The following is a 144,179-nucleotide window of genomic DNA, read 5'->3' as shown; positions in this document are numbered from 1 at the left end:
GGATTTTGAATACACCAAACGCGCGTACACAAACTCGTTCGCGCCCAATCCGCATAAATATATACATATATATATATATTGTATACAAGTATTGAAGTACGTAATTTATTGGGTTTTATTGTATATATTTGTACACATTATATTATGGTGCTAGTGCACATACTGGCACTTTATAATGTACACGACGTGGAAATAGGGCGCAGTTCATTTTCACGGCAAATTATTATTCGGTCGAGAAGGGTTAAGGGTCCAATAAATCACGTATGCCACCTACTATTGTCGCTTTGTCGCAGTCGTCATACATATACATATACAGGCTCGCTGTACATATACGCATGCACTACCGCCGACACGTGGTGCACGGTCCCGTATATTTCGTGACATTTTGTAAAAATGCAATATAATTTAGGTCCACCGAGAAACCCTTTTGGCCGGATAATAATGGTCGAAGGACTAGTGGATGGTGAATTTATTGGTTTATGTCGAGCAAAATCGTCGGACTCACGGAGTGCGGTGGGAAAAAAAGATAGGCGCTGTCCCCCCCGCATTGTCGGCAACCGATTTTATTTGTGTTTATAACAAATTTTTTCACTATAACCCCGGTGTGAGGGTCAAGCAGATTTTTTTTCGTATTGTTTGCGTGTCATCCGTATTGCGTCATTGGGAAAACGGCCGTCGTATTTTAGGGTATTAAGAACACTGAGAACCGAGTAGGTCTTTCCAAATATATACTAATAATATTGTTCGTTTTGCTATTCTGTTCCTATATACAATAATATGACGTTCAAAGAAATTGGGACTTTTCACAGGTAATCGCTTTATTTGTCGGCATCTGTAGATCATATATATAGAGCCTTACTGCCTTAGGTATATAATATGCTTATTGCTTTATAGGCATTCAGTGCAGACTATATGGCTGCGTATTATATAGTTGTGTACGGTTTACACTGCAGGAGAAGGCGTCTATTTATTTGAATCCACCTTTATATGAAAAATATGATTTTTTTTATAGCAATACATTATTAGGTATATGTGTACCTTATACGCCGTTATACTTAGTAACCTTGATTAATTTAATCGTGAAAATCTTATACGACCGTTTAGTTAAAGCATGAAAACAGTATTTTTAATCTTTAAAAGAATATTTATTGACATGTTAAACGACAATTAAAGATGTAAAAATGTGTGTTTTTTCATCTCAAACAGCAGTGTAATATTATTTAAACTCTAAAGCATGATTTTGAACGAAATACGACTAATACGAGTAAAATATTAGGTGTATGATTCTAATATATTAAATTTTATCAAACTACAAACCATACTTCGTATTTGTCATAAGAATTTTGCTGAATATTAAAATTTACATACCCATAATAATGGTCTTATTCGAAATGTAAATAATAATTAAACGTGTCATTTTGATTTTCTGTTTATATTTTTTAATTATATATATACATAGACTTAATAACAATAACTGACGAAATTCATAACGAGGTAAAGTATTCGTGTTATTAAATAGCTGAAAACAGAAAACGTAATTATTCCGCTTGTATATGATTAAAAGTTATAAGAATTCCGAGAAACAAATATTAATAATTGTTCAGTAGCATAGGCGTGTCTCGACGAAATATTATGAAGGGTTCCTCAACACACCCTGCAGTTGGGGTTGTGGATTTCTTCAATGCATTTATTTGACGTCAATAATTATATATTAGGTATATATACACGATATAACGTTTACAAAATTAATACTTCCAACTAATATATATATATAAATTGTTTTAGGGGTTTACCTAATGTTTACAACAAGTTGATACGCTCACTGATTAGTATAAGTTTCAATTAATTTTGTTTAATCAATAATCGGGACTCGACCAGACCAGCCTAATAGGCTTAAGCTATAGAGACACCAAGCATGAGTGTCGGAATGACTCGCAACTTCGCGAGGTACATAACCATGTACATTCAAATCTTAAAAGTTAACAACTACTTGTACGAACGATATATATCTACAAAACTCGAGTACACTGTCGGTCTCTGTGCATAGATTATACTAAAAAATAGTGCAGTATAACATTTTATAAAGTATAAAAATATTAGGTACCTATATATGGTGTATATATTTATATATATATATATATAGAGAGAGATTCGGTGATTATATTAAAAACACCGTCTGGCCCGAATTGGGTAGACCGTAGACGACATTATTAAGTCGATACTCAAATAACGATTAACGAATGAAAAATATACGCACATCACAAGTAAAGTGTTTTTATATACTTGGAAAACGTCGTGTATATATTTTAATTGTCTGTTTCTCAAATATTTTCGCATTCGATAGTTTCGTTCGTAGATATTTCAGAAATCCAAACAATAATTTAAAACGGGTGATAGATATTACACTATTACCTTTATTATTACGGCGTGAACGCACTTGCGAAACTCAGTCTGCATTACAGAAAACACACGGGTACAGTTTAGTTTACATCAGTTATCTGTACCAGGATCGCTCTTAGAATTTGCAAGACCCAGCACGGACATAAGATTATTGTGAAGCACTGATACCCTTTTATAGTTCTATCCCAACATAACAATACATTTTTAATCGACTTTTCGACTTTATAACAATAATTTGAATCAAATAAATTGTTTACATAGGTAACCTTTATAAACTTAGTTTAAAATGTCACATAATTCAACATTATTAAAAACAAAATTAATTTAAATACCACATTGTATCTATATTTTAGTGTTTAGTATAAATTTAATAACTATGTAATTTATATATAACAAGAAAATGATTTTAGAAACAATAAAAATTATAATATGATAATTCCTAATCTATAGAAATATTGAAAAATGTGTTACAGCTATAACAGGTCATTTTATCAATCAAGATATTCTAAAGACGTTTAGTGTTTGACAAAATATTTTTAATTCGTGAAACAAATGAATACAGTATTATCATTATAATTATGTACCGACTATTCGTATCTGTTAGTAATATCCGTAGATTCATAAAATGTTTCCTCAATTTTGTATTATTTTATATCAGTGATAAACTTGAAACTATTATTCAACATAGTGATGGACATCATTATTGATAAATGATCATTGATTAAATATAGCAGTATAGCACTGACATTTAGATAAACGATAGCCGATAAATGTCATATAATATATATACATATGTATTTATATGTATATAATATTATAGAGTATAATATATTTTCTACAATTTAAATATTAAAAAAAAAGTTCCAACCCGTAATACAATGAGCCACACAAAATTCTTCCTCCTAAGAATGGCTCTGATACCGATTGTACCTACAATATGTAGGCTTATGTACTAAGTATAAGGCGAAAAAGACACTACAACATATTGCGACCTATTCCAACCGACATCGTATGCTGTGTGTATGTATAAATATATAATATATATAATATGCGTAAACGCTGTACGACTCGGGAAAAATATTATTATCATGTGTACACGTGTTTTCGTGGAGGAAAAAAACTGTATACGACTTCCCACTCGTTTAGAACACGCCTTCGGCTGTCCGTTTATAATAATATTCGCCCGACGAAACGTATAATTTCCTAAACGTGGGGGGCTGACGCAGTCGCGGTAAACGATACAAATATTATTATTATATACATACGATGTAAGAAATATCGCCGAGAAGGGTAACTTTATAGATATAGGTACTATATATATATTGTGGTAATTTACTCAAAAGGGCATTTTTACAACATCGACGGGTATATTATGTAAGTATGATAAAAATTAACATTATCCCCGCGAGGAATCGGTGCAGTATATATACATACATATTATATTATACAGATACGTTGGTATATAGGTGGTGTGTGTAATGTATAGGAACACGATTTTAGCGTTGTTAAATGGCAACCCAGCAGGTGTTTCGAGACGATGCGTGTGAATGAAAATCATATAATGATAATTATTGTTTTGATGAATTGCCTAACAAGAATACATGTACGTCTCTTAACGATGCACTAAATGAAGTGATAACTGACGAGTGGTATCTTATATTTTTTTTTTGTATTTGTTTAATAGAAATTATCCCGAAAGTCAAGTTCTAATGCGAGAAATGTGTAAATTCGACGTGCGTGTTATAGTCAAGCAATATATTATTATTATTATTATTATTATTATTATTATTATTACTATGACGATGACACATTATATACGATTTACGAAGCACGTAGACGGGTGAAGCATTATAATGGTATAGAAATTATGAAATAAATTAATATGTTTCTTATCGGTCGTAAATATAGTAACGGTGTGGCGTATTTCTAAAATCGTATTAAATCCTATGTAAATCGTGATCGACGTTTTTAGGCTGAAAAAAATAGGTACAATAAATTCTTGGGTACCTATAATATATATCATACATTTTCATAAACCGCGTATTATTTTAACAATATTATTTACTCTTTGTTTAAACCTTAAACCAACACGACTGCACTACAAAACAAACAGTAGGTAAGAAATAATTGAAATGTATATTATTGGTATTATGATATTGTTCTCAACTTTTTTTGTGTATATCCATTAAAGTGTTTTCTTCTCTGTATTGCACAAAATTATCAATTTATAGATTAAAAGTTTAGTAGTTTGAAGTATAATAATATAAAACATATAGTTGGAAAACACCAACGGATCGAAAACGACAAAAACTGGTCAACTCTTTACGGTTTTGAAATATTCGACGCAATATACACACGAAATATTTACAATTATGAAGAGATCTTGTATACAGTGCGTGCGTTGTGCAACATATTATAATAATAACACGAACGTATGAACTTTAAATATACGCAAAATATTTTCCAGCTAATGTTCCTATTGTATTTATAATTTTCTTAGTCTGATGAATAATAATTTAAACACACAATATTTGTTTTAAAGAACGGAACGGGTTCGAAAACGAAATACAAAAGGAAAAAAAAAGAACCGCGTATTCAAATTCCGACGAAGCGTGTTTTTACCACAAATCGTCAATAGGTATATATACGAAAAACAACAATGTTGAATATTTAACTGTATCGATGGGAAATAATTATTTTTTGAATAACTTGCGACGCGAAATAACCGCCTGAAAGGAACGAAACATTATGCAGAATACTATTTCGTACCCGACAATGAAACACAACATACGTATAATATATAAAAACGCTGTGCATTATTTCGTGCCCAACCCAACTACTCCATGCCCGTATGTATACAATACAAACGTTCGAAACCAATAATAAATATGTATGAGGTGCTGCCGAAAATAATAACACGCGCACGAAACCAAGTGGTTTCTAAATCGTACGAGTCGATAGTGTAGTATACCCATATTATATATAGTTGGAAGGTATGTATATTATATAGGGTGTCTATAGCCGTGTTTGTCCCGGTCTGGTAGTATAATTCGGTTCAACGGTAATTTCGGTTAAAACGAATGCAAAAATAATAAAAGTTAATCATATTATGTTTATTGATTTACGTTACTTTTTATATTTATTCCACCGTTGGTCGTTCGTTTATATTATGCTCGGTTGACTTTTGTAAATATTTTTAGAGTTCAACTCGAACGTAGTGGTATATTACGTAACTTTTGTCAATCGCGAAGTTACGAGCCGGCGCCACGGGGCACATAATCACTAACTTTAAGACCGTATTGAATGATGATAATATTATGATGATGCAATAACGGTTTTACATCCACGGATACCCGCTTTCTTGCCGTTAGTTTGAGTTATTTTATTTACCAGTAAAAATACAAGTGTTCATGCATCCAAACTCGAGATTCAAGTGTTTTTTTTAAGTGTTTTAACGCGATCGTAACTTAAACGTTGTATAACACCCTGTATATACGTGGCGAAATCCGACACGCAGTAAAGTCGGTTTTTCGAGACAAAATATAATCTAGCCGGAATCTCGATCTCGGAACGCAATGTAACGCAGACGATAATAACGGGGGCGGCGAACGTACGAGGGGAAAAAGGCGATAGTGAAATGTACAATAAAGTCTCCGTAATAATTGTATTGCAATTTATTCGACCTTATGACGTCGACAATGACGAGTGTGTGGCTTATGCGTGCAGGTATACCGTCGTCATGGGGACGCACGTACAGTATTCCGTGCTGCAGCGGTGGTGCGTGCAATTGCCGTACATAATATTAACGTGAAAAATAAATTAACTCGCGTACAGGCAAATTTTTCGGAATCGAAACCCCGACAGATCGACACGTATATGATATGTTTTGGGGGCAACGATGCGTCGATCGCGGTGAAATGTCTGCAGTTGGCAATAAAATGATTATAGAAAATTTTGCGGTACAAGCCGGTTTTATTTTTTTTATTATTAGTATTATTTTACTATTCCGTTCGCTATCGCGCGGTCGATTACACCCGAAATGGCAATTGCAGTTCGGAATACGAAACGAGACTCGCGGCGATGGTTTTCTGTACATAGTACACACAGATATTATTAACATTAAAACATATACATATTATATAGATAGGCACCTCCTAACCGCTTGCATTTATTTTAAATTCGTACATAATATGCGCTACAAGGAAATAATAACGCGTTGCACCGCGACGAGAGGGGCGTTTCCACAAAACAATAATAATAATACAACATGAACAACTTTACTATATACAGGTACGCTGCATAATATAATCATCCCGAATATCCGCCGTAGTACAGGGTGTTGTCGCCGAATTAAAAAACAAAAAATGTAGGTACATGTATGTAAAGCGCTTTGTGATTTTCTTTTTTTGTTGTAATCTTATGTTCGGTGACATATCCGATTAAGGTATCAAACAAATCTAATACCATGGCAACCAGCTGCAATGACTACAGTGAAAAAATTAAATGGTGATGGAATACACCTTATAGTGTCTATCTAAAGTCTTTAAATTAGTCATTTATAGTTTTAGAAACACCAATTTTTTAAATGTCGAATACCGTCGACTGCCGATTGAAAGTTCGATACATCGATACCGAGCCCGGTAGGAGTACACCTCCCCACGACTCCCCTTCGGATCGTCCTTTCGTGCACGGGATATATATAGCGCTAAATTTTAAGTTGGCAGTACCACCATCTGTTCACACGACGGATATTTGTCAAGGTTTTTTGGTTTTTTTCGAACGCTCGAATCGGAGACGTTACTGCAGAAGACGATCACTGCAACAAAAAATCTTAATTCAGTGTATACGAGTTATATTATTGCGTTTTCTTATGTATGGCGATCTATTCCGGACAGTGGACACCCTATATATTATTCAATGGTACCCGGCTCGGTCGCGGTCATCGCCGTCGTCGTCTTCGTCGAGTTATAATATACGTATAGGCGTAGGTACACGTATATTAGTATATTATATTATATTATTATATATAGTGTAATATATAACATGTTATTATATCGCATGCGGTGTAAACGCAGTGTTATTATATTGCCTCGTCCGACCTGCGGAGATCCGCATAATTCGGCGTGTGGTTGCGTGCGCTGCCCCGCCGATTTTGTTTTGCATACAGATGTTTCGCGCGACGGCGGTGGCTGCGGTTTGACCCGTTTGCGCAGCGAAAACTAGTTCCGAGAGAGAGAAGTGGAAAAAAAAAACCAAACGCGCCCGCCGCCAACGTCAAATTATTATACACAGTACACACCGACTTATTATATTATGCGTATTATGTATACGTGTATATTTTATTTATTTATTATTATTATTATTATTACTGCTTTTTTTATTTTAGCGAACATGCGCGAAGCCTACGGGCCGCCGCCATTATCTGCGAGGCCGTTGACACCACCGCCGACATTTCCTCCGTATATACCACGCGCCCGGCGGCTTCGGGCGATCGCCAAATTATCGGTTAGGTGCCGCCTGCCTACCTGGATCTGGTTGTGAATACGTTTTCGTGTTGTTTTTTTTTATCTTTTTATTCGTTCGCTCTCTCGTAATCGCGAGTCCGACGGCGACGACGATGACGGTCGTTTAAAATAAATTACTATTATATTATTGTAGTATACACGTCCGTAGTTTCTTACGAATAATAATAATACGTGCTGATAATTGTGGCGTTATGCGCTCGCATAGATTATACTATAATCATATAATAATAAAAGTAATAATACTACACTATTACACCTCTGCGACTCGCAACTCTGACGGAGTACAAATAGGACATGTCTTACAAACATAATTTGAAAGGATTTACGTCACAAAACTTTAAACGTTTTAAGGATTTGGCAATAATATCATGTTATCAATATATTATTGTACTTGCTGAAATTCATAAAAAATATACAATTTTGTGGGTGATAAATCGATCATGGAATACTAGTAAATTAATTGTACTAACACCTCTTTTAGTGGTGTGTATAGTAATAAATGTATTGGTTTTTCAACGTACTGGACTCTACACTTTGATTAATTATTTGAACTATGTTATAACTTATAATTCAAATTATTAACCAATTGATATAAGATAATATGGATAACAAACATAAGGTTAGTAATGTGAGACGTAGAGAAGGAGTCGTTCGTCTAGTATTTATAGACTCTATTACTTTAAATAGTCGTATAAACAATTTGAATCGATCCCTTTACCCCTCGGTCGAGCATAAGATACGTCGCTGCAGGTAATGCAAATTACAGATGGTGAATATATATATACACTTATACGAGTTTTTATTGTTATTATTATCATCATACAAAGGATATTTTATTCGTTTGTACATTACAATTTTTTTCAAGTGCTGATGTATGAACGGAAATGCGAAAATGAACAAACGATTGTCGGTACTAAACGACCGACGCTTTCGATGGTGTACGGCGCCGTGCTTCTCTCCGGAAACGGGTCCGAATAGACCGCGTCCGTCACTATGCGATACCTATGATTATGTAATATGATGTATAGTACATTATTGTATATGTACAGTGCATATACATGGTACATTGTATACTCACACTGGCTGTTCTTAAATACATACATATTATGCACTGTTATTATTACTATTCCTATGGGGGGAGGGGAGTGTTTTTGAAATTGTTTTGAATAGTATTTCTTCTGTTAACCAAGTAACAACAATTACTATACTATTACAATCATTTACTTATTTTACGCTGAAACAGAACGATAACGAAACTGACATTTGCGAATATTTTGTAAGAATAATAAAACATAAATATATAATTTAGTAATTACAGAGGCTAGTTCTAAAAAACCAAAGTTCTCAAAAATTGAATTCAAACGATACAATAAGTATATATTAGTATATATTAAAATAATAATAATAAGTATACATTACATATATATTTTATTTTAATTTAATAGTTTATAATTGTATTTACAATCGAATACCTTTAAAATATCATCATAAACTATTTTCTATTGATTTATTTAGAATAGCTATACGCTAGAAAGCTAGATTACTGAATATATTTTATGATAATTTTGACCTTATGTGCATTTTAAATTTTAAATATCCTCGTGCAAGGAAAATAACTAATCATAATAATAGTTTACGTTAATATCGTGCATTATTGCTTCGATTGTTTTATTTGTTTCTGTAAAAACTTAAGTTTTTCAATTAATGATTAATTAAATGTTTTTACAAAAATATTGTTAAAATGCCCGGGGAGCTTAAGTCTAAAAGTGTTATTTAAGGTTAAGCCCGCCAACACTCGTCCACCATAGTTGAACCGACAGAAACGTTAATTTTTTTGCAATATATTAATAGATGGAAGTGGATTTGTTGGGATCGCTCAATACAATGATTAGAAACATTAACATTAAACATACGTACACACTGTTAAAATGCTGCACGTTCTGTTTCTGCAATGTTCGACAAATATTTAGATAATGATTTCTTAGTTATTTTTTATTATAGAAACGAACATGTTTACTAAAAGCCATTAATACTATACACTATATAACAGTACTGATGACACGTGGGAGAATTTTTAAGAGGGGAGTTGAGTTTTTTAGTATGATCAATGATTAATATAAATATGCAGTCAATTTTTGAGAGCACCATATATAAATCCAAACAAATATACATATATTATGTACATTGTACATTATAGAATCGGTAGTATTACAGGTTATGTATAATATAAAAGTTTTTTTAAGTAAACTGATTTTTACATAACTAAATTCGTATTGTTTGACGTTTAACTCAATATTTCACTATAGCAAACAAAATTAATTTAGGTTTGAACGTTTAATTTAGAAGTTGTTTACGAGTTTCTCAATTAGCATAAACGTGGTGTCACGTCCTTATTTTCGAGCCAAGCCTTCAATTATTCGAAAGTCATCTATGTACTTAATCATTAAAATCATGATCGAGCCTACTTTTATTTTTATAAACCTACTTTTTCCACCCAATTGTGCAATTTCTATCCTAAGAAAAAAACGCCTATCACACGAAATGTTCGCCTACGTACTCAGTGGACAGCATTACATTATTTTGACGCGTTTATCTATTTTCCTCGGCAGGTTCTCCGTTCGAGCGTATATAAAATACACTGCGGCTTCAGTAGCATAATAATAATAGTAATATATTGTTTTAACGTTTCGTCCATTCGTGTTAGATAATTTATAGCTTAGAAATAAAAATAAATTTGTCGATACTTTTCAGCGATTCTCGTTGTAATATAATATAATATAATGCTCTACTACTCGGTTTTTATGTGTGGTGTTTTGCTTTGCAATCAATTCGTTGTAATAGGTTATATTATCATAAACATAATACGCAAAGAGGCACAACGTACTCAGATAAAATCAGCATAAACGATTTGAGCCAAAACTTGGCCGTTGTTTTTGCAGTCATTGAACCCAGCACGAGTTGTTATCGCAAAATATAGGTTCAACGAAATCATTTGTTAAAAATAATTACATTTTACATGATGTCTAAAACTATATACAAGTAATATATAATAATATATTATAATGTAATATAATATATTATATCGGTTTGTATAATATTCTATCAATTACGAAATACATTTTATTTTAAATACTAAAAGTTTGATGTCTATTATATGTTTTTTATGAGACTCCCTTGGAATCTTCCCTTTCCGAATCAATGGCACCAGATTAACCCTAGCCTATTCTGGCGATAAATTCCATAATCAAACTCTGGTTTCGTATAATTATTAACTATATAATATTATTTTGATAAATTAAAAGATTGTCTATAAATACTACCTTTTTTTAAGCTGAAAAACGATAAAAATGTATGAATTGAAGTATAATATTTTTGTTTTAATTTTGCAACTTGATCATTGTTCGATGTTCGCTGGCAATATAATACCTATTCTTTGTTTAAAAGTAGTACACATCAAAAACAAAATAATATTATAAAATTTTGAATATAAAAAATTAAAAAAAACAATTTACATCATTATTGATCCATACTTTTTACTTCTAAATACTATAAAAATGAAGAATTTTCTGTTTTATACTTTTTATTATAACAACTGTTTAGGGTTTTAAATAATACTCGTTTAATACGCGTTTCACAATAGCATATCATCAGAAGAAAAAAAAACCCATGCACATTTTTTTAAAGTAAATATATTATCATATTTTATACATAAATATTGTTAAAATTATCTTTAGCATATTTTATAACATTTTACTAAATTTTTAATTTTTCAAAATTAAATTCATTACAAATCACATTGTTAGTCAACGTAAAATTGACACCTTTATGAGAATTCAGTTTTAATGGTAATTTCAAATTAAGTATCTATTGTTTATAAGTTATAACTAATATAGGTAAAATATAAAAAAACGATGGGCTATTAGTTTTCAACTATCTACTCAATAACTCTACATCATCAATTCATCAGTATTTCTACCGTAAATAGTAATTAATATTTATATTGTAGGTATAATAATTCATATTGTGTATATTAACATGAATTTAAATATACGTTTATAATTATAATTATGCAAATTATTACTTTTCTATATATTATAAAAAATTTTACTTGTTCATGGCATGCATACTTATATTATCTAAATCTAGAGTATGAACAACAATTAAATACATTTTAAAAATAGTTATTTGCCATTATATAAAATATTTTAGATTATGAGCGATGATGTATTGGTTTTATATTGATGTACGTTTTTTTTTAAATTTTAGTTGTCACTTTTAAAATTATTTTAAAATTTTTAATAATCATAATATTTAAGTAACAACTAGATACCTAACTCAACTAAATAACCATACAATTATACAATTTAATAAAAATGTTAGCTGCTTTATTTTGTGTCAACAGACTTATAAATATTTCTTCAGAAATATAAAAACTTGATATTAATTTTCAGAAAAACAATAATTTCCATTAAAATATGTTTGGCTCCATCCCCGAGTCTTAATATATATATAATACACTATAATAGTGTAATCAAATATTGGCGATAATCCAGTACACTGTTTTAATTAACTGTTATGGCGTGTAATTGTTTTAAGAATGTATTTTATGTAGGAATTCGGGTATTTTTCGGAGAGAATACCAGTTAATCTACTTATTTCACATCAGATAAAAATGAGAAAAATAACGACATTGTCGTGTACTTTTAGCCTTTAGGCCCATGTATAATAATAGTCGTATGAATATTAGATTCTCATTTATATAATATTATGTTATATTATTATACACATTCAATGTGCAACTATGTATGTATATTCCAGTCAACCCTCTCAACCGACTGCGGGTTGTCAAACCTAATTAGAACCGCACGACCGGTTTGCTAGCTTGAAATATATTCCTGTTACCTATATGCATTTAGATCTGTCATACATACCTGTGTCTTGCGTTAACATTTTTCTAACTTCGAACAAAAAAAGACTTATTTAATTTATTATTTTAATTACAATATTATTACCTATTTAATTGCTTTATTTTTTTTATTTTTTACATATTTTATAGTGTTCTAATTATACGATGAAAACTAGCGAGATTAAACACGTTTACCCTTTTTAAAATGTATTTTTTCTTTTCTTATTGAAAATAAAAATAAATGGACAAAAAAATTCAGTCCTCTTAATTGTTTTCAAATTATAAAGAATGCGTACATAATATTGTAACAGAACAATAATCAGTTTAATGAAGTATATTTGGAAAAAAAACTAACCGATTGAATAACGTAATTTATAAGGATGAGGAGTGTTTTGACGAAGCGAATTGTTTTATTTCATTTATAGATGCACAAAACTAGCCTAACCTGACGCATCGCACTGTCGCAGTCACTGAAAATTTCTGGACATAACACACAATGGTGGTTTTACGGTAAAGACGCGAAGAGAGAAAGAAAGAGAGAGAGTGAATGAAAGTCTCTCTATAAACGAAATAACAACTGGTACTAATTACTTTATAATATACGCATTGTACACATATATAACGGATATTCTGTATCCGTGCATAACAACAAAACACGCAGACACACGACCGTCAGGGTATATCGAGCGCTATCGACTCTGTTGCCGTTTGTTATCCGCAGTGTGAATAAACTGTAATAATATATTATATATAAGCACACACGTACACATGACACATCCACACATTCACATTCACAAGCACAATAATAAACCACGTCATATCCTCTATCCTCTAACTAGTAAAACAGTATATCTACTTGTACATAATATTAATATATTAATATATAATATACGCGTATATCGTCCACGATATTCTAATTCTACGGCACGTTATCGTCAAATGTTTCGTAAACAACACACGCACACAAAAAACGATATTTAAAAATATAAAAATGAAATAATATACGCACACCCCCATTGTGGTAATAATTTGTACACTTAACTATTCAATCATGTATACCAAGGGTGGTCAAATTGCGGTTCGCGTTTTACCGTAAGACGTTGACAACTTTTACTTGTACTTATATACAAATATGTATAGACAAATTGTAATGATTATTAATTTATTATTCCATGTAGGTACGTTTGATGCCTATCTTGTGTATACAATAATAACAAATGGGGCAATTGCGTGTGCAATGTATTTTTTAATTTTACGAGTATTGAGGATTATTTTTTCTCGCTCTTGGATGATCTTAAATATACTTTTGCTTCTTTAGTATAGGCGAGCAAAAAAGTGCTGAGTGTTGCTACCCGGTAACACTTTTTCAACTTTTTTTTTTTTAAATTGTCATTGTCATTACTGTCACTTTATAGGGTGATACCACTGGGTATCCTCCCTAATCTTATGATTGCATGTTATCGTTTATTATTTGTCTACTATCAAATCTACTTAATGTACAAAAAAATGTATAGATTGTAGATTTTTCTCTACATATATTATATTAGATTGTTATTTTTTCAATAAATAAAAAAAAAATATACTTTTAATTTTATTGTGCGGCTCGCGAGTATCTTCTCATTGGCTACCCCTGATATATTTTATACATGTATATACTTATCATGTACTACCATTGCATGATGTGTACAGTGTACAGGAATGGGTTAAAAAACTTTAAACAAAAATGCCGAGGATAATATAATATACACGGTTATTCGGCGGCGGCGTAACAAATCGCAGACAGGAAGTCCTTGAAAACGCGCTCCGCTATACACACCCGAGCAGTGTCACGGTCGAATCCGTTGCGTCGAGGCCACGCCGAGGATGATTTCAGTGTCTGCTCCGTATACAATGTATATAAATGCATGTGTGTGAGTGTGTTTCAATGTTTCTATCACACAATGTATAGAGCCGGTGTTATTATTATATTATTACTATTATTATACTATTATTGTTCCAGTTCAATTAAACCACTGTTGAGAAGGTCCGACGACACCGACGACCGTAATCGATGCACGCCGAGATTTTCTACGGTTGTGTGAAAAACAGACTGCCTCGTATATCTAACGATCATCGAGTGTCATCCAATCGCCAGAGCCAGGCCATAGCCGAAAGAGTATAAACCTAATAATATTAAACTATCCAGACAGGGTGATTCTTTAAACAATTAAACATTCATCACTATCTCCGTATTTTGAAGATATTTGTTTTGCATGATTTTAACTATTTGAAGTTGTCGCAAGTTTAGCATAATTTTTGTCAACAATCATCTTTTATGGTTTAAATTTTTGACCGATGGTATACATTTTTGATTTCGTATTCTTAAGCAAAATATTTTTATGAAAATACATTCTGGTGTTACAAATTTAATTTTGAACGAGTAGTTAATTAATTAACAATTACAGTTACAAGTGTTTAAGGTTTAAATAAATTACACATTTTGTTATTACATTACAACATTACTCATAAATCATAACAATTAGACAATACAAATTAACAACTCTTTAAATATTATAAGATTTAAAAATGAAAAAAGCTTAATTTGAGAAACAAGTTAGCATAGCAAAGTTAATCGTCCTTATCCAATTTATTGCCTCATCGAAAAAACATTTTACGTGACTTTATATTTTGTATTTATTATTTATATAATTTTATATTTGAAGAAGTGCCTATGCATTGAATTCATCTAAACATATTTAAAAAGCAAACACAACGAATTACCTATTAATTTTAAAATACTATTCTTAATTATTGACATCTTCAGTAAAATATACTGTTCCGGAATGTGAAATTAAAAATGCATACTGGAAAAGAAATCAAAAACGTTTGTACCTATGTGTACTAAAATCAGTGTTAAGTCACTGTTTACTGTTAAAATAATCACCCTAGCTATTATTTGCATAAAAACACTAATAATTAATAAATATAGGAAATAATTGATCTATTCCCAAGTTTCAATCAAGGTATATTTATAATACAGTACCTATAGCATATATATTGAATATGTTTAATGACATGTTAATTAAAAAACGTAAAATGCGAAATTATAGATAAATTTGAATTGTATATAATCTTTGGACCATATTCATATTTTATAAAAATATAATATTAGTAATATTTTGTATGAAGTGTTCCTATTCGAAATAATATTCACAAATAATCTGAATTTTTTTCCTAAAAGCTAAAATTATCATATAAAATACCATTAAACCACCCATAAAAAAGATTATAATAAAAACAATTATTATCATAGTATATTAATGTTTAAATTAGAAAAATCTTTTGATAGGTACCTACATTAATAAATTGCTAATTACATTTACATTATTTTACAAGGACATATAGAATAGTATAATATTACAAAATTAAATCGATGGACATTTTTCATAATTATAGTATAGGTAGTTAAAGTATAACTGTTAAAAACGAATTCATATTCATTAAATGTATAACAATAAATTAAAATTGTTTGTTCAACAATAAATACATATTAGAATAATTTAATGTGTTAGTTACATAATATACTAGTAAAAAAAAAAAAATAATACCAATAAAAGTATTACAATTTAAAAAAAATAAATATTATTTTATGTAGGTAATCTACCCTAAAAAACAAATACTATATAAACAAATTCTGTATATATAGGTATAGTTAAATAGTAGCTTAATAGATTCAATAATATTTTTTTGATTGATATTAAGCATTATTTAAGTCTACTGTACCTATATAAGTTTATTTCCCTAGTTCTTTAACTAACTTTATATTCAACATTTATAAACCAATAAATTAAATTTCAAATTGTGTATATATATAAATATATATAATATGTTATAGGACTTAAGTCCGTTTATATTCATAAATAAATATACATATGTTATTAATAATTTAAAGACTAAACATAGTAAATAAAATAATTCCTATAAAGTTTAAATCTTAAACTAAAAAATTAACATTTTATTTACACGGTTTTTGAAACGTAATAATAGTAATATACAATATACCGCAGTGATTATTTAAAAACACTATTATACTTGTCAGATGTCAGTTGTCCTGTAATCTATGCACCCATTATATATTTACAATGTTTGTTATTTACAATTGCACTGCGAGCGCCATTATAAATATAAATTGCATATCTGTAGTAAACTTTTAACAGGTTTAGGTAAATCGTAAATATCACATTTACTAAACCGGTATAATATTAAAACAGTGTTAACAGCGTAGGCGTTTCAATAGTTTTACCACATTTTTAAAATTATTGACTGTTTAGAGCGAGCAAATTAAAGAGTAATTTAATATTTACTGAAATTATAAAATAAGCCGTGAAATTGGTTATTTTTTTCCATTATTTATGATTTATTTGTATGTTTAAACATGGATCTATGATTTTTGGAAAATTTACTTTAAAATAAATATTGAGTATTAAAAATACAAGAATAAATTATTAATGCTTGCGTTGAATAATAAAGTTATTGTCGCCTCGTAGAGTTGTAGGCATAATAATAATTATGTTTAGTAATAAAGAAAATTTACAACAATTAAAAATGTACAAAAGTGTACAAAATGAATGATTTGTGATTATCTATACCTTTTTCTTATTTGAATTACTAACATGGGAAATATAAAATATATTATGTGCAGATATAGGTATATAATACATATAATTGACTAAAAATTATTTGTTTGAATTGCATTGGCTGCATATTTTAATGGGACTGTCTGTATATTTGTAAAATAATATAATTACAAGTTTTATGATGGGCTCTTTATCTTTTTAATAATGATATTTAAAATCATTAAATAAGCGGACAAACGAAATGAGCTCTCGCAGTACAGTGAACCAATTTTTTTTTTTGTCTTTTTTTGTCTATATATTTTTCGTGTGATAACAAAACACCAAATACCTACTTAATATATGATAGCTTTTTAACTCTATACATATATATTATTATTTGTGTTGCAATAATATACGTAGTTTGATATAGTTTATCTCAGAACATGGGCGTATATTATGAATTATGATAGGTAATATAATATATGTATATCTAAACCTACCATATTGGCATTGAATATATATAATATATATACATGAATTATATTTATATAACCTAATCGATGGTATTGTAGATATATGCTTTTTATAAGAATAATCTCAGGAAATTTGCGTAAATAATATATTTTTTATTATCTATATAGTATATTAGTATATATAATATGTAATATGCGTGTAGCCGTGTAGGTACTTATTCAAATATATTACGATCTAATATTCTAACGAAGAAGGTAGGGTACACGTATATAATATGTAATGAAAAATAAAAAATATCGTGATTATAATTTAACGATATAAATATATGATATACCAATCTCAATACTGTATAGTTCAATATATATATTAGACGTATATTAAAGTTAATTTCAATAACCATAAATATAATATAATAATAGTAATAACATTATTATGTTGCTGTCGTAGAATATATAATTTGCAGAACACATTGACGCGTACATTGAAGCGAAGCGTTAGGTTAAATTTCAAAAGTGAGATTAGCTGATAATTAACCTTCATAATATCAAACATGTAAGTATCTATGTATAATTTGAATATCCAAGTTGATTCAATACTGAATATACTGCTGTTTTCCACAAAAGCTTGACCGTTTAAATCAGTGTTGTTTACTACATTAAAATATAACTATAACTATAACTATACGTTATATAACCTTAACGGCAATAATTATTTTAATAATTATTATTCATACATCACGTGCACTCACCAATTCACAATCGTCAATCGTATATACGTATAACGGTCATACTTTACGTATTCTATTATTCACTTTTCAATTAATTCTGTTTCGTGAAACGTTTAAATGAAACATTAGTTTTTAAAGTGTGTTTTCTCGCAGATAATTCATAATTACATAATCGTTTAAAATATATATATATATATATATATATGTTACGGTCAAAGTGTATAATTCGGGCATTGTAATATAGTGCCCGGGCATTGTGCACAATGCTCGTCATAATTGGGCAAAACTGAATCTGCTTTTAATTTGGGTACATTGCCTAGTCATTTTTATATAATAGCTGGGCATTGTGTACAGTGCTTAATTGTTTGTGGGCAATGTAAGTTTATCGCGATTCCGCGTCTGCATATGTAGTGTATACCAATAATATCTCCGATATCATTAAGAGAAGCGGCTAGAAAATTTTCAAATCTTGGCGGTCAAGGATATAACCATAAGCGCAATATGAGGGGGGCTCAAATTCATAAGCCCCCTCAAAATCAACCATAGCCCCCCTTACAAAAATGGTTTGTATATTCCTTTCCACCTTTATATATCTCAGGACTCAGGGAGTATACACACAGTACATACATGCAAATTATAATTGCTCCCCCAAATTTAAAACTCAAATTGCGCCTATGGGTGTAACTGTAATCAGCAATGCAAGACAAATAAATGTAAGTGTAGGGCTGCAGGTAAACTATGTACTTCTAAATGCCATGATAATTAGATATAGATGTATTATAAGTTGCAAAAATAAATAAAAAAATTGTTAATATTCATAAAATAAATTATTGTAAATTATTAAGATAACAAAAATTGTTTATATATTTTTAATTAATTAATTGTAATTGCTCACTGTGCTCTGGTCATTCTATACAATGCCCGGGCAAAATGTATAATTGTTCACATTGTCCAATGAAATTCGGCATTGTATACATTGTCCGGGCATTATACTACAACGTCCGATTATACACTTTGACCGTAACATATATATACATAGTAAGTCGTTTCAGAGACCTAAGTTTTATTTGATATTATTGATAATTTGAAATACAAATTGTTTGTATTACAATACACTTGTTTCAATTATCTATTAACTGTATTGTGTATGCTCTTGTAGTCTTGTTGCTTGTTGTTTTTAACCTACAGTAATATGGAATATTATTGCCCAGCACTCTGGTACGCGTATATGTATTGTTTGTAGGTATAGTTTAATTTGCCAACTAGTTTCGGACGAAATTATTATTTCATTCGTTTCCTTTTCTAATTTATGTGAACATGTGGTGCGTTCGTTGATAACCCATGGCTTATTAATGATGGCGTACAGTCGGAATTGCACGTTTGTTAGACGTGGGGGAAATGGATAAAAAAATTAAAGAGAGATAGCTCTTGCGATAAGGGTTTGAATATTTATTTTTCGATGCCAATTTAATGAGTGTAGTTTATAGTTTTTTTTTTTTTTTAAATACACAACTGGAATATTATACATACGGATATACGTAACATACGTTTAACGTTTTGAAGATAATATATTATAATAAATAATTAACCGGCGCTGTACCACTATACCAGCGTATAGAAATATTTAGCATATTATATTATGCGCAAAGAAAGCTTTATAAGTTATAAGTTATAACGATTAAGTACGTGTAAATTGTACGGTAGTAGTGATCAACTGCCCTATATAAGTAGAGTAAAGAGTGAAGACAGAATTAAATTGTAGGCTACAAAAACCTTCGATGTCGAAGCATTAACAAATAAAAATAAACTATACTAATGATTTTACTTTGAGTTATCATAGTTTATACTAGTAGTTAATAAAAAAAAATTATTTATCAAAAGAAGGAAATTATTACTGTTTAGCTACAAGCTACAATAAATCATAATATGTGACATAATCCGAAATTCAACCTAATTTAGATTTGTTTTTGTGTAAAAAATCTGGGCGTGACCATAATTATAAAATTATATGATAAATTGACAACACGTGAAATTTTAGATTTGAAGTCGAAAAACGCTTCAAAATTTACAGCGAGGACAGACATAGACTTAACTAACTAATTTCAATTATACTCTAAGTCTCTAACTTTAATCAATTATTCTTAAAATCTAATATAACAATGCATATAGGTTTTGTTGTTTTGGTATATTTTTTAAAAGAAAAATCACTTTTAAACTATAAATACAAACATATTTTTTTTTACCTACAGATAAATAATATAGCACTATACCTTTCAACTATAAATTTGAATTGAAAAAAACTTATTGAATAAATTTTCATCTGCCACACTTTGTATTGGTATAGCATTATTTATAATACATATGTATGAAAAAACACAAGATTATTGAATGGATTGTTAAAATTTAGAATGTTAGTTAGGTACTTGTAGTTTTCGGACTTTGCAAGGTAAAAAACCACAAAGTACGAACTGTTTTATGTGCGTTATAAAATTCTATGTTTGTGTTATTTTTTCGCGCACCCTCGTCTAAAGTCAACGCACGAAACATAGAACAATATACATGTACATATATATAACCACTGTTTTATATCTATCATTAATAGGGTGTTCGAGGGGGACATTACGACCCCTGCAGTGCAATGGGTTCGTGAGCTTCGTAATAACTAATGGTTTCGTGAAAGGTGCGCGTCTAGGTATATATATCGAAAAATAACCACGTAAATATGGCAAAACAACTGTATATAATGTACAATTCACTCTATGACATAGGGGAAAGTATAAATCGATAAGGAAGCAAAAAAAAAAAATAAAAAATTAGGGTGATTTTCCAATGGTTGCTGAAGCCAAACAAATGGCACAAGTATATATTATATTATACTTTATACCTGCATAAATAGGTTTTACGCGTATTTTATTAAAGAGGGTGAACTATACCAACCACCGCACTGCCTATACATCATACATGCGCTATATGCGTATTATTGCTGAACTTAAATCGATATACATAGTTGTGTTGTTATTTTTTTTCTAGTTTAAAAATAAATATTGTATAAACCCTGGAAGCTAGAATAATACATGGACAAACAATTTAACGTTTATATTCAAAGCGGTGCGATGTCAGGTGTCTGCAGCGGGGATGATAATCTCCCGCACTGAAAATATTTTGCCATCGGCCATACATTGTCGCAGACTGTAGTAGTACCATTATTATATATTATATTATAATCTCTTTAGCCACTGCAACGCATATCATGTACATTGCTGTTTGCTATTATAGTGGTTACTGGTTTCCAATGTTTGCGTGTTCCCACGCAGTATTCTAATATTTCATAATTGCGGTTGGTTTAAAAAATTCTATTGATCCGACGATGAACAATTACAAGTTACATAAAATATAAATCAAATTTGAATGGAATAACTACTTTTGTGTGTTTTAATTCGCAACAATAATCGTATTTATCAAAACTATTATTTGAGAATATAGAGAAAAAAATTATCCTAATTCCCAAGTGTTTAGTTATAATAATTATCCTATTCGTGTATTATGTTATAATGTCAATATATGAATATCGCATATTGGTTATTTTTTATCTTTTTTGATGAATAGACTTATGTGTTAAGCCATTATCCATAAAATGTAATCGTAATTGGTAAACAAAAACGTGTTGGAACGTACAAGCAGTTTCTGGGTGTGTCAAAAATACGTACAAATCATAATAGTATAAAAAGTACGCACCTGCCTTGTATAATAAAATAAATCGATGGAATTAAAACTCAAAAAGATGTATATTGTTTTTTATTTATTAAAAATCATAGGTACGTGGGTAGTACGTATCCAATAATGATCAAATATAATAACATCTTAAAATATTTCATAATATAATGTTATTATTGTTGTTACTATTATAATTATTAATAAATTATTGTTAAAAATGTATCGTAAATCAGTGAAGTAAAAATAATTCAGTTTTTGGTTGACAAAAAAATACAACAACAAATATTATGTTGACACAAATATGAAGACGAAGGCACCACACTAAGATATGTTATTTTGGTATGTCACACACTAGCAATATAGTGAGAAACTAAAAACTCGTTCACACATGTGATTTACTTTCATGTTTATTATATGTGTTTTAGGTTAGTGTTTTTAGCTAAGTGTTAAAGTTTTAATCATTTATGATTTTTCTACTCGACGTTTTTGGTACATGCCTTACACGATTAAACACACGGAAGATATAAAGAAAACGAAAATTGCAGACGGGGTGTATTCTAAAATTATACATTTAAACATAAATATAATATGTTTTAGTATTAATTAAAAAAAGTATTTATTTATTTTTCATATTTATTTTGCTTTTCATTTTAAAATCATTCACATGACACTATAGAATCATTTGAAATATCCTGAATGTATACAATAAAAAATGTTTTCTTAATTTTTAATACTTCAAGTCACGTGTATTGAGTCAATTTAAAATACATTTATATAGGGTTATTTAGATAATAGATAGATATTTTCCACAAAACTCGCCGATTATGCATTTTTTTAGGTACCTGTGTTATTTTAATAAATTTATTTTTATGCAAACTTATTAGAAGGAGGAATTTTAAAAATTGCGGCAATCAATAATTATAAATTAATAAATTATGATAAATAAATCATACCTCAGAACAGAAAAATAGCTCAAATTATGTTTTTTTAATATAATAAATACTCTTATTTATTAATATAACTAGTGAAATGTGGTGTGCATAATTGAATTTTTATAAAAGTTCTGTCATAAAAATAAAGAGATTATGATTGTGTGATTATCATTAGCCTTTCGCTTATTAGCTTACCTCATTCCAAAGTCAATGTTGTATAATAAATATGAATATAATATAATTAAATAAACGATCTGAGGGTAATTTGGATAACTAAATGTTAATCTATGATTAAAATTATTTTAAAAATTAAACGTTAATAAAAATGACCGAGATTTCAATAAAATTAATTAAAATATAAATAACTAAATTTTAACATAATGATTAAGTATATATTTAACAATTAAATACAAAAAAAATTGACTATGATGAGCCAAAAATTACTTATTTATCTCGACAGTGAAGTATTTGGTTAACAAAAGTTAAATTTTAAATTAAATTACCATTTAAAAAATTCAAAAAGACATATTTTTTAGCAAAAATTGAAAATTAAAAAAATTATAATACAGTCTGGACAAACTTAAATGAATAATGAATGAGTTTCAAGATTCTTGTAATGTTAAAAAATTACTTGAACTGTAGGAGGTATTTACTATTTAGTACACATTTTTTCAAAATAATTAATATTCATACTATTTATTTTTAATTAAATATTCACTATAAGTTATGAAAACATTAACAGTTAAACAATCATTTTACTAAATTAATTGTTTTAAAGTTAAATTTATCGGCATGATAATATTCACTTAATATACAAAAAAAAATATTAGAAAACAATATTTTGATTATTTAATTTAAAAAATAAACATTATTTAAATAATGTAAGGAATGGATACGCTATTATATTCCAAGAATGAAAAATTATAATTCTCTAAAAATATGTTTTGGAAATGTATTTTGTTTATTTATTTTATAAAAAAATATGATAGTAAAAAAAAAAAAAAATTCCCTTATAAATCACTACCTATTTATCTATATTTGGTATATCCTGCATAATGTGATTACAAGATTTTCAAATCACTAATTTAATTATTAAAATTGCATTTGAAATAAGTCAGAACTAAAACTAAGTAAATTGAAATATTTAATAACTATTAAAATGTAAAGTACCTAAACATTTTTATTTATTTAAAGGCAGTTTATATATTGACGTATCATATAATAAAATCAAAACTATTGGGAATTGCGTTAAGATATTTTTTTTTAAATTTAAATGTTTTATAAAAATGGATCTTTACCACATTATGCATAAAATGTTTTTTTATTTTTAAATTTTAACACTTTTAAAAAATCTTATTCAATAAAATAAGACTGATTTTCAATAGCAAGGGTATTTTTTTTGCTTCAAATTTTTGTTAAAATTGGATGTTTTTCTAAATAAAAACACATAAATATAAAAATTTGCATTATTTTCTATTTGGATATATTTTTTTATGACACAAATTTTTTTGTAAGTAACGAAAATGAGCACCGAAAACGTACAAACAGTAGACACTCACCGAACCGAACTAAAAAAACTAAAACAATAACGGAAATTTTATACTCCAAGAGTAGTGTGCAAAACGGTTGCCACGGGCGGACTGAATGCTGTTGTGAATAATTTCTGCTAGTTAACCCTTTATTTTTTTGCAGCCAATGTCCTCCCACTCCGGATAGTGCGAAAACTCAATTGCGTACAGACTAGTGGGGGGAATACGTAGGAATGTTTACAAGAGAATTGTGCAAGGTCAAATATGCGTGCAAAACATGGCGGAGTGGCCCAACTCAACACAGATTGTCAATGGTCAGTTAGCAGTTTGCACGCCCACCCGTTTCCGGGCACCCCAGTTTATTTAGACGCCACGTGCTTTCAGCGTATACGGAGCGAGCAAATGTCGATATTCCAAATAAACTAAACGACCTATAGTTTGCAAACGATATTTAATGACCTAGTGACAATTTTTAATTTTCATAATTTTATAAAGGTTTATTCAGATGAATTTAGTTTTGATATATTCGTCCTTGTTATGCAAGATATATAAAATTAAATATAAACTGTAATTAATGAAATATTTAATGTCTAACTGATTGTTTAAAGTTTAGACTACTTATCGTTTTTTTTATATTCATCAGTGTCTACAAGTACCTAACTATGAATTATATCGTAAGATCATAATATAATAAATATAATCTTAAAATTTTAATTTTAATTGATATTTTTTTGGTCTACAGATAGCAGTTAAAATTATTAAAACCTAAAATTAAGACAAATTTCTATTTTTAATATATTCTAAAACTGGCAGAACTTGCTGTCGTGCACCTAATAAGTTAATAAGTAAGTATATGGTATATAATAACATTGCACGCACATTTTACTATATTATAGTGTACCTATATACAGTATACACTATAGTGTATATAGTTCAATATTGGTTAAAAAAAATTACATATATTTTATTAAATTGGTTCATTAGTTAATATTGAAATAGCTTATTTCAGTATAATTAGCAAAATTAGTTTGTTGTTTTTTATCTAAGAACTTTTTAAGAGATATCGTTATTGAATAATTGCCGCGATAGTTAAAATGTATATATTTCTTAATTTTTACACAACTCAAATAAACAATAATTACTAAGAATAGTTAAAATAATATAATTAACATTTCTTAAATGGGAAAAATAAAGTAATATTATAACAAACAGTAGAATAATGTAAAAATAATTAAAATCAGTTAAAACGTAATTATGCCAAAGCTATACATAATATATAAAATAATATTATAATACATAATTAATATAAATCTTCTTTTCACACTTATGGATAATTTTAAAATATTGTTTCTTTAATATTTTTTTATTTTTAAACATTATTAACATATTACATATTAACGTTTTTTCTTACGTATTATATATAAATATAACATTATAACTAAAATAAACAACATTATATAGGAAGAAAATAACTATTGCACGTTAAATATGCCATTATTTTAGAAATGCAATATGAGTAGAAATCTATCATATATAGACCGTTCTAAATGATCAATAGCAAATTTTAACAATTAATATTTCCTGAACAAAAAACGTGAATTTAGGTATTAAAATTAATACTGAATAATAGTTAATATAATAAAAAATTATAATCAAAAAGGTATAATGTATTTTATAGGTACTATATTTTATAACATTACTCGTATAAATAATGTATTCAGAACAATTTTACAATTGATTTGTATATTTTTTGCAAAATAATAAATACTTAATACGTCGTATAACTGATATGCCTATTCATATATATTAATTTATTATCAACACAAAATAAACTATGAAAATATTTTTAAAACTGTCTCACACTTATTTATTAATTAATAATTATTATATAAAATGTAATGATAATATTAAATTAAATTTTTTACATATTATTATTAATTTACTCATTGGCGTGCTAAATAAATTTGATCCTATTTCATTGTTCAAATATATTTGTAAATTATATAATTAATAATGCATTTTCGAATATTCGGAATATAATATTTTCCTAAAATTATCTTTACCTATCAATTCGGGTTGTCCTACAATATAATACAAGTTTTATTTTATATTACAAAATAAGGAATAAAACCATGTCGGCACCATAAGTCCATAATATATATTATATGTACGTATCATAAAGGGCTCAGTATTATAACATCATCATTACTATATATATATATATATACCTAACGTAAGACCCTTTTAAGTCTGAATTTTATGACTTATTCTAAGATCTAAGCAAAAAAAAAATTGCCTTTTTATTCGGTATTTCAGATCTCAAAATACTTCCGCCAAAGGAAGGTAGATCTTTTGATGTGTTCCGACAGAGGTTAAAACTTTCACCCGAACAATATACACATACAAACAAATAAAATAATATTGGCATTTAAATTCGGTATGTCGTGTAGAGATTAATTGACGACAATGTGCGTACGTGTACAACAATTAAATAATTGTTATAAATAACTGCAGGCTTTACAGTTAGTATACATCGTGGTATAGTATAATATAATAATATATATGTTAGATAAATGCCGACAAACTATATTTTTCGGCGTGATAATCAGAGAAATTGTATAAAGATTATTCACAATAATATGTTGTTCTCTATACCGAATACAAATTCAGTATGGTTACGCCAATAAATAGTTAGGACAGCATGGCTAAAGTGGCTAAGTATTAAATTATATAATAACGAAATTACGAATGCATAGAGCATACTGACGAAAACAAAATATGTAGTGCAATGCATCAACAAATTATTGGGTATATCAATGTGATTTTTGTAACTATTTATGTTATGAAAACGAATTTCTACAATACATGGACAAATTCCACGTGTGCTTCATATCACTGTAGTGTAAACGTAATTTATCTAAAATCTTTCCTACACGGATGAGTTATTATGAAAAACTCAAATTCGTTGTGAAACGACCGACGTGATATCTTCTGGGTCGTACATCACACGAGTCGCGTTTCATTATATGGTCCCTTGGTCTTGTGAATTATTACTAATTGAAAACAATATCGATGGGGGCAAAGGGTAGAAATAGGATTATTATATTATTTTCTATTCGCTTACGGCCAACACAGGTCCAAATCGCCCCCATTCGTATTATCATTTATCTGTACACTGCACACAATATAACACAAACGACATATTATACTGCACCACCGTTGCACCGTCGTCTCGGCCGACGTAATATTATTTTGTTCAAGAAATATTGCAGTGTATAATTTACTTGGGTGGAACACACAATCCAACGGTACGATTTGTACCGCATGGTTAAACGGGCCGTAACACAAACAAGTATTAAATTGCGTGTTAAAACCAAGTGAACATACGTTTTGTACTCCGGCGGTTCTGTATTTTCTTTATCTGCGATGACCAACACATCCCGTTATAGCATATTTTTTAGTCCACCACAGTGCCACCCTTTGTTTTCTATTGTGTGTAAGTATCCTTATAGCTATCGATGTATATTAAAAATAATTATTGTTTTATTTGTTAATACGCGATTATAAACCTAACTACAACGTATTTTAAAAACATTTTAACACTACAAAAAATGCACTATATAAGTGTAAGTAGTGTTACAACGTAATAGTGATAAACATAAACGTATAGGGTACAGCACGTATGGACATTTTAAATGTTTTGTATCTACCTATTCGATTCGGAGCTCGTTCGATCGTATTTCTACGTATAAACTATATGTGATGACCGAAAAAATACTATAAAATTATTTTTTTATTTCAATACCTAATATTATTTATACACGCTAATATTGCATTATGTAATGCCTCGATAAAACTGCTTATTCATTTTCTCAAATTTTTTATATAATTTATTCAAACGTATATATTCCTTATAAAGAACGCCATGCAATGAATATCGGCGGTATTATATTATTTATGCATAATATTGACATAAAAAGGATCACAACGACTTGTTGTATAAATACCCGTATCGTATTTTCGACATGAGAAATTTAGCAAAATGCATTTTTAACAGGTTGTATTGTGAATATTGTATAAGGACTGCGGAAATACACGACCTAAGATAAAAAAAATAACTTGAGGTCGCTAAGACAACATTTATGCAAACATTGAAAGGGTGAAGGTTCGTGTAGGTCCGTCGTATAATATAAGGGAGGTTGAAAAACGTTCAGAAACCAATGGTAGTATGTATAGTATGTATAGGTAATAAACAAGTATAATGTATATAATAATATAACAATTATGAACTACTTTGATACAGTTGGTGTATATTAAAGGTACTATGACCTATATAGAGGGAGCTTAAAAATATAGAATTTTATTTTTTGTTTAAGCTTTTTTATAAGATATAATTTATAATTCATAAGTTTATAACCAATAATTTTCAACCTAAGGAAAAAATTTTTTTTCGTGCACAACGCGTGACTCTTTCATGCAATGCAAACGGTTCCACCCCACTCTAAATTCTAAAGGTCATCATTAAATAAGCAAGACCTAACAAAAGACGATAATTAGGTCCTAACCGACACGTACACCATACATGCAATTTACAATAGTCATTATTTTTGGACAAGACAATAACAAAAAACTTTTATAATGAAGTCATTTGTAAGATTTTTCTGAACAGTGACTTAACTAGATCATATACCAGTAATTAAGCATTAAAACATATTCAAAATACCAAATCGTCATCGTCTTTAACATGTTAAGCATGCAAATATTTAAGTAATTCGTGTTGATCAACCCTTGATCAACGGCAATGCCATTTTAATTAACAAAATCTAGATACAATATGACATATGTATAGTATATATAATATATTATATTGTATTTCAATTTTAAACATTTTACTTTAAGCTACATACGTTAATTTGATACAATAATTTATTAAAAATGGGATATAATAATATCATAACGAATTTTTGAATTTATAATTTAATATTTTTTATCTTTATAATAAAAATAAAAAAATCAAGTAATTCGCTATATTGTGTGGTAATTTTTGAGTTTGGTTCGGTATAGAGTAAGTCACTGTAATATATACGTCAAAATTGAATTAAATGATAAATTATTATTCAACTCTATTTCTACAAAGATATTTTATAATATAATATTATAATATTATTAATGATACAGTATTTTGAATACATTTTAGCGAAAACCATAGACATATTGATCAGAATGTTACTATTTATTACAATATTATTTATCATAATATATATTATTATAAAAGTAAATACCATGCTTATAATATAAATAGTAATTATAATTAGTTAAAATATTTTTAAAATTGCATTATATATAGAGAATAATAGTAAAAGAACTTACTAATAGCAAAATTTTTTCAATTACAACAATATGACTAAATTCGTTAAAGGTAAATTTATTTTTTGTTTAAATATAGGTACAATTTCGTTAAATATTGAATTTCTAATGTCTATTTATAAAAACAATTGTTACTAATTGTGATTAGTCTATGAAAAGAAATGTTTAGATATACAGTTTTAAATAATAATGATATTTCTGTTAGAGTATTTTTTGGCACATGAATTGACATAGTCGATTTTTATACAAAAAAATAGTTCAACATCGGTATTGTTCAAGTGAATGAATTTAAATAATTTCATTATTATTATTTATTTCAATGTTGTTCGAGAATTTTTATGTCATTGTTCTTAGCATTTTTTTATCACCATAAGAATACTAGGTAAAAACCGATTATTTAATATTTCCATGACTACATTTAATAGTCTACGTAAGTACAATGCATTTTTGAAAACCGATCATGGAGGACAACGATACCTAATTACGTCGACCTCGGAGTTGTTATTTTGGTAAACACGGCTAATCTGTTTATTTGGCAATAATAAATGCACTCGGGGCATGTAACAACCTAACAATATTATTGTCGCATATTGCTCGACAATATGACCATACCATACCATCATGTTTGCATCTGGTCAAAGTCAACTTTCTACACTATCGTCGCGTGTTTCCGCGGGGCACTAGCGACATGAAAAAAAAATCGCTATACTTAACACAAAATAATTTGCAAGTGTTTAACGAAAATATGATGCGTATGATAACAAACGGGCAACGAAGATAAATGTTGACTATACTTGTACACCCGAAAATAATATAATTACGTTATCGACAGCACACCCTTATTATCTAAAATCGCAACAGTTTTAGTAGTTTTACTATGGGCCATAATATTATTATATCGTCGAACAGCATGTGTGTCCGGCAGTTCCTAGGAGGTCCATGTGGCTGGTGCCTTTATTATATAAGATATTATAATATTAATCGTCTTCAACAAACTAATATTGACCTGATAAAGAATTCTTCGAAAATAGTTATTCACTAATTGCAAACATAATGGTACAAATATGTTAAAAACACATTTTGTTGTTGAAACTGCGGTTATGCCGATATGTACAAATTAAACGATTCGAAGAAAATAAAGATTTCACTTACGTTTAGGTCGTTTAGGGTAATAAAAGTTTAATAAATGAACACATTTAAATGACCGATTAAATCCATTTTTTATTATCCCGATTATGATAATAGTTTAATTTAAAATTTAATTCTCATCCCTTCCCTTAAAAACTAATCTAAAACCATGAAAATTAAAACTAGTTTTAATGTTCAGGCCTAGAACCTTCTTAGACCAAATTAATTGTATTCATTAAAAAATCTAAGAATATACTTTATAGTATATTATAGTTTATATAATTATATCAACATAGCATACCACTGCGAGTATATTTTAGTTTATAAAATATACTCTTAATAATAATGACCAATGTTAAACACGATGGGTACTATACATAGAAAAACACATTAATTATTATCGTTATTCAATTTTAGCAAATATAAATACAATAATGTAAACATTAGTCATAAAAATAAACGACAATACGACATTAGCTACAAATTAACTAATTTAAGATAAATTGTGTATTGCTAATATGTTCAAGGTTTACATGCCATTAACACTATTTTGACGAAGTATAAAAATTATTCATTGCTCAACCTGTATGCTGTGACGTCTGTATCGTAATTAGTGTACAATTCTGGCATAGGTAACTCGTAAGAAAATATATTTAAATATCGGTTATTAATTTTATCACAAATTATAGAATATAATTAATTTAGAACATGCGTAGGTATATATAGGTATATAATATAATCAAAACACAGAGTACCCGTTTAAAATGTTAAGGAAGAAATGCATATAAACAACAACCGAAATGTATCCTTGGCCAGTATTGAAAAAGATATTAAGCTACTAAATTTACTACAGCTTTAGAACTTGCGTAATTTTAGAAGCTATTATTTTAACATCTAATAGTTAAAATAGCAACCTGATATAGCCTTGAAAAATAATGTTAAAAATGTTAATTACCATCATAAATAATACCTGAACTTCGCAATGTCTAATACTGGTTTTCCTAGACGATTTTGTTTATGATGTATATTATACAATTTTGATGAATATCAAATATAATATATCAATGTATATGAAACTATATCACTATATAAATTGAACTATGAACGATTAATGTAATTTTTTTTTTTTATTTATTTTGTTTCCATGCGCTTTTGTAATGTACTACAAAATGTACTATCGAATTTAATATGCAATCTGCAGATGATAAAATGATTATAAATAAAACATTATATAATAACATATACTTATAAATTATAATGCTGTATGATGATAAAAGATAAACTTTTAAAAGTTTGTGAAGTTGTACATTTCTTTTTAATTTGTGCTTTATGCCGTTGGCTATTAGGACATAAAGATCATTTGTGATGTCATTTTTAAAGTATGTGCTGTATAGGTACTTGTGCGTTGTGTGTATACATTTTTTGACGAGGAATTTTATTTTGATCCAGATGAATTCTATAGATGGTCTGTTCCCCGTGCAAACTAAAATCTGAATGTAGATTATTTTTAAATGTTGTCTCAAAATAGTGGCTCCTCTACAAGTTTAAAACATATACATATGTGAATATGTGATCCAAAAAAAACATCGCCGAACTTCTCGAGATACTAGTTTTTCTAAACGTACAAATCGTACAATATTATTGTCCAACTGTGTATATAGAAACAAATAACAACATAAATTATAATATTATACTTGAACAATTAGCTTAAAATAATCAGTTATCTCTGTTCGCTTTCAGTATATAATAATACAATAAATGATTAATAATAAGTGGATGTTAAAGAAGAATAATTAATAAATAATCACTATGACAATAATGTATTTATTTAATTTGATTAAATATGTCAATGAAAAGGTAAACGGTTGTTTATTTATTGTTAATACTTAGATATAAAGATTTTTTTTATTATTAGATTACGTTGTAATAAAGTATATCAGTATTAAAGTTGTATCTTCGATTTTGAGTTTATAATATTTTAAGTTTTCAGGTAGGATATATTTTTTTACTAAAATTAAATTATGAACAGTACCTATTTAGTTCTTTAGTTTCTTATATGTAGGTAGGTGTTATGACTTATGTGTACGAACTATGAATAGGTATTAGTATAGGTAAATTGTAAATGTTTTTTTTTTCATAGGCGTGGGGGCGGAGGAGAATCAGACATTTTTTCACCGCTTTTTCGTAATATTTTACATATTTTTAAGAATTTGTATACAAGACGTAAATACATAATATAAACAAAGCATACTATATGGATGATCTATCCCTAAATCATAGAATTGTATGTTTAGCATATACATAATTGATAGCAGTTTACAAATTAAAAAAAATATCGGTATAATTTTAGAGGTAAACAACGGACGATTTGTTATTTGCAAACCTAAACAGTCATATAAATATATGTATCTAGAAAATATTATTTACTGCAGTATAGTTTACTAGAAAGACAATTTTAAGTAGTGACGGGATGAAGTATATTCGCCGTAGACAGTGGCTCTAGTCGGGTGTTTACCCCTCACCACAGGAAAAGAATCTATAGCAATAAGAAGTTAGAACTTTAAAATGTTTATAATATGTACGTCCAATCGCACTATTATTTAAACAAATCGCCGTGTACACCACTAAACCCCCGGACAAGACATAACATGAGGTTTACACAGTATGAATAGTATGATACAGCCGATGACGATTCAGTGCAAGGTCCTGTCCTTCGCTCCTCCTCGCCCCCCTCCCCACGTCAACCAACTCGCTCGTTATATTCACACGGAAATCGAAAAAACAGACCAACGTTCGTCGTAGCTATAGTGTTCGCATTGTGTGCAAGTGTCACGACAGTAGGGAAATCGTATCCGACGGCGCGTGTTGCGCGCTTTGCATGTATAATTATTATTGTCAGAGCCCACCGCGGCGGCGTCGCCCGTGAAATACTTTTCGGCGGTTGCGGCAGCGGCATCGGCGGCGGGCGTGGGCGTGGGCACGAGGCGCGAAAAGTCAAAGAACTCGACGAGCGCGTGCGTTTGTTTTTCGCTTCGGCCTCTAAAAATAGCGCGGCCGGGGCGGTCGTTTCGCGGTGTGCGCACGGCGAGAGCTATCGTTCTCGTACGACTCTGCGTCTCCGCTGCGGCGGCGGCGGCGACGGATCATAATAATAATAATAGTAATGATAATATACCGCGTACACGTGGTGTGCGTTCTCCGGCGCGCCCGTGCAAAGAGCGTGGGCCTGGTCGCGCCGCCGGTGACCCCTACCGAATACGACGTATGTGCGCGTATTTTGTGTTATTGTTATTTTTAAAGCGGCGTCGGCCCGTCCGCACAATTTCCGCATCTCCAACTCCGTGTAGCCGCCGTCTCTCGCTCTACGTCTCCATTGCACTATTTCACTGTCCCTCTCTCTCGCTCAGTGTTTATATATATATGCATAAGTATGCATCCGTACAATGTTCATTATTCACCAGCCAGTCCGCCGGCTGCTATATATTCCGCCCGAATATTCGATTCATTATATCTGCGGCGACGAGAAGGGGTTCTCTACCAGAAATAAGTTTTTTCCTCCCTAGCCAGTGTGTATTTATACTTAACGCCGTTAAAAAGCCCCGCGCGCCCGAATCGGCGACGACTGATTAGAATGTGCCTGCCTATTTGCCCGTAAGTTTCGCGTGTCGTTACACGTACGTCCCGCAGCAACCGCACTAGGCACGACGTGTCAGTGACGTAGCGTTAATAATAAATAACAATAATTATAGGTATATTCATTATGATATTATGTTATGCCAACATTTAAACGCATATTATTTTTATACATATACGGTACGGCCGACGGCCACGGTAGGCAGTAGGCACCTCGATGGCTTGCCGGCAGCGTTGTCGTGGTGATCGCGACCGACATCAAAAGACGCCAACGCGTCTTGCACAGTTGCACTAGCTTTTTTCGCTATACCGGCGGGCCCACGCGAACACCTTATCGTGTACACGGCTATAACAATTTAATAAAAATACCAAGTATGCCCAACCTCTGCCAAAAAAAGAGAAAAAATCATTACGGCGAGTCGGTGAATGGTAGGAGGGAATCAACCTAATCGTTTCAGAAATAATAACAAATTATAACTATTTATGTAATAATATATTATGGTACTTCGTGCAATAAAACCATATGTCCATATTTATGTGTGTTGATCCATTATTTAGCTGAAATATTTTTACAAGTTTTCGTAATAAATTGATATAATTTTGTACACAGTCAGAGTAGTGTTGATGTGCAAGGCATTACGACATATTCATTTTTCTAGACCAGATTTTTGAGATTTTAAAGCAAGTTTTTTAATGTGTTTAAATGGTTTTCATTGAATTAAATAGTTAAATATACATTTCTAATTACTATACTAACCAATTGTATAAATAATGTCCATACAAAATGCGTACGCCCGCGTTACGGTGGTGGTTGCTCATAAAGTATAAATTATCGCTAGGATTCTGAAAATATAAATAATAGCAATAATAAGAACAGGAGTTATTCCTTATCCATATCAAGCCATTCATGCCGGTAACTGAAGTTAAACGGTACATAATAATATTTATTGTTATAATTACAGATTATAAATATGTTTTGTTTTTGCTTAGAATATTAATTTAAACAACGGGATGATGGTGGTATGGCGTTTCTAAAGGCCTGCTTAAAATAATTTGCAGTCCCCAAATTTAAAACTCAATTTGCGCCACGATGATAATACACATACGGGTGACATTTTCAGTGACGTAAATAAAGTATTCTATAATTGTTTGCAATTTTCAATTCTCTGTCTCTCTGATGATAAGTAACTACTACTTAGTAAAATAGTAAATATCAGATATCGTTATTCTTGTAATATGTAATAATAATAAATAATATGCGTATATATGTTTGTGTGTGTGTGTGTGTTGGCATAACCGTATGCATAATATTATATTATGCTTATACAAACATATTATATTTATTAAATAAATAATGTGTAAAAATTTCAAAGTACATTTATTTTTAATATACGATGATTAAAATTTGTGTTACAATAAATAACCATAGATGATCTTCTACAAATTATTTGTATTTAATTTGCATAACAATAGAGCTTTGAATGAATAATGATATCGAGTGAAGTGATACAATTTTTTTTACTATTTTAATGTTCTTAACTATTGTCACCTGCCAACGCGAAAAACGGATAAACCCAGTATCCACAATTTGTCAGCAATAAATCGTTGTATACGCCATGGTCGCCATACGTACTCATATATTAGTGATATTACGCGTTATAGTCAAAAATAAAATACAATAATTAATTTAATGAGGTCTAAATCATACGATGAAACTGTGTAACTAAATATTTACCTTACCTTGTACATTCATTCTTCTGTTTCTTTCATAATTCGCCGAATAATTTATTTTTATTGTAATCTTGTTTACAAACAATTGCGTGACCTATGCCTTCCACAATGGATAATGTCTTAAAATATACAGAACTACAGAACTAAAATAAATGATTGACAAGATTCAAAATTGTATAACCATAAAGCAAAATACAAATGCGTACCTATTCACTATTGAAAAAAGGCTTAGATCTTTATTTTTGTAACCATTTTTGTTAAAATAATACGTCTTGATGTCTTTCAAGTTGTGGTGCCATTTAAATTTTATTAGAAATTACGTTTCTATTTTAAAAAATATAAATATATACTTTAATGTTTAATCCCAATTCATTTTTGCAGAATAATCAAATATGCTATAATAATAATAACACAATACAATTTTGCATCCATTCAACATTTCTGGAAATGATTGTATATAATTACAAAAACAAAATAATTATAGATTATATAGAAGTAAGATAAAATGAGAACTGTAAGAATTATAATATGGTGCATTTAAAAATATGTTTCTATTTTAATTTTGAATATTACAATCATAATATAGAGTATATTGAATTAGTTCATAAAATTATGTCAAATACTTTGTTAAACTTTTCTGAATAATTAACATCATTTATCATATTATATAATATAACTATACAACTAGATAATGTTTATAAAAATGTATACAGTATTGTTAATGATAGCATTTATCATATACTATGACATTATGTATATTGTATATAATTAAAATTATAACTTCTGTTTATTTGTATTATTTTGTATAATGTAGCCAGTGACATATATTATAAAAAGATTTTATGACCATTAAATCAAAGATTTTTGTTTACAATTTAATTAAATAAATGATCATGAGATAAGATCTGGTTCCAACATGGAAAATGTGGGTCAGCAACTCGGAAAAAAAAGGTAGATTATAGACTACAGACAAAAGTCTAGTAAAACAAAACACTAAGGCAGTAATCTTAAAATATAAATAACTTTATATCACTGAAATTCGAAACGGTAAAGTATTTGGCTATTTGAGTAGGTACAGACGTTCGACATTCAATACAATATCTGTGAGACAGACAATTTATTATATTCGATATTTTACTAAAATATGTTAATAGAAACAGTAGTAATCATAATGGCGAATGGTGTAGTGTAAAATATATCATGTATAGTTTTTTAGGTGGAACTTAAATTCGCATCATAATCATACAAGGTTAAAATAGGCATTCTTAATAAAAATTAAGAAATTAAAGAATCAATATTATTTTGTATACTTATATTTTTTTGGGCGAGTCTGTTATTTGTATGAACAATTTATATTTTAAATCGTTAAGCCTTAGTTCTTTTTTTACTAACCTTGGGTTTTAAAACTATGTTATTAGATCATCGGTTTAAGTATTTGATGTAATAATCCAGAAACACATGCAATTATACGTCGTCGCCGAGCAGCGTAATGTAGACAATTATTTTCTACTTAGGACTGAATAGACGTTTTATGTAAAAAATAAGTTTTGAATTTATCACCATTAAATCGATTGACGTTGCTCGTCATGTCCGGGTATCTCCGGGCTATAGATAGGCCTACGTATTCAGCAGTTTTTTTTTTATTTCTCGACCGCAAATCGCAATATGGTTCAAAACACCGTTATTGAAGTATGTGAAATTGGCTATCCAAGCAGGGTAATAACTGATAAACAATTAAGACGTAATAACTGTGAAATCGGATAAACGATTTATTCTCGTTTGAACTGATTGAATTTCATAAAATTCTTCTATTATTATAATATATGGCATGTTTAATACCTAATACCTACATAAATACCCAATAAATGTATTTACTCTTATTTGATTGTTATTGCATTCATTATTTTATTTACAAACCTACTCATTTAAAATTCGTCAAAATTATACAAAAATCTATTTTTATATCATTACTATATCTTATTACCGAATAATTAATCACTGTAAATCATTATTAATTATTAATTTTCCATATTTTGTATTGCACTATTGCAGTCTAAATATACTCATATTTTTTAGGGATACTAAATAAATAATAATTTCAGGTAATCTGTTTTTTTGAAGAAAGCGGATTGAATCAAAAACATTCTTATAACAGTATAAATTGTATTGTTTACATTATATAATTAATCTAAAATTTGAACATCTAACATAATATTTATTTTTTGTAATGACCTTGAACTTCAACGTGTAAACATCATGTTTTTAAACAAAAGAAATGCTAATTGTGACGATTCTATTGATTCAATATAATTTTTAAATTCAAAACTAATCTTGGGAATAATATAATTTATTGTTTTGTACATGATTTCTTGTAGTGTTAAACCAAAAAGTTTGATTAATAGGGAAAAATTAAAAGTGAAAATAATAAGAATAATTAATATCTTTTAATTTGATCCACTCGAAACTATTACTGTTCGGTCGTATTTATAAGTGATCTAATAATATTAGAAATAACGCAATATTTGTACGTGTTTAAACGGTCAATAGCGACAAAATCGTTCTCCAAACGTTACATTGCGAGGACACACATACACGCGCGCGCGCTATGATTATTCTATATAGATATAGAAACAATATTATTACAATTATTATTATTGCATCGTTGAAAACGGATAAAACGGGTGGAAAATCTGCCGGGAAACGACAGCGACGATCGCTGCGCGCGTGTAAACAGAAAACATGTTATGCGTGTCGTTTTTCCTTTTCTTTTTCACTTCATTTTAGGCACCACTCCAGTTTGAATATTCAAATATCGTTGTGTGTGTGTGTGTGTACAACACATAATAATATACGTGTGACGAGAGGAAGAGAGCGGATAGCCCGCCGCGAGAGAGACCAAAACACACACACACACACACACATATACACACGCATACGGAAAGTCATAAAAAACAGGATACTCAAAACACACACATACGCATACGCACACATATGCACATGCACATGCGATATGCGTAAAACGTACGCACACTCACACGCGCGCGCGCGCGGCGCGCGTAAACGCATCCGCGTAGGACTTTTTCGGAGTAGGAGCAGTGCACACACACACGCACACACTCTCTCTCGTCTGGAGAGAGATAACGTATGGTGAATTGTACGTAGTACGTTTAATAATATTATTATACACGCGCACACACACGCATACGCATAACTATTACTATGTGTCTACTGCACATGCCATACGACGGCGCTGCACCGGTGGTGGGGGTAGAAAAAAGTGCGTGAGTCGCGTGCGTGTGTGCGCCGCCGACCAACCCGTTTTTTTTTTTTTTTTTTTTTTCGGGAGAGAGAGTGCGTGTGCGAACGATACGTCGTCGCAACGTGCGTATATGTGTACGGGGCGGGGTGGGAGAGAGAGAGAGAGTGCGAGAGAGTGCGCGGCGGTGACGTTGCGCCGGAGAGTTTGTGCGAGCGGGAGAGAGTGCACGTGAATGCGTGCGTATACGAGTGCGGCGGCGGCGGCGGCACATTATTATACGCGCGCGCGCCGCTCGCCGAAAGAGAGTTGCATTTATTCGGGCGCACCCTGTCGCCGGCGTTACAACCACCGCACTGCACACGCACGTCGCTCGCACACACCAACACACGTCACGCACACCGACAGTCGGCCCGGAGTCGAAGACACGACCGATACGCGTACGGCCCCCGCCGCGAACGTCTTACGACTCTCTCCTTCTATCTTTCACCACTTTCGTCGCTGTTTGTTAAATGTATTTTGTATGTTCGTATTTATTATGTTTTATTATTTATTATAATATATTGTAGACAATTATTATTATTTTACTAGATAATTTATTCTATTGAATTTTAAAAACTACAAAACGAGAAAAAAATTTGTTCTATATAATATATCGTAAGAGTTGTTTATTCGTTTGTTTATTTTTTTTTTTTCTTAAAAAGTTTATTGCCGGTACTTTAATAAAATAATTACGTTTTCGTACCGAATTCGCGCCGAATCGTCTGCTCGGGAGTGTGCTGGATGGGAATTCTGCAGTAATCTTCTGGCTGATCCAGGAAATGCATCCCGGTACGTATTTACAAGTTCTAATTGGATTTTATTACACACTTTGTATATTAATAAATCGTAAATAGTATAGTTACGATTAATTTATAGTGCATGCGGGTCGGGCCGTATAGCCACTTGACGGGGTTGGCGAAAGTATTCCCCGCCAAATATTAATTATGGAAATCACTGATGGATACCGCGGGTTGCATTTATTTTATTCAAATTTTCGCTTATGCAAATAAACCGGTTAACCCTAATAATGTACCCTATACGGGTCACTGAAAAATCCTCGCGTTCCCATGTCCCGTATGAGAACCGTTTTTTACTTGCAGATGGCTTGTTATATTTTTCATTGTCTCTCTATACCAACGGTCTTGTAGAATGTAGACTACCGATCTTTGATATTAACAAACATAATATAAATCAGCGGTTATCAGTGATTTGACTTTCGTAAATATATTCGTATAGGGCCTGTAATTTCATACAAACCTTGTTCTTCTGTGTTTCACAAGCTTTCAAACAAATAATAATTTGGATATTTTCGAAAAATCTTCGTTTTCCATTATCCATTTCCTTTGATTATCATTTTATAAATAATCAATGCAATCGGAAATCGCTTGTCTTTCGAACGGTATTCTATATTCGCCACCCTTACACCTGTCATCTGCACGACACCTGTTTGCTTTCACTACATTTTAAGAAAGTTTTGTTTGTATTCAAAAAATAGTTTGATATTTAGTTTTAGACTTGAGAATTTTATTTGGTTTTTGTTACTAATGTATATCTCATTAATATTTGTAATGTTACGAAATTACTTGTGTAGTGAGTAGTATAGGAAATATAAAAAATTACATTAATAATGTAAAATAATAAAATATTACCAAGACACGTACAGGATCAGTTTCCGGTGATGTACTTTTTGTATGGAATTGTCGGAAAGTAAATTATTTTTTGCGTTATTAGCGATATTGAAAAAGGTGTGTTTCCAACCCCTCCGCACCTAATTTTCGTCTACCTCCTATACGCTATCCTCGGTTAACCGTGCGCACTTCCTATTTCCCACCGATCGCGATGACGAGTATACAATTATATTATACTTGTTAGTTGCTTTTAATACAAAACCATTAATACGAATATAAAATAAAAATATATTTATCATAATAGGGTGAGTAATAATTTTATATTTAAAATAATTACAATTCAAGTAATTTCTTGCCTATCGTCATTTGATAGTGATTGTTTGTTTGATGATAAAATATAAATTGGCGAAATTCAAACTCTAGAGACTAGAATATTATAATTATCTGCTTCTACGAATAATGGATTTTTGACACACTCAGATAACGAAATGGCGATTATAAACATGGTGGGTGTGGGTGTACTTTAATTTTTAGAACAAAATAATATTTTTTCAATGGCGATTATTTTAATGAACAAAATATCGCAGATATTTATTAGTTATTTTATATTTGTGCATTGTATAGTCCATTGCTGTTTGTTTTTAATGTGTAATGTGTAGGTACGTAATATGTATGCCTATGCGCTGTGGCTATAAATAGGTAAAAACTAAAAACGCGTTGCTTCGTTGCTAATTTGCTTATAACTGTAATTTTACGTATTGTTTTATTTTTGCAATACCTCAATTGTTTTTCGTCATAAATAAATAAAATATATATTTATTTTTGTGTCTATAGTTAAAATTTGTTGTTATCTTCTATTGTTAATCGTTCTATAGGTATTTTCATATATTTATATATTTTTAGCATCCGAATGTAGAATGCTTCCTGTTTATTTGAAGTATCCTCTCTTCGCTATGTCGAGGGTAATAATTGTGGGTGTGTCATTATGCATCAACTTCTAAATTTACATTATCGTACGTCGACGCATTCAGAATACGATGTTGATAAAAGTTTTTGTTCTTGGAAAAATATTGCATTATTTTTCGCTATTGATTTTTAATTTGATTGTTTTGATTTATTGCTAAGAACTAAAAGCAAAGTAATAGCACACCGTATAAATAAAAATTAAATTTTGTATAAAACTATATTTTACTTTATAAAAGTGATTTTTCATGATTATGTTACAATTCTTGAATTCAATATTTAGTTAACTGTATTTTATAATGTAAAATAAGTTTGGCATTTTATTTATTAAATTTTCATTGGTCAACAGCTAAACATTGTTAGGATATATTCTATTGTGTTCATATTAAGAAGTTTATTATACATTAACACTAAAATTAAGTATATTTCAACTTGTTTTAAGATTTAATTAGTAACAGTCTTGACAATTTTGTATGAAACCCATGGGTTTCATATAAAATATTGATCGATTTTATGATTCACTAAAATTTATTGGATCATTCGTAGGCTAGATACTTAATCGCATGTTAAAGGGATGATAAAACACTATTGATTGATTAAATTAGAAAAAACTAGGAAACCTCAGGAACAATCTATTAAACTTTCATTTTATAGATACTAAATAATGATAATATTTCGTGATATTATTAGCAGTTCAACAGTTGTGTATTAGAATAATATGGTACAAATGTGTACATACAAAATATTATTATGGTTATGAGTCGATATTGTTTTGAGCATACCTACATTTAAGTATTATATTGGTTATATAGATATATGGTTTTATAATTGATACCAAATAAATGATTATAACTTTAACAATCGGAAATACCTTATGTATATGAATATGAATAAATACGTATTATATAATATTAATTTACCAATGGAAGTTTTTAGTCATTTTCTTGAGAACACTTAGAAACGGGCTTAACTTAAAATTAAATTGTCCCTACTCAAGAATTGTTGTTATGGCGGTTGAAAGTTTTCTGTTTACATTTGCCATCAATTAAATTACGGGTCGATACTTACAAAACGTATTGAGTACATAGGGGTGTCCATAAAAACTCATCGATTGACAAAGTTTCAACTAAAATGAAGCCAGCGGGATACTCGGTCGACGTGTCCACCTCCGCATGTCAAAACATGAAATCTTTTGTAAATGACAAACGAGATAATTTTTTGAATTAGGTGGTACGCCGCCCACCACGGAGACAAAAGTAAAAATAATATAACAAGTCAACAAATAACAAATGAATATAATTTAATATAAAGTACCGTTTAATATTTGAATACACATCAAGTTTACACAAATGATTTATTTGATTATTATTATTTTTTGGCAAGGGTTTATATGTTTCCAGACAACGAGTGAGCAGGTAAAAATGAGATAGACACCCTCTGTTTCGTCAGACCCACGTTCCAGACACGATTGTCGTGTTTCGCAATTTTTTTTTACACACACCGATGTCTACCTACTTAAAACGTGAAAAATAGTTGCCACTGGTTGTAATGGGTGGGAGGGGTCCGTCTGGTCTGGCGGACTGTACCTAAAATACCGTGTCCCGTTCGAGGGTTGTTATGTCTGGGACCGATTCCGTATTCGCGATGCCGTTATTGTATAAAAAACGTTTTGTTATTATGCGGGCGTGTGTGTATACAGAGTGTTTCAATTGTTTATAGGATATATTTTTTGGATATAAACAAAAATATACTGTTGAGTCATTATAACATCATACAAAAAGTATAATGTTGAGATAATGTTATTAGATATTATAAATATTGTAATATAGAATATTATTCTTTCGTTTGTGTACTCCATTGTCTGCTTATGTGCTAAATGTGTAATTTAATAACTAATAAGTATATAACTGTATAGTATATATGGCATATTCATATTTCATAAGTATAATTTTGTTGATAGACTTATGAAATAAATGATACGTTAAACGATATTTAATGTAAATAAATTAAAATCACCATTTTAATAACTTTAATAAATATTAATATATTATTATCTTTAGTCTTTATATTTGAAGATTCTTCAACACTACCTATATCTATTTGAGAGTTGGTAATGCTAAATTGTTGAGTAGGGGTTGACGGTCGGAATTTTAAATATTATTCATACAAAATATAGAATTATCAAAAATGATGGTTTGTTTTTTGAAATTATGTTATATTGTGGGAACATACTGTAGACAATTGGGGTTGTCGTTGTGTACGGTTCGTGGATAGGGTAGACGAATGATGTTATGGTCTGTCGCTTATTCATTTTTTTTCAAATGTCAAATGATGTTAACCAACACAGGTGTCTTTTCTTTTATACAACTATTATAATGAATTGTGTATTCTGTTTTCTCCAGAACGAAAGACACTTATTTATGTTTGATTTTAAAATTTTTTTTCTAAAACAAATCATCGGTTTTCACTCTTGTGCATTGAAGTTTTGTCAATGAGTCGACTTTGTGTCAAAACAATCATAGTTTGTTACGTATTTTGTCTAGACGGTCTAATTTTTAATGTGTTTACAATATAATTGAATTACATATTTGTAATTATAGTAATTATGATTTTTCCCCTATTTTTCGAGGCGGGAGGATCATTTTTATTCAATCAAATATCAAATGATCAACCATTTTTACATGCATTGTCTAACGTTTCACATTAGTATTTAGAATATTACATGGTTTAGTGTATATTGAACAAACATTACACATATTTTTACTTATTTACATTTTTATTTTGTACTTTTGTTCGTATATTTTAATAACAGTGAAGTAGTGTCAATGGATACCTCGCTTCAAATTAGTACGTGTCCGTGTATCTTTTTTTACAGTTATTACTCATTATATTTTATTGGACACAAATTGAAAATATGCTCTTCCTTTATTTCTTAAAATTTAATAGTACAAATAAAAAGTGTAAATAGCTATAGGTAGTCTATAAATCCCCGTCCGTTAATACACACACACACACACACACACACACACACACACACACATATATATATATATAATATAGTCCATTACTGCAATACGTGTGTACTGAGGTTTCCGTAGTTTATTTGATTTTATCATGTGACTTAGATTAATAAATAATAGATTGATAAAATAATATTAAAAGTTATACTTAATCTAATTTAAAATCCTATTTTATTTTTAGATTTTTAAAAATTCAAGTTGATGAACAGACATTAAATTGAATTTGATCAAAATGACTAACAACCATTTAAACACGATTTCTGGACAAGACCAACAGTACTGTTTGAGATGGAATAATCATCAGACAAATCTAACTAATGTATTTGTTCAATTATTTCAATCTGAAGAATTTACCGATACTACACTGTTTTGTGAGGGTGGTCCACCTGTCAAATGTCATAAAATGGTATTGGCTGCGTGTTCATCATACTTTCAGTCAGTATTCGCTGAAGTACCTGGTAAACACTCTGCAGTTGTACTAAAAGACGTTGGCCATTCTGAAATGAAAGCCATACTTGACTATATGTACAAAGGTGAAGTAAATATTGCTCATGATCAATTAGCCGCTTTGCTAAAGGTTGCTGAAATGCTAAAAGTCAAAGGACTCGTCCAAGACAATACATATCAACCACAGAGTGCAACCCCAACTGTTGACGAAGACCGTAATATAATAAGCACTTCGTCTCCAAATCATGTATCACCAGATGGAAATACGAGTGCATCCAAAGATCTCGCCATCAACATTAACAATAATAATGAGCATAATGATTCACCCCCGCATAGTACTGGTATTACCCACCAATCGCCATTCTACAACAAAAACTATTATGGGAAATCACCACCATTAACTGACCATAGACCGGGAAGAAGTAACGTTCCGATGTGGCCAATGCCTGCCATGCAGTTGTCTTCAACACCTGTGACAAATGCAATGTTTGGTGGTAGTTATGATGCTATGATTGCTGGACATCCGGGAATGTCGCCGTTGCGTCGCAAAAAATTGTCTAGCATGTTGATGGGCCGAGATACACCTATATTAAGGACTGTACTTGGTCAGGGACAAGCTGATTCCTCACAACAACTAGCTCCAATATTATATGGTTCTGAAGCAATGGAACATCATAGACCTCAGTCTAATGGATCTGAACATAGCAGTCAATTTTCAAAGGTCGGTATTTAATTTAATATTTTCTCTATACACATAGAAAAATGCAAATTTTAATATGATACTTACATTGATTGCAGATTAAAATAGAAGGATCAGAGCCTCATTCTCCATATCCTCCTGATATGTCAATGAATGACGATGAAGAAATTATAAGGGTAAATAAAATATATACTTATATATAGCTATATTTTAAAATGTTATAACTCATAATTATCAATGTTTTTTTTTTTATTGATTCAATATTATGCCTTTCTTAATTATTCAAATTATTTTTATACCTCTTGAAATTGTAATTACCAAAAGTCAACACTTAACAGTATACTTAAATCATTATTAAAAATATTTCAATAATTTTTTTTAGATGGGAAAAATGAATAATTCATCCTCACCTCAATCAATGTATGGCGATTCAAAAAGTAATTATTTTGTTAATTTACTTCTATTTATCAGCATTACATAATTATTATGTATTATTTTACCAAAATTGTATATATCATATTATGATTAATTATGTTACTTTGTTACACAGGTGGTATTGTAACTCCAGGAATTGCAACTTATGTCCCATCTCATAAGCCTGAGTGGAAAAGATACAAACAGTATACACGGCAAGATATTATGTCAGCAATAGATGCTGTTCGAACTGGCATGAGTGCATTACAAGCTTCTAGAAAATTTGGAGTTCCGTCTCGTACCCTCTATGATAAAGTGAAGAAACTTGGTATAACCACAAGCCGTCCATTTCGCAGATCAGGAGTCAACAATGGCAATCTTGGCTTTGCATATGGATTAGGTCCAGGTACTAGCAGTGTTATGTTCTCAGGACAAATGTCTGGAGCTGAAGATGAATCCGGTCATTCTACAGCCATGGAACATGCAACTGCTGGTTTCTTACATCATGCTCTTGGATTATCTGGAATGCCTTTAAAATCAGATCATGAAACCTCAAACAACGGGCATTCACCTCGTTCAGACAGGATGGATGATGGAGGCTCACCGTGTAGCCCAGAACTGATTAAATATGCCGGACACAGAGAAGACACACGATCACCAACTCCGACTGACAATGATGACCAAGCGCAAGATTTATCGGTGTCTCGTAAATCTGAGTCATCAATGCAATCAACACCTACATCTAGAGTTATTATGGCGCCTATTAGTCAAACGCCCTCTGTACCCATGTTAGCCGCTGGTAATGACGATAGGGACTGAAATGGTGGTTTACATTGGATGGGCAGTATGTGCAATCCGAATTCAATAATTGAATTTTACTGAAACCTAATCTTAGTTCTAGGCTATTTAAAGTCATCTTTTTTAGCTTTAGTAATGTCATTTTAAAATTTTGGTTAATGATAAAAGACGTACCAGGGTTAGTTGGTGCAGTAAAGGTTGTATAGTTAAATTGAGAATTTGTACTTCAATATTCTCTTGGATTTAAATTATTTTAAAATGTTGACACTATATTATAAAAAATATAAGTTTTTGTTTTTGGGTCAATCAAACTTGCAAATTTTGGGTATAACCTTGATTTAATAACGTACATTTTATTTACAATTTTAATTTTAATGTGAATTTCAAGTCTGAAAAAATTTAAATCAAAAACATTGTTTCAGGTAGCTAATTAAATGGTTGTGTTTTACATCTAATATCAGGTAACATTTTTATAAATGCCATTTAATCCCGACAACTGCTCAATTATCGTTATTTAAGAGTTCCTTGTATCAAAATATCTACCAAAAGTTGTAGGTACCGATTGTAAATAACTGACTACAATTACAAATGCTTATCCACTCTATTTTCACTTAAATGATTCCCTCCATTTATTATTATTTTTATTAATATTCATGAAACAGATATCTCAAACCGCATAAGACTGCTACTTGTTAAAATATTATGTAGTTAAGTAGTAATAATATACATATATATTATATTTTGTTTAGTTAATTTAAACCAAGGAGACTGTTTTTAATGTTAAATAATCTACACTGATACTTCTAAATAATGTACTAACTAATGTGTTCATGCAGTTCTATGTCATAATGTTACACAAACATTGTTAGAAGCTTTATTATACTCAATGCTCAGTGTATCAGAAATGAAAATCATGTGTTCATTAGTTTTAGCAAACACTATTTTGGGGGCCAATATTATATTTGTATAATTCAGTTACATTTCACATAGTTAAATAATAAGACTGAGTAGCCTTAATTTTAAAAGAACTGATACACATTTTGACTGGTTTGATTTAAACATTCTCAGCTTTGTTCCTACTGAGGTTTATCAATTTAACTACAAATTGCAATAGTATATTATTTATGATGTCTACAGGAACAAAGGTGTGAATTCAAGACTGAATTGGTTTTTTGTTAGAAAAAAAAAACATTTAACTTGAATAATTATATAATTTAAATTTTTGGTCATCTGTTATTGTAATATAGTTAATTGAAAAAAAAAAAGTAGAAAATTCGTGTTTGAATTTACTTGTCTGGGTAGGATGCAATTTAGACAAATTTGGACTTTGTCGATTTTATTTATTTGTTCTACACAAATTGGTATAAATCCTTAAAATATAATTTAAAGTACAACACTATAAATAAATAACTATTTTTAAATGTATTTATATAGAACTACATGCCTTCATATTATTACAAAGTATTTAAAATGTAATTTAGAAAATATAATTAAAAATGTATCTCATGTTTGCGACCTTTCATTGTACATTTTATTATATATTACTATATTGGTATTGAAGACTTATGTTTTTATTTATTTTTATTTAATAATTGTTTTGTTTTTGTTCGAGTTATTTTAACTTTGGGCTTTATTAAGGGTATTTATTGTAATGCTAATTAAAAGTTTAGATTTATATGACATGTTGTTAAAATTATATTTACTATTTATTCCTTTTTATTTTTGCAAAAAATTGTTCAATTATTTTGGTAAATTGAAAAATTTATGTTTTGCGTTTTTGTTTATATCATAGGATTTTTACTATTTAGATTAAATATTGTATAATGTTAATTAAAATTTTTGTATTTAATATTAAAAAAATTATTTTTTTTATTTATGTAAATGGAAGTTAAACTGATATGTGCTTGAGATTTATACATTTGTGGAATATAAGGTTAAAAAATAAATTTTTTAAGAATATTATGTTTTTCATTTGTAATAAAAATACAAGTGCAAATTTTAATGTTTTAAATAAGTGTTCTATAATAAGTTATAATTTTTTAATAATATGTTTAAATAGTTTAAATAGTTAGACTTACTATGATGATAATTATAATACTATTATTATTTTGACTTAAAACTCAGTTATAATTTTTTAATCTTTTTTGACTAATTTTTTTTTTAGGAAAATTGTTTACTAGGTATAATAATAAAATTTATAAATTATATTATATATTAATAATATTACTATTTTATCTCATTTATTAGACGTGCTTATTTTTTCTTACATTGTTTTGTTACATCATATACAAATTATTATCATGTATTAATTATTTATTTATTTTTTTTATTATAAGACTGAATATTGTTCTAAGTTTGTCTAACATAATTGATATAAATGTGTTTTCTTCTCTAAAAATCTTATAAACATACGTATAGGATTTATCCTTTGTAACAATAACTAATATGTTGTAGTAAGTTAGGTTTAGTAGTAAATCTTCATAGTTATATACTTTATAATATCAACTATTCATCTGATTAAAAAAAAACAATTTCTATATAGAGCATGGTGTGTGTTTCATACTATCAATTATCATTGTATAGTTTAATATTTATACATGTATTATGTATTATATATATGAATAAATAATACAGACTATTTATTTCCTACTTTAAAAATATAAATCCAACGGTTGAATGGTAATATTGTTTGCAATTAGCAACTTTTTTTATTAGCGTAATAATATTATATATAATATATATAATATTTGTACCTAGGTCTAGGTACCTTTTCACAATAAAATTCATTAAAATTGTAAGTGATGAATAACTTCTCCTTACAAATAAAATATTTCAACTCAAACTTGATGTTTATTTTTTGTTATTTAAAAATCATAAAATCATAACTATGGCTAAAATTATAAACATTTTTTAAAATTTAAATTCTAGGGATGTAATATTCACAAACGTAAGTATTTAAATATTTGTGGAAGTAATGCGAAAGCAGTTTCCACGGCGTCGTCAGTTTCAAACATAGAAAAAAAAAGTATTTAAATATAAAAAAAAATGTAATTATTGTCTGATTAATTTTGAGTACAGTTCATATTAACAATGGAATACATTTATTACTAATTTGGTATATATTTGTTAAAAGTTTATTACTTCTATATTTTATATAGGTAGATATCTATTTTTAAACAACTCTTAATCTAAAATTTATGTTAGAAATATTATAATAAACGAATAAAATCAAAAAAAAAATCGATACAAATTTGATTGAACAAGCTCGATTTTTATATCTTACAATTTTTTTTTGTAATTTATATTTTTAAATTATAATACATCAGAAAATTACCTACTGTTATTTTACTTTAAATACTATGTTATATAGTTTTATATTAGTTTTTACCAGTGGCGAAACAAATCTAAAATAACCTATAAGCGACCTAAAATTGTATACATATTTTTTTATATCTTTTCAATATCATCGTGCTTATTGAAAATTGTAATAATTTAATGATATCATTGAAATACAATAAAATTCATAAATAACAAATTTACTTTGCAAACGACTTCGCGTTTCAGACTAGGACATTTTTTCAGTAATTGAAAGTATTATTAAATTTGAATTTAAACAGTACCTGTTTAGTGTAAGTCTTAAAAATAATCACACAGTATTTTGTTTTGTTTTTTTGTTATTATTAAGAAATATAATTACAAGATATATTTTAAGAATATTGAGCGTATGTGATCTGGCGAAGTGCACACGATAGGCACTATATTACTGCATATACCTATGCAATATGTGCGATCCATATTTGTGTTCATGTAAGTAGTTTCATAGAAAAGAAGGTAAAATGCCTAGTCCTTCTGTCGTTTGAGCTGTAACCATTTTCCGCACTATATCCCAGCGATAACTTTTTGCGTTATGAGGCATGCTTTAAAAAATCTCCACCATGAATAATGAGGGCAGCAGGTTCCGGCGTAAGTTACGATTATCTACCCACTGTGGTGGAATGGGTAACCCCGCGACCGGTGATATCATACACCGTGTTGTGTGGTCTGCGTTCGGGCCGGATTCTTTCATGAGCTGATGGCAAAAGAAGACGGCTTCGCCGAAATATTCGGGAGACTCTTCTGCTACGGATGTAGGTCTTATGGTTGATAGGAGGTTTATTTGTTTTTCAGTGGTCAGAAGGGGTCGGCTAATCACTGTTTGTGACACGGATCCAAAACTTTGCTCAGTTCTGAGAAAATCACGTTAGAGACTTTAAACCCCTTGGTATTTTTTAAAATACTATATATCGACAATAATAAATCGAAGTTCATAGCAGCGTCGACGGGATCTTCACGAAACCTTACTTCAGTAATGCCCGCGCCGAAAGCTACATTTTTAGCTTGTGAATGGCGGCGGCCGAGTGGTCTGAAGCCAATCAGATTTTGGTTTGGCTGTAGACCTTTATAGGTCACGACAGACCGGCAAGGACCGGGTTCGGCATTGCTAATTGCGTTCATTATTGCCTCAAAAAGCCTCCGGGTCCAGGGGGCTGGAGCACTCCGTAGTAGCCTCCTCTACCACCGATTTGTTCTCGGGGAAGAGTAGGGGATGTGACGAATAGATGATGTCCGCACATATTCACCGCGTTACCGAGCTTTTCCAATTGTACCATGATGGGCATAGGCACACAAAAAGATTTGGAACCGATTATATTTAGCGCCTCCCTCTTCTGCTTCGTCAATCGATTGGCCATCAGTACGCTTAATCGTTATCATACGCATCCAGATACACGCAGTAGTGTAATAGTCCAAGTACTCGGTCAATAGTATTTGATCAAGAGATGGATTGTAGGCAAGTAACCAACCGTTCGTAGACCAGACGGGACACTTCGATGGCTGCTGGAATGGATGATGTGAACAATTCGTGGCGGCATTCGCGCATTACTATATTCGCGTGCGAAAAAGGCCGGAAACATGATTTTATATACGAGTATCAAATCTAAAGTAGCACTGATTATACCGAATAACGCGAGAAATGGCGATGGGCCGAACACGACGACAACAAGCACCGAGCATATATAACTGCGCCACTGCGTGATGGCGGTCGTGGAGTTGGACAACGGACAACGTGTCAAACGCGATACGTACCGCACGACTGTACAGCACACGTTCAAAACTAAGACGGCGTAAGTATGTAAGCAAGTAGATACGTACAAATTCAACACCCAACGACGTTAACCGCGTCGCTGTAGAAATATAGTGCGGAGGCGTGGAACACATATTACACTATATTGAATTGGAAACAGCACGGACGCACGGTACACAGTACACTTACACTAGTAGTTAGTACACTACACTAAAACCGTGATGGAAATAATCGAATATAATATTATTATCATGAAAATTATATTCATAATACAGTGTACAAATGCACATACACCGTACGCCGCGAGAATGTGACTTGAGAGTGCGATTGTAGCAACGGCGGGAATGGCGGGAGGATATGGGTGGTTGTAGCAGGGTACGGCGAGTTTGGTTCGTGCAATACGTGCGCAACAGCCAACCACGAGCGAACGGAGACACGGAGTATAACGTCATGAATCGTGATAACGATAGAGTACTGTGGTAAATGATTATACTGGAAAAACAACAGTCGAACACAAATTGTTAAAGACGAACAGCCGTGAATGAAAAAATTATAATACAAGAAACTCACGGGTGCAGACATGCATTCATACTACTCATGCCCAAACAGTGGGGACCAACTATACCCGCGGAGTGCCAGTCTCGGTTTCACTATTTCACTAAATTTTAAAGTAGGTATTTGATTTAAAAAAAACTAACATCGGAAATGTTTTTATGGCCTATAATAAGAGTATATATGATATGCCTATAGCATATACCCATATGGCATAGGTAATAAACTAATAACAAATATATAGGTACTGCAGTACACCGCAAATTACAGCCGACGCCCTATACTGCGTAAGATATTTTGTGATAGAAATACAAAATTCCATTCTACGTTGAGCATAAAAATCAACATATAGTTATGATGTGTAATTACATAGCCATTAAATGAATTATATTTATATTTATTATTTGTGTATTATACTCGTTAGTCATTTCAATAAACTCCCGAGTTTTGGTAACTGTGAAATGTTGATGTATGTTTTTAGATCATTCAATGTTATACTTACACTTATTCTTAAGTACACTGATACTTTCAAATTTTAATACAAAAATTAATAAATATAATTATTAAAACGTCCATGTTGGTGTGGGAGACATAGGCAATCGTAGAAAATTGATGTTCACGATTGCGTAAGAACGATTTTTATCTGCAACTTTGAAGCACTGTTGCTATTTGATTTAAACTAATAGAATGTACAATTTAAAATTAATCCGAAAGTTTCCATCGAACTTATAACGCTTAATTTCATAGCTCCCATCTTTCTGAAAACATGATGTACGAAAATGCAATCAGTATTGAAAGCTTAAAGGTTGAATTCAAAATATGGAAAATGCTAATTTAATTCTTATAGAAAAAACCATGAAATAATAAAATAAGTACAAAATTCATTAAAATATTATAACATACTTGTCAAAAATTAGTCATTTAAGCGATACCAATAGATAGGTATACAATTTTAAATTGAATACACTTTTACAATTTATTATTTTAACCTTTTATTATTTTTTAGACGTTTTCACTTAATAAGTCATTTTTTCAAAATTTAATTTTTACTGATCACAGATAAAAATTTAAATGTGGCAATGTTGCACAGCGAATCACACGCAATCGTTTGACTTTCGGGGTAAATATTAAAGTAAATTGTTTAACGTACACGCAATTGTGTGATATAGGAGCGATATTTTGAAGTAACACAGGATATACATTGGTGGGCATAATATATAAATAGTTATATATTATTTGGTTAAAAAGTTCACCTAATGGGTAATATAACTTTGAATTGTATTTCGTGTTGTTTTATAAATATTGATAAATTAATCAATGTTAATTTCTATACTTTCAATTTTTAATTTTTTAAATATAAAACAGAAATTTGATCTTATTATGTATTAGTTAAAAAATGTTTAGTATTGCACAGGGTAGTATTTGTACAAAAAAAAAAAGTAAAGAATTAACGATATACATTTGAAAAATATTTTAATGTTTATTTAATTTTTTTTTTATATACAATTAATAATATAACTAAACAATGTATTATAATTAAAGAAAAGCATTGGTTTTCATTGATAAAAGTTAAGTATTTTTTTTTACATTTTTACAAAAAGGAAAAGTGATCTATTGCCTTTTTACTAATTTAATGAGTAGGTTAGGAATATATTATAATCCAAGTTCCTTTTAAAAAGTAACATACCCGCACTGGTTGGTTTGGTGGTTATTTATTTCTCCATCTTGTTGGTATACCATAATTAATAATAATTGGTATGTTAGTAGTAATATAAACAATTGGGAAGAAGCGGTGGTTTAAACCCGATCAGTGAACCCCCTTCCAAGTATTATGATATAAAAATTTTATCAGCTGGGGCGGTAAACTGAATAGTTTTATGATGACAAAATACATCGAAGTCGAAATAGGTATAGTGGACCAAATAAGTAACATATAAGTTGATATGCTAATAGAAAAACTTGATATAGTTTAATAATCTGGGGATTAGGACAATAGATTGGAATGAGCATTGATTAAATTCTATTCTATAATCAATGGTAAGAGTTGTAACTAGTAGTGCTAGGAAATAGATACTGTTTATACATTTGATAGTTTTAAATCGGAAATACTACTCCATTTTTCTATATTGTTTGGAGGTTTAGTACCGACTTTCGTCATTTTTCTCGTGACATATCACCACAAAGAGGTGAAGTATCGCCATCTAAAGGTGATGCATCAGCACATAGAGGTGAGGCGTCGCCACGTGCAGTTGACATATATTATTATACTGCAGGTATGTAATTTATATGTTCATAATCGATGTCTAATTGCCTCTGAACATCTATTAAGCTGAATTGTTTTGTCTCTGGTAGAAACCGCCACACAAATAATGCACCACAAAGGCATAACACAAAGTAAAACAAGAAGATATATTCGATTTCGAAAAACTTGTTCATTTCGTATGGAAAGTAAGCACTTGCTAACACTAGTAGCCAGTTTATAGCTGTTGCAAAGCTTATTCCGTACGACTTTACCTAAAAAATAACCATAATATTCATGTATTTACTTAAATTATAATTGTGTATAATTGGTTCTCTTTTAGATATTATTATTGAAAATATTAATTTATATATTTTAAGAAGATAATATATATTATGTTATATTGTTATGCGATATTGTTAATTTTACATGTATTATATAAGTTTTCATTTTATAAATAATATAATATTATATTGAGGTCATTTATACGTACTTTGGTCGAAAATATTTCTCCCAATATAACCCAAGGGACAGGTCCAAATCCTAAAGAATACGCCATAATGAAAAACATAATGAGAATCATCGATATATCATTGAATGTAGTAGCATTTAGTTGCATTTTAATAATGATGCAGAATGCCAAACCAACCAAACATAGACACATAATCACTGCCGAATATATTAATAACATACGACGACCTTTGCTGTCTATGATAAATATTGCGACAAGCATCATAATGACCTAAAATAAATTATTCAATTTAATGTATAAGTATATTATACCTATGTCTCAGGCGTGAGCGGAAATGTAAGAATCAAATTCAGACGTAAATTACAAATTTGTAACTAACTTGAACGATTCCCATTGCGATGGATACCATTTTAGGGTCCACGTCAATGTCAGCCATTTTCATTACAGGAAACATGTACGATATCATTACATTTATACCACACATTTGATGGAAGAACATACATCCGACACCGATCAACAGTGCTTTGCGATCCGCACGGCAACTAAATGCGTCCAATATATGCCATGAACTTCGTCGATATGTATTGTGGTAATCGGAAAACTATTTAAAAAAAATACAACCATATGTGGTTGTGTTTTGTATTATAAATCTCTCTTACATGAAATCACATGTAATTATCTCTCTTTTTTCTTTTTATATTATCATATTATGTATAAATATAATATACCATTGAGACCATTGAGTGCAATACGTCCATCCTAAAGGGTTCACCCAACAAATTTATAGTGCTTAGACTTTCGTCGTTGCTATGGTTTGGTTCGAGAAAATTGTTTGACGTTGAGTACGGCAGTTTAGGAACGAAACACAATCCAATCGAGTGTAATTTAATGAATAAGCTGCAATACACGTTGAACGGTATGCTGAAAGGTTGATGAATATCATATTGTTTGAATGAGCCAAACACGTCGGATATCACGATGCCCATTACCATGACCGCATAGAACAGTATACCCATTCTGCCTACGAAAAAAAAATTATTGTTTGTAAGTGATAGAAAACAAATGACAATCGATCGACGTTTTCCGGAGATAAATAAAAATGAAAATAAAAAACACCGATAGAAAAAACTGTTAAGTAATTGCGCCTGATTTATTTTTATTGTAATACTGTAAGAATTTTTTCACCAGGCTAGGCAGCTAGGCTACTCGTTATAATATTATGTGGTAGTATATATATGTTACCATATATTATTTATTAGTGTTTATATACTATGTATTTTATTTTATGGTTACAATTTTTTAAGTACTAAGGAAAAATGAATGTGCGTAATTGTAAAAGATACCTCGGAACTTTGGGTGCGAAATTTCGCCAACGTATGCGGGTACAATAGCGGACATAGCGCCAGAACCGATTCCGAGTAATAATCTACTGGCTACCATCAACTCCGTCGATGTGACTGGTAAAGTAACGATGCTCAGACCGCCGATCAAAACAGTATCAAAAAATGCCATACTCAGTCGGCTGTCAAAACACCTCCAGACGGGCCCTGAGAGCAATGCACCAATCACGGCACCAGCTACGAAAAAGATGGGCGAAAGCGAGCACCAAAGGTCAGCACCGGAAATCGATGATGGAAAAATCTGTGATTCTGGCTGTGGGATCAGAGACGACCATTCCATTTGTCGGATTATAATACCGATAGCCATCGCCACTGATAATACTGAAAACGTATACATATTATAACGCGATGTACAAAAATATCTACACATAGGCGTAGACTTGTATTTTTTTTTTTTTAAATAATTGAAATAATTTTTAACTTACCAGTAAAAGCGCGAATATTTGTTGATGATTCCATTGTGGAATTAATATTTTTTTGAGTTTAACTGCTGTGTATACAATACAAGAATAACAAATACAAAAACGCTGAATGAAGGTACGACAAAATCAAGTCTGTTAATTTTATTAATAATTGTTATAGTAAACATTTATCCATGGTTACTAGTTTAAAACAATATAATAAAACGCTGATTACAATGACGTTATAAAACAAATCTTCGTATTTTTGTTTGTTTATCATAAAAACATTATTATTTAGTATCGTATCATTATATCAGTACAGATCATAGTTATTACGAATTATAGAAAAAGCGATTTTCGAAGACGAAAAATACGAAGACAAACAATTATATTAATTATCAAGACTTTAGTGTAATCGAATAAAAGCATTGACTTATTTACAAAGAAATCCGTTCACTGAAATATATCCCGTAAGTCTGATTGGCTGTAAATTATTGATAATTAGTTAATACTCAATTAGTCAATTACACCTACTTTAAGGTGGCATCATGAAAATGGTGTTGTAAGTTGTGTTGACTATATGCATGAGCATCTTGAAAAAGCCTTAATGAAAGGGCGGACACGCCTAAATCTTGAAGCTTTTTAAAGGAATTCTTAGTTTTTAATAGTTATTTTTTCTGTAATTAAACTATTTCTAATAAAATCAATATTAATAAAATATTAAAATTATACACGAATGATTATTAATACACAACAATTAAAAAAGTCTTATTAAACATGATAATTTTACTTTACATAAAATTCATTCCATTCCAACGCACATGACACATTATTTCAATTTACAATTCAATATGTTTTCATATAATACATTTACGATTATCTTATTAATATCTAAGTAAGCCGTAAGGTTACGGAACATAACTGCATCAAATATTCAAATAAATAACTGCAAAGAACTGAATATGTTTTGATTATATAACACAATTAATAAATAATTATTTGCTGCTGCAGTAGGTGTTAAGTGGATTACTGTAATGGATGTGTTAAATCTTAAACTTGAATTCAATGATACAACATTGTATATTTGTATGTATATAAAAATGATTTTGAACGCCGAAGGGAGACAATTCTATCAGCTTATATAATATATATCACTAGTTGTCTAAGTATATTTTATGATATGTCTATTCTAATTGTTATTAAAGTAATTTATTTTACTATTAATATTTCGGTAAGATGACTTAATTGTTGATGAAAACGTTACATTTATTATATGAATAATATATAATTATTACGAATATAATAATATATAATATATATTTACCTATACCATATGCCCATATTATATATTTTTGTTATTAACTTTTGAGTTAATAATATCTTCCCGTAAAACAATTTGAATAAGTTAGTGGTATAAAAAGGTATTATTTATAAATAAATTTAAATATTTAAAAATGTCGTTGTCTATAGACAATTTCATAATGTATAAAATAGTTGAAATTCCCACCAATAATATTTTTGAATTATAAAAAAATAATTAAAACATTGCTATTGCAATCGTTTAAATATAATCTACTTGAGGTACTTTGAATTTAATGTTCAAGTCTTATTAGCTTTAAAACATTAACCATTTTATAAATTGTCAGCTGCTAAACAATTTGTAAAATTTCATGATTTTGACAAATTTTGTAATAAAACTTATTGTGCTTGTGTATTTTAAATAGTTTATATAACTATAAGAACAACAGATGTGTGAATAACATTAATTTTTAAAGCTTTTTTATCGGCATTCATAAGGATATAAAACTAAGACATTGAAAATGTTAAACATCTATAGATAATTCAACATATACAGAAAATGATAATTTCAACATTTAATAAAAATTTCTTGTATCTATATAGTTATTCATTTTTTAATTACAACAAAATACAAAAACGTTTGAGAAAGAAATTATTTTAAGGATTAAAATTGTGTAAATATTTTTGTAATAATTGAAATATTTCATTATTATTTTTAAATTATTTAATGTCTTTGTGATTTACAACATTATCGTATGTTGTATAATTTATAGCTTACCTTTTTAAAATAACCAACTTACTATTACCACAAATTACATAATTTATTAGTATATGTACAAAATTTAAAAATATTATATAATTTTTTTTTTTTTATTATTTGTATTCGTTATTCGTATTTATAGTTATTTTATAAGCATAATTTTATCAACGTAAAAAAAATTCTTTTAAATATGTAGTTTTGTGTTATTAAATAATTAAAAATAATTACGTCGAGTTTGAATTCGTATATAATTGTCGTTTATTTATTATTTTTGCAAAGAAATATTTTATGGAAACAGTCAACCAATACAAATCGGTAATGTGTATGATAATTATAATATACTATTTATAAAATATAGATGCTATTGGTGTATAAAGTATTTTGTGGTAATTTTCTAATTAGCGAAAAGTGAAATCTACTGTTTTTCTTATAAAGTTGAGTATTAAATAAAATTATTTATACTTAGTAAAGTATACTAAAAATTATTGGCTATTATAAATATTATAAAACATTTAAAATTTGACATTATGTAATTCTTTATTTCAAAATTTACGTTTTGGCCATTCGGCAATTTTTTTAGTTTGTGAAACACAATTTATAATTCATATATATTTATTAATTTATTATTGAATCTAAACATATTCATAGTTTAAGTAGCTCGATTCTTCCAACTTTGTAAGATTAATGGATAACTCAGGTAAGTGTAATTTTATGAATACTATAAACCAAATTTGACTGCATTATTTTGTATAAGCTGTTTCAGTTTTTCCAGACTGATAGAGATTAACATCGTCATTCGTTTTTTAAACTTTTAATCACAATTCAAAAATTTTCAAAATTATTTGCATAGAAAGTGTAGCTTTTAACCATGTTTCTCACCTTGTAATAATACATTTAGTTTAGTTATGTATTTTGTTCATTAAAACACACAACATTTAAGAATAACTAGAAACGTGGGAAATTGAAAAAAATTGCAGTATAAAATTAAATAGGTAGACAATGAGAGTACATAAAGTATATAATATTATAATAAAATGTATACCTATATTAATTTATAAGCAATAACTTAGTAATAAATAATAATCAAAATCAATGACTTTATAACAATTGACTGTACTCTAATATCTAATAATTTGTTTTCCGAAAGTCAGCAAAAAAAGTCAATGGGGGTGGGGATATAACCCCTATAACGTCTCCCCCGGGCACGCCACTAATTGTTGTTTGGTATAATAAGACATTTTGAGATGATTTCCCCCCATCAAATATTTTTTATTTTTTTTTAGATTCAAAGCATAGGTAGATGATTCTATTGATTTTACAATGACATTGTTTTTTTAGTATATTATGAATAAGTACCTACCTATTTGATAAATTGTCAATAAAATGCTTCGATTTTCAACTTTGAAGGTGGTTTTGTTTACCAAATTGAATCTGGTTTGTATTTAAAGGTCAGTACTAAAAATTCAAAGTTTTTTTTTTTTTACAATCGAGGAAAATAAACAAAAAAATAAAGAAAAACAGAAATTTTTACGCTAAAAAAATGTTGACTAAATTGATTTCTTTATTTTGTTATGATTCAAAAAAGTGGTCCATACTGACCATACTTCATTTTATCATAGTTCGTGATAACTTATCTTCTATACCACGTTATGACCGGAGATTAAATAAGGTTAGGTTGGTTGTTGTTTTATTTAATTTGTGATACGATCGCAGATAAAGATAATAAACTATATTATTTTTATATGTGACTATGATAGTGAATTAAATAGTACATCACACTTGTAGCAATACTTGTAGTAAATAGTAATAATAGTTCATAATATCTATTATCTATAAACCTTGGGTTTAGGTAGCCGTTAGGTTTTCTCTGTTCTCATGACATTAGTGTACAATAAACGGCTGTATCTTTTAGTTGATGCTAGATGATTTTCAATTTTTTTTTCTTTATAAATTGAATCATTCCCGTAAACTAATAATTCATATTATATCTCATAATGCCACAAACATCTAAAAAGAAAATGGAAATATATGTATCTATGTTGAAGAAGGACATGAATATTGAAGCTAGCTCTAGTCCAACTACGGTAATATAAATTTTTAAAATACCATTATTATCGTTAAATATAATTTATTCTGATTAAATATTATTTTAATCATTTACAAGCTTTTATAAGTAGTTTATTATTTAAAATGTTCGTATATTAAATACAATTGCAAATTATTTAAACTAACTGTTGAATTTATTTCATAGGTTCTAATTTTTGCTACTCCAAACTATAGAGAATCTTTAATTGTTTTCAAATTGTTATCTTTAATAGCTGATAATGATGAGGATTCTTAGGTAAAATTGATTAAGAATTAAACAAATGTAACGTTTATTAATTGAAAGTTTATATTAATACCTATTTCTCAGTAACATTTATTGTTTTAAGCAGTTCATGCTTCAAATATTAAGCCAAATGTTTAGTACTTATCCAATAAAGCAATAAGTATCCATTTCATTTGATTTTCACTAAATATTAAAAATAAATAATCATTGCTTAATATAAATTTATCCATATTAAAAACGCCGTGATAAGATTAACCTAAGCTCAGAAGAAATGATTCAATTATTGTTGTAAGTTCTGATGGATAAAAGTACTTAAATTCATCTAATAACTTTTTGCACTCTCACTAGTCTTATTATTCCCATCATCAGATATTACAGTCGGTTGTAAAATACAACTAATTAAATCACTTTTTTCATTAAGATTTACTTATATTGTTTTCATTTATGTAACAACATTGACATAAAACTATATATTGTATACTATATTATACTATTTAAATATTTCATGTATTTTATATCATGCTCAGTATCTTATATTGCTATGAATAAAACAATCAACAGCATTTTTTTAAAACAATTTCAAATTTTAGTACAAGACTCTTATGACTATGAAACTTGTGGAATATCCAACCTTTATTAATTTATTGTATCCATCTCTGGGTTGGTTGATAAATTTAAATAATTAAATTGATTGATTTTTAAAATTAAAAAATAATTATTCACTATTAATTATTTTGTTTTAGAATTTAATGGTATGCAATTGTGGATTGGTGAATGGTCTAAGTAGAAAGGATTTATTGCAAGTTTTTAATCAATATGGTCAAATAGAGCATATAATAATGATACCTTATAAATCATATTGTTTTATTTCTTTTACTGAAATAGAGGAAGCAATAAGTGCATGGAACAAAGTGAATGGAAAATTCAATGGTCTTTCTGATGAACATAAAATGTTTTATTTAATTTATACTGTTTCAAGTAATGTTTATTAGTATATTTAAGACAAAATGATTTTATGTAATTAAAATTTTCCATCACAGTTCCACAATCATTAGAATTGCCAATTACATTCCCCCCTGGATTAGAAATTATTGACAATTTCATTACAGAAGAAGAAGAAAATTTTCTGTTAGAATATTTGAACGAACATTGGTCCGGGTCAAGTAAAATTTTTATTAATTTAAATTCTGTAAATGATAATATAATTAAGTTAAATTTCTAGGTTCAATGAAGCATCGTCAAGTGAAACATTATGGATTTGAATTTAATTATGATTTCAACAATGTTCGATATGATACATGTGATCCAATTCCTAAAGAATTTGAATTTATCTTAAATGCTATTTATTTGCGTTTAAATTGGCGCCCTAATCAAATAACTATTAACAAATATTTACCTGGACAAGGTAACAATATTCAAAAGCTTTGATTAAGTACTAAAAATTCTGTATAATATTTTGTATAAAAATTTAAAATAAGTTTTAATAATTTTCAACTTTTAATACTTAAAATAATTGTTTGTCTGTATATTGGTTCTCTTATGTGAAGTAAAATATCTGAAACTTGGTATCTTTTAGATTTTTTTGTATGTATTATTACTACAATGTAATGTAAAAAAGTTTACAAAGTATTCACATTTTTAAATCCTTTTAGCTACAACATTAAGTAACTAATATATATAATAAATCATAAGTTGCAAGTTATCTAGTGTATTTTCGTATAAGTAATAAAAACTTCTAATAAGAGTATTAAGTGAGTATAGTTTTGCTCATTTACTCAAAACTTTTATGTTAATTCATGATAATAAATTGTGAGAAATTTTAGATTTTAACCCTTAGCAGTTATTTTATTATTTTTCAGTAAAGAACCACTTATTTGGTTTTATGTGTACTCCTATTTTTTTGGGCTTCGGCAAACTATAGTATACACTAGTTTTCATATAATTATTATATATTTCTTAATTTTTCAGGAATTCCAAATCACATTGATAACATTACAGTATTTGATGAATATATTTTGTCTCTATCATTGAATTCTGATATTGTTATGGAATTCAGAAAAGACTTACTCAAGCAGAACGGAATTTTTATAAAAGCAAAATCTCTTTTAATTATGTCTGGTGAATCAAGGTATGAATGGACTCATGGCATAACACCCAGAAAAATTGATATGATTAATACAGTAGATGGTCCTGATGTTGTTTATCGTGGAACTAGGTTTTCTATAACGTTTAGAAGAGCGATACAAATTATTGAAAATATTCAAGTAAATAAAATAGTAAATATTACTAAACAATAGTTTCTATAACCTTGATTGCTACTTGTTTATAATCTTTAATATTTCAGAGACAATATTAATTTTTTAATACGTAATAATTTATTAGAATAAATGTATTATATGAACTTTTATAAATGTATAATTTAATTTTCAATTAATTATTTTATTACTGTTTATAGGTTACAAAAGATTTGTATGAAATATTAGGTTGTGATAAAACCACATCTTTTGAGACATTAAAGGATAATTATAAAAAAAGACTTTTTAAAGTTCATCCTGATAAAAGTATTTTGTCATCATCATCAGCTGCTTGTGCTGAATTGAATAAAGCATGGAGTATTCTGAAAGATCCCGATTTAAAAAAAAAATATGATGAGCAAATTGAACAAAGTGATATTAATACAGAAGTAACAATCTATGATTATCTAAATATTAGTGATTTAGAAAATAACGAAATAGAAGATACATTTTCCTACAGATGCCGTTGTGGAGGCCAGTTTTTAGTGCCTAAGTCAATGGTTATTACTGTTGATCAGACAGAACCTTTATTATTTCCATGTGATGATTGTTCTTTATTTATTGAAGTCATGTTACCAAACACTAATGTTTCTAAATAAAAAAGTATCAACAATGAATTAATGAATTGGGATAAAATATGTGTGTATATTTTTGTATAATATGTATAATGTCAATTTACTTGTCTTTAAAAATAATATTAGTATTTAAAACAACTAAATCATTTTTGTTTTTGTTGGTTTAATCTTAGCTGTACTCTGTACAACTATTGGAAATTCTAAATTATTTTTGTCTAATGTTATTGTGCGATTAAATTAAACCTGTTTGCCTTGATGCTTTAAAGTTTATAAAAAATATAAAATAAAATTGCAGAATTAAAAATAAATATTTTACTAATTTATCAACATAATAATAATTATTTTTTATACTTGTCTTTAAATATTACTCACTTAAAGCAAAATAACACAATTTAGCCAAATCTTTGAACTTTAAATTTTCAAGTTAAATAAACATGTTAAAAAAAGTGTACAAATTGTAGAGGAAAAAATTAGAGAGGATGTATATATTCATTCTACTTCCTTAGAGTTGCCCAGATCTTTAGCAATGTTCTCTACTTATATAAATTATTTTTTAGATGAACTTCTATTTATTCATTTTAAAGACTACCTATCTTATTTTTTTCTAATTAAGAAGTCAGTAAAATATACAGCACACTTTGTTCTATAATTAATTTTGGTTCATTTTTTACACTAAAATTATAGATAACTACTAGTTTATAATGGTTTAAAAATTAAAATTTGTTTTCCGTTATTAACTTAATCACATTTGAAATTGGAATATTTACTAATTTTACAAATTACAAACATGAATAAATAGTATATATATTAATATATTTTAATAAGATGTTGAATATAATATTTTTTCAAGCCTCAATTCTTAAATTGTTCAAAAGCTATAAACTAAATTGAAATTTATGTTATAATATTTTTTTTGTGTTCAGAGTGGTCAGACCACTTTTGTTGATTTTATAGTTATTAATATAAACTTAGTTCAGCAGAGATGGCAATACGTTTTGCAAGGCCCTGAGCAAAACTTATTTAACCAATAACCCTAAGACATAGATGTAGTTAAAAACATGAGGTTCTTGAATACGCGAGGCCCTGTGGTTCAGACGAAAACGCCTTGCAGTAGCCTACTTGCGTAATCTATTACCGTCATTTAGACTCTATGTGCCTCGCATAATACATGATATTATTAAATTCTATTTATATTACACTTTCATCTACATAATTGTCATAACTATTTCTAAATCATTGGGCCGTCTTATCTCTTTGCTGCACAATGAGTTGCATACGTCCCGCCGTGCACATTGTAATGACAACGCGTTTCACCGCGGGTCGCGGACAAACGACATGATTCTCGTTCAAAAATTGTTATATTGGTTCATTTGGTTCCTATTATATTTTCGATGATAATTAATAAAATTTTTATCATCAACCATATTCCGGAAGCGTTGAATGTTGACTTCTCTGTTTCGAGTGATCCCACATTTTCGGCAAAGCTGGAATCTGGTCATGACTCGTAACGTCTACGTTATCCTCTTTCTCGTCTTTATGTTTTGGCGGAAGTTGTATCTTCTCGTAGCACTCTTAGCGGTGCGAACATTACTGCGTGCTCAGATATTTATCGACCATCTATACGTCGTATTTATCAAAAATACACTAATAAAGTCCGTGCTGCAGTCATATTCATATTGTAACGTATCTATAGCAGGTGCTCGATGCTTCTTTATCTAGGCTCACCACACCAGAGCCAGACATTAGTCTTGCTGCACTAGTTCCCTTGACGGTGTTTCAACCTGTGCTCAATGTGCCTGTTGTGTTTGAAGTTTACCGTGTACTTGGTCGTCATGTTGGGCTTGAATGTCCTCTCTTCTAATACCTTTTGCTCGCAGTTTCCGATCAATATCGTGCAGCGTTTGCGAATGGTGTTCCAAACAGTGAGCCTGCTTAGCCGATTTTAATAGGTAGAAAGTTCTCGTTTTTTTCCCCCTCTTAGTCGACTGTAACAAGCGATGTCGTAATTAACGACTCCCACACGGATCCAGCCCCAGTTGTCCAGTATATACTAATTATACCATAGGCTGTCTCGATGGTACAGTTTGACTGTCGCTTTGTACGGCGACACAAATATATACGCTGTCCGTGGTGAACAACATGCTTCGTTTTCCAATCGTTCGACGTTAGAGACTAGAGTCGTGGACGAACAGCCGTTCATTCACTATCCGCTTCCACCATAGGCGTGCGCAGACTTTAATTTCCGGTCCAGCCTGGAAGAATTAATGCCCCAACAATTGAACAGTGCCCCTAATTTTTTTTGACACATTAACATACTGTAATATAATATATTACAACATAATTGTAATAATTGTAAATTTAAAATTGTTTATATGTATATACCTATGCAAATAGAATCAAGTTGTATCTGCGATGTGCATACGACATTAATGTGCTAGGCATAAGTACTTGTATATTTTTTAAGTTAAAAATAAAATTACGTATTATATTAATACATACTAATGCATTTTTTATATCTAATTATAATACATATAAACTTAGTAGGTAATATAAAAATGTGTAATTATGTAATAATTGATAAATTAATTTTCTTATTTCCCATAGGCGACAGGCCATTGTCTATACTATGGAGTTTAGACTCTTTAGTACTTCTTCAGTCATACTAGGTACATATTTTGGCATTTAATGCACAATGTTTTAGTCAGATAAATAAATCAATAAAAATGATGTGGTTGTACACAAATATTTTTATTTTATTTCACTATTACGACAAATACAATTTTCATGATCTCCACGAATATAATGATAAAGTCAAATATAATATACACAAATTTGAAATTTTACTGTGCCCCTAAAAAGATTCCAGTCGAGCCGGGGCAAGTCCGGCTCGCCCCGTGCGCACGCCTATGGCTTTCACCGCTATCGTTTTTGTATTTAGTGGCAAAATACCGCACCACCCGTAAATATGACCATTGACGCAGTTCTTCATGACGGTCATGTGCTGCGTGAGTGCGTGACCATGTTCTATACAAGGAAGTTGCAATTATTTTCATCGTACAGTCACGGCGCAGCGGCTTATAGTAGACACTTCTTTAACTTCGTCTTTGATGCGCACCAACAAATCGGAATCTGTGCAGAACTCGTGCAAATTGACCCGAAACGTCACCGTTGTCGTGTTTTCGGACCGGTTGCGTACAAAAGATTCTTCGAGCGGGATTCGTGCGCACACTTGCTCGACGAATGGTCCGTGCTGCCGTAACGGCATACGGCTTTTGCGTACGAAGATCCCGACAGAGGATCGCTCTTTTATAGTCGTATCGGATTAGATATTCGATATAGTAGACAACCGTTACGTAAAAGAAACATAAAAATTCGGTGGGTTATATTTTCACCTATTCATCACTTGAAATTTCAAAGAGTTAATAACGGTCACGATGCCCTATCACTTTTCTATATGGTTAGAGTGGTTAGATATAGCGCTACCGTTTTCTATTTTTGTTTGAGTTTAACAAGGTTACCGGCCGCAACCAAAATATAATATCTTTTCGATACACCGTAATATCTGTATTTCTCCGTAGTATTTGGTTTTTAGTTCAAAGAAATCAAAGTTCACCTATAGATAATCGTGGTTCCATGACAATTAATCATCGTAGTTTACAGTATGAAAAGAGTCAGAGTGACGTGTACACATAACATACTTGGGAAAAAATTCACTTTAGTTGCCACGCATATTTTTTCCGTTTTTGATTAATTCGTCTTCGTTCTATATTTATAACAATGTCGTTATTTTATAATTATCTTATTATTATTATGTGCATAGGCGTAACTAGTCCTTTAAGTTAGAGTGGGGGGGGGGAGGTGGGATTCTTAAAAATATTTTATAGCAAATTTTTAGTAGGTCGTTCAATACGCCTACCGACTTCAGTTGTGAAGAATTGGATATGATATTACATATTTGCACTAGGTGGTAGGAAATTTAAAATAACACTGGAAGAGATTCGAAACAGAATGTTTTTCATGCTAAAAAAGACTCATCAATTTTATTTCACTGCAGGTAAGTAGCTACTGCGAATAATAGGTAAGTAATAATAATATTGACCAATCTAATAAAGTATATTCTGAAAAAAGTTGAGATTTCTCTTCGTTTTGTTTTGTAATCTATTTTATAAGATATAGTTCATATTATAGTCATAATATATAGTATTATAGTTGGTCGGTGTATGATGATCTCGGGACGTCAAATCCTCACTATACATTTAATATGTTATTTCGTAGGGGTTCCGCCCTAGTGTCTCTACACCCTTAATTAGAACAAAGAAAAATCTCAAGAATTTAAAATTAAGGTCATTATTTTCATTAAGTATATTATTTAAGAATTTCAAAAATCAGACTTTGAATACATTTATTACTAAAGGGAAAAATGGCTGTGAACATACATGATATCACTCTGTATATACCTATTTATTTTATTTTAATCTATTGTATTACCTATTATATATTCGATCAAGTAAAAAATATATAAAACTAGCTGATTAAACCGGTTTCGTTATTGCGTTAAAAATCGATTCGTATATAAATTGGTTTTTTCATTATAATTAAACTATTTAAAGCCTAGCCATGTAATATATAATCATTTTTATAACTTAACTTAATTTATGATATTTATAACTGAAATGACAAATAAAATGAAATTGGAAATAATAAGAGTGATGTACTCGTAGGAGTATTTGGAACAACTTTTTATAAAAAAAATCGTTAAATTAATTAAATGACATCACGCTAAAATCCCGTAATCTTTAAATACAACCCTTCCACCAGACAAAAAAAAAATAAAAAATCGGGCGACGTGGTGACTCTTAGAAAAGTATTTGGAAAATCTCTGTGAAAAAAAATAGATCATTATAAAAAAGGGCAGTTTTTTATATTTATATAAAAGATAATGCGATTTATATCAAAAGAACCGATGCTCAAAAATTGTTTCTCATTTCTAATAATTGTAAATTTTAGTTTATAAACTGTTATTATTATTATATTATTTTGTTACACGCCTGAAGAAATATACAGTTTATTGTCATAACGCTCTATCTTTGTGGCGAAAATATGAACTAGTTAACCGCAATAAATGAAGATTTATAATCATTTAAAGGAGTAGGGTGACTTGGGATAGGCGATAGCTAACTGGTATAATTTAAATCGTGGTCTTAGAATTAATAGGCGTTTTACTGATTAAGATTATGATTATTTTTATACATAAATATATATACATACATACATATTAGATACCTATACATACTTTATTAGAAAGAAAATTATAAAATATAGTTATTAAACATAGTATTTAAATGATAAAATATTCTCCACTTAAGTCCTAATTCTGCATGACCAACTACCCTACCAACCCCTCTACAACTGATAAGTCCTATAAATCTTGCCAATCTTGGCAGCTCGCGAGTTCCGGGACCAACTGTTAAATGTCTCTAAATAACCCTAATGTAGTAAATTCTAACGTTGTTTGTATTTATAATCTGTCACTATAAATAACATGCTATCAATGTTAGCACAATAGATAGACATAACAAAATATAGTGCAGTTATAATGTTAATGTAAGGTACTATAGGCATCATCTGACATCTATTATGTAAAATTGTAAATATGTAATACACATGTCTTAGCCCTTATAGGCTTTATAAAGGTTGTATAATCATGTTGTTCTAATACTTATATATATATATATATTACCAAAATTTTCCTATTATTAAAATGTACCTATATATTAGAACACTTAAGTTATTAAAAAACAAATACATATTTAAAGTAGTTAGGTATCTATATAATATTTATAAGATAAGTATTAATCTAATTATAATGTTTGTCTCTTATTAGTCTTATAATATACAATGCCACAAAGAAATTAGGTTTTTATTTAAAATAATTACATTAATTTAACTATTTTGAAAACGTTGACATGTGGATACTAATAGTAAATCCTTTGACTTGGTATAATAGGTAGCTTATACTGTTATATTAAGTATTCAATCGATAGTACCTAAGTAAGATAAGTAATGGAAATACTGAAATATAACAATTTATTATTTTAATAGAAATCAACAATATTATTCTTTACTGTTCACTAAAACAATATATCATTTCTTATTTTACTCTTTATTTTTGGAATTTTCCTTGTCTGATATAATCGTGTAGTATATAATATGATTTTTATTTTATATACCTAACCTTTGGTTACATCCTTCTTAAACGCAATATCATTACGATAATCTATTACCTACCTTGTAGTACTTTAACTTTAAATCCAACACGAACCTATTGCTCGTACTATATAACAAATCAAATTATTCTATAAATGGAACACGAGTGTGTTTTTGGCAATCTATTACCATACATGCGTATCAAAAATGGAGTTAGACATGCGAACATTCTGTGGTTCTCAGTCAATTCCAAATTGCTAGTGTCGGAATAATATCAACAGTTGACCCAGTTTATTAGATGTGTTGCCTTTTATTTTGGACTATTTAAATGTTAAATTTGTAAAAATATAAAATATTTATAGTAGCAAAATATGGTTATTTTTACTACGGAATTTTATGAAATAAATTAGTGTAGTAAATATATATTTATTGCGTAATTTTTTTTTTGTTTTCAAACGTTTATTTAAACTTTAGATAATTAGAATATAAATATAATTTATAAAGTGTTTCAATTACAAAACAAAATATGGCTGATGTAAACAAGATACTGAAACTCGATAGAGTGTATACAAATTTGGATTATTTGAAAATAACGTTACCCAGTGATCCAGATTGGCAGTTGAGTACTTATAAAAAATTAGTAGAAAAACAAAGAGACATGAGCAAGCAAGAAAATATGTAAGTATTATTTATTATCGATATAGTTTAGTAGTTAATTTAATGTTGATGTACCATACTACCATGTACAATCATAATGTATTATTGATGTTATTTTCTAAATTTATATAGTAATCAGTTTATTACACATTGCTTATTATCGAAAAAGTATATTTATTTTATTTATGTTACAAAGTATTTTTATTTGAATACATTTGTGTATTCGATCATGTTTTGTTTTAAATGTTTCAATTGATTATTTAATCTATTGTACCATTTGTACCTATACTTATAATACATAGATATTTCTTTATAGTTATTAAATGGAACCTTATCCTAATGATAGATTAGGTAGTAGAATATACAATTGTCAATTAATATTCTCTGTTAAAATCATACCATATTTATTAGAAGAAAAATATAAGTAATAGATAATTGTTTTTAATGTTAACTGAATATCTTATGATTAGCAATTACATAATACATAGAAAACAAAATTATACGTAATAGATTATATAGAATTTAATAAGTATTTATAAAATAAAAAATATATATTTTAATAATTATGATTTACTTAAAATTATATCTTACGAAGAGTTGTAAATTATATTTATGTATAGATTGTCTTCTTAGCATTTCTTTATAGAAGTAATTCTTGCTAACAAATTAGTCAGTGTTGATTATTTTTGATAGTTGATATATTTAAAAACTTGATTTAATTTTTTATATATTTTGCAAATAATTTAAATACTGAAGCATTACTTGATGATTTTCACTTTTATGTAGTATTTTTTTTAGAAAAAAAAAGGTTAAGAAAGGTTATTATAATAATTTTATATGTTAGTATTAAAATGCCAATAATTTACTTAAGTTACTATGTATATTATATTTACATATAATTATTAGGGTAGATGATCCAGTTTCAATGGCGTCGTCCTTAAAAGTTGGGTATTTATTCGAAACTGCGTTTCATACATCGCCAAAAGAAACTGACGAATTATTGGATGAGGATTACGTATTGGAATTTGAAAAGGAAATAGTTGAGGAGTTCGACCGTAATACTGAGCTCTGGACAAATCGTGAGGTGGTGCTTGCGGCTAAAGTTCTAAGTGCAAAAAATCCTAAGAAACATGGTATAAAATTTGCTTCTGATAACCAGATGAGGAGAGTGTATGACATAATATTTGAAGTATTTAGATGTAAGTTTATAACTATACATTTTTGTATTATCTGCCATATGAATAAAAAAAAAAAATGAATCAATTCGATTATCATAAACAATCAATAAAATATATCTATTTTCAAAATAAACAAATAACATAAAAAAAACGTAATAAAACTTACGAGAAAAGTTTTTAAAATTATAGATAATATAAAAAAATATTAATTATTAGGTCTTATTCTTATTTTTAGATAGAACGATTATCAACGACATTTTAAATAATATTGATTTTGAAAACATCTATCCAAATGTAAGATTGTATTTTTCTATTCTTAATTTTGACACACTTGTTAATTTATTTTAATTTTAAAAAGTACTCTAAGATGACACTTCTTGTATGGCTGATGTCTTTTGATTATTACCGGAATAAATTTAAACCAAGAAAATTAGACGAAAAAGAGATATTGAGTTTCAAGACATTAAAATTGATTGAAATAGCTGACATTTTAAAAGAGATAAAAATTCAATTAGCTGCATCTTTTTCGAAATTTCGAATAAAACATTGTGCTTTATCACTGTCTGATATGCTGCCGAGACATTTACGTAATGAGCGATTCAAAAAATCTTCAGAAACCGTAATTAGTTGTTGGATAAACACATTCTTGACCAGGTGACTTAAATATTTAATTAATAATAATATACCTATATATATTATGATTCATATTTTTGTATTTATACTTATTTATTTTTACTTAAAGCACAGAGAACGTTTTAACTGTATTAAGTGAATTAGGACTAACTCAAATGAAGAATTTTGAAGATTTAATTCCCGAAACATTTAAAATGGATCATTTATTGCCTTATTTTATACATATTTATCCAAAAGAAAAATCGGAGTTTTTAAAAAAAATACCACTGTTCCAGAAACATTTATTGATTTTGCAGGTATTTATTAATATTATATTATATAATAAAATACAAATTAATAATTCATTCTTAAAAACGTCGAGTAAAAGAATCGTTTGCTGTATAGATAGTTTAAATATATTTTTATTTATTTGCGTTATTTACTTATAAAATAAAACGATCCTATAATAATATAGGACATAGGTACAACTCAATAATATTTAATTACCCATCTACTTCTGCAGCCTGCATTTCCATGTTTATAAATACATTATTAATAGATACATTAGAGTTTATTATTCATTATGTTTAAGTATTTACATGCCTTTTATTCAAAATGCATTTTGCTAAGATAACATTAATTTAATTTATTGTCTAGAAATAATTCATTACAAATTAAATCATTATATATATATAAAAAAAAAATAATGTTTTGTAATTATTCGTATATAAATGTATAATATATAATGTATACATTTATTTTTAGTTTATTGTATATTTAATATTCGGAATATAAGTTCTTAGTTATATAATAGATCCTATAAGTATATTTAGAAAATATAATGTATATACTAATATGATAAAAGTTAAGCTATAAATCAAAAAAATATTTATCAGGTGTAAAGTGTAATGTTATAAACTTATAACTTTATTTAGATTTAAAATTAATTTGTCGGACAATTTAATATTAATTATTACATGGTATTTTTAAAATGATAAAAGATTAATCAATGTTATAATACATAAGAATATAGGATACACCTCTAATATATTACACATCACATATATATTCTCAAAAAGGCATAATCTTCAAATAAAATGTTTTAAAATATTAATGGTTATTATATAATGTAAATTGCGATAACGTGATTTTATTTATAGGAAGATAATTAATTTCAATCAGCGTGGTAATTTTGATTTAAATATTAAAATATAATAAAGTTAATAATTAAATAGTTATAATAAAAATACGATTTACTATTCAAAATTAAACAAATCAAGTATTGATTTTAGTTTTTTCAAACGTCTTGTTATACTTTGCCTGCAAAATATGTTAATGTATAAATAATAAATACCAAATATTTATCTATTACCTATACTATTTACTATTCAGATAAGCCGAGTAGTGTGAGAAATAAATTAGACTCGTGGAATGTACCTATATAGAACGTAATTGATTATTTTCCGATTAATTCATCTTATCTAGGTTTCAATTGTTTATAATGTATAGACATTAAACAATTGGTTACACGTCTGCAAACTTTTTAATTATAAATATATCACTTTAAAATATGCAATTAAAAAATACAAAGGGTTACCATTTAAAACAAAGAAAATCTGTCATGAATACTCCGGAGATAAAAAGTTTCTAAAAGATTTTTAAAATAGCAGTGTAATAAATATAAATGTATACTGTAAAAATGAGAATATTAAATTCGAATATCACCCAGTATATAATTTGTATTCTTTGTTGCCGTTTATATAACCTTAATAATACTTAATGATTTGGTCATTAACCTATTTTTATCAGAAGTCACTAATCAGCAGTGTACTTTGTTTTTGAAAAAAATTATTAGTTTTATAATCTCACTATTATTATATTATCAGAATAGTTATTTTCTACTCGAATAAAGCATAATTAAAATTCACTCTTGTTTGAGGAATAAAGAATAATAGTTCTCAGCAAAAACGTATAGATCGCAAATTTGAAGTAATTATATCACACTTTGATAAAAACAATTACTTCAAAAATTATGATTATATGGATTAATATGGATTTACATACATATACATTTGTAAATTTCGGAGTACTCAAATTGTTTTGAGGATCTCAATTAGTTCAGAGAAGAACAACGTATTGGTAAAAAGTTTTTACTATAAATTATATAATACAAATAGGTTATTTTTATTCATGTATAAAATATCATATGACTTCGAAATTTAGGATAAATAAAATCGATTGATGTACATAGTTAATAATACATTGTATTATTTACAATTGTCATTAATGTTTCCATATAATATATTTACATAATTTATCTATCGTTATTTAAAAAATATACACTCGTAAAATAAAAGCAACTATAAATAATGAAATAAAATATATTATATAGTATAAAAGAAAAATAATTTTTTACAAACTATGTTGACATTTTGAAAAACAAAATATTCTGTTTGCATCAAAGTTGACATGTATAATATTTCAGCAAAAATAATTCCACTTATCCGTTGAGTTTAAGTGACAAAAAAAAAAAAAAAAAACACGATATTTCTAACAAACGACGACTATAGTATTTTCGGAAAAACGCACCCGTCGCCGACTAAACGCGGTACGAGTCCTTCTCCTGCTACGGCGCACGACTTTTATATTATAATATTGTGTACCTATGTAACGTTCTACGCATTCGACGTAAGCGACGAGTCGTGTAAACATATTGTGCAGGTGTGTTCGACTCGAATTTATAAAAACCTACTTGTCACCATTCACCAACCTCCTCCTCGTCCTTCTCTGCCACCGACAGTGGTCGGACTTCTAAAACGCAGTGCGGGCGTTCAGACCAAATCGTCCGTCTTCCTGAGCTGAGCCTGTATGGCGGCGAACGTTTTGCCCTTGGTCTCGGGCAGCCACAGGAAGCAGCTGACTATGGACGTGAGACTGAACAGCGACGATATCAGATAGTTGCGGTACATGCCGCCGTCGTCGGCCAGCACGGGGTATATCTTGAGGGCCAGGAACGAGGCGACGGTCAGCGTGATGGTGTTGACCGCGTTGGCTATGGACCGGGTGTTGGACGGGAACAGTTCGCAGTTGATGGTGGACAGCAGCGAGCCGAGGCCGAGCGTGTGCGCCACGGACAGCCCGCCGACGGCCAACACGCACAGCCACCCGTAATCGGTGACGTCGTACGCGGTGCACCGGTCCACGTAAAAGTACGCGAATATGGCCGTGTCGAACGCGAAGCACGAGGCGCACGACACGATCATGAGCGGCCGGCGGCCCACCCGGTCGGCCAGCACGGTGGACGGTAGCGCGGAGAACAGCACCGAGCACGCGAACACCAGCGACAGCTTGTTGGCGTTGACGGCCACGTGCATTTCGGCGAACGTGATGGACGCGTACGATATGAGCGCGGTGACGCCGGCCATCACTCGGAACACGGACAGGCCCTGGACGATGATGAGCGCCTTGAGGCTCACCCAGTCGGTGAACAGCTCGGTGAAGGACGCGTTGCGCATCTCCTTGCATATGCATTCGACCACGGAATCCATCTCGTCGTCCACGGAACTGCCGGTGTCGTCGCCGCGCAGCCAGACCAGCGCCCGTTTGGCGTCGGCCAGCCGGTTCTTCATCACGTAAAAGTGCGGCGACTCGGGTATTGTGGCGAACATTGCGCAGAACACCACCGGGCCCGCCATCGCGGCGTACGTCAGATGCGTGTAGTCCAGGTACATGCCGGCCGCGTACACGTACAGTATGCCCACGTACATCATTATCTGGAACATCGTGCCCAGGGCGCCCCGGATCTTGGGCCCCGCGATCTCGCCAGCGTACACGGGCAGCACCGTGTACGCGCCGGCCGCCAGCAGGCCCTGCGCGAACCGCACGGCCAACAGCCCCTGAAACGTGTCGACGTACAGCAGGGCCACCCAAGTGGCCAGCGCCATCGGCCCGATGATCTGCAGGCTGGGCTTGCGGCCCCAGCGGTCGGCCAGCACGCCGAACGGCAACGACCCCAAGATCAAACCCCAGTCGATGACCGATACGAACCACGATGTCTCGTCCACCGTCATCGGTATCGGGCTGTCCGGTCCCAGCAGTTCCTCCATGATCGGAGACGTCCAGCCGAGTATTATGCCCACGTTCATTATGGACAGCGATCCTGCGCACAATTTAACAGTTACGTATTACCATGTGGTTATATTTTTATAATGATTACTATGATATTTTATTATATAATATATATTATTTATATACTCGACGTCTTGTCACGACGATATAATGTGCTGGCGATGAGTATTATGTGTGGGTATATTACAATATAGTTGAGTGTTTGGGTTCAAATTAATTCTAATACGTCCATATTACAACGAAAAAAACGTTTATTTAATTTATATGTTTTAAAATATTTGATCGTACATGTTTTTACAAGTTTGTTGATACATGTTATAATATATTTATAAATTAAAATACTTGTAATTCGAGTAGGTAATTGAACATAAGTGAAAATAAATATTAGATTAAATGACACAGGACATAAAATTTACGTGAATTGTTACACTTCGATGTGGGTTATCATTAGTGCCATCTAATAGAAGTAAACCTACGCGTTGTGGAATACGGTGCGTCGGTGTAGGACGCGGAATCCTTCGAATATTATATGCGAAATTAGCTTAAATTTTTAAAGATAGTCGCCAAACGGACAAACATTAGTTATCTACAGTATATACAAAACAAATTATGTATTACTTATATAAACGACATAATTTACATTCAATAAGTATCTATTGTACAAGACGATTCTTTTATCGTTGAATACTAATTATTTAAAAATGTATTAATGTTTTTGAAAGTATTTTTCTTAAATAATTTACAATTGAAATAATAAAACAGTTTTTATCGTTATAATTTTGTATATTTTTTACTTTTTGAATGACAAATAGATTTTTAAATTCATATTACGAAAAAAAATATTTTTCCTAGTATTTTGATACATAAAAATCGGAATTCGAACGAGCAGTTTTTGAGTTATAAGTATTTAAAGTTAAGTTTAGCGGAGTGGAATAGTATGAGAATACTCTGTAAAATTTTGGTTTACTACTCTGCTCGCCTAAACTTTAAATATTTATAACTTAAAAACAATAAAAGCTACTCAAAAAATTATTTTACTTCAAAAAATGAAATTAAAAATTCATGTTATTTAAAAAAGTAAAAACTTAAAGGAGTGATAGTTTTATTTGAGATATTAATTTGTAGTTTGGGGATAAATGGATAAAGAATTCTCAATCTGGGACCTGGGTTAGCCTTACGAGAGCTTTTTACTAACTAATTTTTCGGGTAAGTTTTTCATAGGTAAAAATTCTCGAGGTATTTATGTAGTGAATAGTTAGAATAATAATTTTATATTAATTTATGATCATAATGCGAATAGAAATTTAAAGTCATCTCTTTATACCTTCTTGTTTATGATTGTTGATTAATAGTTATCTAATTAGTGTGTATATAATAAGTGCTTTTTAAATATTTGATTTTAATTATAAAGATAATGAAAACATTTTATTGGTACCTACTAGGTATTATATAAAATAAAATGAGATTTTATTTAAATAAAAAAAAAAATGTATTTATTGTGGTGTAGTATGTATACGTACATATCATGATAAGCTTTAGATATTTTATATTTTAAACACAGAGTACGTACTTCTATAAATAAAACTAATAATTCATCAAACTATAAAATATTAAATTAGGTGACTGTAATTTTTCATATCAAAATTTTAATTGAATCTCATGTTTTTATTAAATATTATACAATGTACTTTATGCTTTTTGTAAATATTCGTTAACAATATAAATTGCCAATATTATTTACTTAAACTATAGGTACTTTTACTAGACTTTAGACTGAGTTTAGACTTTTTGTATAAAGTATATGTCATCATTTTCTTATCATAAGGTTATTCAAATAAATTACAATAGGTACCTACTCCTATTAAATGTGTATATTTGTTATTTTTATGTTTCTGTCTAAGACCTCTTAAGATTAACAATAAGCTATGTATACAGGTAAAAATACGTCTACTTTTGAAGTATTTGCATTTCTCATTCACTATAAATCTAATACGTAAATAATTCGAAGTTGCGTCAAAATACATAAAATAGATAAATTGATAATAAATTGATAAAATAGTAAGTAAGAGAACCGATCTGTTTAGCCTTGTTCAATTATTCTAGTTGTGTATAGGAACTAAAATAAAAGTTATAACACGCATTTAATAATAATTAATTTTGTAAGAGATTCATTTATGACCGATTTATCAATAAATCCGGCAGTTGTGAGTTAAATTACATAGATAAATATGCATTGTTTATTTTGATTACAGCTTTGCTTTTAAAGTGATGCTTTAGGATATAGGTACTCAGAAGTTATAGTTATATGATGTATTCACTTAAAAAAACCTATCTTATTACTTAATTATCAACTATCAAGAATTAAGTAGTTTAACTATGTTCGATTTAATCGATTAAAAAAGATATATTTTTCTTAGAGCTCGAATTAAAAAAAAAAATAATATTTTTTAAAGTAGTTCTGGAGTATGTAGGTTACAAAATTGAGGGTTCCAATCACAAATAGGTATTTGTTTATCTGGTTAGGCTATTCTTTAATATTTTAAAACTTAAAAAAATCGCTTTAATCAGTTTAAAATATGTAGTATTTTTTGAGGAAGTATTCATTTTTTTTTTTTTTGATTAAATTCTCAACTAACAATAACTAGGTAAATTTAATTAATTGGCTAATTTTATATCATATTGATTTGAAACTACTTAGGTTATCGTACTTAGGAAAGTTTCTAAATTCAAAACTGTTTCTTTTTCAATTTATTATCAGTTATCTATAATGCATAATGTGTCTAACTTGTCATCTATCGGGTAATAAATAATATAATGATATTATTTTTTATTTCAGTCAATTTTTAATAAAGGATAAAATAGAAAAAATATTGGATATTAATGTTTATCAAATATCGACATCTCATTCTACGCAAGAGAAAATAAGTTGTCCTACGCTTAAATATTTTCATAAATCTGAGAGGTGAATCGTCCGGTGACCCCTACCCATTTGTTATCCATTCGTTTGCAATTCAAAACATAATAAATTAATACAGTTAGAGATTTGATGTTTTCACCAACTATTTATTTAAAGTTACATAATCTGAAAATTATTTTAGTTTATTGGGCTATGTAAAGAATTTGAAAATCACTTTATTTAATAAATGTCTCATTAATTTTGTTATTAGTGACCTAAACTTATAATACGTTTCGATATAATATTATTAACCCTTGATAAAAGTATTAATAATATAATATTATAATATTTATGTAAAAAAAAAAATTGTAAATTTTTTAACTATAATTTATATATTTTAAACTAAAAAAATTAACATGAATTATAGGTTTTTGCACAATTTATAATTATCAAACATACAAACGTTGGATAATTCTGAATTTTAATATTCATTACTAGCAAAAAAAAAAAAAATAGTATATTACTGTAAAAATTATAGCTGCATAATGCAGATCTATATTATTCAAAATAGTCTAAAACTTAGATATTTAAAAAATGCTATTGAATTTTTATTAAATTTTTTTGTTATGGCTATGGTGATTTAAAAATTGAAAATATGTTTTTTAAAGCCACCCGAGTAAAATTATATTGTCTATCTAATAAGACGCAGCCTAACCAATTTCGACAGACATTAAGACAGTAGGTATGATTAATTCCAATGCAATTTGATTTTTTCTTACCTGCAGTTGCAGCCATAAATTGTCTCAAGATTCCTTTGTTTATCATTTTGTTTTTGTTCTTATTTTTTGAGATTAAAATCGATTACAAATTAAAAATAACTTGTGAACAATAACAATTGCTTATAGATAAATAATCGTCCAAGACCGTCGAACAAAATTAATGCGACTGTTATGGTCCTCTAGTAATAACGTTGTTCAATATTTAGTTATTTATTATTTTTTTTAAACATAATTGCCACACGCGTATGTGACTGTATTTAAAAAATGTTAGTCAGATCGACGGCTTGGACGAATGTAGAATACCGAGTGGCAACCGTAGGTCAGGCTCAGACACTTATCGAGACAGACTTCTTATCAGTTATCTTTGAACTTGCGAAAACCAACGAGTACTGACGACTATACAACATATAAAACATAAATCTGAACAATATAAAATAATCCCTTAATTAACGAATGTCACGTGTTATGTTATATACTATGATAATTTCATCTATTATACAGGCATTATAGCACTGAATGCATTAAATGTATGCAATCTACATAAATGTATATATGTACGTTATATATAAATATTTAAAATTTAATATTTCAGTAAGGTTTGGTTAATTTTAATCATCCATTAAAGATTTTATCTGATTTATGAAACACTTTTACACGCCTCTTATATTGTACAGTACTACAGTGCACAATAATATAGTATTTGTAGAGATTTTAATTTAATGCAAATTTATTTGAATATTATATGAATCAAATCTTATTTTCCAATAAATATAAATTTAACTATTTAACGTACGTATATTTGTTGCTTAAAATTGTAATATTAATATTAGTATTAATATTAATTAATGCGCTTAGAAGTATCAAAACTATAGTCAATAAATATATAAATAACCTACCACTATTAAAAGAATTTATATTATTTTTTACAAAATTTTTTAATTTGTCTTATTCATATAGTATTCGCGTTATGATTATCTGTAGTTAATTATTTTTATTTGAAAATTGTACTAGTATGAAAAAATAATACCTATATAAATGTAAAAAATAGAAAAATAGAAAATATTATTGCTTAGAAATTATTAACATTTTTATTATATGTCTGTATATAATTTTCATTTTTTTCGTATTTTCTAAGAATATGCGATTGTAAACGAGAAGTCGTATATGTATAAACGATTAAATATGTTAAATTTAATAGAAACAGATAACGTTCCTTTTTATAACTGTAGGTTCCACTGATTAAATGATCGGAAATATATTAAAATATAAACCATATATATATGATTCTCATTTGTTTTACATTCTCTAACTTATAGATATTATGGTTAACTATATTATATGGTCAAAAAAATAAGTACTAGGAATAAAAGTGAATTTAAACACGAAATTATACAATATATTTATAATTATATATTACGTTTATATAGGTGTGCTGGTGTGCATACATAGAAGATTTTCTCAATCTATCAATAAGCATTGCTAATCGCAAACATGAGATTTATTTTGGATTTCTGTCTGATATCCTAACTGACTTTTCAACACTTATTTTTCTAATTTACCTTCTCACATTAATCACTCTAATTCGCCATTCCATATCCCAATTTCTCCGGCTAAACCATTTATTTATATAATTTGATATTAACTTTTCACTTTAACTTATAAGAAATATCTGTACATTTTTATAATATATTCTGTAAAAAGTAGAATTCAACCAGTTCATTTTATATTTTAAGGTCGTCGTTGTAGGACTTGTCCCGTATTTATGAATAAAATAAAATAAAATAATTTATAATATATACTTATGAATAGTAATTTTATGTCGTCGAGGTAATGATTTAGCGGTATACATAATATATATATTATAATATAAGAATTAATATTAATGTACTTGTGATGCGTTAAATTTTGCGTTGAGTAGCTGTCCAGATAACGATCGTGAGCATAATACTTGACTATAGACGTCGCTAGTCGCCGATGAGGAAACGTCATTGATGACGGGGAAACTGTCGAGGACCAGACCATATTATCACAAAGACGGTGGACGAGAGCTCTGGTCACCGTCATATCCTAATGGTCACACTTTAACGTGATAAGCAACATCGGCAACCCGGTGGTGTCGACGAGACGCACGTGGTCTTAGCCGAGTGCATGTACAAGCACAACACTGGAGCGTCATTTATCGAGTGGGTAGCAGAGTGTACTTTGTATTTTTATATTAAGTTCATTCGTATATACTCCAATGTATCAACAAAAAACGGTATTTCAGAAATCCAAACTTTATTTTTAAGTATAGTGTACAGAAGAGTCTTTTCCCTTTTCTTCCAAAAATCGTACATCTCTTGCCGTAACATAAGACCGAGACGCATTAAATAAAATACAATTTAATCATTATATTATCTTCTATATTATACAGATAAAATGTGTTTTTGTATGAAAACAGCTAAAAATACATAAAATATTTGATTTAATATTGCAATAATTTTGGAGCGGGTCTTATGGCATAGTTACGCGGGCCGCTGGTTGCCGACCACTGACCTAGACGATGCGCGTGGCCGTCAATGATAACGAGCTGCCACTGGAGTTCGTCGGCGCCGGCCGCTCATACCGTGTCGTGTGCGTCGTGCTTTGCGTTCGACACGACCATCATTTGTGTACTTTTACGTGCACGTGTCCTCCGCGTACGATTATACGTCACCGAGTACCGGTGGCTGTACGCGGTGGCCGTCGGTGGACTGTTCGTCCGGCGCACTCGCTCGCCGCTGTCCACCATCAACTGTAACGAGCTGTTCTCGTCCAACGTAACTATCATTTGATGTCGTCGATGTTCTAGCTCAGGAAGTCAGGCCGAGTTAAACCGCTGGTTGTGGGCAAAGATGCTGATGAACGACGAGTGGTATACACGTCAAAGTCGGTTCATATATAAAAGACCGATTCGAGCACTTGCATTACACTTTTATGACTTGTGTCGAGTGTGCATAAGACGTTACGTGTTATTACAAGTCGTGTATAATATATGACTATAGACTAACAGTATAAAATGGTCCTTAAGTAGATGTCTCGCTCATTTCAAGCTTTATAGGTGGTCACCGAAGTAAATAAACGTGGCCAAAAAAAAAAAATATCGTGTATTACGTACTTGATACTTTAATGTGTAGAAAACTAGAAAACCAACGAATCACCGCTAAGCCATCACGCGATGTATTTGGTATTTATTATGTTGATCATTCGTCGGATGGTCGAATCGCTTATTTATTGCGTATTGATAATCGGATAATAGTATGAGGTATGAACTATATAAACATTAAAACACAACATAATTGTGTGTAGACAGTGATTACTGACTAGATAGATACTTATAGATACATTTCGTTTTCAAATTTCTTCCTAACCGGACGTTTGACATATCTACTATATTAACTATTTATCCAATTTCTATCGTTATTAATTGTGTACTAATTTCTTAAAAAAATTAGTAAACATTTCGATTTTGAGGAGCCAAAATAACGCTAGCTGCAGCCACCCGGTTTATAAAAATATTAATTTTAGATTTATAACTTAAAAATTGTGACAATATTAATTACTTATTATTTAAAATAGTTTGAGTTGGAAATGTTGATTTTAAAATTCTAGGCAGAAAACATTATCTACTTACATATACCATGTAGAAGTATTCAATCTTATATATTATATTGCATACCATTTTGATGTCTATTATTTATTAGACTGTGTACTATTGTTCAAAGTTCAAATCTAAGCTCGATTTTCAGTTTAATTCACTTGATATATGAACCAAGTACCTATGTGAACATAATGTCTAACGTACATGTATCCTGTATATATGTATAAATATATAAATATATTATGTTTAAATATGTTATTATAATATTTATATTTCATGTTTTTGAACTACATATAGGTATTCACGTTTGTATTGCGTGTTGTGCCAATTTCATCGTAGAAACATTAGGTACATAAAAAAAGTTTTTTATCTTTTAAATAATAAATTCCAAACAACAGAGTTAGCGAGCGTGATACGTATTTTGTTTGGTTTCATTTATTTCAAAGTGGTGAATGACCTAATACTTTAGTATAGGTACTATCTATCGAGTTATTGAGTGTAAATCAAATGTACCTGTAGCTTGTCCTAAGTAGTAATTATATCTATTTGCAATAAGTACATAATATGTTAATACATAGCTTACATATGTATTATGTACACCAAAACCTCGCAACAAAAGATTTGAATTGATTTATTTGTGTTGTATACCTATGGCACAATAGTTATTGTGTTATTTAATATCAATCAAACAAAAGCTGCTTTAGCTATATAAAATGACGACAGTGATACATTTTATGTTTTATCTACTATGTTAACTCTCCAAAAATAATAAATAATATTCATCTTATTAAACAATTAAAACTCAAGTTAATTTAAATAATATTTTTTTCCTTTAAATTTGATAATAGGTTAATTATTTAACCTTGATTATTATTTTATAATTATTTATTGCCATTTACTTAAAATAATGATCAAGTTAACTGTTTCTCATTTCAATAAATAGTCAAATGTATAATGTTAATTGTTATTATATATTTACTTATTAGTTATACTTACACAAATAGTTACCAAAGGTTAGGTAAGTTGAAATTGTTGGTCCGACACTACATTTAATTATTTTCTAATTTTTTAAATGATCTAAAATTGTTTAATTACTTTAGCAAGTTCACAAACATTTTTTTAATATACTAGGTACACATACACACACACACTAATATTTTTCTTTAGCTTAAACTTACGTTTTTTTACCTTTTAAATAATTATATGAAAGTCTGGACTACTGAATAATCCTTACCTTCCAAAGTTACGGTATTTCCTACTATATCACTTAGAACTAGAACTAGAACTATTTGTATTGTTAGAAATATTTCAATATTTATTTATTGGTTATTGGTAGAGCTATAATATCCTGTGTAAACATTTCGATAGCCGAAAAGTATTAAAAATATCGAAAACAGAAATAAAAAATAAAAAAATGACCAAAAATAGATAAATATATATAATGAATGTCAATATTTTAATAGTTATTAAAATGTACCATTGACATTTTTTATATTATGTTGGATAGGGACGGTTATAGTTTTTGACTCTGAGATCAGTAAAATCAAAACAAATTAAATAAATAATAGGAAGCCGTCATGTTGCTATACCTACCTAGAATTTTCGTATCAGTTTAACAAATATTGTAATAAAACGGACTATGTCTTAATTAATTAACAACGGCAGTATGATTTTTTTAAACCAAACAAAACGCATTTAATCAATTATAGGTATCAAGGGCGTTTTGTTCAATTATTATTATTATTGCGAGCATGCGATAGAATCCCACTACTGCTGGTGATAGATGTGTAATGTCTCTTGTCAAACTGTCAGAGTGATTTTTTTCATATATTATGATTTATTTCAGTCTGTTCTAATTAATTGGACTTAGAGTCTATAACTCAAGACTTTGGTTTATTTGAGATGCGTGCGTTTCAGTCTACCATTTGTGTAAACTGAAGTCCGACACGCATTAAATTTATGGGACTATTGTAATTTGTATACAGTATACAGTGTGTATCGGTACATTATTGTTTCCAGGCATATAATGTAAAATAATAATCTAGTGCGGCAAGTCACAACTACCGTGAGGTGCCTGACAAGCCTCACTTTTGCATATACCGACAAATTTTTTTTTTAATACACAACATAAGAATGTTTATAAATTAAATAGTGTCCAATAAGTTTATCATAAAAATATACACAGTATACGCGTGATACGAGTTAGTACAGTAGTAGGCACGGTACCTTATTAGTATTTATTTTTTAGTAGGAAATCAAATAGTGAACGATTGATTTGAATTAAAATTATCCGATACCCTGAGTACTGACCATGGAAAATTCCTCAATATCTCACAGTCACTGACGGAGTTGAAATATAAATAAAAATAATATTTCCCACATAACCGAAATAAAAAAAATACGTTTTACAACAATAGATACGTGTACACACGTTATAGGTACACTTACAACATTTAAAACGATTTTTGTATCGATATCAAACGTTTAATTTTATAATTACAGACGAAAATTTATAAATTTTTCTCGATTCCATAAATCGTATAATACGAGTAGACAATGATAATACCACTATAGGCAAATATTAAATAGATATTAAATATTTTCCCTGGGGGAAGAATTTATGTATATATATATATACGGTACCTGCTGCTGCATATAACTTTTAATTGGTATAAATTACGATGTTTCGTTTTATAACAGGAACGCAGATATTGTTTGGGCCCCGCTATGCTGGACCGAACGATGAGCGCCAACAAGCTGTGCGGCAACGTAGCTCAGACGCATTTTACGATCCAGACGGCTGTCGCCTACCTGGCATCTCTGTTGTTCAAACGGAAGCAATCACTGATCGTTTACGGGGCCGCCGAAAGGTTTGAAAAAGCATATTTTACATCGTATCCGACGCAGTATACATAAAGTCAGTTGCACCGAACTCATACGTTCATACGTCATGTGAAGCGATCGCTTCACTTCTTAAATGGACTTATAGTATAAAGTGGACGGGTGGGACAAAAGTTTTGAATTTTGCTTCGCAAAAAAATCTGAGCGGCGCCATAGCACACAGTGTAAAGTAAACAATAGTAAAGGTAACACGAAAAAATGCCAATGTATGATGATCTTGAATTGGACTAGGGCATTTTTTTACTGCATTGTAAAATATTCAATTTGAGATAATATTTTGTACGAAATTAAATTATTAATAATGCAAATTAAAATACATAGCGTTATTATTAAAAGTAAAAGTAAATATATTTTAATAATATACGATAATATTTAATTTTCTATTCTTCTATAAACTGTAATACGTTTGTATAAAATATTTATTTGATTTTTAATCTTTTACTAATATGCCATCGAAATATTTTATCGATCGACTGTTAGGTATATCACAAATACATAATTATTACTACGGTCTATTAACTTGTATATATTTTATATTCGTTCAAGGAAAAACGACTATTACAACTATTTCGTTAGCCTGGGTGTGCAGAACTGCAAATTGCTCACCGAAGACTTCCTCCAGTCGAGCTCCAACAATCAGCTGTCGTTGGATATCGTGTCCGTTCTGGCTACACCGCCAAACACCAATACTGGGGTAAGATCGTCATAATTTATTATACCAGATTGTGTGCTGAGTGCTAAAAGCAGAGCTTAAATTGTTACAAACTGTAAAACAGTAATTTGATTCCTATATTTTATTTTGAACATTCAGTGCAATGTGGCCCCGTACAACAAATCATTAGGCAAAGAATAAGTAGATTATTTATTAATTTACCGAACCAAACAATTTTTTTTTCGAAACCTAATTTGTTGTTTTATTTATTTTATAAATGTAATAATACATCAATATTGTAATACATCACAAATTATATTTTCCTTAAGACTTAATACATGCACAGTGCACATACTATAGTTGATGTTTATGATGTATTGATGTCTAATCATAAAATATCATTTTACGATACCTATGTGGCTAAATGTTGTTAGCGGATGACAAATACCGAGGATTGCCAGTAAATCATTTTTATCAAACTAAAAAATCTGTTAAACATAGTGTTGAAATTTTTAAAATAAATAATGATCTATTTTGAACAGAGGAGAAATTATTTAAATTCAATTTTAAGGCGTCAGTGTACCATTAAAAGTGTACTACTTCACGCTTTAACTACCTTTTCTACATTTTACTTTTTTTAGAGGGTTAATGAAAAAGTTTCAAAATATCTAACAGATTTTGAAAAAAATATAAAAATAAAACACGATCAATTTTCACGGCTTAATTACGTGACAACAATTAGGTACGACATTTTATAATTTTCATTAAATAACGTCTATATAAAAATATTGTTTTTATTTTTGGTGGGTGGATATCAGAATATGTACTACAACTACTACAGGAAAAACTGTGAAACACTTTGACACTTGTGATATAACACCTATACACACAATAGGACATAGGTACCTATATACAATATAGTGGTTTAGTGGAAAATTACGTGTACAGGTCACGGACCCCGTTCAGTTGGTGTGTTCAAAAGGTGGAGACCTGACGTTGCTCAGAGCCGTGGCGTCGTTGGACTACACCGAAGAGTCATCAGACATACCTTGCATGTTGGATCAGAGAGATACTCTGCGGATGGCCATGTCTAAACCTCAGGTGAATAATTCGCTTAAAATATATTACAATTTAAATTTTAAATTTTCTATATTTTGGGCCTAACTACCTAGGGGTACCTATGCATGGAAATATATAATTACAGAAGCCAACTCTAGCATAGTTAAGCCCTTGAAGACTCATACAAAGACAAAATTCGAACCTTTCAATCAAAATGTTTTCATCGAATTGCTAAAGCATCCTTTTACAGTTTTACGTCTAAAAACTGCACACTGTACAAAGTGTAACAAAATCTTTTGACATGCGTATCCAATCAAAGTTCAAACTTTCATAACCATCTCACTTCTCTCATCTCCACAAGTCGTGAATATTTGTACTGAAATTCTAGCATTTCGAGGTGCATCTGAAAGATAGAAATGTAAATGGCGCCACAACATAGTTTCCGGATGAATAAATACAGCCCAAATACGTCAATATAGATAAATTGATTATTCACAAAAGCTCCGTCGACTGTCTGTCCACTCAATAAAAATTTGGCTTATTGAAAATTAAATTACTTTTTGTGAAATTTATTTATCTCAATATTAATAATTAATAATAAAAATATTTATTTTTTTATGAAATATGTAAATTATATAATTAAAATGTTATATTTTTGTCCCAGTTATAACGGGCCGTATACGTATCTATTACAATATATATTCAATATATGTTCTGTACGTAATAGGTGCAAATCGTGGTATACGAAACGCATTCCCGGTTGGAGCTGGAAAACGGTGGTATGGTCAAGGCGGTAGTAGAAGAGATGAACGGATGGGCGTACGAGAAGCACAACATGGACAATTATTCATCGGTGAGCGCCGAAGATAGCAACAAATTCAGCACTTCTGTTGAAACACCTTGGCGACCGGCAGTTTTTCATCCGGTTCAGGTTTGTATATGAAGTAGTAGTACATCATAGTGCAATCATATAATACATATTTACAGTATATTAATTAATCATTATTCACAATTACAAAAAGAATAAATACAGATGGTGCAAAAATTACACCTGCCTTTAATAATGAACCATTTTTTTATAGTACTATATATTTATATATATACGTGAAAATCAGAACCCGCTTATAAAAAATAAATATAGATTATTGATGTATAATATAATGTATATTATGATATTTATATAACAACTTGGAAGACACATATTGCAAACAGAGTTCAATATTTTTTTAATTTTAAGATTTATTTGACATTATTCAAAGGACGTAAAGATGACGAGTGGAAAATTCTCATTGCTTTCCAAAAATGTTATGTTTTTCACATAATTACTTCATGAAACTGTTAAAATCTAGGTACTCAAGGTTCTAAGTTTTCGTTTTTTTATTTCAAATTAACTATATTGTCTATATTATTATTTATTTTTAAATAATAAGCTGTTTGTTTATAAACCTACGTATAGGTATTAGGTTTTAAATGTAAACTTCGCTATTGCCTATTCTTGTTTTTTTTTTAAGTGTGTTATCTTTTCACTTCATTTTGAAATATAAATGAAACTGTTTATAATAACCAAAACAATTTAAAAGTTCAAATTCAGCATAATTTTTTCTTTACGTTTGTAAAAAATGTGAAAATTATTTGCATTTTTAAAAACCATAGAAAATGCTTATATCAAGTTTAAGTCTAATAAAATAATTTCTCCAACCCAAAAACTAAGAAGTTTATTTATAAATACTTATATGCATTTTACTAGGTAAATATAGATATTTACCAGTTACCAAAAGGTATAGCGTTGTAAAAAAATTGTAAAAATAAGTTTAATACGTTCAAAAAAAAAAAAAAAATTAAAATTTTTAAACCTTCATTCAAAATATGCTGTGATTTTAGTTTTTTCTTTTAAGGTATAAATAATGAAAATGTTATTTATCTGTAAGCTAGTGCATTTTAGGAGAGAAAAACTTTTTAATGAGACTAGGAATTAGAAATATCTTTGTTAAAAACCACATGCGCGTGTGTTCATAATTGATATTAAGATTCCCGACAAAGATCGGTTTGAGACGATGATACTGTATCCGGATAAGACAATTGAGAATATGGAAAAGAATCATGTTACTGGAAGTCTTTATTTGGCCGCTGTCAAAAGAGTGGTGAGTAATATACAAGTAATTAACTATTACTCATTCATATTATCCATTCAGATACATAAAAAATGTAAATTGCTCAAAATTAATTATAAAATATACGTATATCTAGGCATATAGGATAAATAACACTATAATACTGTGTGTGTATCTTAGTAAGTACAATTTAAATATTATTGTATTAAAGAGACAAGTCATTAATTACAAATGTTGTAAGCGTTTTATGGTTTTTATTTAAACTCCAAATAAAAAAAATATTCAATCATTATTAATTTACACACATTTTACAAATTTATATTGTTCTGAGTTTGTACAATTAGGAAGGAAACTGACATAAGTGTATTTCTAATACCAGAGAAGGTATGTATGAAAATACCTACTACTCCAACATTGTATTGTTTGTTTACAAGGAATTGATGACTTTCGACGCTAACCATTTGATACGAATGGCTGAGCAAAGAGGGCTGTTCGGCAAACCGGTGAAGGGACGTAAACAGAAGATTCTCAGTCCCATTATACTGTTGTCTCTGACCAATAGCGATGAACCCAGGTAACACTGATGATTGATGAACAATAAAAAAAGAATAAACAAACACTTGTAATTTTATCAAATTAAATAATGTATGTGACTTAAATGTATTTATTTTAGAGTCATGTTGAAATTTGAACAAATGCACGTTTTGACGCCTACACACGCATTTCTTCAACGTTGCGCCAACAAAACACTACAGTGTCCTCGTTTTGATAAGCCGTACGACAAGACTTCCGTAGCTGTCCGCTGGTGGAGAATAAGCATACGTCATGTAATCAAAGCATTGAGAAAACCTTTTTTTGCGTGGACCAAAGTGAAAATGGTTAGGTTTGGAAAACGTACAAACAGAATACCACTGAGATTGAAAAAAGTCACTACGTCTTTCAAACCGCAAAAAATAAAACGGATTTATTCGTGTTCATATATATGTTTGTGACGTAAAGTATAATTAATTGAATACATCAATAATAATATGTAATATCATATATTAAAAACATAAATATAAATATTTTATTAACTAACTCTCTTTTGTTAACATCAACTTGTAAAGATCGTGTGTGCGCTTCTTCATCACTATAGTCTTAACATTTGGTATTATATTATTTTCTTGAATTTTTGGGTAGTTGCCATTGTTTTAATTTTATTCAGCTGTATTTGTTGTCCAGTTGCACTCTTAAGTATTTTGAGGTTACCGGGGAGGTTACTGTCTTGTATTTGACGGATAGAGACAGTTTTTGGCATAATCCTAGAATTTATTCCTCCTTCAATTCTTCTCATTTTATTACCAGCTGATATGGGTAATCTGTTTACGAATTGAATATTTCCTGTATTTTGACTGGGAACAGAGAATGTTTGGTAACCACTGGGTACTAGGCTTTTTGGTGCTTTGTTCACTACTAGCTTCACTTTGGAAGGCGAGTCATATGCAACCTATAAAATTTAAAAATATAAAATATTATAAAAATTAAAAGTGATGTGTCTACTTGTTGTTTGGAGTTTAGAGGTCTGATAAAATTGTGATGTTTTATATTATGTATATTCTTAAGAGCATATTACATGGTTATAAAGAACATGTTAACTCAAGTCTTATTAAGTAATTACTAATTATTATACATACCTGTTTAATTTTTAGACGTTCGGGAATTGTAGTCCTAGACACAGTAGGGCATAAAACATCAAAATCTTCGTCTTCATCTACAGGTTCTTCTTTGACAACCATTTTCCGTTCATTAAATTCATTTATATTTGTAATGAAATAGGAACCGTTATCAACGCTTTGCTTAACTACTTCTTCTTGTGGTTCATCTGCAAAGACTATTGGCATATCCAATATTTGATCAGGTGTGATTTCTTCCATGACAGGAGCAGTCGTTTGGTTTTGTAGTGATTGAAAATTTGAACTGCATACCACAATATTCTTTTGGTCTGGTGTGATCATTACAGGTGAACCATTCATAGATGTTAAAGATGAAGCTATAGTATTTTAAAGAAAAATAGATCATTAGTGGATACAAATACAATATACATATAGGCATATGTATTAGTATTGAGCTGAAACATACTTGATTGAGAAACATTGAAATTGAAATTGTCTTGTTCCTGTAATAATTCCTCTAGAGTAGAAAATTTTTGATTTCCTAATTTAGGTATAAACATTTCTTCTTGTTCTAAAAAATAAATTTAAATAACCTTAAGAACATTTAACACTTAATTTTTGATAAAAAAATGTTATCATAACATAATAATTTTTTTTTATTGCAATTGGCGATTATGCGTTACGAAGTAACTGTCCGCAGTCGACAAGAGTAATCAGCCCCTCTGACTACTATTGCCAACCGCGGACAGTTACTTTGTTGCTCATAATGCGAAATCACCAATAGTAGTAAATAACATAACAGCATATTATACCATGAAAATGTAAGGTCAATTCAACCATTTATTGCTAATTATTTTAATTTGGATTTGACTCATTTGTGGTGCAGATGGTAGGAGGTGGGAATAAGTATCTATTCGTTTTCTGCTATTATGCCACCAGTGAGTAGAATCCAAATTAAAATAATGAGCAATAAATTATCGACAAGGAGTTTTTATTGTATACTTTATCTTTGTTATAATTAGAAATATATGTTCATATGGAAAGTTATAAAAAGTAAAATTTGTGATTTATGTAATATTATCTAAAATAACTTACGAATAGTATTTATGGTGGAGTCAGGATTTTCACAATGAAGATAAAATTCCTGATTTACACCAGATGAAGGTGGAGGCATAAGTTCTTCATCTTTAATCAATACATTAGAAGAGCCCGGTGTTTTGATAGTTTTACGATTGGCAGTTTGTCTCTTCGGAGTTTGTTTATTGGCAGAAACGATAAGTTTTTGGCTTCCTTTGTTGAGACGTGCTAAAGGTTTGTCTAATTTAAAACAAACAATTTTATGTTGAATATAAAGTCGCCATGTTAGTTTGTAATCATAGAATTATATAATGTACAGTGAGTTTAATGTAATATCTATACTCTGTCTGACATGAGAACATGCCATGGCCTGATGAAAATTGGTACTTCTGCATAGTACCCAGCCATAGTGAAACCAGTCAAGAGGCAGGATGTTGCGTAAGAATATACAGAATTGGCATGTTTTCTTTTTGGACAGAGTATAGTTTTTAACCTAATGAACTCATAAACTGTTTCTATATAATATATATTATACATTTATATTATTGTATTCCAGAACATTTTTATTACTAATATTTAACCTACATGAAAAAAAAATATATTAATAAGTCTTACTAGTAGGTTTTTTTTTGGAGAACACAGGTTTTTTAAAATCTGTATTTTCAACATCGGGCTTACGAGTTATTTTTGGCGAAGGTTCCAAAATGTCTTTTAAGAAATTTCCAATCTCTTCCTATAAAAAAAATTAACTATAAATATTTGTCAAAAGTTAATTATTAAGAAGACGCCATACCTGCATGTGTTGTCATTGTCTTACAACCTACCAAGTTTAAGTTTAGTTTAACCAGTTTTGTATTATCTGCTTTAATATTAGAGTGAATTGACTTAAAATTAAAAAATTTTCTGTGCTTTATCATTAGCGTTTCACAATATTTAAATTTTTAAGTGCATTATGAGCACTTATATATTTTATTATTTAATAAAATTATAACTCACTTAAAAATTAAAATAACGTAAAAAACCAATAAAAGTACAAAAAGTTTGATGATACAATTCATTACAATATTTATGCTAAAAACATAGAATTGGTTCTACTGAATTGTATATGCTATACATTTGTAAGACAGAAACAACACCACATGTGGGTGTGACATTCTGTTAATAGTGTCAAGTTAAAACTATACCAAAACACATCTGTCTACTAGTTTTTGAGTGACTGCCTCTCTCATCTTAGTAGAATGGTTCATGACCAATTCATCATTGGCTCCCCCAACTAGTATATGATTAGTCTTACATTTAAGCTTTACTCTTAATTCTTCCATATCCAAAACCCTATAACATTTTATACATTTTTATTAAGAATAATTTATTTTCAATGTACTAATAAAAATAAGTAATAACGTACGGTGAAAATATGCTTAGCTGGCCAGTAACAAAAACAGTAGGACATTCAAGACCCAAAATACAATCACCCTCATAACCTCTTTTTACTTCAGATGAATTAACAATGAATCCAATACATACTAATCCTTCAACTTTTTCTAAAACAGCTACCTAAAAGACATAAAAAATATTTAGTTTATATATTTATAATAAATTTATATATGTGTTATTAAAAATTAAAACTTGTAACTTACAATTTGTACATCATACAAATTATAAATAATGTATAAATTATACATTTATAAACTATATATACATATTTATTGTTTATTATTTGTGTATTATTTGGTAGCAAGTAATATTTTATGTAAATATAATTATGATAAAGGATTCATTTTAAATTTAGACAAAAAAAAAAAAAATATTAAAACATATTAATTTTGTTCTTGATTTATGGGGTTAAGTTCAAAATGGGTCTCAAGTATAGTAGAATAAATAAAAACCACCTTTTGGAATTTTTGAGGAAAAGATCGACAGACTTTGTCTTTTGATAAAGAGAAACAAACAACATGAGGCCTTTTGAGATTAAGTACAAAACAATGAAAATAATGGAACCATATTTTCAATAGCTTATCAGTGAGTTCTCAATGTTCTCATGGTATAACTTACTCAAATATATGTATGTATGGTATGTAATACCATATGCTAGTACGATATCCTAACTTATCTTAGAAGAAGATTCATCTATTTAATCGTAGTTTTTTTAAAACATAAAAATACTAATAACTAACTTCAAAATCAAAAAAAAATATAAAAACCATAGCAAAAAAACAATGTTTTTCACTTTAAAAATTAATAAAAGTTAATCTATCACAAATTTAGTCATGCTTAACATTTTATGTGTTAGTGGCATGTTGCATGTATTCCACTTGCCAGAAAACAGTGAATGAACAGAAGTATTTGAAATTTTTTTTTAATTACATTTATTATAATAAATATAGGTTTTCATTTGGTATTCATTTGATAACACACCATGATAACATAATAACCGCGAAATGCATTCACTGTTCAAGAGATAACACTGAGTGATAATGATAAATAACATTTTAACATTTAACTATAACCTGATTAAATATTTGGCGGTTGATTTTGAAAGATAATAAAGTGGATTCCAAATATGCCACATTTTCATAAATTACTTAATATGAAAAATAGGTCATCTTGTTAAGGGGTTTATATAAATTTACTATGTAGTGTTATATGCAGGTGGGCAGTGTCCTTTTTAATTAGTTATATTTTTTTGTGTACTCTGTTAACCCAACCCAAATTATAACTTATAACAGTTATATAGTGAAATTTGTTTAATGTAGGCACGTTTGGACCAGCCCTGTGCCTCTGTTTGCCCATAAAAACTGAAATTAGTTGTATTAATTATTTGTATTGGGACCAGACCATATCGCCCATATTAACCGGTGCCTACATTAGGCAGAATCTATTGTTATTAATATTTTTATTACATAATTACAAGTTTATTAAAAAACAATATTTAAAAAAGAAATATATATATTTCTCTACAATTTTAGCTGGCCATTTTTAAAATTTTTCATGTAAACATCCATTTTTAGTTTCTTATTTCAAATTTTAATATGTTTTAAAGTACTTAAATTTATAAAAACGAATTTTGCACTAGTAGTTTGAGTTATAAGTATTTAAAGTTAAAGTAAGCAAAATAAAGTGGCATAAAAGAAAGTCATAAAATTTTAGTCCACTATAAAAAAATTGTAAATATATTATTTTTATCAAATAATGAGTGTTTTAAGTTAAATGAACCACCCCTTATGAGTAATGAGTACACCCAGCAGTATATTCATAACAATATATTAATATTGAAATTATATTTCCATTAATACCAATATTTATTATTTACTATTATATTTTTATTAATACTATGTTGATAAAAATACAGATTAATAAAACATATCTACTTGGCAAGCTATAGCAGCACTGACTCCAACACCAGCTAGGATAATAGGTCTGCTGGCATCTTCAGATCGTACTGATATAACTTTACTTCTTGTAGCATCTACCATGGCTTCTAAACTAGTTTCTATATCTAATTCTTCTTCACGAGAATACTCTTCATAATCCCATGGAACTGCAATAAAATGCAATAATTATATATTAACTTAATTCAAAAATAATTTACATACTTGTACAAGGTAATCTATTTAATGCATAACTCTAATTTAATCATTAAGTTATTATGATTTTAAAAAACTAATTTATTTTTATAATCATACAAGTGTATATACTCTATATACATATAAATTATTTTAGTAATTTTTGTGTATCTAATAATTTGAGTTATAAGCCAAAATTCAATCAAATAACTTGTCTAGAAATTCGAGTAAGCGGGGTTTGAATTGTCGAGAAAATTTATCCCACATAATACATACATTGAAAAACAGGAATCATTCCTTCGAGTTATCAAAGATTAGACTTATAGAGGTTCAAGTTATTGAAGTTCCATTGTATATGTTTCATATTATTGTTTTAAAAAATAAAAAAATTACTTGAAACAATGAGTCTACACTATAAATTATCATTCAATGTATATGCTTTGTTTACCTTTTGCTGCCAAAGCAACATCTAATTCTGCTAAGTATGATAAATCATTCATCCAATCATAAGTCCTCGTATTTGGTTGTGTACAATACCCAGGAAAGTCAGGTACTAATATGATGACAGGATTTTTTGGTAATTTTAGCTAAAATATATTTTGTAACTTTACTTAATTGAATATAATTAGTCACATAATATTTAAAGCATTTATTATACTTACAGGTGGATAAGTTACCAACATATAGTTGAACGGATCAACAGGTTCATCTAAGTTAATTGATTTTGATTTAATTTCTTCCTTAGAACGTCCTATTGAATTTGCTGATATCATATCATTTACAAACGTTGGAGCAATTTGCTTCAATTTCTATTAAAATATAATTATACATAATAAGCAAAATAGAAATAATAATAACAATAATTTAAATACCTCTAATATATCAATATAGGATGCAAGATAGTCATCTGGTAAATTTGAAATGAATAGTCCATGCAACCATTGCGACAATGATATATCCCAGTGAGTGTAATTAGTTAATAAATGGTGCATTTCAGCCACTGATTTTTCAGTACTGATGATTCTTTGAACATATTCTTGTACTGTACCTTCATACGTTAATCTTGATAGGCGATTTGTATATAAAATAGATAGAGCTCTTTCAAACAAAGTACGTTCTAGTTTATTCCACCGTGTTCTATAATAAATAATAATGTTAATTGACATACTATTATTATTAGGTCCAAATTAAATTGATTCATGATGTCAATGACTAGGCAATATCAATTTTTTTTCAAAACGTTTAACATTTTCTGAATAGTAATGTCATTGACATATCATATTCAGCTGTACAAAACAATTTTGAATTGCATTAAAAATCATGCAGTTCAAAAATATTTATTTAATAACTCGGGATTGTTATAATGATATTGGAAGTTGCAAACATACTTATTAATATTATCTTCCCACGTTTCAGGGTCTCTAGGTAATTTTGAATTTCTATATGATTCTATTGATTTAGCTTCAACTTCAGGTCTGTATGTTAATAACTTCACATCTTTGTCAACAGTTTCAATGTCAATTTCATCAGTAGAATTTTCACTAAAAATAAAAATAAATGTGTCAATTAAATAACTCGAACTAGTAGATTAGGCTTACTTTTGAACAAATCTATGTATGAATAATGTTTGAATTGTAGAACACAAATTATCTTGTTGATATTCAGATGACGAGTAACTGTGTTCAGTCAACGTTGCATTATGTTGGTATTTCTATACGTTTACATACAACAATAATTCAATTATAAACAGTCATAAATAAACATTAATTAACGGAATAAGAACATACTTTTCTTTGGGATATGTGTTCCAGGTACGATGTGAAATCTGATTTTAGTTCTGAGTCCACGTCGGAATCCATTTTGAATGTTGTACTATCTAGAGAAAATGAAACAACTTGTAAAACACTTTTCTAACTACCTGATGATGTTCTACAATTGTTTTAACTCTAAATAGTTAATAACAAAACTAATAAAATAACATTTAACAGTTTAACTATAACACTTGTGTTAATGTATCAAATAATGTAAACAATATCTTATCAAAAGTCAAAACTATATAAAATAATATAAAATGAAATAATTAAGACTTCAGTTAAGTAAAAGATAAAATTTCGTTACATCAACACCACGGCCTTAGAACATAATAAAAAGAGAGGTTTGCGCTTGGAGAGAGAAATATGAAGTAATCATTGTTAAAGCGAGATAAACAAAACACAGGGATTTCATGGAATAAACTAAAAATGTAATTTATTTTTCCAATGAATTTCACAGTTTTGAATCAATGAATCATGTATTATGTGTTTTTATTTATATTATACATCACAAATCACGTTAATTCAATACGGCAAACATTTTATTCTACTATTCTAGTTAGGTATATTCTAATTTAATTAATAATAGTAGGTCGTAGTAGTGAATATTATGTTATACACGCACCTTTAGCTGCTTAGTGAATTCATTTTTTTTAAATGTATAATTAAAAAACACTAAATTGAAATTGAGTTTTATACGTAAGAGAAATAGTCAAATAGAGAATGGAAGAGTTAATGGAGTTGTTTGATTTTATTCAATTTTCAGAGTAGAGACGTCCATCATACAACAACAATATATCTAATACACTAATATTTCATGCAAAAGTTGTCTATTAATTGTTTTGTAAAAATGTCTATTTTAAGTAGGAGTTGTAGCTTTTGGATATAGATATCTAAACTTAAAAAAATAACACAATAAACTTTATCGAGAATTTAAAGATGTTAACGACAATAATGATTACAAATAATATAAATAATTTTAAAACCTATAAATATGAATACAAAACACAAATTAAGTCGTTAAATTTTCTTTAATGCAAAAAGGAAATAAAAATTTGCATCGAGCTTAAATAGTTAGTTTTCTTTCTAACGACTGTACGTCCATAATACTCTATACAATTAGTACTAAAATTTAAATTCTTATAATTTTTCAATTTTCAATGATTTTAATTGTAAAAATCTTTCCTTAAATCAAATCAAAATAATTTAATGTTATTTTCCTTTATAAACTATATTGTCCAAAATATCCATAAAAAAGTACTATATTATTTCCTTAAAGTATAGTTTTGGTTTTTGTAATTGTAAACAGTAACCAAATGTCATTATTTTAAAAATAAAACAAAAACTAGGGTTTGATTCTGTGAAATGCCAGTTTGAATTACAAATATTTAATAAATCATTGGTGGTAGGTAGGTTAGGTTAGATACATATAAGAAAATAACAAGGAGACTGACAATATAAGCTTAAAATGTTCATGAAATAAAATTGTGTAAGTACTCCTTTTCAATATTTTTAAATTATTATAAGTATGAATAAGTTCGTTATTTCGAAGTCATATTTATATTTTCAAAATTTTAAACCTCAGGCATTAAAAAATAAAAATGGAAGTTATACTGTAAAACTGACAATACTGTATGTACTATGTAATGTGTATTATATTTTTGCAAAATTTATATAGATCAATAAACTATGGCAGATTGGCAGCAGAGGAATAGTATTGTTCACACAGCTTTCTCTGCTGCTGATTACATAATAAAAAAAGTTAAAAACGAAATGTATTTATACATAATTTGTGAATTTTCAGGATTCGAATACCTTTTAAACATAAAAAATAAATAAATAATTTTGTAACATTATTCATAAAGAAATTTCAAATTATAATAACAATAGTCTTCGCTTATCGTTATCACTTATAAGTTTATCTCTTTTCTATGTCTAACTCGTTTAATTTTTTATTGGTTTAAAATGTTTAAATATCTTAAAACCTCAGAGATAAACACTTCTTTTTCATAATATTTTTATTTATGAATATGAAAAATAATTTCAAGAATATATTTTAAAATATTAATAAGTAATAACGAATTATACAGAATGTATATTGTTTATCAATAAGTATTTTTCATAGATAGATGTATAATGAACTTACAATCCAAGTTAATAACAATATTTTTTTTATTTTATAATACAAAACTACTATGTCACTAAGAATAATTTGTAAACCTTAAGTTTATAGAAACTATTTTTTTTTCCAAACAAGGCTGAAGCCCATATGTTTTATTGATTTATTTTATGCATTTATCTATATCTAAAATAATATTTTCAAGTTTTAGAATTTAAAATATTTATTTTATATTTGTGAAGACCAATAATTTTAAAAAGTCATGAATTTTAATCGAATAAAATGTTTAGTAAAACAATATCCAATATTATATTATAATACACGTAAGTTGATAATAAATCCTTATATCTATTTTTTTTAATAAAAATATTAATATTTAACTGATACTAAATAAGTAAAATTCTTTAGGTATGTATTTTAAAAATATGTATTACATTATTTTATCATATATTTCATATTTTAATTAATATATATTCGTGTTAATGTTTTGAATTTAAGCTTTTTTATATGAAGTTTTAAGTAAATGCGTTTTTACAGGTATAAAAGATGTTTTATATATCTGTTTTTTTAGTATTTTTAAATGACTTACAACAGGTAGTATAAATAGTATAATTATTTATGTACACAGTGTTATTTATATATTATTGATAAGATGTTACATTATCCTTACACTTTTTCAATCAATTGTTTCTCCCTTGTTTTTAAATCAAGTGCTACTCTTAAATGCAGTATAACCCTATTTTAGTTTGTTAATGCATATGTATAAATAATAAATATAGGTATATACATTTTTAAGACTTTAAATAAAAATTTTATTCACGAGTAATATTGCTATTGTTATATAAGTGGTCTTTAAACATAGTACATACACATAACAATGAAATTAATTTTTTAAAGATTAATAGATATTTGATACACTGCAGGTTAAATATGATATGCTGTATTTGAAATATTGTCAAAAATTACTTTGAAATGAAAAATGTAACTAAACAATATTTTTCATAAGATATAATTGAAGTAACTTTCTGAACACCCATTAATTTGGCAATCATGTTATATTGTTGCTTGTTGTGTAATAAACTCAAAGGGGTACATATCATTGAAGTATTGATTATAATTAATTCAACATCTATTATTTTGTAGTCCAAATTTATTTTTTATCAATAAAAATTATTAATCAAGTGAAATAAATATTTAGATCTATATTTAACAAAAGTTATTTACTTAGATATATTCTAAGGAAGTACAAAATTATTTATATTATTACAATTTATGATTTTATTAACTAGATATACCTAAATAATATCTAACAAATTAACTATTCAAGTGTTTTCAATAGTTTTACTACTAAGCATGAACAGGTGACATTTTTAATTAAAAAATAACTATAATAGAGTAAATAATAAACGAGCAGTATTAATGTCTACTACCTACTTTATTGTTGGTATAAAAACAAAAATACAAATATGTAATAACAGTTAAAATTTATTTTCCATACAGATATTTATCTTTCCACGAGCCTCTTGCTTTATTTATTGGAAGTGTGCCTGATATTTGTTTTTGTTCTTCTTGCATTTCTAATAATTTTCTTTGATTTTCTTTAAAAACTTCAAGTGGGTGATCAAACTGTTTATAATATGAGAGTACTTCTCGTACATCATTCACTTCACTAGCTGAAACTACATTTAAAAACTCAGCTAATTGAATCAACTGTTGATCACCATCTTCACCTGTCCATCTGGGTATTACCAAAGCATTTTCCCTTTGTAATTTTACTGAATCTGCATTCCAATCAACCATAATAACTTTGGATAAATCACGGTTAATACGGTCAATGTTTTTTACATGATGTCCATCAATATAGTCAGTTGCATTCTTAACAAGTCTATACATAATTACATTATTTTTATCCAAACTGTCTAAAATTGGATAAACATTAAATCCATTCGAAGCTGTGAATACAACTATTTCATAATTTTGAGATACTTGCTCTAGGAAATGATCAACATTTGGCCTCTTTTTAAATCTCCATCCGGTTGTATATGTCCATTCTGGGTGAACAAGCAGGTCTGTCATTTCTATAATTAATGTGTAAGGTGGCTGGATATATGGGTATGGCAAAGGATCAGGCAATAGTTTTTCATAAGAAGGTGCTCTCATCGATTCAAAAAACTCTCTGACGGCCAAACGTCCACGATTAAACAGACGTACTGGATATATATCTTTTTCATCTTCATTTTTTTTATAATAATTGTCATCCATTAAAACATAAAGACCAGTGCCAAGAACCATCATTAAAGATGCACCTATGAAGAAGAACCCTATTTTTAAGTTTTTTATCGCTTTTTCTTTTTCCTTACGTCTTTCATCTTTATTCTCGCCAAATATATCTAGTGGATCAAGTGCACGTGTCGTTCCTAATGTTTCAGCAGGTTTTTTTTCAGATTGAGAACTATACAATTTCTTGTTTAACAACGAAAAAAATGATGGTTGAATGTTCGTTATCAGTTTGAATGTATTTCTCTCGCATTTGCAACACACTGCTGTTTTGTTCAAAATAGTAGTGTTGCACAGTCGAAGTCCTCGGAATAAAAATTGTGCCATATTTATATTGTTCTATCAAATGTTAATTTGTAGGCATATTATAGAAAACTACTAAATATTATGTACATATCACCAAACCTGAAGCTGAACACTGAACTTCAAAGTCATCAAATAACCATGATATAATGCAAATAACTAATAGGTAATAATAGTAAAAACAAAAAACTTTAAAGTTGACGTACGTTTAATAGTCAATATGCACTATGTAGTATGAACGAATTAATTAAATACTAATAAATTATTATATATATTATAATACGGCACTATGGCAGAATGGCAGATAGCACGGTAGACAGGCAGAAAAATAATGTTAGATAAGAAAAATGAAAACATACCGGTGGACATAACCTCAATACGACAGTACATAACTTTATTTCAAAACCATATCAAAACATTCAAAACTGTATAGTTTAAAATCTTAAACCATGACAAAAAATACTGTATAGTTATTAGTATATTTACAGCTTGTTATGTATTAAACCACAAAAATTAAAAGTTTTTTTTATGGTATCAATCAATTTTTTTTTTTTTAATTTAAATAACATGTAATAATTAGGCAACCAAAAGTTTAAAAATTTTTAACTTTTGTGTATTAGTTATGATAAAACTGAAACTTTTATAATTAGTATTTTATTAATTCAATAATTATTTGACATTGAACTAAGGTACCTATAATTTAACAAAAATGTATTATTTTTTTATAAATATATTTTTATATTATTGTCAATTATTGATACTAATTGTATTATTTATTGTTTAGGTTGCTGTCGTTTCGGTATGGAGTCTTCAACTGAATATACAGAAATAAGTGAAGGCAGAGCAAAAATTCGGGTGCCTAGCTCTAGCAAAGTATTTTATAATCCTGTGCAAGAGTTTAATAGAGATTTAAGGTGAAATTATACTTAAATTATTATCGTATTAAACATTAAAAATAAATATATTATGAATATCAATATATGTGCATATAACTCAAATATCGTTGAATTATTCAATTTTGTAACCGCTTAAAAAGGATTAAAATATCTTGACAAATTAACTGATGATTTTTTTCTCAAATTTTTATTGATTTCCTTAGAAATTATTTTTAGTTGAATATTTAAAAGGTTTTGTATAACTTATAAATAGAAAAAATGTTCAGAGTAAAAATAATTTTTTTTTGTTATTATTTAATAGAATAAAATTTTATCATGTTAAAGCTTTTAATTAATTTACAAATTCCCCTATTCCCATTTATTTAATTCATTAAAATTATTTTACTAAAAATGTATGTTTTGCTTGAAAATGATTTATTTATTTTATATTTATTTCAGTATTGCTGTTCTTTCAGTATTTTCTGAAATCCATCATAACGAAAAACTGAAAACCAGAAAAAGACAAAGATCCCCTGATGAGAATAATATAACACAAGCTGAACCTGTGAAACTAGAAATTGGAACACAAATTGAAGTTGGTTGGATGTATTTTGTTAATTTTTATTTATAAGTTATAGTTAATTGGTTAACATTTAGTAAGTAAACAATATTTTTTTAACATTATAGTCGGGTTTAGAAATATTAGAAGCATTAGCAGCCACAGGTTTACGAGCTATTAGATATGCTCTTGAAGTTCCAGGAGTTAAACAAATATATGCTAATGATATATCAAAAACTGCTGTACAAATAATGAATAAAAATATTGAAGAAAACAATGTTAAAAATTTAGTTACATCTACACTCTATGATGCTGCGTAAGTTTTATTTTATAAACCATTAATAATTAATTATATTTATATCAAGATAAACAAATAAGTTACGAAATTTAGAAATTAGGGAATAAAATCATATTATATTTTACATACTCTCATGTGAACATATAAATATTATAAAATTATGTTTTTCATGTCAATCTTTTATTTAATGAGGTTAGACATAGCAAAAACACGTTTTATGTCAATATTTAAAAAAAAAAAACTACTTTATCATACAGCGGAACCTTGATAACTCGAATCAGTTGGGGGCAAAAATAAAATTCATGTTTTTGAGGTTCCACTGTATGTGTATTATTAAAACTTATTTAAAACTATGTTAAAAATCCTAAAATATTTGTCAAATCTAAATCAAAACTAACTCATTTTTTAATTGCTTTACAGTTAATAGATAATTGCATCACGTGTGTAATATATATTTATTTTTTGTATAGACATGTTATGAGAAAAAGACAATTTGAATCTGAAACTAAATTTGATGTTGTCGATTTAGATCCTTATGGATGCCCAACAAATTTATTAGATCCAGCTGTGTGTAGCCTTGCTGACAATGGATTGTTGTTAGTCACTTGCACTGACATGGCTGTCTTAGCTGGTAATACACCAGAATCGTGTTATGCCAAGTATGGTTCAATATCATTGAGATCTCCAGCTTGTCATGAAATGGTATATGTCATATCTATAGCTATTTAATTGTATTTATTAAGTTTTTATTTATATTTATATTTAGGCATTAAGAATTGTTTTACATACAATTACAAATGTGTGTACTCGATATGGTCGTTATATGGAACCATTATTATCAATAAGTGCTGATTTTTATATAAGGGTATTTGTAGTTGTACGTACTAGTCCTTTTATGTGTAAGACAATGTCTAGGTAAATATAGTTCATATAATAGTATTAAATAAATTAAATACTAGTAAAGTAGTATATTACATAAATACAAATTTATCATCAAATGTTTACTTTATAGCAAAATGTCAACAGTGTATAAGTGTAGAGGATGTAATATGACAACTTTATTACCATTGGGTTCTGCTAAATCAGATACAAAAAATATGAAATTTACTCTTTTGTCTGGCCCACCAGTTGACAAAAAATGTGAACATTGTGGATTTCCTCATTTAGTGAGTGGTTATAATTTAAAATTTACAAAAATTTTGTTTAATATTAATATTTTGTTTTATAATTTTGATTAGATGGGAGGTCCTATATGGACAGGTCCTTTGTATAACACTGAATTTCTCACTAAATTGTGCAATTACATAAAAACTGAAGAAGCTGAAAAAAAATTTAATACCATTAGGCGAATGAGAGGAATGTTAGGTATGATGCAAGAAGAATTACAGGATATTCCATTGTATTATACAGTACCTTCACTTACCAACACTGTTCATTGTGAAGCAATGCCATTGAGATACTTCTTGTAAGTATAAATCAGTTTTTATTTTCTTTCTGTTATCTACTTATTTATAAATAATTGTATAAAATACTTTTAAACTCTTACATTAACACTTTATTAATGTCTACTATTTTTATCTAGGGCAAAATAGAACAGCAACTTTTTATTCTTAAACATTTGTTAAGTTGAATGTAAAATATAAATCTCATATTGAAATGTATATTTTAATGAGTGATGGGTTGAACTGTTCGAATCTCAAATCAAATCAAACCAAACCACTGATGTTCAAAATTCGAACTCTGTATGAAAAAAATTCAAATTGAACTATCAAGTATTTTTAGGGTTTAAAAATTGAGCTATACCTATTGGCCGTATATTTACATTTATAATTTTGCTATTTTTATTTTTATCATATTTATTGTAGCAAAAAAAATCATTTTTGAGTAAACCCATGGTAATATTCCGATATCTTGGTAATTCTGTTGGTAAAAACAAGTTTACAAAAAGGTTGAGTTCCGTTAGATTTAAAATGATTCTAAGTTCAGTTCGGGTTTGAAAAAATAATTTAAAGTTCAGTTCGATTTAAAAAATAAGGTTTAACCCATCACTAGTTTTAATCAAAAATAATATATAATTATTAATTATACATTAAATTATGTTTAAGTCATATTATTTGTTTAATTTTAGTCTAAATAAAATACAACATGAAAGAATTATGAAATATTTTTTGAGTGATATAAAAGTTAAAATACATATTAATATATTTAATGTATTTTTTAAATAATTTTAGTTCTGCATTAGTGGGTGCTGGATACCGTGTATCTTCATCACATTGTGCACAAAATAGTGTTAAAACTGATGCACCTCAATCAGTTATTTGGGATGTCATTAGAACTTGGGTTCAAACACATCCAGTATCCGAAAAACGATTACAAGATTCTGTTGCAGCAAGAACAATTTTGTCTAAACAGTCGATGACTGAAATCATTTTTGATAAAAAATATAATACAGTACCCAAATCATTGCAGGGATTAGTACGTTATCAACAGAATCCTGCACCATACTGGGGACCAGGAACTAAAGGAAATTCAAAGTAAGAATTTAAATATTTATTATTATTAGGGCTGAGATTCTTGTTTTAAAAAAATGTTATATGTAGATAAATAAATATATATTAAATAGTTTAATATTTAGATTTTCTTCTTAATTACAACTAGTTATTTCATTCTTCAATAGTATTTCACTGCACTCGTACGTGTTTCTAATCTTTTAAATATTGGTTCTGGTAGAAGACTCAAATTTGGATACATTTCTTTTAATTTTTTTTTTTGTGACCGAAAGGTTTTAAAAATATGTACTTTACTTTAATGGTTAACTTGTCCATTTTAGAAAATGTGGTTTTTTATTTCTTATAATTTCAGAATTGTGATGAATTGTATTTACAAAACATCAAGACTTATTAAGTATATAATCTATGAGTAAAATACATTAATAGCCATCATGAATTTCAACAAAATATAGTATTTAAGTCACTTAGATGAATACTCATGAAAATAAATAAATTTAATTTTAAACTATTGCTAAAAATAATGAACTATGCATAAAATATAAAAATATGTATCATGACAAAATAATTAAATATATGTAAAATAAAAGTAAGCTCAGAAAAAAAATTTAATTTTTGTCAAAGTTATAATTATATCTAATAAAACATGCATTGCAATATAAATCCGAGAATCTAATTTTTATAATATATTTCTATTATAAAATTATATTATAGTCGTGTTATTTAATTATTTTGATTTTTGTATAATTTAAAATTATATTTGTTTCAGACAGAAAGTTGTCCTAAGTGCTACAGAAGTGGAAGGTGAAACGGATATCAAATGTTCTAAATAGTTTAATTTTGTATGTAACTTGAATATGACATGTTATGTTATAACAGATTATTTTTACAATATAACCTATAGTTTATAAATATTGTTTTAATTTATGGAATAATTTATATTATTATATATAATTTATATACATTGATAAAGTTGTTTTAAGATATCTATTTCTGGTTCTTAGTGATTAGTAAATATTACTAAATAATGAATGTTTGCCATAAGTGAATCAATATTATTAAAGATTACATAATGGAAATTACATTGTAAAAACAATTTAAAATATCAATAATACAATAATTGTCTCTAATATAGACCTCAAGCCATAATCAAGCTATTATTCTTTTCTCAATACAAAATATTTTTATAAATTTAATAATTTATAACGTAATAAGAAAAAACATGATCATTGTTCTTTGGAGTCATGCAGGATCCAGTGCTTTTTAGTTTGTTGTTAATGTTATTTTTACAATGGAAATTAAAAATCAATTGTACTGGTAAATAGTAAATACTAAATAAGCGCATGTTATTTCTTATTAAATAGGAAAAATATGATCGCAGCTCTCAGGATAGTATCTATTTTTAATTTGTTATTTTATTATCAATACATAATAGCTTTATTATCGGTGTACATAATTCAATCTTTAGTCCGATATAAATTAACAATGATTTGTGAGCACATTAAGTACATTTTCATACTTAAATTAAGTATTAATTTCAATTTTAGTTTTAGGGATTTGTACATTTTTAAAAACTGTTAAGTTTACCATTTTAGTGACTATTTTTTTTTTTTTTATGGCATTGAAAAAGTTCACGATTAGAAAACTATTATATCAGTTTTTTTTTTAGATTATACAGTTCTATACGGCATAATATATACATTATACTATATGATACATAATAAATTGCAAGTATTGGTTGTAAAGTGAATGACAAGGAACTGTCGTAAGTAAAGAAAAATTCATATTATACTTGTCTTAATTTTATTAATTTATATGCTATATTATTTTGAAGTTATTATACCTAGTTCTGAATTAATATTTTACAATATATTATAATGATTTTTAATTTAAATTTATTTTGATGTTCACCTATGCATAAAATAATATTTTAGGTGAGAAAATGATAGGTACCTATTCTAAAATGTATATGTAGGTGACAATATCATATAGGTTAGCTAGTGTATAGAGTTACTTACTATAGATAGTACCTAGTCAATGTACTTATACTTTAAAAACAATTCAGTTTCAATATATCCTATTGCCTAATTAAAAGTATTTATTTATTATTTTTTTTTAAAATGATTTTGTATATTTTTAATCAGTGTGGTGGTGGTAATTGTTTACTTATGTGTAACATATAAGGAAAGTAGGAAAAGCATAAAAAATATGCAAATGCATCCAACTCCACTCACTTAAAGTGGTAAGGTATTTATATTTTTTTATATATATTTCAATTGCAACATTTTTAACAAACCACTCGACGCCACATACTCAAAGCAAGAAATATGTTGACAGTACGAGTATTAGAAACAAATAGGTTTAATAGAATTAAATTAAATACCTTGCAAAACGCATTCATCCTTTTTTTTAAATATATATTCTTGTATTTCATTGTGACAAGTTTGTAAATCTTGAATACATTTTTTTGAGTTAATAATACCTTTATGTAATGTTATTTTCATAGCTTTCATTTCCTAAAAAATACACATAGGCAGTAACACATAAATTAATGCAAATTACATAGCTAAATAAATAATTAAAGTTTCATTGATTATTGTTTATAATTCTATATTTTATTAGTTCATGTTCAACTATTACCTATTTTTATTTACTTTATATCATTATATCATTTATTAAGACGAAATCTTCATAATTCTAATACCAACAAAACTTTAATTTTTAAATTTTATTTTTTTATTTACTGAATAAAGCTATTCGTCAAATTCTGAATTGTATTTATAATTTTAATTTATAATTTGCACGATTTTTAGTATATTTTTGTATTTACAATAGGTATTTATTAAACGGTTCATAAAATAAAATATATATCGACAAGACTTTCTTTAACTAAAAATATTTATATAAAATGTATTATGAATTTATTATTCATACGTTATGAATATTATGAAGACTAACATACCATCATGTAGAACGCAATTTAATAAACATCTCAGAACTACATTAAATATCAAACATTTGTATTATATTTAATGCACAAATGCAGAATAACAATGTAAATTAAAAAAAATAACCACGCATCAAACAGGAACTACCGGATACCTTATACGAAATACTTGCACCCACTCCCGAGACGTCCAGAAATTTAATCAATTTTAACAACGAAGCAGAACTTCGCCATGTAATATAATAATACATTAATATTTAATACACACAAGAAAACAATATATAATTGAAGTAATCTATGTTATTCAATGTAATGTAATGTAATCAAAAATTTAACTTCTTATTTCCCTTAAAAAAAAAAATCGCTACGCTGGCTAATAATCTTGTAGTTGATGCCTCAATTCTTAATCAAAAATAAATAAATAACAATTTTTATAGTGTTAATGTTGTTTTAGCATTTTAAATTCTGAGCGGAATGATAAATCTATAGTTGAATAATTATACATGCTTTTTTTATGTTCGAACTCTGAAGACACATTATCAAGGGTGACAAAACTTTTTTGGTCACAATCTGCTAAAAATATACTTCACCTTTGAGGATCGATTTCCAAACAAAATTTTTTTATTATCGAATAACTATAATTATATACAAAAAGTAAAGTATTATAAACTAATTACTAAAAATAAATTCTAACATGATAGAATTTGAAATTTTTCAAATCAATTTTTTTTAAATTTATTGTGTGGATTTAATTAAATTCAGTTAGAGTTTGTTTGATTGTAGTAATTCGGAAATTAATAACTCTAAGGAATTTAAAATTTTCACTAAATATTTAAATTAATATTTTATTCAGAAATAGCAAAATTTTAAATTTTCAAATATTTTGACATTTTTTGTGCTATTGCCTATTAGACTTTAGTTATAGTAATTTGAATTAATTTATGTATTTTTTTTTACAAAATGTATCAAAATGTATTTTTTTATTTAAGCATACAATACGAGCGTGAGCCCAATTTACATTTAATATTAATACAATTAAAATTATTACGTGTATGATATAACAATGAAATATAATCGTTAAAAGTATTTGGTTAGATTTGTGAGATAGAAAAATAGGGGTCAGAATTGGCAATAAACATACAGCGCTAAAATGGTTCATTTAAACCATAATTAGTGGAGAAGGTAGGTAAATTAAAAGTGGTATGTGACAAGTGAAGCGAGGAGGGACATTTAAAGGAATTAGAGAGAGTAGGTGTGGTGAGTCAATCTGCCCATTTGATAATTTAGATAGAAATTTAAGGTTAGTATCACGCCTACGATCTACCAGTAAATATAGTTTGAGATGCATGAATACTGGTAAATATTTATGAGGAGGATATTCAATACCGAATGCATGACTAGTGTATTTTAAACATTTATTTTGTACCTCGCTCAAGCATTATTGCGTTTTGAGCAGTATTAGGATCCCAAATGACAGAGACGTATTCAAAGATAGGTCTAACGAACAAATAGTACAGATGCTAATTTAAACTTTATTGTTAAAATAAAGTAAAAATTTAACTTCTAGTGCGGCACCCCTTTAAGAAACTTACAATTTGACGCCCTGGGCGATTACCTCCTTTCGCTTCCCCTAAATACGCCTCTGCTAATAGCAATATAAATTTATAATAAAAAATTATTAGAATTAATATAACTGTATACAGTTGACTGTATTCAATTATCGTTTTTCGCATGCAATAATTTATTATTGAATTCAAATTTAATAGATCTATATACTCGACACCTACAGGCTACAATATAACAGAAAGATTTTCCTAGTTTTTATTTTAATTATACCTTCAATTTTTTTTCTCCAGTTATGTCACTTAGACTTAGTCTTAGTGTATCAAGACTTTTCTTATGATCATTAACTTCTGTCTCTAATTTAATCAATATGTTCTGAATGTTCTGATCAATGTCGTGTGTTTTTACTAAATAATATGAGAAAAATTTCAGTATTATAATAATAATAGTACTTAGTATAATATAAGATAAAATAACTTTGACAAACCATAATTTTCCAGCAAGAGCTCTTCTTGTTTATGCAGTAATTCTCGAATATCGGTTCAATAGTGTCTTTGCTCTCAATTTGATATGAATTTAATAAAAATGGCATGTACAACTATGTAAACATAATTTACATTTATTTATAAAAGAAAACTGAAAATTTTTTATAATATCTAATATCTAAATATGGTAAATAAATAATAAAAGTTTAATACATAACTAGTGTTATCTATGTTTAAAAGTATTATTGATGAAAATAAATAATTTAGAATAATATATTCAAGTTGTATATATTCCATTTTTATATAATTTTATAAAATTGTACTTCTAAAACTTAACTTAAAATAAAATTGTAGCATTTAGGTTAGGTACCATATATTGCACTTTTTGTTCATTATCTGCAGATTTTCCGAATCAAAGATTGATGGATATATTTCGTCCAAAACGTTGAATTTTTTTTGAGATTTACTTAGTTCTATTAACCATAAAAATAAACCAACCACTTGTGAAAATGAGTGACTAGTGTTTACTTTACAAGAATAAAACATTAGTAGATACAATATTTAATAGTTTAAAATAAATAAATTAGTGATACATCAATTATGATTAAATTATGGTTTAAACTTTAAACTGAAAAATCATTGGTAGGTAACCATAAGCTAACTGCTACTAACTGCTAACTGGTAATTATTTTTACTGTTTATTGTATTCTATTTACATATTTCAGTATCATACATTTATCATACACTGAACACATTAATGTGATTGAGTTACTTAAATGTAAAAATATGTATAAATATTTTTTTTTCAAAAATCTTATGAAGATGACGAAGTAGGTATATAAATAATAAACTTAAGTATTACTATGATCTGCCACTTTTAATGTATCAGAGTATTAGACTATTAGACTATTAATTACATAATGTACAGCATGATCTGAATAAATGGTGTATTTTTAAGAGTAGGTATGACCTATTATTTTTTCAATGGTAGTATACAGTAATGGGAACAGCTTATAATAAAATTTAAAATTAAATTATTTTATATATATTATATATTATTAAGTTTATAATACCAGTCATAAACCACGATTTATCCACTTTTTCTTTATAATAGTATTTTATCATAATTTTGGATAATTCTTCCATATATTTGTTTTCATTGAATATTTGATTTCTTTCTAGCTTATGTAATAAATACTTACACATACCAGTAAATCTAGAGGTCGTCATTGGCTTTATACTACCATTATTTAGAATTTTATTTGTATTTGGAGCAGTCAAGAAATAATTTTAAATCTAAAAAATTAATACTTGCAAAAAAACGAGTTGAATAAGCTTATTATAATTCAATTACTTATAGTTATACTTATACCTTATAAAATCAAACAAAATTGTTTGAAAATAATGGTCTAATGGTATTTGCAATTTACTATTAATTAGTAGTATTTAAGAGGTCAATATTATAGGTTGATCCACTTTAATATTAAGATTTCAAATGATAAACGTGAACAACTGTCGTTTAGCATGCTGGTCATGACCGTTTCCTACTAAAGTTATACATTTCCTTTTTTGACCAAAATCATACTCTTTTCTTTTTGGCCAAGTTTAAAGTTAAATATTTAGTATATGTTTTACCTAAGTATAGAAAAGTATTTAAAATATAAGTTGTACAAAATAGTTGTATACATATATTATGTAAGTTAATAATAATAAAAATAATATAATTTTTGTAAATAATTATTTGATCAATACCTTTTACAATTACTAAGCATATATATATTATGCAATAATTATTTTATATAGAATAATAATATGTAATTACATTTTTTTTTTACAAAGATAAAATAAAAAACCAGCAAATTCAATCAATTATTGTTATTTTATCTTGGTTATAGAAAATAGTGACTAAAAATATACCTACCTATGTAGGTATAACGATTACCATCAAACACGATGACCACCGATCAAATAATTAATGACATAGGTATAAATAATTTAGTACTTTCATAAATGTATAACGTACAGTAAATATTGAACTTTTTAGTTTGGCCTGAAAAGTGAAAAGTGATTAAGCCGAAAAGGGGAGGGTACGATTTTGGTCGAAAAGTGTCTTGCATATATTTTTAAGGTAGGAACAATAAATGTGGGTGGGATGATTTGTGGGATGACCTAACTTAATTTTAATCTCACCCTGACAAACACTTATTCTTTATAATATGTAAATAATTGACAGGCATACTATTTTCTCATGGGTCAGAATACAAAGAGATATTTAATTATATTTATATTATATAATACTTTGTGTATAGCTGTTTGTTGAAAATCTTTTTCAGTTAAAGGTCGCATTTCTTTTCTATTTTTAACTACGCCGTAGTTACTGTAACGTGATTCTGAGTTTGAATTTCAACTCCTCCAATTAATTTTAAGAATTATAAATTTAAATACATAACTTAGTAAATAGCATAGTTACTTGTTATTAGAATTTATTCCAGGGAAATTTGGATTAAGATTAGGTGTAGACGCACTTATTTTATCAATACCGGTACTAGCTATGGATGTAGTTTATGGGCTTTTCGATGTTGATAGACACTGTTTTAGATGATGCTTGGGTAAATTGTCTAATGATATAGCTTTTTTCTTTTTAATAATCCAGAGTTCTCTTTTTTTGCTAAACATTCAGGTTTCAGAAGATTCAATTTTTTAATCATACCGTTATTTTCTTTACTATATTTAATCTAATTTTTAAACATATTTATCATTGTTATAATTTCACTGTTATACAAAAATGTACTATAAAATAATTATGTTAATGAAAACAAGAATACTTTATATTATTACTGTTAAATGATGATTTTTGTCTTCCACACATAGACCTGTTGGCTGTTGACGAATGTCTTCCAAAAGATATACCTTTCATGATTTTATGTTTTTAATTTATTAAATGTATTTAGATCTAATAAAAATTAAAAATATTTTTTATTTTTATAACTTAAGCGGATGCCACACTCGTATATATCGTTTGTTTTACAAATGTGCAACGTAGACAACTTGTGTAGAGCAAAACCAATTTTGTGTTGTTATTGAAATTAAGAACATTATTTGTGTTTGTACTTTGATCTTTAATTATATTTTAATTTTTAGTCCAATCACCTACAAGTATGCAAAATATTACAATTTAAAAATACTTAAAAATCGTTTAAAGATAAAAATATTGCAAGAAATAAAAAAGTTTGTACTTTGGAAGAGTGTTAACAGTGATTTCCTTGAAATTTTAATTTAAAATGGTACAATATAAAAAAACATATACACCGTCAAAATTAATATTTAATTAAAAATGATTTGAGCCTGGGACGGTATCAGCGTCTATTTTTAAAAATATTTTATAATATTATTATCTAAATTTATAAGTAAAAGAAATTTATTTTTCTATTAATTATATATAGTAGAAATTTTTCCAATGAAATTGCATATCTAATATTAATTATAACCTGATAAAAATTGTATTGCCCATATAAAGATTTTTTTGTGATATCTAACTAAAGTTTAAATAAATGGAAACGCCAACTGCAGACCTAAAATAAACCTAATATGTGAATTTGGTTATGATAGCATTTGTGGTTTCAAAGATTATAAACGCACAACCATGTAAACATAATAAATACATTATATTATAGAATATAGATAGACAATCCTCTGGCATACGTAAGATTGTTCTATGTCGGAAGGGGTGCTTCAATAAAAATAAATACTCAGTTGTCACCAAAATTTGGTTTTAAAAATAAAGTACGCGAATTCTTAATACTTACTGTCATCAAACATAAAAATACATAAGACATATAAATCAAACTTTTACATAATTTGATCACAAAAATGACGGCAATAAAATACAATTTTATTTTTATTTTATCTAGTCTAAAAATTGCAGATGTTTAGCATTCATGTGAGGTATTTGAAAATGTTTGTACAACTTAAACTTATGTCAAGAGTCAATTCTTCTTTTTTATTTATTTTGGATAAATAAATAACATAGATGCGTGTTTATAAATACATGTTCTGAACTCTTTTGCTTACTATTTCAGTACAGTTTAAACTTGAAAATATGAAAAAATAATAACAATACTGCCAATGGGGAAAGGAAACTTTAGCCTGTTAGACCAGCCGGCAGCCACTTTAATAGAAATCGTATATTATCGTTAGGTAAGAACATTTTGAAATTTAATTTTGTATGTATAGATAAACATAGTATACGTAATTGTAAATATTGTCAAATCTATACGATTAATATTTTTTGAATTACAACAAATAATTAATATTTTTACAGAAAAATCGTAGCATTAATTTATTCAAAATTTGAACTTCAAATATCTATAATAGAAGAAAACTGAGCCGTCGCGAGAATCCTGGCAGATGTGAAACATCAACAATTTTCTTTTTTTAATAATGTTGAAAATTATTATTATTATTAATTTTTTGCCGAGCTTCGGCGAATTGAGCCGACGAGCCACGAGTGGGGCGTCGCCACGCCACAGTCGGTCTCACTACTATACCGCGCCACTAGATGTTTCATATCAAAAAATTATGTAAATATATTTTTGATATTTTAAAATATTGTAAAAACAGGTTATGATAAGAAACTTGTACTTAAGCTATTAATATTGAAATTGAAAAAATGATGGCTTTTAACAATTTTAACTAAACTACAAAATTATTATTTTAATTTAATTTTAATTAATTAGATGGGCTGGGTCCTTTTTCTAACAGTCTCAACAGGTTCAAACCTCCAAACTAATCAACATACTAATGAAAATTATTAAATTTTATTATAATTAATTAATTATTAAGCAGACACTAAATTTCATCAAAGAAATAGAAATTGTAAATTTATTGTAAACAATTATTGTATTAACTAATATTATATGTATAAAAAAAAAAACATATATTAATGTCAAATGTCAGTCAATAACCATTGCTGTCGAGGTTTTTATTTAAAATAATAATAATAAAAAAAAATAAACGTTTTCTATATATTTCAATGTTTTCAAATTGCTGAAAGAACAACTAATTGGATTAAGAAATCGTTATCTTTCATCCAACGTAATTAAAATAAAAAAATAATATACGCTAAATCATGGGAATTTGGCAACATTATACAAAAATCTTAATTAAAAAGTGTAGGTACACAATCATGTATTCATGTATCTCCAAATGAGCATAATTTCGCAATCGGGTTTACTTTTTTTTATTAACAATATCGTTATTAGTAATAACCAATAGGTAACAGTTATTAAATTATTGATAAAAAAATCGGAATAAATTCTTTTATTTTAAAATTTTTCGTACTAACCAAACAATACGTAAATAAGGAACATTGACATGTACTTATGTCTTCTTCGAAGGATAAGAAATAAATGAAATTTATTCTAAATTCTCTTGACGAATATTTTGTACACTGTTTACGACGCTCAATACATAAATGATTTATGACTCATGTTATCAATACCGAAATTTCGATAGAGTAATGCAGTCGGTATCACGGATCACTAAATTATCTTCTTCTTCTTATACAATAAAACGTGGTCTATATGCATTGTGCGCCGTGCGGTCGATTATATTAATTATTATTATTTCTACTAGCGTGATTTTTCGAATATTTTCCACTTTGACAGGGTTTTAACTGGATTTTTCCAGAGTTTTTCCAATCCGTACTCTTCATATTCGCGTAATGTGCGCGTCTTTTGAAAGCCGTACGTGTATAGTTTTTTCGCCGTTTACGTTTGTAGCGGTCACGAGTACGACTGCCGACGACGTGTCTTTCGCTTTTTATTAACTCGCATAAGATCGCAAACGCCGATCAATGTACAAGGTATTTTTATTCTATTTTTTCCCTTAAATTTACACGTATACTATATTACGTAGATCACTGATGTTTGATTCGAAGCCTATTTATCCATGCACAATACTGTTTTTTTGATTCAATAAATTGCATTATATCGTATTTATATTGTTTTGTTGTTCTCGGTAGCTTTAACGGGTTGTGCTGTATACCATAAAAGTGTTTCTCGACGACGTATGTGTATGACAAAAATATTTTATGTTTTTGTACACTAAATAATGCAAATGTTATTAAAACATTGATACTGCTGTCAACATTGGGATATTTTTCTTTTTGCAACATTTACCACCATGGAAGGAGATAAATTTGGTAATTTCAAGTATTGTATTTCACTCATAGTATTAAAATATGGATATTAAGTGTAGATAAATACATTAAATAATGTGTAAAATTTTTCTGTGATAAGATTTATATTTTGTAAATGAATTAGGCTTCTGGAGTGTAATAGTTATCCAACACTCAACTAATAAAAATCAATGTATAGACGTTACAATTCATTTTTATTAATAATATGCAGTATTAAACAATAGTATTCATTAGCTACCATGTATTTGTTAAATTTTGTTTAAGAGAGTAAATAAATAATTTAATAATAATGGAATTAATAATCATCGATAAGTTTTTAATTATGGCTTCAATTGTTTATATATCATATTAAACATTCGAGTATAATTCTACAGGTTTTAAATTTAAATTATTATATTATTATATTGTTGAAAAAATAGGTAACTATCTAATGAAACACAATATATGTGTTAATATTTAAAATATGTATTGAAATTATACAAATCATGTATGAGCATTAATATTTGATTCTTTGAATAAATTGGGTACATTCAAAAAGTATATAATATATACTATATTATCTTATTATTCATATTAGGAATAGTCTGATTGCTTATCTGATGGGATGTGTAATTTCGTTTAAATAGCTTTTTCCCGATGATATCTGACATCTTAATTTAAGTTTTAACACGTATTCGACTAACTTCTTCTCCTACAAAACAGCATCAGACTCGACGTAGGTGGATTTCCCAGCACAGGTGTCGACTTGCATCGGTTAAGGACTGATAGCTAGACACCCAATTATCATTTTTAGTTTTGTTATTCATTCAAAAAAGAACTGGGTATGCGACATAATACCTATATAATAGAAATACAATTTCATCCGTGCACCCACATCATCCGCGATCTGACACAGTCGGATTGAAGGCGGCTTCTACACACCGAAATCGAGTTTAACCAGCCCCTAGTTTAAATATAAATAATGTATAAGCTTTCATAGTTTTTATAACTTTTTATGACAAAAACGAAGTCTCACCGTCAATAAATAATTCAGTGAGATTTCATTATATTCAATTTTTTTCTAAGTATAAAGATTAAAGTAGTGAATTTACTTTTTTTTAGTTGAACCACAATTATTATGTTTTTTTTCATAAAAATAAATGTTTGATTTTAATTTTAACATAGTCTTTTTTTAATAATTATATATTTATGATATAGGTAGTCATAGATGACGCGAAGAAAACGTTACGTCTACTTTGTTTTTATATACCTTTATCGGTATTTTGGAGCTTATTCGACCAACAAATTAATAATATTAAAAATACGTGCAATTCGTATTCATATTAATTTTATAAGCTTCTTATCTATTGATTTAGCACACAACTTGGATTTTTGAAGCATCACGGACAAGCGACCATTTAATTGTCATACCATTTAAAGTGTACATGTTAAAAGTGGTAAATCCTTTGCTCGTGCTGTTTACTATTACATTTATGAACCGTATGGTAAGTATAGAATATATTAAAGATAAATCTATAAAAAATCGAATACCGAAAAGAAAAGGCCAAATATTTATAAATGTCTAAGCAATAGTGAAAGTATAGGGTTAAAAAAATATAATATGAAGTATGAAATTAAAGTATAATCAATGGTACTAGTATTCTGTATTAATCCAATAACCCTCATCTAAAATACGTATAACCAAATAACCAATTAACTAAATATATAAAAATAAAAATTCTCAGATAAATTACTCTGCTTAAGAATGAGTAGTTTAAAAAAATGTTGTTATTCAAAAAAGTATTATATATAAATTAAAATAATAACAATTTTGAAAATTTTTTAAAAATGTTCAGTGACCTTTAAAAGAACCCCATATTATAACAAAAAATATATAAATCTTGAAAGTCCATTTAACTATATTAAATTATTGTATTAATTTGTGTGTAATTTTTTAGAAGTCAATGTAATATCACTAATGGAAAATAGTTTATTTAAAGAAGATAACGCTTTATGTTACTCGCCTTCAGCAGTGCTTGTGCCAGAAAATGTGTACATGAATTCGGAAAAAAAGCATTCATACATGATACAATAATGTTCAACATGGTTATTAAAAAAAACACTATTATTTTTCATTGGGGTAATCTGTTTTGTATTAGTAAAAAAAAAAAACAATTTTGAAAATTCTTTCTGTTTTGTTAGTATGATGAAACAATATAATTTTAATAAATAAAAGAAGGAAATAAGAAGTGATAAGAGTAGAGCTTATATCAATTAGACAAAATTAATTATAAAATTCTTAAATATTTCACGAAGCGTTGAAAAATAGTATGACAACTGCAGCTGCCATAGGATTTTGATAATATATTATTACTCATTTACTTTCAATGTCGCTAACTTATAAGTACCTGACAAGTGGCAAGTACAATTTCTATAAAGCTGTGTAGGTCGTAGATGTTAACATTATTAATTATTATAGCTAGCTTAAAAAAATGTATATCTTGATTTATAGCTACAAATAATTTAAAAAATGATTAAAACATTGTATAAATACAATTTCACGGTATAGACTGACGATATATTACATGGCTAAAAAACAGAAACCAATTTCAATGAACATCTTAAAATTTGAAACAAATTCTATTGACATATACAAAAATGAATATGATAATAAATTAATTAATTCTGTGTGTATACCTATAACTTATATAACCTTTTGTTCTAATATCACTATACATATCTATACATATTTTAATCACAATACAATATTTTTAGAAATTCAAATCGAATGCGGTTTTACAAACTCGTGTTATGAGTATAGAGTGCATATGGTTATTATTACTTCAATTCAGTTGTGTCACATTTAGCGAAACACTGTTTACAATGACTGGATTATCGTTTTCCTTTTCAAAAGTAAATAATAATAAGTTTAAAAATAAATTTAAATTTAATATGTTTGTATGTAACTGAACTATTATACTATATTGTTAATTACATAAACATTAATCAACAGTCTTAAATAAAGACAAATCGGCTTTATGTTTACCTATTGAGATTGACATCGCGATGATAACCACCAGTCTAAATCGCATAGAATATTTGTCAAAATTGTGTCCTTTAAACGATACAATTTTTTTCATGACTGGCGAAATAATCATCCCGAATAACACGCCTAAGTGTATGGAATAGTATAACGTACTGCAGAATCCGTGCACGGACCTGTATTGACGTTACGTTTTGACTATTTCCGATGACTATTTTCACGCCAAATGCTGCCATACAGCATTTCATACCACCCACACCAATTAAATCAAAAACCAGACAGCACAGTGTTGTGAAGCTGAAGGATTAAAATACGTTTATAATTGATCTGTTACATATACAGCCAATTCCTCAAAACAACGATAACAATGAAAAGCGTTTAGAACACATTTAAAATGTAAATATTATTGTAACTATGTGAAAATATATTTGTTTGTATAATAATTTAAATATTGTACGGTGTTACCTAACGTAAAAGTTTACATCGGCCAACGGCGTACTATTGAATTATATGCTCTGTTTTTATTGCCTATAACTGGGTAGCTACCAAGGTATTATACCTGTGTGGCCATGTATAATTATTAGTGGCGTTGACACATTGTTGACAATATGTATTTTTAAAATAAAATGTAAAATCACACACACACGAGTCGGTGATACGGCTTCGCGAATAATATGTAGTAGGTATTATTAGGTAACAACAGATAACAATCAGAACATCGACTATAGGTGCTCACGTAATAACATCATTATTAGAGCAATTGGTTGACTCGATAACCCGCGAAAGAAAATAATTGAGACTTTGAAAGACAAAAATGTTGATCTACATTTTATATTATATCGGGCTGAAGAACATACGAACCGTAGGAACCGAGTGTTCACGCTGGCCGTAGATGTAAGCCTAATTAGAAAATTGTGACTACGCTAGTGGCGGAATTTCTATAGCGTCAGAAGATTGAGCAGCCACCTGGGATGTCAAATTTTGATCGATTTGCAGATCGAATTCGGAACCTAACAACAGGATGGCAGCGTTATAAAATACGGATAAATGATATAATTTTATGGTTGTGCTCCAGCATCTGTTATGTCTAATGCCGCAACTAGGTTTTGTAGGGCCCTGGCGCAAAAAATGTTATGGGGCCCCTGTACTTGTATAGTATATTCATAGATAAAAGCTTTGTTTCACTATTGTAAATTGTTTCTACATACTACATATAGCTCCCAGGGAGTAGGGATAAACCTTTATAACTGAACTTGTTTTTGTTAACTTGTGATTTGAATACTATTATATATATTATATTTACAATTAGTTTATTTATATTATTCAAATGGTCATCATTTATTAGATACACTATTGCACCCAGTCAAGTAATTAAAAAATCAAATTCAAACATAATATAATAATAATACCTTATATTAGTGATGTGGATTTTATGTAAAAAAAATGTTTTGGTAAAATTGATAAATTTTTATACAAATTTAATTTATATTATATTATTATAGTTATACGTTATACCTATTGAATTTTTTCATAATATTATACAAAGAAGGCAAAACAAATATAAAATAAAGCATTGGTATTTAATCTCTTTATTAAAAATAGCAATTAATAATTTATTATAGTTTTTTATTCTTTGTTTAAGTAGAAATAATTAATAAGGTATAGCAAACTGTTTTGTCTACAATTTGTTTTTCATCGAGGTTTTCCGTGAAGTTGGCCTACATTTTTTATTTAAGGGGATCTCGGCGGGGCCAAGTTGTAAATTAAAATATTTACTAGTCATATAATTCGGGTCAATTCGTAAACTACGACAAATGGTCATTTTCTTATTAGGTATTTGTTGGTATTGTATTCCAATAAATTCAGTGGACAAAACAGTCAATATATTTATTCTACGTCCTTTTTAGGTTTTAATGATTGAACACGTTTTACTATACTCTATAACATTTCGTTGTAAAGCATAAGACAATATAATATTATTATTAATATTATGCAGTGTATATTGCCGGCTGTATGTTATATAAGCGATGTTGTCAATACTGTCACAATCTCCTTATTACAGCCTTCGGGGATGACCCGAGTGAGGACAAATGTTGGAATGTAATATTAATCTGCCTAAACCCATGTAAATCGATAAAATGTGATTATGCGGTTTATATAACTAAAAAATATAATATTAGTGGGAATTGAAAAAGTTTACACTTTCGTATATTTATTACGTATAATTTAAAACTAAGATAACTCACTTTTGCTGTATAATATGTTCCAAATAACCTACTTAAATATTTAATATAGGTCATTGTAATGGATATATTAAATTTGAATTCAATGATAAATAATTATATACGAAAGACTTTTCCAAGCAAAGGAAATGGATGGATCAGCATCTATTTCTAACAGTAATTTAACTTATAAAATATAAGTTATAAGTCAATGTCTAAACGTAGTAAACGTACCATAGTATAATGTGAATAAGTTCATCATTTACGGTACAAAATATGCCTACCTTAAAATTACTACAAATATTTTGAAAATTCTATTGTGCATAAATAGTAATAATATACACAATAGTGAAAAGTTTTAAGTTTCTATGATTAATGGTTTTTGAACTATAACAAAACAACTATAAAACCAACTGTGGAAAAAATAATTTTTAAAAAAGATGGTGTCTGATGTATTTTTAATATTATTAAGTTGTTATAAAAAAACCCTCTTATTATATTTTCAAGATTTTTGACAAAGAAACCCTAACGTAATCAAAAATAAAAATAAACTGAAAAAAAAACCAAGAGAAGAACATTTTAAATTTTTATAGGTAATAGCACAAAAAGTAAAACTATTTTGAAAATTATATCATGTTTAGAAAATGCTAATTTAAACGTTTGGTGAAAATTTAAATCATCTATGGCTATTGTTTTTAGTCAATTCAATCAGATTTCAACCTATTCCATTGTAAGGTGTAAGCTTATAATAACAATACATAATTGCATGCAATATAATATACATCAACAAATCCTTGAATTAAAATTGAATGTTAAAAACCTATACAATATTAATTGTAGATATTTTCACCGAAAATAAAATAATTAATTACATATTACGTAAAAAAAGACACTGCAGCAGTTTTTATATGAAAGTAATTACCAATTACATTAATATCATGTAATATGTAGGTTATATCAAAATACGATAACATCGAATTTATTGATTAGTTTAATATTATTAATTTTTTTTATTGATTCGAGTTGCTCCTAAAAACATGGTAAATTTAAACTTAAAAGTGTAAGCAAAAGATATTTAATATATATTATAATATATTATATTACCTATATACATTATTTATTGTATAGTATAGGTTCTTACTAGCAGTGGCGTAGGCAGGGTTTTTTTATGGGGGGGGGGGTTAGTAATAAAATAAAATAAATCTACAACCGTGTTAAAATAATATAATAATTGAATGGTAATGATTATTATCACCAGTGCAGTCGATAACGTGAATACGGCATAACAGAATACATTTCACCAATAAATTATTGTGTTCCCATATATAAACATTATATTTTTGATAAAAATACGGCCGAAGCCCGAAGGGGTTTCAACACCCAAAACCCACTGCTCACTAGTAATAATAAATGGGTTTTAAATTTTCGATCATATCTGATAACTCACAAACGTTATTCGAAATTATTGATGAGATTACATTTTCACCCAAGTATGAGTATTGAGTAGATACTTGCCTATAAATATCAGCACCAGCAGCTGTCTGAGAATTTATACTTATAATACACAATCGACATACACATACGTTTATATTTTTGTATTTTTTAGGGTTTTTATACGAAACCTCTATCGAGAGATTCCATTTGTCATGTTATTGTCAACATAGTATTTAATGAGATCGCATTCTGTACGAGTATTGCTATAAATCCTAACGCTCATTTTGTATTCTATAGTCAGATGATATGGATTAATTTAAACTTTGAATTTAACGTAGGTGGATTGTACATTTTGTAAGCTTGTAGGTAATCAGTTTTCTTTTTTTATATTTAAAACGTGTTTTAAAACACAATTTGTAATGTTATACCTCTAGTATTCAAAATAATAATTATTAGGTGCCTAATTATTAGAAACAAAAGGTTTAATATATCTCATTTATATTTATTTATTTTATTTTAAACTATTATTTGTTACTTTTCAGTTCTTCGTATTTTTATTTTATACTTTGAACAAAATGTACTTAATAATTTTTCTAACTATAAAGATTAATGAATTATTTTTAATAAGGTATAAGTGACAGTTAAAAATGTTTTAATTCATTTATTTCATTATGAAATATTTTAATGATTTGGTTATATTACGGGTATAAATTTACACATTTTTTTTATCGTGTATAGCAATGTCGACCAACCTTTTTTTTTAACGAAACCTATAAAAAAAAATTTTGGTGGACCAAGTAATCGTTTTACTATTAATTTTAAAAACAGGATATTTGAAGTCCATTTACCGTTTTTTTTTTTTTTAAACATTACGAACTGCAACCACACAACATAATGACAAAAAATAACTAAATAATTGATATTTGATGAATAGTGATGGATAATGACTAAGTATTTAAAATGTTTATATTTAGACAAAACTTGAAGTTTTTTTTTTCAATTTTGGTTTAATTTTAATACTTTGGCGTGTCGGTTAATAAGTATTCGTGTGCCGGATTTGACCTACTGGCCGTAGTCGGTCACCACTAGTGTATAATATTATTGCTAACAACATCAAATACAATTTAAAGTTATATATAATATAGCAAATAGCATACATTTACAAAAGTAAAGTTGATTTATAACTGAAATATAATTTTTCATGACGAAACTAAAGATATTTTTATCAATTTTTATTAATAATAGTTGAAAATAATTTATCTTAAAAAGTGTTTATTATCTTAAGAAATATTATAATGTTTGTAAAAACCTATAATTACTGCATGTTATCAAAAACTATTTTCATTGTTCAAAAATTGAGTTGGATATAATACTTATGTTGAAAATGTAATGAAAAATAGTCATTTTAGTCTATTAAATATGTAGAATTTTATTTAAAAAAAAATATCTTTACTATTTTATTTATGTGCATATAATTATATAATTATATACATTTATTTTGAACATATTCTTATGATTTTCTTTATGATTGCTAATGAGTTTTTAGTTTTGTTACTTTCTAGAGATTTACTCAGCTGAAGTCTTTCTGATATTAATCTCGGTGTTTTCGTTTCCTAAGTGGTCCCGACAATGAAGTTTCAATAGCTTACGGTGATAAAATACCTAAGCAAAAGGCTGAATTACTTTGCTAACGTCAGATTTGATAAATTAACGCACGAGCTACTTCGACGGCGAGGAAAATTCCGCAGACTGTTAGAAATATTGTGAAAAACACAATTGAAGGACTTTTAAAAGTTTTTGCGCATTGAAAAACTGCACTATAAGATATAATTTTCAATGAAATTTAAATGTATATTTTAGTCTTATGAACGCGTAACCATCGATCGCTACTCAACACCCTAAATAAAATACCCCAACACCTATACAGATTAAATTATATTCGTGCTATATATTATAGTGTTTATCATTTTGAATTATACTCGAATTAATTCAATCATCGAAAACGTACCCACCGTGCATGATAGCATAATATCATAATCACTCATCGGTTTATACACCAACTGTAGTTTGTGGTTTATACAATATTGTATTCCGAGAATATGATGGCCTTGGGTCAGTTTGGGAATATGACGCGTTTGTATATTGTTTATTTAACAATTTTTTAACCATTTTTATTTAATCATTGATTGAATGAACGAATTGGCTATGTGCCATCAACGTAATAAAATAATGAATATTTAAATATTTAATTATTAATCGGACAAACAGGAAACTAAGGAAATTGATTTGAAAACGTTCATCGTTATTTTAGTGATTATAATATTATTATGTTTGTTTTAATTTTAATGGAAAGTGTTATAAATCTAGAAATATTATTGTTTTTAATTGTCGCGCCGGATCAATCTTTTTGGCGAGAGGATGAATAAAAAAAAAACCCAGGAAAGTTCCTTCAATAATTCCTTAATATTCATGTATGGATAAACATAATATTTAACATTGATTTACAAGTTATTTTTTTATTTATTTATAAAAATGCTTGTACATGTCTACGTCTAAAATTTTGAAACACAATGATTTTCTACCAATTATAATTTTTCAATTTTGTATGTTTCAGTAAAGTTATCGAGATATAATTTTGTTTAATTTAATCGAATAAATGAGCAATGTTTGACAGCGGTGTACCTACATCTTAATTATTATACCTAAAGCAACAATATAAAGAGAAAATGTATATTTTTTCTAATGTTTCAATTTTAAATGAATTAAAAGTGTACTCATTTAATGTTTTACTGATATAATTAATGTAATAAAATCAATTATGGGTGTAAATACATCAACACAATTATTTTTTATATCAATAAAAATATGTTGTCCCAGTGGCTTTAAATTGTTAAATTTTATTATTTTTTACTTGGAAGTGTTAATTTGTTTTTTTTTATTAGTTGAAAATGATTACTACGATTCAATTAAAATTAAAATAAATAATTGTTAAATAAAAGGGCGTTTGTTAAATTGTTATCGGAAAGCTAAATGAATACTATTGTGAACACCTCGACCCCTATAATGTATGAATTCAATTAAAACTAAACGTTGGTAATATATTTACGACGATCGTCTCGTCATAAATTTGTTTTCTAATTTAATATAAAAGAATACGAAAATGCATAATATATATTGTGCACCTATTAAATTGGTGGGAAAAGTGCATACTTTTTTGATAATCTTATTATATTAAAAAAAAAAAAATAAAATAATAATTAATGTTTCTATACACTACAGCTAAAGTATATTTTATATTATATTTGATTTATTCAGCATAATTGAAAATAATTATAATAAATGCTTATACGTACACTTACTGAGCTAAGCTCGTATCTGGTATACGGAGTTTATAGATTATTATTCGAATAATACATTAATGTAATTTTCTAGTTATACAACAGTATTGATTAAATTATATTACTAATAATAACGCCAAAGTTTCCTTGAAAATTTATATTTGCACATATCGACATTTTATAATTTGATTGATATACATATTCTCATCAAGATCATTAACTATATTTTATTAATTGTATTTTTATATGATTTTTTTCAATTATACGTACTATTTTATTAGACTGAATTTCACATAAACTTTATAATAGATTCTTTATATCATTATTCAAATGGTAGAATATTATAGTTTTTACCATGTGATCGGACGAACTTCTTGAACTAGTCAATGTTTTATATTGTAGTTTAATGTAGTTTTTAGTTTACCTATCTGTTATTTCTATGTCATTGCGTATGCGCCTTTGTATGGATTTTATAAGAATTTGTATAATTTATAGATAGATAATATTATGTTTGTATGGTTAAATAACTCGGCTGATGTGCATGTCGGCGGAAGGAAGTAATCTACTTTTAGTATGATTGTTTGGCTAGTATGTTACGTACTTATGTATAATATGTTCTGTTTGTGCTTCTCCATCGTGTTATATCATAATATAAATTATTATCATGGTTTATTATTCCATATAATATAATACTGTTTTAGTTATACTCATACACTTTTAAAATTAATAGATAAATGAATAGACTAGTTGAAAATATTTTTAAAATTGTGATATTTTATTGTTCACAAGACATTATAAACGCAGCACTAAATTTTCAACCACTTGACAGCTTCAACCTAGATTTCGCGAAGTTTTTGGATACCTTTCTGAAATTTAGTTGTAAGACATCAGTCAACGTGCCACAGACTATTCGCTCCTCGCCACATTCTCAATTAGATTACTCTGACACACCCTATTTATATAGAACATAGTCACATTTGTCCTCCTCAGTTCTAACTATGTTGTGAGTCAGTTTACAATGTGTTCTAAGTAACGCGCGCGAGTTAACACTTTTATCTTTGGATTACCTACCAAAAAGGACTTCCGGACATTTAATGATTTCCCACGTTTTTCCAATTTTCACTAAACGTTTCCATTCGAGTTTCTATGATCCCAAATAGAAAATGGAGTGTGTAGATTTTAAAATGTTTTGGGCGGTGTTTATAATACCCATTGATAATCGAAAACCTTGAGCGGTTTTGGTTAATTTTTACGATATCATCTAATATTTGCTTAATACCCTCGCCTTTCCACAGAATTGGTAAATCAGTGGATCTATCGATTTTTACTTCTATATACCTCGAGTGTTCTTTATTTGAGCTTATCAATATTATCTTGGAAAGGGGCGCAGGCTTAGTATAGCTACGTAGAGTCAGTTCGGTATTGTATTATTATATAATATAGCCATACTAATAAATCGTAATTTATCCTGTAGCCCAACAAGATTTATTAATTTGTATCCGTTGCGAATCACTCACGCCCCTTTCTCTTCAGCGAGGTGTTTTAATCACTATATGTTGCGGCCCGCGTAAGTTGTCAAAAATATGTATGTGACCCAAGTTTGAGTATGGCTGACTTATAGGGTCCTAGATGGCTATAAACGTAGTTTAATGTCTTAACATATTTATTTATTTATTTATTTAAAAAAATTGGTGAAAGTATAATCATTAATCAGTGTATTTAGTATTAATAGTACCCGTTCTAGCGACACGACCAATGTGCACTGTCCGTAATATAATAAGACAATATGCAAAACTACAATCAATCTACCATCAAAGTACACTAATTTGATATAATATACTATAACCATATTATGTGTTGAATTATTATGGTATGACTGTAATTCGAGGAAGACGCAACGAAATGTATAAACGGCAAAATATCATTTTTTTTTTTTTTTAATAAATAGCTTTTAATTTTCGGGTTAGCGCCGGCACACCGCTCAGAATCATTTCGTCGGATCTCAGTGATTTATCGTTGCTTTCATATACCTATTTAACGATGCCAAGTCCCACCACCTCCTCGCGCACAGTTGTAGTCACCCATCTAACCTAGAACCGCCTGGCGCCTCGTAATTTCACTTTATCGTATTTTTTCATCGAAATGCAGTGTATTGTTTAGCTCATTGTCCGGGTGAGCGAAAAGGCGCTGGCACACCACGGGTCGGACGGCGACACGCGGAGAAATTGTATTTATCGCCGTCGAGCGCGTTCTAATTAAAATATTCAGCGTCTACATATTTTAATGGCTGTATACCTATACCTTAGATACCTCCCGTGCGCGATTATCTGCGGACGCCCCAAGTATAATAAATTGAATTACGACCCGAAGCAGTCGGCGAGGCGGTGTGTTTCCTATTTGATTTCTATTATGCATATGTAAACTATTATCTACCGTCGTATTATTGTATATCGTGCACCGCGGCGCGCATTGACCATATATTATAATTTACCGATAATGATGTATTACGCTGTGCTATATCGTTAGTCGAGTCGTCGGCCTACCGCGCGCCATTGCAGCGATTCGATTCACTCGACAATAACCGGTGGTAGTGCGCCGTCTAATTGAGCGGTAACGACTGAAAAACGGTTTGCCGTCTCACAGTTTTCCTCGATAACGTACAACCATCACACACCGCCCGACTACTGTCGCGCATCACACGCGACTTGTATAACAATTTGATGATGCACCGCCGGACGACGATCGGTGGTGGCCAATCGTCGCGGTTTCTGTCGACGATCGGCGCGTGGCTGTTGTTGTACTGGTGCTGCGCCGTCACGCCGGCTTGCGCCGCGGAATCGGAGGACTTTGACGATTATCGTTTCGACGGCAGTCTCTGTGAGTTCTACCAGCTCATCGAGCCGGGCAACAGATCGTACTACTTGTACTCGCCCGGTTACCCAGACCAGTACCTGACCGCCCAGCAGGACCGAGAATGCCGGTGGTTCGCCAAGACGCCTTCGCCCGCCGACCGGTTGGTGTTGGACTGTCACGAGTTTGATTTGCCCGAGGTATACCCATATTTATCTACCCGAAAATTGTTATGTAATGTAGTGCTTCTCAAACTTTTTTGTCACGGGCCTTTGTAAATTTAATGTAAAACTGTCAAGGATCTCTAAATCACATCGACCATTAATTATTATTTTCTTAATTATATACTAAAATTACAATTTCACGGCTCGCCAGTTTGAGAAGCACTGATGTAATGCACCCGTCAACAGCACCTGCATGCTGCTTACCTATATTATATTTCACGTACTGTTGAATATATGATAAGATTGCCTTCTGCAACGAACCCAAGTACTTATATTGTATTAAACGAGCGAATATTTAACAGTTGAAAGCTCTATAAATGTATAATAATAATATGCTATTCTCTCGTTAGACTTAGACCTATATTTGAATATAGCTCTGTTTTTTTAGTTCCTTGTTAGGTCCTTATTCTCTAGCTCGTTTCAATTGATACGCTTTCGACATATACATTCTCATAGTAACAATTAATACATACATATTGAAAAGTGAAAATGTACATGTCCTCGGTCGCAGCCGAAGGGTGTAAATTGTAAAGCAAATACTAACTTTCTCAAAAGGTTCATCAACAAAAAGAAATCGACTCACCTAATATAAATATATTATCTCGAATTCTTGAATCCGGGTTAATGATGTCCTTTCTTAGTTTCTTGCCTCATACACGCAAAACTATCTTTCCCATCTTTCTATTATCCCACAATATTGCCATTCTTATATTTCATTTATAATTTATATTATATTGTATATGTTAGTTAAATCATCATTGTAACTATTTACATCTGCCGACAACGGTAATATTAATTTTGGTACTAGTCTGTAAATAACGATAAATTGAGTGTCACTAAATATGTATACGTATAAATTTAAATAAAATAAAATATATTATTCTGTACCTATACATCGACATTTGCGTGTTTGTCACAAAACGTTTTATATTTTACACAATCGTTATAATATTATTTATGCGTTTATTGCGCGTATGTTTTTCCTTAGAGTTCATTTTGTAAATCGGACGCATTAATTGTGTCTCGAGTTGGCGACGCTAACTTTACGGATGGCGTTAGACACTGTGGACCCAGGTCGTTCACGGCCGTCAGCCGCACCAACAAGATGTACATTAAGTTCGTGGCGAAACGTCATAGCAGAAGCGGACGGTTCATGTGCTCGGTGGGTGCGAAACGCGTAGACTTTTGGATACCGGAAGCCGTGACGAACCCGCAGTTCTGCGAATGTGGAGAGCAAGACAAGGTATAAAACTATAACGATTATAATAATTATAATAATAACACGTTTAACTCAGTGGTGTAGACACGATTTTGCTTTAAGGGACGGTGGTTATTAATTTGTTGTTCGAAGGCAGCGGGGTTTGACTAGGATATAACATTTTAGATAATTTCAGTAACCTTATTTGTACCATACAATATTAATACATAGTTTCATTTTATGTAATACATTCACGAAATTGCAGAATACTGAATGCATTTTTAAACTTTTCTGAAATTTCGGAGAGGACTACAGAATGCAGATCATTTAATTATCACGCATCGATATAGATATTTTATAAGCTGAAGATTCGTGTAGTTTTGACGCAACATAATTGTAAGGCAAAGTTCGTATTTTCGTGGAAACATTTCGAAAAGTTTCACGTGAGAGATGATGTAAACTTATAATTTATATTTTCACAGGGAATACAACCGCATTGCTTTGAAAGTTTCAATATAATCTCGAAGAGGAAACTCACTTCTGTTGCCTCGAGGATTAAACACAATCATAAATACATAATGCATGGGATAATATGGTGTATGTGATGAGTGTGTTTTAACTTTTAACCAGGGTGACTCCCGCTGTTTGAATTTATATTTTTGATATTCCCTTTTTTTTTTCATCGGTTGGGTCATAGTTTTGAATATAGACATTTTAAACATGTTTTGAAACTAAATTTTATATAAATGCAATATAATAACTATAAAATAATTATCAAAATTATGCTGAGATATAAACAGTATAGTATTTGTTGATTTAATAGAATATGCATAAAATATTTTGGTTACTTGATCAGAAAATCATCATGTGTGTATTGTGTATGTATAACGTCTTACACATTTGTAGCTATTATAATTTATGAATTATAATATAGACGAGTGTTTATAGTAAAAAGTTACTTGGGTTAGGTACTTACATTTCTCTGAAGTTTTATCTTAATTATCTTATATTAATCGTGCATAGTGTTATTGTCTATAGAGACTTGGGACGATTTTTCCATCTTAAATCATTTGTTTGATGGTCGACAGTGCTATCTATCAGTCTTTTTTTCATATCGGTTTGTAATAGTCGTATATTAATAGATTTAGATGTTCACAGGGAGTGTTCGCCAATGGGAAAACGGCCGGCGTGAACGAGTACCCTTTAATAGCTTCGCTGATCGACGGGCAGACGGCAAACCTGTTTTGCGGCGCGACGATCATCGGCAGGCATCACGCACTGACTGCAGCCCGTTGTCTGGCTAACGTCAATCCGTTTCAAATTGCCCTTTTGGTCGGCGACCACGATATGACATCTCTAGGTTGGTGTAAATTAAAATACTAATAAACGGTTTTCATGTAGTGGTTTTGGGAATTTGCATTGGGGGCCAAGTAGTTCTTCATAGACCCGCCAGGCGATATACACTGTATCACGCGTTATACATATATTTTGTGTGTACGGTTAATTCAAATAGGTATTAGAATAATTCGTGGATAGTTACAGACACATGTGTTACTATGTTAGATGTTTGAATCAATATTATACATTAATATTAATATATTTATATTAACCGACTTCGTCTGGCAAAAACGAACAAATTTAATAAATATAATATTTTGTGTATTTTTTTTTTTTTTTTGAGCTTTATGGGAAAATCAGTTTAGGTATAACTTTACTCTCCCCTGAAGAAAATGTAAACAAACAATATAAAATTTTCACCACCAAGCGAGTATAAGAACATTTTTTTTTGAAAAGTTTTGTAATAACACCACTCAGCTGAAAGCTTATAATATTCTTAATTTATTTCCCAATTTTCCAGGAACAAGAGGTAAGTCTGTAAAATATATACTCAATACTTGTTCCATTGTGTGCTATATACATTTAAAAAAACGAACGTTTGGCGATTAAGCAAGTGGTTTCAGTTATTTTTAGAACAATCCAAACCAATATTTTTTTTTTTTTTTTAAAGTACTGGGAAAATTTAACTTTTAAATACTAACTAGATCCAATTTGTTATAAATTAGAAACCACCCACAGTTGAAAATTAAAGATTTTTTGCTGCTCCTATAGGAGGCGACGTTAGAGACAAAAAAAAAAAAAAAATATTTTAGCAAGACTGAAATAATATATTATAACTATTATAACTAAGCAAACTTAAAATTATCGTCAATTATGAAATGGTTATACTTATTAAATATTTTCAACCTCGTACAAAATCTGGAACTTACAATATCATAATATGTAATCCGCACCATATAGCAAAAGTTATAAAATATTGTTTTTTTCCGAAATTTAATAAAGTATACATTATAGATTAATACATTATATATTACACATGGGCTTTCATTATTTAATAATAAGTTTCTATTAACCTTAAAATATCTAGTTAAGCTCAATTTATTATTCAAGAAAATATCTCTCAATATGATTTATTTTATTTTTACGAATGCGTTAATGAATGAATGAGGTCGTTTATTATTTCCGTAAAATATATATTTTAAATGTTAATCCCTCTTATGTCTTTTTACAAAATATAAGTAACGTGGAACCTTTTTATAAAAAATGTTACATTACATAAATTATTTAAGAAATCTAAGAACTTTTAAGTTAATGCGAGAAAAGGTCTACGACGAAGCAATTATGTCACATTATAAATGCGTTTTCATCCTCTGATTACCGTTTCTTCATTTATTTTTTTTACGATTTAAGTCATTTAAGTCTAAAAGTAATTTAACTAATATTAAACTTTTAAATGTATATATTTTAGTATTTATAAAACTGTTAATTATGATAATTTAGAACATTTCTCAATGTTGAAGCATGAGAAAATTAATAACTCAAATTAAATTTTTTAATCGATAAAAAAAGAAAATGATACATAATGATAATTTTTAATTTAAATTGGATTAACAAAAAATAACCGATATGGTATATTAAAATAATAACGATAACTCTCAAATGTGTCTCATAATAACATATTTAATTGAATATTTGAATATTATTAAGCGTTTGCCTTAAAAATGTATTTATTTTATAAGTGTCCATTGTGTTTTTTATTAGATTGACCATATAAATAATTGTGCCTCGGTTAATTAACTTAATATAAAAAATAGTTGAGTTTGTGTATATTTTTTAATTTTATAGTAATTCAATTATAAAACAATCTTAAACTATGAAAAAAGTGTGTACCTACCTGTACATTGGATGTCACGTGGATCACTGTTATGGGTGTGTAAAATTAACTTAAATTTGAATTCAATGGTATATAGTTGAATACGAACCTGAGCAAAGACTGTCTATTAACCTATATCACCATATCATTTTTTTCATGATTTATATTTTGATGTAGCTATTAAAGTTATTTATTTCACTTTTAGTATTACAGTAGGTTTATACAATTTTTCCGAATATACTGTATTTACTATTTATTATATTATTACTTATTAGTATTTAATTATTATTATAATATTTATTTCATAAATTACATCAACTTATGTAACTCAAAATTTAATAACATATTTCTGTAAATACCGTAAATTGTAAAAATAGATTCATAGTAATAAGAAATAACTTTTAGTTAGTGAACTATATACAAACGTTAGGGTCGCCTACACGACACAGTGTAAACATTCAAACATAGTTGTTACAAAATTTAAAACATAAATAACATATAAAATACAAACAGATATGCATTATATGCTATAATAAAAGTAAAAGTTTTAAGTTTCCACAAACAATATTTTTAAATTATAACAAAATAATTAAAATCGTCAATTATATTAATTTTTTTTTATTGATCAAAAATAAACATAGAAAATTTTAGGCCATTAGATAAATGGTATATTTTACACTATGGTTATGAATACAAATACATTATAATTATAACAATTAGATTTTAAATAAAGTCATACAAATTGGTTTGTTTGAGATTATTGATTAAGTCAAAGTTTTGTTCACGGTTGGGTCAAAGTGTGGTATCAAGATTGTGGAATATCCTGTGTCCCTGTGATCAATCTTGTCTTGATTGTACGTATTTTAGACAATCTGCAATAATGTGTTTAACAGATTGTTCAGTTCTACAGGTTTGACATATGGGAGTTATCTTCAAATAAATAATATCGCGTAATTTTAATTTAAAATTTTTTTAATTAATTTAAAATATAATAAGATCCAACATATTGATTTATTTATACAATATTAATATTTTATGCATTTGAATAACCCTGTCGAAGTTATGATATAATTTTAGAACTAAGGGTTTTATAGTATTATATATAGTCATATAGCAATGGTTATTTTGAAGTAGGTTATAATTAGTAGTTAAATTTAATTGCATTTTTAATGATTAATAAACTCTCACTTTTAATAAAAATTATTAACATTGAATCTTTCAGTTATTATTTAAGATTCGAGATTATATATTATTTATATGACATAATACTATAATATGAACGATACCTATATCACTATGCCATACTATATGAAACTATGTTATAAATTATAAATATATTTTTGATACTAATGATACTATTGTACATTTTTGTACTGTAATAAAACTACTCTGCACTATACCAAATACAATACCACAATGAAATAGTACTTTTTTAAAAATCTTATGTCATAATTCATCAGTGTTATTGGTACATTTATCTATATTTGACTTATTTAAAAATCAGAAGTAATTTTATTAAACGTTCCTTTTTTTTGATCAATATGTATTTTTTAATGACTTTTTGTTTGGAAGAAATTTTTCAAATTGTATAACGTTTTGTTAACTAAAAACAGTCAGAACACATATACTAAAATTTTATCAGAATACTTTATACCAAATTACATATGTTGTGTGTGCATATCGATCGGCAGGTAGTGACGGCGATCCGGCATTACTGGTAGTGGTCACCGAAATTTATATACACCCGTTGTTTGATCCGTCATCAATCGCTTATGACTTGGCTATCGTCGAAACTCACGAAGTAATTCCATTTTCGTCTAAGGTAGGACCAGCATGTTTACCATTCAAGCACATATACAACGATTTCGTTGGCGATACCGTCAAAGTCCTCGGTAAGTTGTTGTCGATTCTCCGTATCTGTACCTACGTCGTTTTTGTTTGTTTAATTTCGATTTGTGTTCATTTTATTTACCTGCTTTAATAATAAATATTATGTTTGTCCACGACGCAGGATGGGGGACTGTAAACTTTGATGATCATCCCGTATCTGGTACCCTCCATAAGTCGCACCTCAAAGTTGTACAGACGTCACAATGTGCCGAAACGTATAAAAACGAAACCGACCGTAATCCGTTGTGTACACACTTTACCAAAGTCAATTCTTGTCAAGTGGATTCGGGCGGCCCACTTCTATGGTCTGATCCGTCTACTGGGAGATTGAACGTCATTGGTGTAGTTAGCAACAGGTTCGCCTGTTCTGAATCGATGCCATCCATGCACACCAGGCTAACGACAGCCAACAATATGAATTGGATTAAAGTGATACTGACGGGTAAGCTTAGAGTTCAATAACAACCAGTTGGCTAAAATTAAAAAAAAAAATAACCTTTAAATATTTATTTTTTCAGGGCAATATTATTGTAGTTGATTACAATAACCGTAGCGCATGTATTCTGTAAGTGCCTGTGGAGTTTATATACAGAAATATTTTCATTTTTTCCGAGAAATTTAATGAAAATTTGAACCATTCTATTAACTAATATTTATATTACTATTATAAAACTATACATAATGAATACATATTGTTTCCTTTAAACTCGTGTTCTAATTTAATTGAATTCAATGATGTTTATTTTATATATTTTTTTAAACGCCATCATAGTATATTCAGTGTTACAAACCTCGTTCAAAAATTTCTGGTATTGGGTGAGTTTGATTTACTAGGTACCTATTTGTAATTATGCTGGTTTATGTAACACGGAATGATTCTTAATCCCTTAAGATAAATAGACGGATTGTAAAAAAAATGTTCAAATTAGTTGAAAGAAATTGTCGTATGGGTAATGGACTTTGATAAACTCTAAATATTACGTTTTGGTATTGCTTACATTTTTGTAAATGTAGTTTTCTACGTTTTAAATGTTCTTATTCTTTACTCTATATATAATTATACTATCATGTATAATATACTTAATGAGTGCACATACTAGCACTGATTATACATTTATAAACACTGGTAATTTATGTAATCATGGTACAATTGTACGAGTTATAAGAATATATATATATATATAAATACCTAACTAAATATTTGGTTATATGATGGCATATATTTATCGAATATAATTAAAAATGTTTACTGAAATAAAATATAAATAATTTGAGTATTTATTTTATCCTAATAACTTTTCTATACCTGTTGATATTTAATCAATATTTTATTGGTTTGATTTTTAATAGACTATATTGATACTGTTAAAAATATTGCATTGTTATAGAAATGATGATGATGTCTAATATCTATTAATATCCAGTGGATTTGTCTGAGTTTTTTTCATAGGAGTTAATAAGGCCAATTTGTTTTTATTTTCAGGCCACTTTTTCTTCATCACAGTAATTATGTGTATTTTATGTATGTACGGGTTTGAAAGGACATATATATATATATATATAATTTCTTAAAGAATTAAAAAAAAAAAAAAAACGAGAAGTTGGAAATAGTTTTTGAAATGCATACGGCATATCAATAATATCTACATATACCTACATGACTATATATATAAGTAATAAATAAACTGTGCGATCTCTATACAAATAATATTTTACACAATATGGTGTTTATAATCTATTATGAACTTAATGTATATACATTTTATACATTGACCATCGCGCGTTTGTAAATTGTATGAAATGTTTATTTTAATAATTATACGGGGAAAAAAACAAAGATGCCATATAGTATACAATGGCACCCTAGTAGCAAAAATGTCATCGAAAAATCTCTTCAATAATAATTTTTTCAAAATAATTGGAATCGATTTATTTAATGAGTCTCGATTATTTCTAAAAGTAAGTGTACATCTATTCAAAACATTTACTTTATTTCTCAACATACTTTACGATGTCTATTCTTAGATTTAAATTTGAAATATAGTGTAAATTATTCATTTTTGATAACTGAAACCGTAAGAATGTCATACAAAACTAAAATAAAATCAGCTAAATAAAAACACTGACCTAAGCCACAATTTATCTATACTCGAAACTAAAACATGTAACCCATAAAAATCGTTGTATAATACATTCATACTATTAATAAGAAATTTGTGTTTGAATAATATAATATTAAATTATTTGTACTTAATAATTAATTGTCATAAATATATAACACTATTTAGGTGTATCTCAGATTTAGTGTAATTTAGTTCACGGGAAAATCGGCATCGGCGCACCTCGCCTTGTGAGCTAATTCGACCGAGATAATAAGCCATCCTTCTGTGGCAGATTAGATATAGCACTAGATATATTTTAAACGTGGTTCAAACTCATCTATAAACCTGTCTAAAAACAATTCGAGTAGTATTACAAAATTTAATTCATTATATAATATATAATATATAAAGAAGATATTAACTCAATTAAGTCCAGGTAATGTTTTAAAAACAAAAGATAATCCTATCGTACTGTAGAAGATGAATAGCTAAAAAAAAATATAATGTGTAACGTTTTTTTCTAAAATATTTGAAAACACTTAACATCAAATAATAATTATAAGCAATAAGATATGATCATAGACGTGCGTATGCAGTAGGTACTGTAAGTTAGGTACTATACGGAATACGGAGCATGTTCATTAGGCAGGTAAATTAGTTGAGCTATTATTTTTTAATAACTATATGATTCAAATAATTAGCGACGAACTCGACAAGTTAAAATGTGTTTCAACATAATTTTAATCAGTTTTAAAAATAATTTATGTTATCATTGGCTTCTATGTAGGCACTTTATAGGTATACTGAACATAATTGAGTTTTCTACAGCGTTTTGTGTTAATTCTGTAGACCTTGTATTACAACAAATCATGCTTTTAAATGAAAATTAAATGAAACACGAAACAATACATTTATTTTGCAATGTTCAAAAATTTATTTTAATGAACTATTACCAACAATTATTACATTTAGTTATTTTAATCATTATGTATTGAACATATAATATTATAGACCAAAAACATTAAGTCTATGCTATAAAGTAGAGGAAATGGTTAAATTTTAAAACTTATACATTTGTAACATTTAGTAGTAGCGCGGATTTCATTTACAATGACATTAATAAAGGATAGAGCATCGATATAGTCGTATAGGACTAAGGGCGTGAAACAATTAAATAATACGCGATATCAGAAGTCACCAGATTTAGCGCCAGTGCACTATATAGTTATTGAATAAGTTACATGAGATATTGCGGTTAAGCGGTTGAACCTCAATTTGAACGTGTGATTCGCTAGCGAATTGTGACCCATCCGCAGTTTGTATCATAATACAATTACAGTTCAGCGCTCTAAACTTAGTATTATATTAGCATTAAAAACTTAACCAATTTGCAAAACGAGAGTTTAATGTTTTGATAGATTTTTACAAATTTTTGTTGAGCAACGAATAGTGTAGGTGCAAAATTAATAGAGACTTATTTTCGTGAACATACGAATGTATAAGGGGATGCTACACACTTATGGGGGTTATATTTGTCTTACAAATGCATAGAATAGCACGTTGTATGTTCTGAAAAATCTCTTAACTCTTTTGTGCTTAGTATTACAGCGAACTTACCTATGATATAATTATTATAATTTAAATGTGAGAACATTATCTAGTGAACTTTGTAGATTTTTTTTAAATATTTTAATTTTAAAGCGGATTACGAATATGTATTTTAAAATTCTAAATGTGTGTGTTTGTAAAATGGAGATAACACGTGTGGGTGTAGCATCCTCATTTTTAACATTTTAAATTTTATAAGACACCACACTCATGTAGGGTAATAAAATATTTGATTTTGTATTCAAACAATTTTAAAATACACAAATGAATACTTTAAAAACTGGTCCATCCTACTACGAAAGTGTGTATACACTCTTGCTGGTGTATTCTTTTTTTTTAATTTAAAAATCTTGTACACACGTGTCATTGACATTTAATAGAGATTAAAAATATTTTGTCGAAATTATTAAAAACAAATTATAAAGTTTAAAATGATCTATGACATGGTTACTATAGAATTAGTATTTTTAATGACAATATTAGATGCTCGTATAATATGTTTAACCCCCTAAGTTATTGACATTTTTGTACAGAATTTAATCTTATGTATTGGATTAACTCGCAAAGACAAAATACAGCTTTAATGTATGCATATAGTTCATATACATGTGTTTTGAAACATGCAGAGAAGATAATTAACTATAAATAACTTCCGAGCGTATGCAAAGTAGATG

The 144,179-nt window shown here is 28.5% G+C and overlaps 9 protein-coding genes across 11 annotated transcripts; 5 read left to right on the top strand and 4 right to left on the bottom strand.

The window, feature by feature from the left end:
- The first annotated feature begins 40,221 nt into the window (after window positions 1–40,221).
- Window positions 40,222–49,368, top strand: LOC113554130 (broad-complex core protein isoforms 1/2/3/4/5-like). The gene is made up of 5 exons (XM_026957837.1): window positions 40,222–40,748; window positions 45,752–46,738; window positions 46,816–46,893; window positions 47,100–47,154; window positions 47,268–49,368. Exons 2-5 carry the CDS (start codon window positions 45,803–45,805, stop codon window positions 47,948–47,950), a joined length of 1,752 nt encoding a protein of 583 aa, XP_026813638.1. The 5' UTR covers window positions 40,222–40,748; window positions 45,752–45,802; the 3' UTR covers window positions 47,951–49,368.
- Window positions 49,369–55,865: 6,497 nt separating this feature from the next.
- On the bottom strand, window positions 55,866–58,173 carry LOC113552470 (solute carrier family 2, facilitated glucose transporter member 3-like). The gene is made up of 6 exons (XM_026955348.1): window positions 58,140–58,173; window positions 57,658–58,035; window positions 57,043–57,335; window positions 56,694–56,915; window positions 56,336–56,584; window positions 55,866–56,117 (listed from the first exon to the last, which is right to left on the bottom strand). The coding sequence occupies exons 1-6, from the start codon at window positions 58,171–58,173 to the stop codon at window positions 55,866–55,868; spliced, it is 1,428 nt and encodes a 475-aa protein (XP_026811149.1).
- A 3,755-nt stretch (window positions 58,174–61,928) lies between these two features.
- Window positions 61,929–65,618, top strand: LOC113554697 (alkylated DNA repair protein alkB homolog 8-like). 2 transcript variants are annotated; one of them, XM_026958650.1, is made up of 7 exons: window positions 61,929–62,258; window positions 63,247–63,481; window positions 63,544–63,666; window positions 63,726–63,908; window positions 64,472–64,767; window positions 64,959–65,186; window positions 65,258–65,437. In XM_026958650.1, exons 1-7 carry the CDS (start codon window positions 62,169–62,171, stop codon window positions 65,288–65,290), a joined length of 1,188 nt encoding a protein of 395 aa, XP_026814451.1. In that variant the 5' UTR covers window positions 61,929–62,168; the 3' UTR covers window positions 65,291–65,437. The 2 variants fall into 2 exon arrangements, with proteins under 2 accessions (XP_026814451.1, XP_026814450.1); XM_026958649.1 differs by having other exon boundaries at window positions 64,959–65,618.
- Window positions 65,619–76,408: 10,790 nt separating this feature from the next.
- Window positions 76,409–82,195, bottom strand: LOC113554696 (facilitated trehalose transporter Tret1-like). The gene is made up of 2 exons (XM_026958648.1): window positions 81,830–82,195; window positions 76,409–78,185 (listed from the first exon to the last, which is right to left on the bottom strand). The coding sequence occupies exons 1-2, from the start codon at window positions 81,873–81,875 to the stop codon at window positions 76,858–76,860; spliced, it is 1,374 nt and encodes a 457-aa protein (XP_026814449.1). The 5' UTR covers window positions 81,876–82,195; the 3' UTR covers window positions 76,409–76,857.
- A 1,755-nt stretch (window positions 82,196–83,950) lies between these two features.
- On the top strand, window positions 83,951–93,163 carry LOC113554698. Its single transcript, XM_026958652.1, has 8 exons — window positions 83,951–84,012; window positions 88,149–88,318; window positions 88,896–89,043; window positions 89,950–90,102; window positions 90,788–90,991; window positions 92,088–92,201; window positions 92,606–92,745; window positions 92,845–93,163. Exons 2-8 carry the CDS (start codon window positions 88,176–88,178, stop codon window positions 93,161–93,163), a joined length of 1,221 nt encoding a protein of 406 aa, XP_026814453.1. The 5' UTR covers window positions 83,951–84,012; window positions 88,149–88,175.
- LOC113554695 (KAT8 regulatory NSL complex subunit 3) lies at window positions 92,774–100,553 on the bottom strand. The gene is made up of 14 exons (XM_026958647.1): window positions 100,251–100,553; window positions 100,062–100,174; window positions 99,852–100,004; window positions 99,336–99,600; window positions 99,126–99,272; window positions 98,912–99,050; window positions 98,269–98,438; window positions 96,306–96,454; window positions 96,085–96,232; window positions 95,516–95,633; window positions 94,919–95,140; window positions 94,290–94,394; window positions 93,845–94,200; window positions 92,774–93,657 (listed from the first exon to the last, which is right to left on the bottom strand). Exons 1-14 carry the CDS (start codon window positions 100,320–100,322, stop codon window positions 93,322–93,324), a joined length of 2,493 nt encoding a protein of 830 aa, XP_026814448.1. The 5' UTR covers window positions 100,323–100,553; the 3' UTR covers window positions 92,774–93,321.
- Window positions 100,554–103,786: 3,233 nt separating this feature from the next.
- Window positions 103,787–105,265, bottom strand: LOC113554121 (mitochondrial import inner membrane translocase subunit TIM50-C-like). The gene has a single exon (XM_026957825.1). It carries the CDS (start codon window positions 104,995–104,997, stop codon window positions 103,879–103,881), a length of 1,119 nt encoding a protein of 372 aa, XP_026813626.1. The 5' UTR covers window positions 104,998–105,265; the 3' UTR covers window positions 103,787–103,878.
- A 336-nt stretch (window positions 105,266–105,601) lies between these two features.
- Window positions 105,602–110,152, top strand: LOC113554120 (probable tRNA (guanine(26)-N(2))-dimethyltransferase). 2 transcript variants are annotated; one of them, XM_026957822.1, is made up of 10 exons: window positions 105,602–105,662; window positions 105,758–105,887; window positions 106,308–106,443; window positions 106,536–106,723; window positions 107,176–107,407; window positions 107,472–107,620; window positions 107,718–107,871; window positions 107,944–108,170; window positions 108,937–109,239; window positions 109,982–110,045. In XM_026957822.1, exons 2-10 carry the CDS (start codon window positions 105,775–105,777, stop codon window positions 110,043–110,045), a joined length of 1,566 nt encoding a protein of 521 aa, XP_026813623.1. In that variant the 5' UTR covers window positions 105,602–105,662; window positions 105,758–105,774. The 2 variants fall into 2 exon arrangements, with proteins under 2 accessions (XP_026813623.1, XP_026813624.1); XM_026957823.1 differs by lacking the exon at window positions 105,602–105,662 and having other exon boundaries at window positions 105,775–105,887; window positions 109,982–110,152.
- A 22,798-nt stretch (window positions 110,153–132,950) lies between these two features.
- Window positions 132,951–140,962, top strand: LOC113551361 (venom serine protease-like). Its single transcript, XM_026953565.1, has 6 exons — window positions 132,951–133,472; window positions 134,485–134,739; window positions 135,853–136,054; window positions 139,597–139,797; window positions 139,917–140,237; window positions 140,314–140,962. Exons 1-6 carry the CDS (start codon window positions 133,143–133,145, stop codon window positions 140,331–140,333), a joined length of 1,329 nt encoding a protein of 442 aa, XP_026809366.1. The 5' UTR covers window positions 132,951–133,142; the 3' UTR covers window positions 140,334–140,962.
- Window positions 140,963–144,179: the final 3,217 nt, after the last annotated feature.

This window comes from Rhopalosiphum maidis, chromosome 2, assembly GCF_003676215.2.
Source record: "Rhopalosiphum maidis isolate BTI-1 chromosome 2, ASM367621v3, whole genome shotgun sequence".
Lineage (NCBI taxonomy): Eukaryota > Metazoa > Arthropoda > Insecta > Hemiptera > Aphididae > Rhopalosiphum > Rhopalosiphum maidis.
Note: the sequence above shows the minus strand (reverse complement) of the source record. Positions and strands in the feature narration are given on the sequence as shown.

Bases quoted from the DNA above. Each gene is read 5' to 3' on its own strand.
- LOC113554130 (XM_026957837.1), top strand. From the start codon at position 45,803: ATGACTAACAACCATTTAAACACGATTTCTGGACAAGACCAACAGTAC. The intron at 46,894-47,099 runs GTAAATAAAATA...AATTTTTTTTAG, and splicing joins ACGATGAAGAAATTATAAGG to ATGGGAAAAATGAATAATTC. The intron at 47,155-47,267 runs GTAATTATTTTG...TTTGTTACACAG, and splicing joins AATGTATGGCGATTCAAAAA to GTGGTATTGTAACTCCAGGA.
- LOC113552470 (XM_026955348.1), bottom strand. From the start codon at position 58,173: ATGGAATCATCAACAAATATTCGCGCTTTTACTG. The intron at 57,336-57,657 runs GTATCTTTTACA...TTTTTTTCGTAG, and splicing joins TTCGCACCCAAAGTTCCGAG to GCAGAATGGGTATACTGTTC. The intron at 56,118-56,335 runs GTACGTATAAAT...GTTATTTTTTAG, and splicing joins GAGAAATATTTTCGACCAAA to GTAAAGTCGTACGGAATAAG.
- LOC113554697 (XM_026958649.1), top strand. From the start codon at position 62,169: ATGCCACAAACATCTAAAAAGAAAATGGAAATATATGTATCTATGTTG. The intron at 63,667-63,725 runs GTAAAATTTTTA...TTAAATTTCTAG, and splicing joins CGAACATTGGTCCGGGTCAA to GTTCAATGAAGCATCGTCAA. The intron at 64,768-64,958 runs GTAAATAAAATA...TACTGTTTATAG, and splicing joins AAATTATTGAAAATATTCAA to GTTACAAAAGATTTGTATGA.
- LOC113554696 (XM_026958648.1), bottom strand. From the start codon at position 81,875: ATGATAAACAAAGGAATCTTGAGACAATTTATGGCTGCAACTGCAG. The intron at 78,186-81,829 runs GTAAGAAAAAAT...AATTGTGCGCAG, and splicing joins ATTTATGGCTGCAACTGCAG to GATCGCTGTCCATAATGAAC.
- LOC113554698 (XM_026958652.1), top strand. From the start codon at position 88,176: ATGCTGGACCGAACGATGAGCGCCAACAAGCTGTGCGGCAACGTAGCT. The intron at 90,992-92,087 runs GTTTGTATATGA...ATTGATATTAAG, and splicing joins CAGTTTTTCATCCGGTTCAG to ATTCCCGACAAAGATCGGTT. The intron at 92,746-92,844 runs GTAACACTGATG...TATTTATTTTAG, and splicing joins ACCAATAGCGATGAACCCAG to AGTCATGTTGAAATTTGAAC.
- LOC113554695 (XM_026958647.1), bottom strand. From the start codon at position 100,322: ATGGATTCCGACGTGGACTCAGAACTAAAATCAGATTTCACATCGTAC. The intron at 96,455-98,268 runs GTAGATATGTTT...TATGTCTTTTAG, and splicing joins GTGCTGCTATAGCTTGCCAA to GTAGCTGTTTTAGAAAAAGT. The intron at 94,201-94,289 runs GTATGTTTCAGC...AAAATACTATAG, and splicing joins TTTCAATGTTTCTCAATCAA to CTTCATCTTTAACATCTATG.
- LOC113554121 (XM_026957825.1), bottom strand. From the start codon at position 104,997: ATGGCACAATTTTTATTCCGAGGACTTCGACTGTGCAACACTACTATT.
- LOC113554120 (XM_026957823.1), top strand. From the start codon at position 105,775: ATGGAGTCTTCAACTGAATATACAGAAATAAGTGAAGGCAGAGCAAAA. The intron at 107,872-107,943 runs GTGAGTGGTTAT...AATTTTGATTAG, and splicing joins ATTGTGGATTTCCTCATTTA to ATGGGAGGTCCTATATGGAC. The intron at 109,240-109,981 runs GTAAGAATTTAA...TATTTGTTTCAG, and splicing joins GGAACTAAAGGAAATTCAAA to ACAGAAAGTTGTCCTAAGTG.
- LOC113551361 (XM_026953565.1), top strand. From the start codon at position 133,143: ATGATGCACCGCCGGACGACGATCGGTGGTGGCCAATCGTCGCGGTTT. The intron at 133,473-134,484 runs GTATACCCATAT...GTTTTTCCTTAG, and splicing joins ACGAGTTTGATTTGCCCGAG to AGTTCATTTTGTAAATCGGA. The intron at 134,740-135,852 runs GTATAAAACTAT...AGATGTTCACAG, and splicing joins AATGTGGAGAGCAAGACAAG to GGAGTGTTCGCCAATGGGAA.